Source organism: Epinephelus fuscoguttatus, linkage group LG15 (genome assembly GCF_011397635.1).
Source record: "Epinephelus fuscoguttatus linkage group LG15, E.fuscoguttatus.final_Chr_v1".
In the NCBI taxonomy this organism is placed as follows: Eukaryota; Metazoa; Chordata; class Actinopteri; order Perciformes; family Serranidae; genus Epinephelus; species Epinephelus fuscoguttatus.
In genome coordinates, this window is record NC_064766.1 from 12,093,449 (window position 1) to 12,237,627 (window position 144,179).

At 40.6% G+C, this 144,179-nt stretch overlaps 7 protein-coding genes, 1 non-coding gene and 1 pseudogene across 10 annotated transcripts in view; 2 read left to right on the forward strand and 7 right to left on the reverse strand.

Annotated features, from left to right (window-relative positions):
* Positions 1-8,187: 8,187 nt before the first annotated feature.
* On the reverse strand, positions 8,188-8,269 carry trnas-uga (transfer RNA serine (anticodon UGA)). The gene has a single exon. It is a non-coding gene; the product is annotated as a tRNA-Ser (tRNA).
* A 46,586-nt stretch (positions 8,270-54,855) lies between these two features.
* LOC125902655 (frizzled-8-like) lies at positions 54,856-57,639 on the forward strand. The gene has a single exon (XM_049599185.1). The coding sequence runs from the start codon at positions 55,086-55,088 to the stop codon at positions 56,829-56,831; it is 1,746 nt and encodes a 581-aa protein (XP_049455142.1). The 5' UTR covers positions 54,856-55,085; the 3' UTR covers positions 56,832-57,639.
* Positions 57,640-67,845: 10,206 nt separating this feature from the next.
* LOC125902095 (gap junction delta-4 protein-like) lies at positions 67,846-70,608 on the reverse strand. Its single transcript, XM_049598223.1, has 2 exons — positions 70,554-70,608; positions 67,846-69,421 (listed from the first exon to the last, which is right to left on the reverse strand). Exons 1-2 carry the CDS (start codon positions 70,606-70,608, stop codon positions 68,280-68,282), a joined length of 1,197 nt encoding a protein of 398 aa, XP_049454180.1. The 3' UTR covers positions 67,846-68,279.
* Positions 70,609-71,200: 592 nt separating this feature from the next.
* On the reverse strand, positions 71,201-102,932 carry LOC125902418 (cyclin-Y-like). Of its 2 annotated transcripts, XM_049598739.1 has the most exons (11): positions 102,343-102,932; positions 82,813-82,887; positions 79,927-79,944; positions 79,583-79,617; positions 79,138-79,232; positions 78,992-79,027; positions 78,000-78,057; positions 77,665-77,784; positions 76,922-77,088; positions 76,354-76,516; positions 71,201-73,860 (listed from the first exon to the last, which is right to left on the reverse strand). In XM_049598739.1, the coding sequence occupies exons 1-11, from the start codon at positions 102,494-102,496 to the stop codon at positions 73,744-73,746; spliced, it is 1,038 nt and encodes a 345-aa protein (XP_049454696.1). In that variant the 5' UTR covers positions 102,497-102,932; the 3' UTR covers positions 71,201-73,743. The 2 variants fall into 2 exon arrangements, with proteins under 2 accessions (XP_049454696.1, XP_049454697.1); XM_049598740.1 differs by lacking the exon at positions 79,927-79,944 and having other exon boundaries at positions 102,343-102,930.
* A 7,266-nt stretch (positions 102,933-110,198) lies between these two features.
* Positions 110,199-127,585, reverse strand: crema (cAMP responsive element modulator a). Of its 2 annotated transcripts, XM_049598269.1 has the most exons (8): positions 126,974-127,585; positions 125,326-125,443; positions 124,988-125,110; positions 120,339-120,427; positions 120,090-120,232; positions 119,091-119,279; positions 112,637-112,796; positions 110,199-112,021 (listed from the first exon to the last, which is right to left on the reverse strand). In XM_049598269.1, the coding sequence occupies exons 2-8, from the start codon at positions 125,431-125,433 to the stop codon at positions 111,877-111,879; spliced, it is 957 nt and encodes a 318-aa protein (XP_049454226.1). In that variant the 5' UTR covers positions 125,434-125,443; positions 126,974-127,585; the 3' UTR covers positions 110,199-111,876. The 2 variants fall into 2 exon arrangements, with proteins under 2 accessions (XP_049454226.1, XP_049454228.1); XM_049598271.1 differs by lacking the exons at positions 119,091-119,279; positions 120,090-120,232; positions 120,339-120,427; ... (1 more) ...; positions 125,326-125,443; positions 126,974-127,585 and adding an exon at positions 114,967-115,239.
* A 138-nt stretch (positions 127,586-127,723) lies between these two features.
* LOC125902123 (tripartite motif-containing protein 16-like) lies at positions 127,724-129,959 on the reverse strand. Its single transcript, XM_049598267.1, has one exon. It carries the CDS (start codon positions 129,793-129,795, stop codon positions 128,125-128,127), a length of 1,671 nt encoding a protein of 556 aa, XP_049454224.1. The 5' UTR covers positions 129,796-129,959; the 3' UTR covers positions 127,724-128,124.
* Positions 127,724-144,179, reverse strand: part of LOC125902126 (tripartite motif-containing protein 16-like) — a 44,407-nt pseudogene continuing 27,951 nt past the window's right edge.
* On the forward strand, positions 133,137-135,294 carry LOC125901962 (tripartite motif-containing protein 16-like protein). Its single transcript, XM_049598011.1, has 3 exons — positions 133,137-133,478; positions 133,582-133,839; positions 134,131-135,294. Exons 1-3 carry the CDS (start codon positions 133,137-133,139, stop codon positions 135,292-135,294), a joined length of 1,764 nt encoding a protein of 587 aa, XP_049453968.1.
* Positions 143,678-144,179, reverse strand: part of LOC125902128 (E3 ubiquitin/ISG15 ligase TRIM25-like) — a 36,948-nt gene continuing 36,446 nt past the window's right edge. Inside the window, exon 2 of the mRNA XM_049598272.1 lies at positions 143,678-144,018. Within this exon, the coding sequence (XP_049454229.1) occupies positions 143,815-144,018 (204 nt within the window). The 3' untranslated portion in view covers positions 143,678-143,814. The remainder of the gene's footprint in view (positions 144,019-144,179) is intronic.

The following is a 144,179-nucleotide window of genomic DNA, read 5'->3' on the forward strand; positions in this document are numbered from 1 at the left end:
TGGCTGACAGTGGCACTCTGAGATGCTAACCTGCCCAGACACTTCCCTTCACCTCAGGCTTAACACAACCACTGAGCCCCCGCCACAGAAGGAGACACACTCATAAACATCCTTAAATGAACACCTTAACATTGAAAACAAGCTAAAATATAAGATTAGGATTAAAATTAGAAGAAAGACACATGTATTGATCTAAGTGTCAGTTTGCATATACATTTTACACATAGTAGTTTAAGATGATGCTTTAGTCGTAGTTGTCTTTTACATTAAGTTTTACTCTTCTTTATTTCTTCTAGGATTTTGTTCTTTTACAATCTTTCTGTGGCCACACAAGGCCCTAAATCTGTAATTGGCTTTTACCTGTTTGTTTTTATTTATCTGTCTGTGGTAATCTACAAATTGAATCTGACTTTTTACTCACTGAACGTCACTCAGGATAAGTGTCAGCTAACTGCCACAGATGTAATGTAAAACATCTCCACCACTGACAGGTTTCTATTGAGAGAGATTGTAAGGCTTCAACTCCAGACTTGCAAACACTCATTTATCCCACAAATTAATAGCAACCTGTGACAGACAGACAGACAGATGCTGTCAGGCAGGCAGCCAGACAGACAAGCAGGAACACAGACATGCAGACAGACAGAGAGACAAACAGACAGACAGGCACGTTCTCTCCTGGCAGCTCTGTTGGCTACATAACATAGCCTGGGGCAGGGCTTTGTATGTGTGCGTGTGTGTGTGTGTGTGTGTGTGTGTGTGTGTTGCATCCGTGACAGCAAGTTCTCGGTTTTTTGTTTTGTCCCTGACAACATATCCCTATACCTGAACAACAGAATAGGTCATTTGCTGATGACTTCCATAATGACCGACAGGCCCAAAACAACATATATGACCACTGAAGAGTACCAGCATCAGTTGCACGTAATGAGCTACGCAGTTTTAAATTTGTGGTTGACGTTGTAAAACAGTTGCAGTTACAAACCAAAACTATGTGGTTAGTTTTCTAACAAAAAGAACATGGTTTGGGTTAAAAGAAGTATATTTGTTGTGTTACATATGTAACGTGATCAAAGTAGTTAACGTAATGTAGGTAATGTGACGTAAGTAGATAACATAATGTATAGTCAGTAACATGACAGGTAAAGTGATGTAATTAGATAACCTAACAAAGTTACCATGATGTAAATAAGTAAAGTGACATAAATTGTTAATGTAATGTAGGTAACGTGACGTAAGTAGATAAGGTAATTTATGCCATGTGATGTAAGCAGGTAATACGACGTAATGTGACTTAAATTGATAACGTAATGTAGGTAAGGTGACATAAGTAGATAATGTAATGTAGGCCATGTGACGAAAGTAGGTAACACAACGTAATGTAGATAATGCGGCATGAGTAAGTAATGTAATGTTCAGTAATGTGATGTAACTAGATAACATAATGTAGATGACGTGATGTAAGTAGATAACATAATGTAGGTGACATGATGTAAGTAGATAATGTAATAAATTTAACGTGACATAAGTAGATAATGTGACATAATATAGGTAAGGTGTCGGAAGTAGATAACATAATGTATGTAATGCAATTTAAGTAGGTAATGTGACGTAGGTAGTGTGATATAAGAAGGTAACAGGACATAAGTAGGTAATCTAATGTGGGTAATGTAATGTAGGTAATGTGACGTAATAGATAATGTAATGTAGATAATGTTACATAATTTGGTGACATAATATAGGTAATGTTATGTGAGTAGATAACATGACGTAGTTTATGTAATGTGACCTAAGTAGATAATGTGACGTAATATAGGTAATGTGATATAAAAGTAGATAACATAATGTAGGTCACATGATGTAAGTTGGTCATGTAAGGTAGGTAATGTAATGTAGGTAATGTGAAGTAAGTAGTTAACGTAACATAGATAATGCAATGTAAGTAGGTAACCTGACGTAATGTAGGTAATGTGACACAAGTAGATAAGTATACCGTCACGTAGATACGTAATGAGTCATAGTGAAGGTTATGATATTGTAACCCTTGCTCTATTAGCACAAGTGAAGCCCTCTACTGGACTCTAAGAGAAATACTCCTGTAATGACACATTCGCCCACTGAAATTTGCATGAACGTAGCCAGCCTACCCACATACCTGCAGAGCCAACAAAATATTTAGAAGGTGTATAATGGCATCTGCTGTCCTACACCCTCTTCAGCGAGTAGCGTAGGAGCAACAGGGCCTCTAGACAGAGGGCTCTGCTTATACTAATAGAAATAGGGTTACATTATTATAACCTTTGTTGTATCTCACACAAGCTCTGCAATTTGTTTAAGAGTTAATAGGATAGCAGATGCCATCATACTGTTGGCCCAGCATGTATTCAGATAGGCACGTTCTGATTGTTCAGTTACGTTTTTGCAAATTCCGTGGGTGAATGTGTAATCTTGATTGGAGGAGAGTTTCACCCATAGAGTCGAGTAGAGGGCGGAGCCTATGTGAAATAGAACTTAACTTATTTACATTGGTTAAAATAACTTAACCTTGATTTCAGCAGTCTCCAAGGTCAAGGTAGGCTACTGTGTTTGACTTAATTGCTTTAAATACCCCTAGAATTCCTCCTTTGCCCCAGTCATAATAAAGTAAACATAATTATGGGTCATAATAAGCTGTTTGCACAGATGACCTCTGTGGCTGTTATTTGTTTGAGGGCAGGTTTGTTCTTGGCTTTTGGTGTGTAAACAAACTGTGATCATTTACACTGTACATATTAAATCTTGATATCTTTAGGCATTTATTCTTAATCCCGCTGGCAACATTGTCTAATTATCAGTAGTTGTCCTCCACCACCAGGTGTTTCAGCAAGTGCCCCAAAACAATATGTGTTTACCATAGACTGTATTACGTGATAGTGACAAAGCCCTCTAGATGTAGTAATTATGACAGGTGGAGGTCAGGATGGATGGATGGATGGATGGGTCAACCAAATATAAAGACAGAAGAATGTTGTCCATTTCCTGACTCCAAATGACAGTCAACTTCATTTTTCTTAAAGCTTAAAGCCTTAACCTTAACTCAGAGCTTATTTTAAACCAAACCATAATCTTTTACATAATTTTGTGTTAATTATCCAAACCATGACTTCAGCCTTGTCACGACATAAAACAAGTTTATTTGTGACTTGTAACAGTTTTGGAAAGCACCGACAAACAGCAGCGTACAACCAAGTCAGATCACAAAATGCTTCAATGTGTTGTTCCAGAAGGCATGGACAAACAATGTATTTAGAGGACTTAAAGAGGACTTGAGAGAACTTAAATTATAGAAAATGTAGCATCATATATTAGAAAATAAGAAAACAGTGGAGAAAAGCAGTATAGTAATTTGTACATCAATGATACAATCTACCAATTTATGTAATTGGTTTGTATATGTAAGTACTTGGGTGTGTGTGTTCGTACTTGCCCATCCACTGGGACGGAGGTACAAGTGCTTATCTATCTCTGGATCTACTGCCAGAAGTAAACCATGTTGATACATGTGATGATTGTCAGCTTGAAGGTTTGTGCAGCTGGACAGACACATGATCACATCAACATACCACAGAGAATCCAGTCTGGGGCCACAGCATTCAGAAACATATCACATTCAGCTGTACCAAGGCGTCACAATTTTCCCTTTCACACACATTGACAATGAGATGAAAAGCAAACAGACTGAAATCATTAAGGAGGACTCAGGAAATATTTAATAGCAAAACACAGAAAAACAGAATTCAGATACTAACTGTGTTAGGCCACTATTCACTGCACAAATACATTTGATTAGAGACTCTAAATATTGCATGTGCTTATGCTGAAATCAATTTATTGTGGATTCAATATTTTACAGTTGAATAGCTGATATTTAAGACTGCAGTCATTCTGTTCATAGCGCATGCCATCAGTCGGTGTTAGAGATCAGCCCTTTGTTAAAAAGAAAAGAAAAAAAATGCAAAGGGCTGCATTGGTGGTGCCGTGGTTTAGGTACCAGTGAGCCAATAAATATGATTCAGAGGCCAGGTTGAGTAATAGATCTATGAGTTTGAAGGCTCATTAGATGTCAAAGCACTGCACAGTGTTTTACCATGAGACAGAAGTTACCACGGAGACAGTGATTTTATCTGTTGTTGCGATGACTGCCAGCCAAACAGTAGAGATACCAAGTCTACATTGCAAGTAACTAATTGAACAGAAATATGTGTTGGCTTGCAAGTATCTGGTTGTCCAAAGCAGCGTAGAGACATTGCAATATCTGTGCAGCAAAAGTTAACCCTTAAGTTTATGTTGTTGTTGTTCTTTGTTTTTTTCAACCATAACCATATCAAAGAACATCCTATCCATCTTAGTCTCAATCACATATTGGGCACAACATTTTCCTTCAAGCTTTGACTGAAATGAGGAATCTTCTCAGATAATCCAGTCAATCATTGGCTTTCATCAGTTGTTGTGTCTTGTTGTCCTGCATGCAACAGTTGGCTCAGCCCAAGCTCTCCTGGGTGCCAAAACTGTGAGTTCTTTCAGGAGCTGAAATTCAACCTGTCAAGGCAAAAAGGACTTTGTCATTATATTATAAGATTATATAAAATGATGGTGAGTAATTATATGAAGTGACTGGCAGTAGCTGTAACCTCCATGTCAAATTTCAGCCTCCAAGGGAAAACACTGTGGCCAGAAGAGGGTAAGGAAGTTTTTGTGGATCGACCATCCCAACACATTCTCACCCCGACCTCGTCACATATTGACTTTTGATCATGGACTTTCCATGTTGAGATACGACATGCGCGGTACCCTGCGTTGATTGTTGACAGTCTGGGATGCTGTGTCAAGTTCAGCCTGTAACATGCATTGTCTGTTTTTTCACAGGAAATGTGCCATTTGCATACAGTCTCTTTCAAAATAAACGCACTACGTTGGCACAACACCGCAAATTGACCTTTTTTGTCCTTCATCAACAAATGCACGTGGTTACATTTAGTCAATATGGCCATGTGGTTGGGTTTACAAAAAAAAGAACAGGGTTTGGTTTCACAATCTTATGGGAAGCTAACACTGGCCTCCCAGTTTAAAGGCGGTGGTTGCTGGACTTATTCACTACCCCTTCTGCCTGCTCTACTCGGATTTCCACCACCTTAACTTTCGTTGTTGTCCTGCCACGTTTTCCCCCTGATGCCATTAAACAATAAAGGTGACCAGCCACGTATCATGCCAATATGAAAGGACAACTTAAATCATATGTGTCTGACGCCAGAAGTCACTGACCAAGCACCCAATTTTGACAATTTCAGAATGAGACTGGCTTGACCATCCAGCAAAGCGAGTTATTTGAGCTGCTGGTCACAACTAAAAAAGAAAGCAACCTACGCAGATTTTGCAGTTTAAACGTGAGATGTGTGTCACACCAAAGGAAAGATGTCTGGATTTGGATACTTTTTCAAATGTAGCTAGAAATGTGAGTGATTGCTGGAACCAAACAACCATCAGTTCATTCTATCTCAAGGACAATGTTTCAGCAACGAGCAGTCTGTCTTGTGTGAGCATCCTTCAGCAAGATACGAAATCTGAACCCGCTGTTCTCATTCAAAGCTACTTTTTAACAACAGCGTCAACTAAATGTCTACAGTGTCTACAACTTAGTGTGTGTCAGCAGTGCAAGGACCATTGTTTACTGTGTTTAACATTGGTTGCTATTTTGTTTGCAGTCTTTTCTCTTTAAAGTTTATGACCTCGTGGTTCAACTTCATCCAAGGATTGTTGGGTAAAGGCTTTGTGAAGAGGTCAAACCCAATAACAATAATCATGTAGCTTTCGAGCAAACACACCAGCAATGCTACAATCAAAGAGTTTTGAAAAGACTTTTGAAAGTCACATTTTAAACTTGCATGTACTAAACTGACAACATTGCAACACAAAATAGCAAAGTGAAGCACATGAAAAGTTACACTTACTTTCTGCTGGATGGATTAAAGAGATATTATTAGCAGTAAACCATCTGTTTATGGGTGTTATCACATGAGTTAGATCATACTCTGTGAGCAAATATGTGTATGGCTCCGCCTATGCACCATTATCAATGTCTTGCTCTACTTACTGAGCTGCCAATACCCATATGAGGTCTCTGTAACACTTACAACCACAAAATCCTCCTCCTTCGAGCCGGAGATGAACCAGTGGCCTAAGGATTTCAGCTTTGTATACCTGTAGTCCTCTGCTCTGCCAAGAAAATCACCAAATACTGAATGTTATTAATGTCTGCTAGTAGTCTTTATTTTTGTAACTTCTACTTGACTTGTCCAAGTCTTAGGTCTGAAGCTCTGGTGCAAACTGAAACACATGCACACCCACGGTAAAATGTCTTCCAGTTCACAATTGTGCCCAGAATGTGTAGAGAAGGCAGAAAAGACACATGTGGAAACTCCGGATCAAATGTCTCCTCCTTCCTTCCTCCTCCAGTCTCAGTATGAGGAGACTCCATTTGGCCTCCACTGACAGGTCAAGGTAGCCAGAACCAAAAATAACACACTTCCACTGAGTGTTTAGTTTACAGTGTTGAGTGATTGAGCTGGTTATTAAGTTTCTGTCAGTCTACTGGCTGACACTGTAGTTACACACTGAGAGAATGGGAAGGGTATAACTTTCCTCTCACACTGAGTTTGTTGGGGCAGGACATTGTGCTTTTCTTTTGTTTGAAGCTCTATGACAAAACACTCACTGGTCCATGCTGATGTTTCAATTCCTGATCATTTGGAGGACAGAAAATTTCGCTATTCTAATTTTTGAGGGACAACTACCAATTAAGGGGTCTACTTGATAAGTAAGGTGTTTTGATAAATTATTGCTCCCTGCAAGTATTAAATGATGATATTACAACAATCACACTATAGCCCTTTCCTGATTGAGCCAAGTGCTAACATAAAGATCCAAATTCTGAACTGGAATCATGACAAAAAACTATCAGCTATTAAAATAACAAGCGTCTACAACCATGCTAGCAATACTGTGAGGCCTTGCTTTGAGCTAAATGCTAATGTCAGCATGCTAACATGCACCCAGTGGCCATGGTGATATCATGATGTTAGCAGGTAAAATGTTTACACCATGTTTACTATTGTAGGTCAGTGATTTAGCCTGCTAACGGTCACTAAGTAGCAATAAAATCAAAGTGCAGCTGAGGTTGATGGGTGTGTAATTAGATTTGCAGGTTTTTGGTCAGTAGCGGAAGTGTTGGACAAACTGAAATTTTGACTTGATGGTGGCACTAAATGAAAAGCCAAAGTGTCACCAGAGTAATCAGAATTCACTCTAAGGCGGGCTCTCACAAGTGTATCAAATTTCATGGCAATCAATCCAACCATTTTTGAGACGTCATACTCAATACCACAAATGTTGACCTCATGGTGGCACTAAAGAAAAGGCAAGAGGAGTACTAAAGTCATTAGGAGTCATCATCTGGGAACCATGATCATCTGTTACAAACTTTTTGCCAATCCATTACGTAGATATTGAGAAATTTTCAATCCCTGAACCCATAAGCTATCATCAGATAATGACAGAGCCTCTGGGGGCAAGGGCCAGTATTTCAGGCTGATGTGGTGTAGCCAGCAAATGTCCAGGTCAAGACTTCCTCTTCCGTGCACCAGTCATTTTGGCTAACCTCTATAAACAGATACCTGCTTATGAATGCAGATAAACAAAAAGAGACTAAGTTTTGTCACACGTTAAGTGAAAACTGCCAGAGTCGCTAAGGGAAAAGTCAGGTGATCACCTAAGTCAGTAGGATTCACCCTTTGGAGAACATGAATATATGTATAAAATACATGGTAATCCATCTCATGGTTGTTGAAATATCAAAGTCTGAACTTAAGTGGTGGAACAAATGACCCCTAGAGCCAATGAGCTAGCATGGCAATTAAATAACAAAATGCACTGAGAGTCATTTTAGATTTGTCTTGGATGGCCATATGGTGTTTACTGAGAACATATATAAAGCTGAAGTGGAATTTTTTTGTATGTTAATATGTTGTGTTATAACGTGTTCTGGGGAAACAAAGGTGTTGTGTAGCGTTTCATGGAGGCTTGTTTCCACACAGACCAATAGACTTTTGGACCCGGTTACTTTGTCTCATATGGCAAAGACGCAAAGATCCTCGCTGTGAGCAGGATTTGAACCTGCGCGGGGAGTCCCCATTGGATTTCAAGTCCAACGCCTTAACCACTCGGCCATCACAGCTCTGTATCAATCCTTTTTTTCCCATCACATCTCAAGAGAGTTTGTGGCATTTGAGGCAGTGAAAAAGCAACTTGACAGTTAATGGCAACACTTTTATCTGATGTTCTCATCCAGAACAACTGCTGAGCAGAGACGAGGATTTGTGTGTGTGTGTGTGTGTGTGTGTGTGTGTGTGTGTGTGTGTGTGTGTCTGTGTGTCTGTGTGTGTCTGTGTATGTTAGTGAAGGACACTTTGTCAAGACAGATGGCTGATAAAAATGGATCTCAGAACTTCCAGTTCCAGAACAGACTCTAATGTTGCAGTTTGCAAAATACCACAAATGTGACAAAGAACAGCTCTTTGTGCAGGAATTGCAAGGCTAATTTCTGTGGAACACATTTTAAGCAAATATAAAAGAAAACAAATGAATACACAGTGCAGTGATCCCCTTCAGAGTATGAAATTCAGAAATATGAACAGTTTTGAGACTGGGTAAATGTACTGATGCTTAGCCTGATAGTTGTCACAATACATGATGCAAGTACTCGTACTAGGGCTAGAAGTTTCTCCCTGCTTTTGGTGTTTGTGCTAAGCTAGGCTAAGCACGTCATAGAGCAACAGGTTATAGTGGGCAAATAAAAAAAAAAAAAAACGTGAATAAATTAGTGCAGAAACATAACAAATGTAGATGCTTCCATACAGGTGCATGATAGAATTAAGCACTTAATTCCAAACATCCCATTGACAATGCTAAGCAGGTCCAGCTAAGCCCAAGTTTCGAGCAAGATGGAAGGAGGAAAACATTATATGACTCTGAAAATGTATCTGATAATGATATTCTCATCAAGTTTCAGTAATACAGCAAATGAGCCCATTTCCCAAAATGGTGGTATATTCCCTCAAAAAGAACATCAGATCTAAACTACGTCACTTTAGACAAGTTGATATGATACATATGAAATGAAAAAATGTAACATATCAGTTGTTTGCAGAAATGTACAATGCAAATATTTCATTCTGGTGGCTGGTTTATGTTCTTTCCCAAAATGGTGAGATTTTGTTTGTGTGTGAGTAAGTTTTGCATTATGGATTTGCTTGGCATCACAGATCTTTTACTTTGGTTTGGTCTTGTCCTTGTTTTGCAGCATTTCAGTGCTGATAAATCACACTGGCATTGAAGACGCATCTTGTTATTTATTCTCATAACAATATTTATTCAGGATCATTTCCCTGAACTCAGATTAAGGGTTGAATACAATGCTAGCATGATGCAGTAAATCCCCTTTAGTCCACACCATTGAACTCTTTGTAGAATTATTTATTCCAAATGCACACTTCTTATATTTCACATTATTTTTGTGCAGACATTTAGTGCAGACATTATGTCAGCAGATCAGTCATGTTTCTGTCCTACTTCTCAAATACTGGCATTCCACACTCGTGTAGTTTTTGTTGATCCATATCGCCTATCACTGTTGAACTCCCTCAGAAGTACAATTGGAAACCTGTTCATTACTACAAAAAAGGCTTTCCCCACATCTGTTTAACAGCTGAGCTCACCTCTCTGCAGTCACTGAGCTCCCTCTTTAATAGTTTGTCACTGGAAAATTCATAAATTAGTATCTTTGCAGGAGAGATCCAGTTTGTTCTGTTTAGCAGAAAGCAGTCCGGCTGGTTAGCTCAATCCCTCGGAGGTGAAACTTCTCTGGAAATGTATGCCATTTCAAACTTGAGCCTTGGAATTCTGGGAAATACATTTAGCACAACTCCCACAGTAACAGAGTGAGTTAGAGTATTAGAGTCCATCCCTGCATTCAACTCCCTTCTGCGCATGGGAGACCATCATTTCCCCAGTAATTACATTAAGCGCTGAATCTCCCAGAATATTAGCTCAAATGGAGAGGAATGTGCAGCACTCTCACCCGGCCACCACAGCATTGTCTATACTTCTGAACGCAGTGTTTGTTTTCGATTGTATTTTCTCTAAACCAAAAACACTAGAGCATCTCACAGCAGGCTGTGGGATCTCTGCTGCTGCACATACAGATGTTTATCCGATCAGCTAAACACAGATATAAGGTTTCATGGAAGGAAGAGGGAGGAAGGCAGACAGACAGAAATGACACGGCAGAGTTGTTCCTGAGCTTTGTGAAAAGTTTCTAAAATACGAAATTCAATATCATCCTACACAAAATTATTTCTTAAAAATGCAAAGGGATAGTATCAAAGTTATGAGCCATCGTAATAACATGCACTCATCATGGTTTTACATCACATGTGTTTTTTAAATTTTGACAGCTGAATTTCATTTATATAACACCCTGGAATCTAATCACATGCACCTGCGCTGATTTAGCGCTCAGCAAAAAAGAAGGTGAACTCAAGGAATGTAGCATTTACCAAGAGGCAAATGAGCCTCAGTTACAAGAACATGTGAAGCTACACTAAACAACTTTATAATCTATTGCAACTCATTGTAATGGATAGCATTGACTGACACTTAGACAAGTCCTCCATACCAAACAAAATACATCATTTGTCCACGTCCCCTAGAACAACACAGAAGATTTCACCTCCTTATCAACAAGGCAACATAATTTGTCTGTGCTCTCCCAAACTTAAACAAATCACTCAAGAAAACCAGAATTACGGCTTCACAGTTTTGTACCTCCATGAACCATTCAAGTTGCACTTAATGTTTACATCCACGCCTGTGAAAATGTGCTTCACACACATCTTCCCACAGGCAGCACAGAAGATTCACAGCTATGACATTGAATAATGGCCAGAAAAATTTGTGTGAAAATTTGTCATAATTACTATATGAATTCTTGGGTTATGACCAAAAATAGTGACCTTAACATTTGACCTCCAACCACCAAATTATAATCAGTTCATTCTTGAATCCAAGTGTAGGATCGTACCAAATCTGAAAAACTCCCTGGGGCCTTCTTCACCTTCATGAGAATGAGATGGATGCAAGGCCACACTGATTTTGACCCTTGACAACCAAATTCTAGTCAGTTCATTGCTGAGTTCAAGTGGGCGTTTGTGCCAAATTGGTAGAAATTCCCTCAAGGTGAGACGTACAGCCATATGGACAGACAGTTGGACAACCCGAAAACATAACGACTCTAGCCAAGGCCACCACTGGTGTGGAGGCATAAAAATCTTTTGGGATGACAAGCCCTTTTGAGATAGGAGTTGTGCAAATTTGCAGGAAAGCCCAATCAGTCTTCTTTCAGCATTGGCAGTATAAAAACAAAATCAGGGAGTGCGGCAAAATGCCACGTACCTACTTTTGTTCGGGGCAATGGGGGGCATGAGCAAGTAACAAAACGCGTAGCTCAGCGTGTGACGTAACCAGTGACGTGGGAGGGAAGCCGCGGCTACTCAGGCGGCGATAGTCAGGAAGCAATTTTCTCGTAAATCGGCCCGTTCTTCACCGTCCGCGTCATCTGACGGTTAATGGCCTCTTCATTTGCGAGGACAAGGAGGGCACGCAATTCCTTGTCTCCCCAGTTGCTCATCTTTACAGTGTCTTTCAGTTTTGCGTTTTCCTCTTGCTACTAGCTGCTCGCTAATTCCTGCTATCAGCTGTTTCCTGTTTATCCACCGCCAGTGGGTCAGACATGCGGCGTCATCAACAGCTCCTCCCACAAGTCATCAACAGCCCCTCCCGTTGCAGAAGGCCACCTCTGTCTGTTTAAACTAAAAGGGTTCCAGCAATATGATTGAAATATGAAAATTGGGCGCCTTGGATCAACTCTCCAATCCGGCTCTGTGTGTCTAAACGCTCGCAGTTGGCCGGCAAAACGGCCCAACATTCGCAGAAAATCTGGCGGTGTAAAAGGGGCTACAGTCTCATTAGTGACATGTGATGTGCTACATAATCAGGATAATAATATCCATTCATAGTGGTGACAGAGAAGTGTATGATAAGAAGCTGCAAAATGCCGATTATTGTTAGTTGAAGTTCGTGCTTACCCTGCAGACTGCTCACATCACATAAGTAAATTTTGAGTCTACGAAACCCACTCACCAGAGTACATGTTGGCAATGTACATTTCTGCAAATCACAGATGTGTTTCATTTATACATTTCTTATGTAGAATGCGTACATTTCGTGTATGGCAGATTTGTTAAAACTTTCCATTTCTTTATGTTTCAGTTTTCATTTTAATATGATGACAACATTGCAGTTTGGTTAAGGCACAATGACCATTTGGTTAGGGTTAGGAAAAGATCGTGTTTCGTCACAAACACAGCTAGACATGTCCTGATGTCTCGATAAAAATGCTGGGCAGACATCTTGCCTAGCTGTCACACCACCATGATGAAAAACTCAAGCTCATATACATGCAATCTGAAATACGTGACTTTAGACATGTTGATAGGATACATATGAAATGTACAGATGTAACATATCATTTGTTTGCAGAAACTTACAATGCTAATATTTCATTCTGGTGACTGGGCTGGTCTATGTCCTGCTATAACTTCTGATCTTGATCTATCTCTATGACAATCCTTAATTGGTTTTAATTGTTAGCACCTGATTCCACCTGATAAAAGAGGTTGAAATATGGTGATCATTGAACCTGTGCACCCTGTAGTATTATACATTTGTGCAAGTTTCTCTTCAAGATTATGAATCAGTGAAGTAAATGAAAACTCAAGATACATTTTAATTACACTTATTTTTGAGTTCAAACCAGTTTGCCTTTATTTGGAAATTGCTGCTTTTGCTGATGTTGACATACCAATTAAACAAGGTGGAGCATGGTGACTCCTTCTTAGATCACTGGTAGGACCTTACAACATTCCTGTGAGTGTGCAAGATCATCCCCAAGAGTATCTTTGTACAGAGAGACGTGCTGCAAAAACTAACAAAACCTGATTTATCTGATGGAAATATATTAAGTAGAGGAGAACGTGAGAGTGAGGACATGATTCGTAAAAATACTGAGAATCAACATCATCTCAACAGCTACAACATGACTAACCTCAAAAATAAAGCATAACAAATGACTTAGTCCCAAGTAGACAGAATTATAGCACTCATCCAAACTCTACCTTCTATCTTTTTACGCAACTTCAAGTGATGATTAAAGGAAAGTAAGATGTGGTGTGTTGGAAGTGCACGCTGCGTGGCACGCAGACACAAGCGCCTGTCTGGGACTTAATCCATATTTGCACAGAGAGTGTTTTTCACATGTCACTCCCATATAATTACACTGCTAAGTGTTGCAGAGGGAGACAGGGAGGAGATCTGGGTGGTCTCCTGACTTCCTCACTCCCTCCAGCACATCGACCGGAGACCTGTGATTCACCGTCATTAGCATTCCACTACACCAAACTACCAGGATGTGAGTGAGAAGCAGCCACAGCGTCTCCATGTCTGACCCCCAAATTCACTGGTGGATTATAAAAAAGGACATCAATTCAACTTTGTGCGACCATGCACTGTACCATTGCTTACATTTTAATTCATCTTTAATATTATCTCTTTCTGCTCAATTGAACTATTCCTTGAAAGGTGTTGTGTTAAAAGTGCATACACTTCATGAAAACCTTCAGATATGTATGTACGCAACTATCGTCAGCATATTGTTTTAATGTAGTTTTACTATACTGAAGACATATTTGCAAACAAAATTTCCAGTTAGATTTGTCTTGGTGGTTTGGTGGGGGTTTTTATGCACCTAGATTTAAAGGTGGGTAAATTTGGTTTGTGCTGCAGACTTTAATTACACATTGAATTATAGTTATTAAATGCTATTGAAACTTTTCAAACAAACTAAGCCCATCTAGATTTAAACCTGCAAATGCTCACTGGGAGGACAGTCTGGAACATTTGCTGCTCAGTTCAGGCACTCAATTTGATATTTTACAAGCTCACATCCTGTCAGGTTTGGGATATGTTTTTGATGGACTGAGAAGTGGAAGTTCCACTACCTATTCACCTACCAAGATGGGTCACAGTTTAGGTGATGAGAATACAATATTAGCCTCATTCCTGCTGCGCAGACAGACGTCTAACTCTGGCGTTTTGAAAGATGTTGCAGCACAATCTGCCAGCAGAGACACAGACATCCTCCTCACGACCTCCTCCTGCTGCTCGAAAACAGGCGCTCGCTGTTAAATAACAATATGACAAAACATTTTCAGCCTTGTCAATCAGAATAAATGCCAAATAAATACTTCTATGCATGGTAGTTCTGCACCAGGTCACTGTCGGGACAATTATTCCCTTGTTGAGTTCATCATGTGAGTGAAGCCAAGTCCAGTCACACAAAATTAATGTCAGCTTCATGCAAATCTTTCTACCTCAGCTCCTGTTTCCTGTTGTGGCACTTATCTGTCATCCATGATCATTTATGGCTTGGTGCTTGGACTGCGTACTTGGACTCTTTTGCTGCATGTCCAGTGAATGATCTGGGGATTTAAGTTCTGTGTCACTCATTATTAAGTTGCTCTGGAAAAGAGCATCAGCTTTATTCCTCACATGTAATGCAAAATGTAGGCCTGGCTACCTAGCTAGCTGTCTGCCCAGATGCTTTAGCCTGAAGCCATATTGACTCCTGCCTGACTACCGGTCAACACAGCCCCAGGCGCTATTCACGCCAGCTCATGCCTGCGCCTGCACAGAGACATCAGTCAACAAAGTCAGCCTCGCTTCTGATTGGACGAGACCAGGGCCAAAAACTCAGACGAGGCCCCAGGGGACGCACAAGGCCATGTTGTAGTACCTCGCTCATGCTCTCAATAACCCTATCAGCTGCTGTTTCTGAATACTGATTTCATATTGATTGATTCTAATCCACAGCTGCAGCCCTAGATGACTGTGACAGTTTGTTATAAAGCGTTGCACTCAGATTTGACAGAGAAGGGTTTTGCACATTCATAAACAAATTAGTAAATGGAAACAAAAGTATAGCATTCACAGTAAATTACCGAGTTAATTTAAATTCATTATTATAATGGTGTTGTGATGCTTGACTGACACTTGTGATGGGAATTTTGTGCAAGGTGGATGTTTGCCAACATGAGCATTTGATTACCCCACATGATGCATAGCCTCAAAAAACCACAACCACAAAAATCTCCTCTTTCAAGCTAGAGTTGAACCACCAACCTAAGGATTTCAGCACTGCTCTCCTACAGTCCTCAAATCTGCCAAATGAGATATCAAAAAAGCTCATCCAGCTGCTGTTTTGTGAATACTACAAAACAATACTAATCCTGTGCTAATAGAAAACTCCTTTGCCTTGCCTTGATGGTGTCTGGGTAAAGTTAGTAATAGTAAATATGCGATAATGCTCAAATTGGAACAGTAATAGTAAGGATGCTGTGGTGTTGTGTATTAACAGACAGTTTATTGCTCACTTAACTTAGATGCCTATTTGTAGCAATGACAAAATACATCACAGACACTCAGGAAATGCCCTGAAAGGTGAATGCTTTCCAACATGAGTGCATCAGCATGTTTTAGCATCACCCACAAAAGCCTCTTTCCTCAAGCCAGAGTCGAACCAGGAGCCTGCTGATTTCAGCACTGCTCTCCTACAGTCCTCAACACCACTAACTGAGCCATGGAGGACTTTAATATGTTGACTCAATAAAGAATTATCATTAATCAATAACTAGTCCAAACTCATTGAGTACAGCATACCATACCATGACTTAGCCATACCAAAAATTAGACAACAAACAATGGGCCACAGGGGGAGCCACAGCAATCAGTCACATTTTAGCCATTTTTAAGCATTTTTCTGTTGTTATAGCGCCACCCAGTTGACAATTAGAGTTAAATTTCTCCAGTCACCTTGAGGCGTCCTGTTCTACATATCTACCAAGTTTAGTAAAAATCGATATGGCGGTTAGGCCTAGATAAGAAATTAGCTCTCTAGCGCCCCGGTTTTGTTTGATGGGGTCAATAATGGAGGGGTCCCCTCAGATTATGTGTGGTCATATGCCTACAAAGTTGCGTGGTGATCGGTGAAACCCTTGAGATGTTATACACCTTTATGTGATGAGCCACACCCTCCGCAATATTCATTGCCTTATAGAAGCTCAGTTTTAGTAAGTTTTCCAACTTTTGCCAAGCGGGAACTTTAGATATTGGTCCCTAGATTATGTTCACCGAGTTTCATGCAGATCGGCAAACTTCATAGGAAGAGATCGATTTTAAGTGTTTTTCAAAAAAATTCAAAATAGTGGAAAATCTGTATAACCGGAAGTTATGGGTTCTTGAGGCAACCTCATGAGGAGAGGCATCTCTGTGCAAGGTTTCATGTCTCTACAACATACAGGGCATGAGATATGCCCATTCAAAGTTCGCAATTTCAATCAGTTGCTATAGCGCCCCCTTTGGCCAACTGATGTAATATTGCTTCATTCGCATCCTCCCATGACCCTCTACCACTGTGCCAAATTTCACATGGATTGACCAAGTCAGTGAGGAGAAAAACGTGGAACAGACACACACACACACACACACACACACACACATACACACACGCACACACACAGAGACGGGAGAGGTTTCGTCATTATACAGTAAGAATCAGTCCCTGAAGGAATTTGAAATGCTTCAGTCACAAAAATGAAAGCAAATTCAGCCATTCCCTGTGAATTCTGTACAACCTTGCAATTTCTTTTCAATGACCAAACTTTACCGCAAATTTGAGTCACAGACAGTGACAGGGCTAACTGTTAGCATCACACGGCTAATGCTACCCAATGGTTATTTGCAGGTTTAACGTCAGGCAAGCCGTTTTGCTTTCAGTGTGAGATTAACAACTTGGTGTTGGATGTTAACAGCTGCTACGGGGCTTCTGCCCAAGGAGGAAAATATGAACAGTAGTGATTATATGACGTTGTACTGTGTTGCTGCCACCCATCACCCACCATCCAAGCATCACAAATAAATAATAATTCTGTGGGAAACACTGAATACAATCCAAATCCGAGACCGCATCACAAAGCGCTTGCTTTAGATAGGCAGCTGTCGCACTGCTGTTACTGCAACCCTGGAACACTGGCTTTTCAGGACATATACAAGAAGACATGGTGAATTATACCACATCATAAAAGACATAAATAAAGGGCATACAAGGGAAAACTTAAATTAAAATTTTAAAATTGAAATCAATTGGAAAAACTTCATTCAACACACAGAGAGCTGGGGTCACAAAAAACAGAGCTATTTATCCTTTTTTGTCATTTAAATGTGGACTAGACTTTCATTAAAAAAACTGCTGGCTTGTTCTGTTGTTCTGTATTCATGTCTTCTGCCCTCTGTTGCTGCATGCTAGTGCAAAGCCACCACGTCTTGACTTGACTTGACTTACACTCTGAATGAATCGTGGCCCAGCTGTTGACTAATAGTCCACATTCACCGCTTAAAAAAACACCATGTCACCACTCCCTGTGTCCAAAGTGTGGGTGGTGGGAGCAGGGAGCAGGGAGGGGCAAGCTGAGTAAATAGGATGGGGGTTGGGGGCAAAGCAGGAGTTGTAGCATTGTATTGTTTGACTGACAGCGGGACAGCGAGGGGGAACGGGTGGTCCCGACCCAGAGACAATGCCTGAGAACACGCTGCCTCTCAGCTAAGCCCCCTTTGTGTGGCAGGGTGGGAAACCCCTTACAAATAGCCATCACCAGCATGATTCATGCTTTTATCATGACTTGGGAATCTCCTCGGTGGAAACATGCCATGGTCTGAAATGTCATATTGTTGTGCGCTGTCAGAAGTACTAACAGGGCGTTTTATGTGATTATCTCTGGAGGATATTGAAGCATCCTGCAGGGCTGCAGAGCGAACTGGGCTGCAGAGCGAAGTAATTCACAGTCTCTTTCCACAAAACAAGATGAACATCCTGTAATCTGCAGGCGTTTGCAAGTATCAAACGCAAATATCCCAATGGTGACAGCAAAATTTATAGGTAAGATTTTTTTAAAGTAGCATTAAATGATTCTGCTGCCACAAAACATTATCTGACACTAATGGGAAAACAGTGGTATAAGCAATGACACAGAGACATGTTGGCAGTGTGTGCTTGTTTGTCATTTTATGATCCTAAAACAAGATATTGTGACTTATGCATTACTGACCTCTTACTGTGTATGGGGTTTAGGTTGGATGCAGAATCAAGAGTTTACTGAAATCGCCAGACTTACAGGTAATCATTTAATGTGCATGCATACCCTACAAACTGTTCATATTACTACACCAGAGCACAGATGAGAGAATACATACAAAAATACAGAATTGGCATTAATGATACAGTCAAGTCAGTGTAGAGAATGAACCCTTTTTTCTACATATTGTTGTAGAAAGACAGTTGAGTATCCCATTTAACTGCATTATAAGAATATTCGCTGTATTGTTCAGCCTCCAATAAGCATACATTTATCCATATCTTGTTAACCTGACCAACTAGATGATGCAAAAAATCATTTAAATCAACATTACAGGGAGAAGAGGTTGAGAGTAGGGTCCAGAGTAAAGGGTATTTGATGAATAAAAAGAGCAAAACAAAGTTAAGTCGGGGAAATTAAAGTTAGGTAGCAGCATTTTTCTGCAAGATTTACAGAAGGTGCATTTAAATCCACCTATTTTTACATGCATTTTTTAATTTGCACTTTAAAAAACTGAGTGGAAATGCCAAAAATTTAAAAAAAAAAAAAAAAAAAATCTTGCCAGCTACTGCCTATAATGAACCAACTCCCAATATTCGCAAAACAATAGTGACTCTTGGAAAAGCACATAAAATTGCGTACATTTTGATGGAAACCCAACTAGATTAACATGAAATGTGCAACCGGGCCTTGCTGACTGATAGTATTATTACATAGGAGCACAGATAAAATAACCACCCAGAAATGACATTAACAAACACACAGATTTAAAGGTTTTCGGACAAGGCATTCCATATCCTGAGATGCTTTACAATATACCTTCACTCTCACTTACTTAACATCCTTTGATTTTTAAACTGAGTCTGTTTCTATTCAAATGGTCAGTTTGGGATCGTTAGCTTTGTTGTAAAGGTTCCAATAAACAAATTGTTCATCTATTTCTTGTTAGCTTCACCTAACTGGACTAACAATGTGAAACTCGATCTGGGCTTTGGGAGGAACACACCTCCTGAAGTTGAGGCTGTTTATTCAGAAGATTAGGATTGTATTCAGTGAGGAGCTGCGAGGGGGGACACGTTAGAGTATCTGCTTACATTCGGCCCAATTAACAATACAATGGTGCTGGGATTTGCAAAGAATCAAGTCAGCCTATTTGTCAGCATACATCTGTTAATTATTTGTGTAAATGAGGTCCCAAACAATAATTATCACCTACAATTAGGTCAGGGGGAAGAGGAGAAGGAACTGTCATTAATTGTGTTTAAAATGCTGACAACACCAATTAGCCACGAGATGCGTCCCTGCTGCCATCCAAAGACGATGAAACTCACCACGCTTCCCCCAATACACAGAGTGCCCAGTCATACTGGTTCAGCTAGTCAGCCATTCAGCTCCAGCACACAGAAACACACAGAGCTGTAATGGTATCTGGCATGAGGTCATGAAATTAGTGGGCAAATCGTTCTCAGCATGGAAAATGATACAGAAGGGACTGGCAGTGATAGTGAGCCTGTGAGAAAACAGAATATGCAGATGACCGCTGAGACTGCAAATAAAGTGCATTTGGAAGGTCAGTGTGTGTTCTTAAGTAGCCAAATGTCCTGCTGAAGTGTCCTTGACAGCAGACTTTTAGCTGCTCAGTCAGTAAATGTGCTCTGATAACACAGGAGGACAGAGCAAAACACACATACGTGGATCTCAGCAACAACAGGTGCAGATTAAAATCCGAACGCGGGGAGTGTAGAGCAGTCCACTCAAAGCATCACCTGTGTTTGGGTGGTAATAAACTTGCACACCTTGGCAGCAGATGAGAGTGTGCAGACTCTCCCTGATTCATCAGCCTCTGAATGGGAGTGCCAGTGTAACAGAATGTAAAGCAGGCTGAGCCCGAGAGGTTTCAGCCCAAGTTGACTTTAAAGTGAAACCACGTAACTTTTGAAAGACCAAACACATTCTTCCTTTGTACAAATTAAAAGTTGGGCCCATGAGCAACAAAGTTCATCTATGCTCATTTTTATATACGTGGGAAATGTGCCGCTACACCCTTAGATAGGGTTTTAGGAGCAGTCTTTGGATCTGTATACCGCACATTCAGATCATGGATCTCAGTTGGGGTTTTTTCTGCTGTTTGCGACAGATGGCCTCTTGCCTGTTTACATTCAGCTTTTTTCATTGTCCTGGATGCTTTGTTCACAAACCAACAGTTTGCAAGGTTGTGGGATAGAGATGCGCACCCAAATGAAACACATTTCTGGTCAGGAGAACACTTACTTTTTAACACTATGAAAGACTAGGAGATCAACAGGGATTTGGATATGCGCAAATATTGCAATGACGACCTTTTCAAGAAGGTAGTTAAAAGAATTAACGCAGGAGGCTGTGTTTGCATGGTCCAACAACTCCAATATCCTATCTTGATACAAAGAAGCAAAATGACACAAGCGGCTCCAGCTGTTCCACTTTGTATATTTTGACGTGGTAACGATATCTTAGGGCACGTCAATCAGAGTATGCACAGCTGCATGTAAATGGTTATACTGGTGGAATATATACTATATTAGCCATGTATACAGCTTAGTAGGAATATTGTCTTTTTTAGAATAAGGGCAAAAACAGGAATATTTTGTGCATGTAAATATAGTCACTGAGCAACATAAGCATTAATTTGCAGTTGTGTCGAGTACAAAGAGAGTGCACGTCATTTATTCACTCTCCTTTTATCTCTGTTTTGGTCTCCACCAACTCCTGAAGGAAAAAATTGTGTCATCATCATTACTATTCAATTCTTTTTATTGTTGTTTTTTTAAGAAACAAGAAATATGGAACATATACGCTCTGAACCCACAACATCCAAACCCACCCCGCCCCCCTCAACACACAAATGAGCACCACTAAATACACATTATACACATGAATATACAAAATAGAGTTCAGGAATGGTGGCCATACTTTATGGAATTCAATGACTGATCCTTGAGTGGTATATCTGAGGTTTTCGAACTTCAAGTGAGCCACCATGACATCATTGACCCAGAGGCCAAACAGAGGGGGCACGTTAGACTTCCGGTTGTGCAGAATGAGACATCTTGCTTGCAATGATGAAAAGGCCAAAGCACGGGTCAGGGCTCGGGGAGACCTCGATCTCTTTGGGCCACACTGAATATTGAAAATTTGTTTCATAAGCTACTATATGCCTCAGTATGGTCATTAGCAGAGCAGATAGTGTAGTAATGAGGTCAGGGGGGTAACTATCCATATGTTTGTCACTACTTGCAACAATTTTCACATTACACAAACTCATTTGATCTATTGTTAATATAACATTATTGATTAGAGCAGCTTTAAAGTTATGTCTTGCTGCCATTAGGTACAGTAAAGTTATGTAGCTTTAACCATTTTCTGTTTTGCTTGGCTGACATTGGAATGCCTTGCTGAAGGACACTGCAACAGTCATTTCTGAAGGAGGAGACAATGTTTCCTGTTGACTCCACACACCCAGATTCTTCCACCCAGTCTGCACGTTTGAACTTGTAACTTTAACCTGTAACCTTTATCTTTATGGATGTCACAATTGTTATTAATTGCTTTGCAGCCTCGGCACAACTGACTGGATGTCTGTAATCTCAGAAGACAATAGCCTGTACAGATACGGCATACTGTATATTTAGAGTATTTTATCTCACATTTCTTTTTACTTGTGGAAAAACTCATTGTTGGTTTTCTTAAATACACCGATGAGTTGAAGCAAAGGATCTCAGATGAATCACAACCTAGATGACTGTAATTTTCTTCATTGCATCATCATGTATGAGTCAGTGCTTATTGGTTTTTTTTAATGAAACACCTCTATGATGAAATCATGGCCATTTATTGTATTTCCTTTATCACTGGCAACTGTCAGTGCTGTTTTATAAAGAAAACTCGAAAGTTGCCAAAACGTCATTCCGACTGAATATTAATTTGATAATTGTCAGGTCAAATGACCTGCATGTTGAAATGCCATCATTTAAACGCTGCTGAAAACACTCAAATGAAATCTAAACATCCAAATAACATTCACATTTCAAACAAATTTAGCCACAACATCACAACATCTTTTGACCTGCATATCATTAAATCAAGGCTGACTCTGCTGGTGATAATTCCAGGTAGTCCATCTCGAGGATGAGCTGCAAAATTTAGTTTGCATATGCTGAATGTAAAACAGATTACTTGTTGTATGACCTTCATTTTTCCTGCAGTCGAGGAACCACCCAGTACGAGCTTCCTCTGCTGCTTAGCGCTGAGTGGATCCAGAGGAGCTCGGAGCCAAAATGTGGATGTTTGAAGGTTTTTTTTTTCAGCTCGACAGATAAGATTTTTCACTAAAAAAGCACCACCCAAACAAAAGACAGAGAGGCGCGAATTTGTGGCCATGCATACTTTGATCCCAGCAGTTGGTTGAACGTTAAAAACAATGAACTGGAGATGATTCCGCGTTTGGATCGATATCCAACAACCTCCAACAATGCAGCAGAGAATCCATTCTTCTGTCACAATAGAGTAAAAAGTGAGGGGGAAAGAATCCTCACAATTATACATGTATAATACCTACAGGCGTATCAGTTATTGAGCTGCACTAAAACACCCCAAAACTAATTAAAACAATGGCTAAATTGGATATCACTCTATTTTACAGATGCAGCTAATTCAACAAATTAACAAATGAGCCAAAACACGACACAATACTGTGAACCGAGTTAATTTTCATTAAATGATAACACATTCCAGCCAATTCAGTTTTTTTTTTTATTTGTGTATTCATAAATTCCGGGCACGGGCGCATGAACCTCAACCTTTGTTAATATGAATATATTGTGAGGCATTTGCATAATCCACTTCATAATCCACTGCAGCACTCGGCGGTAACAAAGATAAGGAGGGGTAGCCACTGTTTCTCCTGGGAACGCTACACAGATAAACGGAGAAAAAGAGACCCACTTTCTGCTCCTATTATGAGATAAAAAAAAAAGAGGAAGGCTTTGCAAAGTTTTCACTTTTCAATGCATTTCCCTTTTAGAGACAGATGGTGGTGGAATATCATTATTTGTATGTTGTTTTTTTTTTTATTTCACAGACGCTGAAATTTACTGAATTTCCTCAGAGACGAGGTGCATGGGTTATTTATGTATCCACCACAGACACAGCATGCTGATTTTGTTACCCCGCTGCTGCTTCACCGAGACGCTGAAATATGTTTCTTGCAGAAAATGTTTTTCACACAAAAATTGAAAAAACTCCGGTGTGCAGCGGGAAGGAATCACAGGGCGACAAATGAGCAAACAGAAAGCAAACTCCCGGCTTGTCCTGAACAACACTAATGAGAACCCTTTTAGCTTCAGTATGGATGGAAAAGTGTGTGTGTGCCTGCACCTGTGTGTGTGTGTCGTGACTGAGACAGTGAAAAGCTCTCTTAAGTCCCCCAATCTTCCCAAATTGGCCTCTGGGATGACGCCACCACACAACTACATCCATCCCCGCTGTGCTGCATGCATTCCTGGTGTGTGTGTGCGTGTGTGAGTGTGTGTGTTTGGACAATGGCAACACTTCCTTTTTGGCCTAATAGGCAGGGAGCCCCAGCCATTGTGGCCTGATTAGGGCGCCCATTCAAGCTCTCTGGGATTTCTAATTGCGAGGCCTTGTGCGGCGAACTCCCCCTCACTTCCCACCCCGCTACACTCCCCTCACGACTACTGTAAGACTTAATGAGACACAATTACTGCCCCCTAGGAGTCCTACAGCAAGCCAATCACAAAAAGAGACAAAGACCCCCAGTGAATGGCCACTCAGCGGAAAAAGAGACAGAAAGAGGGAGCAGGAGGGAGGGGAGAATCACAAGCCCTCATTGTCCAGAAAAAGCACAGAGAGAAGCCTTTTTTTTTTTTTTTTTTGGGGAGAAATATAAATGTTTTTATTTAATGCCGGCTCATAATTAGGCCCCTGAGAGGGAAAGGGAGAGCCAAAGGAGTGGAGAGGGCGGGGAGTTCAATGGGGAAAAAGGCCTGTAGGTACAAAAGACGAAGAATGACATGTTAGACGTGCAGAGGAGGAGGAGAGGGGAGGAGGGAGGGAAAAGGAGAAAAGAAGAGGGGACAAATAGATACTGAGGTGAAAAAACACAAGCAGAAAAAGAGAACAAAACCAAGTGGAAAAACTTGACAGGACTTTCTTCTTTTCTTCTCTTTTTTTTAGCTGTCTAAGCCTATTTGGCGTGGGAAATGGCCTGACATTGAATGATGTGTGCCAGGCAGAGTGAAAAGCCGAGGCTGTGTTTCGCAGGTTTGGCACTTCACGTTTGGCTCAAGAGGTGAAATATTCCTCGATTTGAAGAGCCTTTCTGCCAAAACTGTGTGGGAAGCCATATAACAGGGACTACAAGAGTTTGGATTTCGAAAGAACCGCAATAAAAGACGAGAAAGGCACGATTTGCAGACAGCTCTTGACTGTATGGGAACATTTACTGTATTATTCCTCTCGAATAGTGCAGATATTGTTTCAAGCAGTCATGTCTGGGGATTTTGAAGCATTCTCATGGAAAGGGGAGTTTATTGTGAAAGCTGAGCCTCTGTATGATGTTCGCAGACAAGGAATATCTGACACAACAGATATCACTGACCGAATAAAAGACTGCACGTCAATCAGTTCTCTTGAGACACGCTGCATTCTTGGATGAATTCAGTGTGCGGTACAATACTCACCCAGCAGGAGAGATGGCAGGTGTGACCCGCCACACAAAAAAAGGAATAAATACTGACGATAAAAGGCTTTTAAAGATTTCTGAATTGATTTTCTCAAGATGCACTTGTGGACAAAAAGCACTGCATAACATTCTCAAACTGTTTGGAGAAACCTAACTGGACAACCTTTGTCTTTGAGCAAGAATTTAATCTATGAGAATCTCACTCGCACTTCTTGCTCTTGGCTAAACAACCAGACAACAATGTTATTATGGTTGGCCTGCACAAACATTCACACACATCCACACTCTCAACATTATAATGGTGCAGAAGTTTAGTTAAAGAGGATCAGACATTACTTCATCGCTCATGTTTTTTTTTTTTTTTTTTTTTTTTGTTAGCGGATGTTTAATTTCTTTGTAAAAAAAAAAAAAAAAAAAACAGTAAATGCTACATTCTTTCCTGATTGTCTATCTTTAACACACACTGGCAGCGTATGATGTGCTTCAAAACACCTGCGCCTGTTATTATCTGTGTAAGCCCACACACTGTGGCACTGAGATGTACATCTTCATTTATGAAAGCAGCAATTTTATCACATTCTATCCCTGCAGTGAGCAAAACATCCCAGTTAACAAACTAAACCTCTTTCAAACATGCCTCCTTTACGCTAATCTGATGTCAGTTTAACACGTAACAGGCAGTGAAAGTCTTTAGGTCGGGCCAGTAACATTTCCACATCAGTGTCAAGGCACCACAAGTCTGAATGAAATGCTGATGTCTGATTATGGCTTAAATTCGATTACAAATAAACCACCGTGAAATAGACTATTTTATGTTGTTAAGGGGGTCGAGTTTCTCATATCACATCAGTCCATAAAAACAGTTTTCCCCTAACAGTGCAACTGGGGCCAAAGAGGTTAAAAAAAACCCTCTTATCATTACAATAAAAATCTGACCAGCAGTCTCTGTGTATTTTCAGTGTTACAGGGGTGTATGTTTATTTCAACACTGGTGGGGACACACAGGCAGGGAGTTTTGGGGTCTTCCACCAGGAAATTTTAAGCATCAAACTCTTCCTTTCCAGCATTCTGGTGAAGTTATACACATTACTTTACGGTGAAAATGTCTTTTTTCTGTTAAGAAAAACACAAAATTAAGGCGATAGGTGACAATAAAAAAATGTAAAAACATAATGAAATATAATGCAGTAAGGCTCTCGGGCACTTTGTTTTGCTTTCAAATACTATTCTCCTGTAGATCAGCTTGTCCCGTTTAATGTTGTCTCTGCTGAGTAAACACACATGTAGGGAGGATTTACTCTTCCCTCCGCTTTTGTGTCTTTTGTTTTAGGGAACAACCTCTGACCTCTCAACTAACCTCTCAATGATAAAATAATTAATTTTGATTAATTTATAAACCTTTGAACTTGAGTAGCTCACGTGTGCTTCAGCAAAGTTTATGCTCATGTTCAACACTCTCTGCACATTCAAAACACACCTCACATATCTGTTCTCTGAGAAGTCAAGACAAAAGTTGGAATATTACGGGGGAAAAAAAGCCTAATTTAATGATAATAAAGTAATAATATTTCAAGAAAAAACACTACCTGCTCTATAATCTGCTGTGCATTATGTTATTGCTCTGCTGATGTGGTATTATCCCATTCACACTGTCTGGCAGACACAGAGCTCTGTTTGGGACTCTCTCTGGATGAGGCAAAGGTTAAGTGGCTGTATGCTGCTCTTCATCAGAGGTGGAATACCAAAACTATCTGAAAACACTCATACTATGGGATTGTCCCCCTCTGATAGATAAAATGCACTGTCCCTTACTGAATCAGTGCCCTTGCAAAGTTCATTTGTACCAACCGTGTAGATGAATGCATTAATTGTCAGCATAACTCAGAATCCCAACATAATGTCTAATGAACCAATGCTTCCTTTTCTTCCAGATTTTCGTAATTTTTTTTTTTTCATATGTGTATGTTAAGTGTTGGTCCGAATGAAAAAGTAACATTAAATTGGACGTGTTGTCAAATGCAAAGACATCAGTTCAAAAGTAGCAGTCGTAGTTGTAACCACTCACACTTATGATTTGAGCCGTACATCACATCCATCATGATCTCACAGAAATATATGTGATGAAACCACGACCTCTTATCACCATATTTCATGGTGGGGGTGCATATCTTGCTGAAAATTATGTGTATAATGACGGATCAGTTGCAATTTTAAAGGTGTGGTTACACACGCTGCAGGACAACACATCTGAGGAATAGTTTTTATCCCTCAGTGATCAGATTGTTAAATTGTTAATGTGGCACACACGAACTCACCAAGTCTTTTGACCACACTCTTTTTCCCTGCACTTTATTGGACTTTTTAGTAGCTTCTATTTTAGATTTATTTATTTATTTATTCAGTAATTTTACTGCACTGAGAACTTTTAATTTTGCCAGTTTTAGATGTGAAATAGTATTTAGTTTTTATGTTTCACCATATAAATGACAATAAAAGGAATATGAATGTGAATTAACATTATTAACAGTTTCTTTAGGTTAAGGCACTTGGTTGGGTGTGAAAAAGTTCAAGGTTTCACTAAAAAATAAGTACGTCCGTTACATACAGGACATAAGCACTTCATAACATGATGAATGTACATCACATAAGTATTTCATATATAAGTACATAAAGCATGTCAGCACGTAAAGTTAAATAACTCTGACTGTTGGTTTCACATGGGACATGGACAGCGGTCTCCAAGGTCAAAGTCCTGTGTTTGTTTGTCTTGCTGTTTTAACTACCTATGGGGTCGTAGTATTAACCACTGCCCACTGCTTGACAGTGTTGAGGGGAATTTATGTCCACCATGACAAGGATCCTAACTGACTTGTCAGTAGCACTGTTTCTGTGGCGCCGGCTCATAAGTTTAACACATTAAGTGCCACCACAACCACATAATGTGGTGTTAAAAGAAATGGCCACTTAAGAATGAAAATACAAACAGTATGTACTGACCCTCATGCCCACAATAAGTCGGCATGAGGGTCCTGCCCTGCAGGAGGGCTGTGTTTACATGGCAACTCGAGAACTAGCACCACCACTAGCCATCAGCTAGTCTTGCACAAGTTGCCATGTAAACACAACACGCCTGCAGGCTAACTGACCACGGTGAGAAATGATGCTTTAAAAGTGGAGTAAATTATGTCTTTTCAAGTCAATTTCGCATGCCACAGCTTACGATGGATGAGCCATTCTGACGTTTTTGAAATGCATTAGCGGAGTTTTATTATTTTCAAAATGTGCACTTCAAGTGTAGCTGTTATTCCGGCTAGCTGTTATCTTCCGATACCCCGAACAAGCTTTGTGGATTAAAAAACTACACTGGACTTCTTGTCGGCATGAGGGTCAGTAAGTACTGTCTGTATTTTCATTCTAAAGTGGCCATTTCCTTTAAGAGGTCATGGTCATTTCACATATTTCTGTGAGAGCAGGCTGACCACATTGTCAGTCCAAGCCAGCGAATGACACTACAGTGCAACTAAACTCAGCAGTGCAGCCTTCATCAGAAACTTACATGGCCTCTGATGGTGCTTTAGAGCAAAGGACGGCTCGTTTCACTAAATAGGCTACATATTTTCCAGGTTCCTCCTTTTTTCACACATCACTTCCCCATGTCTTGGGATGGAGGAGCTAAGAGGTAAGTAAAGGAAGCAAGACATTTAAGATAAATGAGGCACACATTTCCTTCCTGGAAATGTTTGTTAAATTAAAACTGCAACCTGTAACACACTCGCTCTCTCTCACTCACACATACACACACACACACACACACACACACACACACACACACACACACACACACACAGCCTTGGCCCCATGTTCCTTTCAGTGTGTGCAGCCTCTCAGCTACTGACTGAACCCCCTTTGTTCAGCAGTGACCCTCTTAAGCGCAGGTTGAAGCCTGCAGCCATTCCACTTTGGATTTGGACCCTATCGCGTGTCACACAGCTAAGTCGACCACGACTGGGCCTCTTCACTCAGACACACGGCAACAAATATCCATTCACATTACAATGAATGCTGCAGTAGGGTTTAAGCTAAAATGACTAGATCACCAAAATTATGAGGCGTCAGGAGGTGAGGGCTGCATCACATCAGCCAAAGATGCAATAAAAATCATCTGCTTTATTGGTGTATATTTTCAGTTATACACAGTTATTTCTTGTATTGTTACAATGAATGTTAAAGTCCTTTTTGACTCAGTAATGCCAAAATAATAGTCTGACTGACTCAGTCTGACTGAGTACAACTAAGGTACTAGGTTAAAGGGCAAGCTGATGTTTACCACATTCCAATCTTTGCTCACATTAAGGTAATTATCATTTTAATATATTCAGTTTTGCAGTAACTTTACAGTGCAGCCACTCTGAGCGCTTCTAGTTGAAAACCTCTGATCTTTCCACCAAGGTGCTGGTGTCGTCACTGTCATTTATTTTCTGTCTGTCCTGAGCTCCCAGCATTTGTAGGAGCACACCGGCCAGGCGCTGAATGTTGCTGGTGAGTGAGCGTGTTGTAATCTTGTTGTTAGCTGTGTAGTTAACCCTCTGATAATGTAGCGTTATGTTAGCTACCCAGCACTTAGCGCTCTGTCAAAAGCATCTCCCACCATCCTGCCACCACTTTTCTGTGGACACATGCCTTCAGTGTTTCTTTCCCTCCCATATGATGAGAAAGAAGATGCAAAGCAATAATTGTATCCACTTTATTAGGAGCACTGGGTATGCTAAAACAAGCTTATAAAGTGATTATGTTTTATCTGTTTCATCCAATTTAGACAAAAGGAGTTGGACTGGCTGACATCCTTTACATTTTTAAATGTGTAGAAATAAATTTCCTAATGATACTTAAGGGGGTTTTTTTGTATTGATTTAGTAATGCTGCTTTTTAGATGCAGTCATCAGGCTCGAGAATGATGCTGTTACTACAAGGGCTGTATAGTGAATCTAATTTGTTCAGTCGAACCAACATAGCGTTCAAAATAGTCAAATAAATCACGTTAGTTCAAAAAAAAATAGTTTGCCCCACTACAAATCTGTCAGAAATATGCAGATCACTGCTCAGGTGTCAAGATGATGCCACATGATGCAACACCATTCTTGATTTTAGTTCATTTGCACTGGAAACAAGTGAACTCATCTCACCTCATTGGCAGATTTTTTAAAGAGTAGAGTATCAAAGACCTGTTGAGAAAGTTTATTTTTGGAGCTGCCTTTAACGTCTGCCTTCATATACCTGTCAGCCTTCTGCTGCTGGAACAACACCGTCTGACACATACAAAGTGGAATGTGTCTTTGTCAGTTTCAAGTGGCTCTCTGTTGGTTTCATCAGCTTAATCAGGTCCAACTGTGACTTAGATTGACAGGTCATATGTCAAACGTGGTTGTTTCACAAAGCAGCACATATTTCCTGGAGTCGCTTTTCAACCTTCTCTTATTTATCCAGGAAAAAGTTTGCTAATCCCTCATGCTTTTCTCATTGCCCTGATTTCACTCATTCAGCTCCTCATGTTCTGGGAACAGCTCAGTGCCACTACAAAGATGCTGAAAGCACGTCTGGAAGTAACAAACCATATTTACCGAAATCATTGAAATGGTAGTTTTACCTTACGTTAGGACTGGGTATAGGCGTAGATATCCAGAACATGTGAATTTGTCCCCCTCCAAAAAAACCCAGACTTCTCAAAGACTTTATTTTTGACAGAATTAAAGACATTTGCACCATAAATTATGCAGAGAAGGCACAAATTGGTGCATAGAATTCACCAAAAAGCAGGAATTAAGTGTTTGACTCTCAAAATTTTCTGGCAGAGGACCCCTAATCCCCCATTTCATATGTCCTTCCCAGTTTTTAAATTAAACCTACACCTTTGGATTTGAATGTCACATCTTAATCCCATCCATACATGTGTTTCAGATTCTTAATTATCTTACTATCTTACTATATAATGACGAAAACTCTGTGGGTGTGTCTGTGTGTGTGTGTGTGTCTGTTCCACGTTTATCTTCTCACTGACTTGGTCAATCCATGTGAAATTTGGTACAGTGGTAGAGGGTCATGGGAGGATGCGAATGATAAAGCAATATTACATCAATTGGCCAAAGGGGGCCGCTATAGCAACCCATTGAAATTGCGAGACGCCTCTCCTCATGAGAAACAAATTTGCCTCAAGAACCCATAACTTCCGGTTATATAGATTTTCCGCCATTTTGAATTTTTTGAAAAACACTTGTAATCGATCTCTTCCTAGGAAGTTTGACCGATCTGCATGAAACTCAGTGAACATAATCTAGGGACCAATATCTAAAGTTCCCTCTTGGCAAAAGTTGGAAAACTTACTAAAACTGAGCTTCTATAAGGCAATGAATATTGCAGAGGGCGTGGCTCATCACATAAAGGTGTATAACATCTCAAGGGTTTCACCGATCACCACGCAACTTTGTAGGCATATGACCGCCCATAATCTGAGGGGAACCCTCCAATATTGACCCCATCAAACAAAATGGGGGCGCTAGAGAGCTAATTTCTTATCTAGGCCTAACCGCCATATCAATTTTTACTAAACTTGGTAGATACGTAGAACAGGACGCCTCAAGGTGACTGGAGAAATTTAACTCTAATTGGCAACTGGGTGGCGCTATAACAACAGAAAAATGCTTAAAAATGGCTAAAATGCGACCGATCGCTGTGGCTCCCCCTGTGGCCAAATGCTGTTGTGGTTTTTTTTCTAATTTTTGGTATGACTAAGTCATGGTAGGGTATGCTGTACTCAATGGGTATGGACTAGTAATTGTAATAAAACATGGCCATTGTGTAGCTTTTGCTAAGAGGTTCATTGTGTTTTAGTCCATAATATTGTAAATTAAAGGAGCACTTCACTCTTTTTACGCATCAAAATACAACCACTGGTGTTCCCTTTTACTCCAAGTCACAAACATACTGCTGAATCCAAGCAGATGCAAACATAAAAAATGGTCAGAAAGATAATTATAATTGAAAACAAAGTGCAAATAGCGACAGTGGGTGAAAATAATGGACCTATAGAGCAGGTAGTGAGCTTTTAATACCAGCCTCCATCTTAGATAGTAGCCTAGTTTTCTATAAATGTAGTTGCACTTCTACCACTGATCGTGATCCAATTTTTACATACATGGAGGTATTTTCTGCTGTTCCCACACAGTATACATTATATCCATATAACTGCTATAACTAATATCTCCATCTTTGTTACTGAGCACTCACTTTCTGTACTGCTCTTCCCACAGATTACCTGTCAATCAAACAGTGTGGGCGCTCGCATGCCCTTTTTTTTCTCAGATTTTCTGTTATTGAAGTTTTTGTTTTGTTGGTGGTGTTTCTGTGCATTTTCTGTGCACTCATTCTAACCGCTTTTTTTCTTATAGTGAACAGCATAAGTGTAATAAATAACAAAATGGGGTAAGAAGTCGTGTCACTGAGCCATCGTGCAGCCAGAACGACACAGAATATGAATGTTATCTCCTTGTCTATGGTGTAGTAAACACCATAAGAAAACATTAACAAGGTGTGCATGATAATTAATCACAGGCCGGTAATCATTATCCAGAAGAACAGTACTATCAAGCAGGTTTGGCAGGGACGCTCTGAGGTGATTGCAGGCTGTTAGACAAATTATTATTGCTCTCAGGCATAAGTCTGGAGTGGATAATGCATTTAGTTGTGTGTGTGTGAGTTTGTGAGTGTGAGTAACTGTCTGTCCGCAGCTAACCCCGAATACCACTGGACCAAAGAGCCTGATATTTTCTGTGCTCATTTATGACTGTATGCCCCAGGGCTTGTTCTGGTTGTGGTGATTCACAATTGTTGAAAAATCTGTTTTACTGACTTTTATATGCCGTCACTGCCTGCTGACTCCTCACTCCTCTTAACTGGCCGATGGGAGCTTCAAGTTTTCCGGAAATCAGCTCAACTTAAAACAATAAACTTCTCCTGTCCTGTTGCAGGAAATAGTTTGGGCTTCATCACCGCTCAAAAACTGACATCCATAGAAAAGTTTGGTGTCATTTTGAACTGGAGCATCTGCAGGTTAATGTCATAGTTGATATGTAATGATTCACTTAAGTTAGGTATAATATGGGATAAATAAGTCAGTTGTTTTGTTACTTTCGCCACTATATTGACTGTAAGGGAAACAGGAAGGACAATTCCATGTCACATGCAGCTGGAGAAGCCAATCTGCTCTGCGCACTGCGCTGCAGCTCCTTCTCATATAGACAAGTTCCATATTTTTCATAGCTTCCGGGATGCTTCTGAAATGTGCCGCCGCACATCTGCTGGAACTGGCCTATGAACAATAACAAATCTTTTAAAAGGACAGTCAAATATTTTAAAGTGTGTCAAGTGTGATCAGCTTGGGCAGAGATCTGCCCTCTCCTCAGTGCACTATTCTAATTTTTTCTCACATGATGAGTTCTGAATGATATCGTAGTTGCAATTATGTTTTGTTTTCACTTACTGTAAACTGATTGATCGCGTGCAGGTGAACTGCAAAACCCCATGCAAACCCTGTGATGAATATTCTAAAAATCAGATGCTATCAATTTAAAAATAAGAGTGCATTTTTTGATTTCTGCTTGTTCAGCTTCATGAGGATACAAATGTTTTGATCTGACAAGAGCGAAAAAAGGCCCCGGAGAAGTCTGAGGATCAGTCTTCACTCTGACTGCGAGTGATGTCCTTTAAGCAGACAGATGAGGTAGGCCTATGCACGACAAAATGTTACTGTCACATGTCACTCACTGTCACTTTGGCTCCAGCTGCCTACTCACAACCGCGGCACAGTAAACACTTCCAAAACTTAATGTTCACTGGCTGAAAAGTGTGACTGACACTTTATCTCATAAAGAACAAAACATTCAGTAACAAGTCAAATCTTCTAAAAGGACAGTCGAGTGTTTTCCTAACAAACTGCGATTGGATTCTGTGCATGCTAGTAACCTTGATACTAACACCAAGAAACACTCTCCTAATTAAAGCCATAGTCAAGGTGTGAAAAAGTTCAGGACAGATTGCCTTTTGGTAATCATTATCCAGCATATTAAAAGTTTAAAGCCCATGTCTGCAGGTCAGCCATTTGCCTCCCTGAGAGTGTCGCCTGTGGAACAAGTGTAAAACATTTACCCGTCTGCCCAGTGTTTCCTGCAATCCAGACAATTTATTATATGATATTGTCACTTTTTTTCCCCCTTGCAGCTCAATCAGAGAGATAAGACAGATGATATTTGAATCCTGTGGAATTTTTATTAAGCTGTGTTCCCAGTTCGTTTATGATGTGTTTTTTTACTATCTTTATATCCTCAATGTAAAATCTTTCAGGGTTGAGCTCTCATAAGCCGTTGATATTAACATGTACTGCTCTGCATTTGTGTCTAAAAACAGATTTAAAAAAGACAAATGTTTTCATATTAATTACAACAGTGATTATAATTCTAACCTTAAGTTCTTAGCAGACAAGAAATGTTCACACTTTCCATGATTAACTATCAACGTGCAGGAAATAAGGAAGGAAACCCTCATAAAGGAGGGTTTATTGTAGCAGTTTACACCCCCAGACATGATATTGCCTCAGTGCAGGTTCACTCAGGTGTTTAACACTTCATCACTTAAAATTCAAACCACATTGCAAAAATGTGTTAATCTCAAGTTAATGAATGTTATAGTAACACCACCTTTGGCTAACAGACAAACTTGTGGTTTAGTTTTAGTGGCTACAGGTGGATTAGTAAAAAAGAAATACAGTAAGGTGCTCCATATTCTGCTCTAGCCAACATGTTGGATTTTCTCACCCATTTTATTTTAATAAGAATAAAAACATACAAACACACACACATTCAACAGGTTACTGAAATGATTTTTTGCAGTACATAACACTGAAACTGCTGTGAGCCAATAGACTCATACAGTGAAATCGTACGGTACAAAGGTCATAAGAATAAGGCATTGTTCAACTCTTTAGTAAAGGTTCAAAGGTCCTTGCATGCCATTCTTTGCCATGCAGTTTTGATTCTACACATAGGTGTAGATTTAAAGGGTGGATGCAGGGTACACATCCCCCTAAATATTCAGTACATGTGCGTTTGTCCCACCAATAAAAAAAATGACAGTAGCGGAGGGCTTTTATTCTGACAAAATTTAAGACATTTTCACCACAGATTGATGCAGAAAATGCACAAATTGATGCAAAAAAATTCACCAGAATGCAGGAAATTAATTGTGTCATGCTCAAAATCTTCTGGCCAAAAACCCCCAAATTCCATGTTTCATATGTGTCCCTCCAATGCTGAAATTGAACCTACACCCTTCATGCTTCAGTGGACATTGTTTCTCCTTGTGTACTCTTTGCTAGCCAGATTCGGCTGCTAGCTACACACACACAACAAGATAATTATGAAAGGTAATTATGAAAGGTTCTTTCAGTCATATAGTATTTAGGTATGAGGACTTGTTGCCTTAACACAGCGCAGAGTTATCTTTGTAATCCCTTAAAGTATTGTGCAGGATACAAAATGGTTCTAATTAATGAGGGAACAGAATTAATAATTCAGGGGTATGAATTAATCATGTGTGTGCACAAATTAAAGATTTTACCTCGGATAACTTGTGTGGCTCTGTAGAATTCCTCTCATTTACAATAATTTTCCTTTCTCTCCCACACACTCTCTATCATTCTCATCCCCTCTCCTGTATCTCATCCATCCCCTCACTTGCTCACCTTTCTCCCTCTTCCATCTTTCCCTGTCCCTCTGTATCTCCCCCTCTTTCTTTCCCCCTCCTTCATTTGGCTGAAGCTAAATGTCTTGTGTGAGATAACATCGCAGTAGGAAATTCCGCCTGTGTTGCCAGACTGCTCAGTTTTCTCCCCAGGGCTGGCAACAATGTGCGTCCTTCATAAGTGCCTCTGTAGTGCTCGGGATCTCCACTCATCCCCAGTGAGCCCAGTCAAAAGACCCGCCGGCGAAACCCAACGCTGCCCTCCAAGCTCCACGCCAGAGCCACAGCAGCTAGCCAGCGGGATTACTACAAAGCCACTGAGAAGTCCACCCTACAATCTTACACTTACTTACAAGACCCTCAATAATGTGGAGAGACCTATTAGCATAAGTTGTCATCATATGCTTATAGATATGTGTCTCAACTATTTGTTTTGTATGCCAGAAATATTTTCACAACTTGGTCTTTTAATCATGCTCTTTTAGTAATACTTCCGGAAGTCTTTGGTTGCTTGTGTCAACCACAAAAGGACATCAACACTTCAGGCAGTCACTGCCCCCGGCCAAGAAATACTCTGGCATATAACCCACTACAACTTGTGTTTTTGTGGGATCTTCTCTTCTAACTGTCAGAAAGAAAGCAAGTAGGCGCTTTTCCCTAATGGTTGAACTATTTCTTTAATGTTCCTCAGCAAAGAAACACAGTTGTCAACTGGGCAGTTCAGCAATTACAAAGGTTAAGCCCCTTTCGCACTGCCTGTTCAAGAAAGGAATATCGTCTCGCTGCCTCGCCGTTTTGTATGAAAGGTACGATAGCCAACTGGGAGGACAGAATTGTCTCCCCTTTAAGCCACCAAGGTAGCAACCAAAGTGACGCCTTTGTAAAAGGGACAAGCGGCAGGACAGGACCATCGACAGAATGGGTGTGATGTTTTAATGATGTTTTATACATGCGACCCACCACAGGAGGTTTAAAAAGCAGCTGGAAGCAGTTAGCAGCTAACTCAAATATGAAGAACAGCACCTGAAACTGTCTGCAACTTGAGAAAACAGCGAGGTCCAGGAGCTCCTTCCCTCCGAGCAGAGGACGAGATCAGCTGGCATATAACAGAGACAGTAAATGATTGTTATTAGCCATGTTATGCCATGCGTATGTTATATGTCACACTAGAGGCCAGTGCTGTTGTGTTAAACGTCACGTTGTTCATGCCTCTTTTGCTTTCGGGTTGGTTGGTTCTGTGTAAAATTGTGTAAAAGTGGCATAAGGGGCTTCATAGCTGCCCTACATGGCAATCTCTGTGTAAAAAGGGCTTTTATGTTATGGCTGCCACTTTTAATTAATTCAGCGTTGTTTGACTTTTTTTTCTGCTTGGCATAGCGAATGGTTCCAAATCTCTTCATAAGCCTCTGCTGGTGTTACGAGATGGACAAGAAGCCTGTAATTTTTTTTACATACACAAGCCTATACCCTTGAGTTTTTTTAATTAAAGAGCCAGATATGTTTTGATGCTGTTTCTAAGGGTTGTGCCCATCCAAGCCTTAGTAGTGCTCCAACAGCCAGTCAGCTAACACTAACATCTCCACTCTGCAACTGTTTGAACTCATTTTTCAATAGCTTAAGTGGATATTTTTAAGAAATACGCCTTTAAAGTCACACTTAAGGGTCTCTGTATGTCTGGTCTCTTGTACTTAACACCTGTAGCCTATTGGAGCAGCATGGCTGGCGGATTAGGAATGCTACTCTTGATAATGCATAACAAAAAAGGCCTTTCTTGTTGAGCTTCTGTCTTGAAGAAAGGTAAAGAAATAAAGACCCTGAGACAAAAAGTTGAAAAATGTTTTTTAAACACTTGCCTGCAGAAGTGAAATCCCTGGAGACAAATCTATGTGTTTATTTTGTGAGACACACTTGAAAATGAAAGCCCACAGCATTTCTGGCAAATGCACAAAAGCTGCAGATGCTCAAAGACATGCTGGTGCCTTCAATTGTGTTTTCAGAGACAGAGGCTAAAGCTGGCGCTCAGCGAGTAAGGGAGATTTATCTCTTGCTGCTATACTATATGGCTCACCATAAGAAAATACAGTGCAATGGTCAGTTTACCTTCCAGATGGCTTCTACAGTGTCTGTCATCCATGAAGGGCCAAGAAAGCTCTGAGCCTACATCATTTTAACGGCCCGTGTCAAATAGTATTTATCTATTTCCTGCAATGTAAACACTGATTTAAATCCCTATAGTCTTGATATAGCCCTAACAGTGGAGCACCATAACATACAACGTTACCACGGTTACTAAACAGTTACCTTCAGCTTTGCCGAGATTAGTGGGTTGTTGTCTGGGCAGGAGGAGATGTTTGCGCGCTGTATGGTATAAAAAGCTTTATGTATTTAGGGTTGTGTCTCTAAATTTGGAGCGTCTGTGCCATAAGTACTCAAGGCTCTTTGACAGAAAGGAAAGGAGTGTCTCGTTGTGTCAACGTCTGTGACCTTTGGAGCCGAGTTCAGGGGCTGAACTTTGTTCTTCCCACTGCAAAGAAAAATATCCGCCAAAAAGCAGCAGAAAGTGTTAAGACAGACGGTTGAATAAGCTTCACGCAACATTCAGAACATTAACATAGCAGCAAACCACTATTTATGTAAATATATGGTGGCCATGCATGCCTGTTAGTGCATGTGAGTCCCTGTGAGTATGTCTATTTGGCTGACTAATTGCACCGCTCTGCACTGTACTCATACGGCAGTTACCACTGTTATGGTGACGGCATCATCAGGAAAGCATAGCGCCCACCCTCTGGTTCCACTCCATGTTATAAATGTTAACTCAGTCTTGACAACCAATAGAAAAACACAATATTCTAGACAGGTTTAAATCCATTTCATCCTATAAATATGAATAAAAATGCAGCAGGAAGTGGATCAAATCTAATTTCCATCCAAATCATACCATTCAATAATTGTTTTTAATTTATGTTATTCTTGAAACAAGGCCAATCAAAAACCAGGGTCCTGACACAGGTTCTGAAATAGGCAGAGCTGGTCTGTAATCAGGTGAAACCGCTGCCCTCATTTGCAGACTGACATTTTTATATGCGTCTGAACATTCACAGACATCTCTCCTCCGCTTGGTTAGCCTTTGACAGCACTATCTTGCAAATGAGGGCTCTAGCAGCTGCAATCCTTGCCGACTGCCGCTCTAAACGCATCTGTTGTCAGACTTATTTGAGGTGAGATAGGGTTAATTACGCTCTGGTGCATGCTTTATCATCGCTGAGTGACATACCTGGAGTTTGTACAGGAGCTGCACTTCCAGGGCTCCAGGAATGCCATTCAGTAGATGTAGTGCTCTTTAAGAGAGTTGTCATGAAAACATGCTTCGACTTCACTTGTGATATAATTATTTACTGTGAGCCAGTAGCATCAGTTGAAATACAGATTGTAGATCTGCAGTGCTACATATTAACAATTCACAGAAGTACTATATCTTATTCTGTTACATGTCAAGTTAATGCCATGGAACAAAAATTTGGAAAATATAGAAAAGTACAGGCTAGTTGTAGCAGTGTTGGTACTCAAAGTATCAATAGTTCTAGATTCAGAGAAGAAGTAGGGGAAACTGGGGATGATTGTAGCACAGGATGGTCTTAACACTTTCAATTTCTCCAACCAGAAACAAGCTAAAACTAACCTCATTCACTGTGCACATCAGGGGCGATTGCTCTGAGACAACAAGGGAGGCTGAACTTAAACTAAAATGTCATAGAAGAAATGGTCAAATATGCACTATTGAATTTACATTAAAATAAGAATTTACATTGCATTAAACGTGCGCTAGGATGCGTTTCACATCATGACTATGATGTTCAAACGTCAGCTGTTTATCACCAGTTTTCATACATTCTCGTGTCAGCACAGTGGACACGGAGCCTCCAAGCATTCCTGCGAGACAGCGCTGAGCAGATTTTTTTTTACATAGGTCAGGTGCTTAAACCCATGTGAAAATCTTTGAGGTGTGTTTTGCCGTGGTTCTATGGCATGAGTGTGGCTGAAAAATGGCTTCAATTAAATTTTCGTTTTATAAGTTGCTGCCTCACTACAATATGACAAATTTTATGATGTAAACTTAAAGTGACCTCCCCCTGTTTGAAAGACCAGCAGCCGCCACTGCTGCACATGCTTAGTTTAGTCCACATTACTCATTAGCACCCTGTGGCAGACACTACCAAGTTTACCGGGAAAAACAAATTAAGGTAGTAAGGTAAGTAAATATGTAGTTAGCCAAGTAATTTTACTTAGTTTTAATGTAATAGCATTGCCTGCTTTGTAGTCAAGATATCTTTCACGCAAGCTGTTAGCGCTAATGTTTCAGTTGTTGGCAGTAAGATAAGCTAGTTCAGGCAAGAGTCTGGGTTAGTTGTACAGCATGTAAAAAAAATGTTAACAACGTACCCCAAGAAAAGTTTTAAAATACTTGTCATACATGTCAAAAATGTCACAACCATCCCCAGTCTCCCCTACTACAAGAGGTAGTTTTAGTTATATGGGAAGAACATAAGTGGGTAGTGGTTGTTTAGTGGTATAAATACAATCAGTAATAGCAACAGAAGGTGGAGTTACAATATTAGTAGCAGTAGCAGAGGTGGAATAAAGTCCTATAAAAAAAAGTTTCAAGTATATTTTACATGTCTGGCACTTTCTACTTCCCTTCCTCCTTCCTTCTTTCAGAGGGAAATGTTCTTTCTCTTTTACTATTTATCTGATGGTTGCAGTTACCATACTTTGCAGAGCCTTTCACAGTGCATTTTAGTTGTGCAAAGTCAATTTCGTCTGGTTGTAGAGGAGTATGTAATCCTTAAAGGTGGAAACTTTCAAATACAGGACTTTTATATAACATAATGTAACTATGTTGCAATACTATACTTTACTGACTTATTTCAGTATTTTCCAACTTCATTTGTGCAAGCTAAATGCATACACACATCTTAATTATCAACAATAAATATAGTAGTTACACTTAATATCCATAAAACACCATAAAGAGTAGTAGCCGTTGCATATAATTCGTTATTGTTCCAGGTTTTACTGATAACATCGTATACTAAATTATACTTAATGCTACAAAAGCTAAGTAATTGTTGTGTACGTCTGACTTACCTGTCCGTCACTTATTTAACCCATCTCACTCTGTTCCACTTCTTCTCCCTTTTTACACCCACCTTTTCCTCTTTACACCATCTGATCTCCTCCTCCTTCCTCACTCCCACACTGACCCACGTTCACCCCAGTAACTCACTCCTGTCTGTCTGGGGGAAACAGGGGCGCTCTCTGTTTACCACGGGCCTGTTTGTGTGTATGTGTGTATATGGGTTGAAAGATGGGGTAGACAATTGGCGTGGGTGGGTCAAGAGGGTGGGTGCTGCTGGCAGGCTTCGTCCAAGTCGAGGTTGACTCATCACCTTTGTGTGGAATGTGTCAATGCTCTAGGTGCAAATACATGTATGTACACTGCCTGCTGAGAGCAGCCAACACCCTTCGCTTGGTCCACATTTGGAAGGTTCAATAGGAGAAATTCTCAAAAATCTAATCTAAGCTTCATTTTAAGTAAATTAAATTATGAAATATATCGCATATTTCTATGCTGTGCATATCGTCACTCTTCGTACGGAAACACCTGCATCTAATCTATGAGACCATATACAACCATATACAAACATATATACAAACATATCATACATTTGCATGCAATGGTATATCTGCACACAGTCTGAGTAAATGTGGGAGAAGCTGTTACTTAAGGGGCTAACATGGGTAAATATTAGTAGGGTGAGAGACGAGAGAGACAGAAAGAGAGAGCATGACTGTTTACCCTCCGTGCAGATGTGTGTATTTGTGTGTGTGGGATGTCTTTCTAAGTGTGTGTGTGGCTGTGTGTTTATTAACCTGTCTGAACAAATGTGTATGTTAGTCAGATTTTTACCAAATGAGTAAAACGAGGCCACTTAAACCCTCCAGGAAATAAGTCGAGCCTTCAGACTCACACACTGCGTACATGTTATTTTAAGCCCAAATTACACATCATCTGATATCCGTCCTAAATGGCTTTTCCAGCTTCACTGCTCGGAGTATTCTGAGGTAGAAGGACAGCGGTAAAACGGGGCCAACAGGTTTACCAGCGGTATAAAGAAGAGGAGAAAAAAAAAGGAAAAGACAAGGCCAGCTCCACTAAGATGAGGGAAACCTGCCAAATCCCCAGTTCCCTGAGAAGGAGAGTGCAAGGCCCAGGCACTACAGAGATGCTAGGCTACGTATCACTTTTTCAAACATTTACACTCACAGCTTCAGTAATTCAGGGAAGCTGATCTTCCCAAATGTTCTAGACTCCATTTGATGAAGTAATGGATGGTGGATGTTTCCACGGCATCCAGCGTAAATTAGATGAAAAGGTGTTCAGATAACTCTAAGAAACGGAGTTGTGTAAAAATGATTCATTTTCAGTCACACAACAACATTTTTGCAAGGACGTGTTATTTAGCACTGATTTGTGATTTCAGCTCCTCTACAGTGGTGAATCATTTGCAGATATAACATATAGCATAACACATGAACAGAATTATTGCTTCTACAAGAATGTTATCAGTACTGGACTCTGTTGTGTCACTTTGAAAAAGATCTTTCTACTATATAAAGACAGCTCATTATTTTCTGTCCTTACGCTTCAAAAATTAAAAAAAATCTGCAAATGTATTGGTCTTAATTTAATAACGAGCTGCTGAAAGTTACGAAAAAAAGTCAAGAATATATAACCTCCAAGTGGAAAATGCAAAAATAGTACACAAGGTTAACATTTCTTTTTCTGTACATTTTATCAGCCCATTAAATGACTGTTGTCATCAATAGGACAGATTTGAGATAGTATGGTCCTACTCTACCACCTATTGTTAGGCAGCAGCTTCTAGTATTGGCTGTGGTAGCAAAGGAGGAAGTCAGTTGACAAAGTATTAAAGGGTGTCAAAATCCACACTGGGAGTAGGTTCAGGGTGGACGAGTCAAACAAATGTAGGACTTTCACCTAGGAGACCACTGTATGCGTCCCATATGAAACCAAACACTGATCAATTTTAACAGTATTTCTACACTACATACGTCACGTGAGGTTACGTCACATCACATCACATAAAAAAAAGTACTTATTTTTACCCAAACCATGATCTTTTTCTAAACTGAACCACACAGGTTTGGCACCGAAATTAAACATCACTGAAAGTGAAACCTAACAAAACAGCGACTATTTCACAAACTTGCATATGCACCCGCTGGTCTACTAATAAGTGCAGTTTGCCTCATCAGAAGCATAATGGTAGTGTAACAACTAACAACAGCCATTTAATGAACTGATAACATTCAGAAGCTACTGTAGCTAGCTACTGTAAATAGTGGAGGATTTAGTGGCTAATGAAGACAATTTTTCCTTCAGGAACTGGTGGAAACCAAAAACAGAGCGACAAATGTGAGTTCAAATTAATTATAATATTACTCTTTAACTGCTGAATGTGTAAATATGCAACTATTTCCTAAGTGGTTGGCCATATAAAAGGTGAGTAGATTTTTTAATGTCATATTCACAACTTGTTTTTGCTGTTCACAACTGAGCAAAAAAATGTGAGTGGAGGTTTTAAATAATCTGCAAGACACACAACAACAAGCCACGTTCAGACTGAAGATTCACCGTTGACCTTAGTTCCCAAATATTCAAGAAAAAGCTCGTACAAGCTCTGGAAACAGCAAGTTAGTAGAAGTTGAGCTAACAGCTAGATGTCAATGTGCTAAAATAAATATGTTGTCAAAGCAAAAAAACTTTAAAACTTTTCTAAAACAACTTCTGCTTTGTTTAATTGCACACTGTTCAATCAAGAGCAGAGTTAATTAGTTTAAAACTGACCTGTGACACACATGGCACAGCAGTCAGATGTAGAAAGGTGCAGTGTGTCACCTCTGTTTGCCTCAGCACACTCCAGAAGGCCAAACACTAATGGAACACTAATGGCTCTCAACATGGCTACATTTCCCACCTCGTCACTGTTTGTAAGCCTCAGAACAGCCTCGATGACAAGCTCCCTCTGAGGTGAGAGCCGCTCGTAAAACACAGCCAACGAGTCGGAGTAAACCGAGCTCCGAGGCTGTCGTCACAGCTCTTAATGAATCCTCAGGTCTGTGCAGGACCAGAGCCGGCCAAAAGAGCGTGTTTACCACGGGGAAGACGTCATTGCCCCTGAAGAAAGAGCGTAATTATAAACATGCCACTGCTGTTTCCAGGGGCAGCAATTTAAGAACAGGCCTCCTGTCGCTCCAGGGTCTTAATGACGCCAGCAGAACAAGTGGCAATTTAGAAGGACTCGCGGTAACACCCTCAGTGAAGGGCTGGCACCCTCCTAATTTAGACTACAGTATGGAGGGATTATGGAGAGTGTAGGAGACAAAGTGAGACAAATGGTCAGACTGTGGCAGCTGGTTTCACCCACTGAGAAAAAAAACACTTTAATATTATAACTTATTCACTTGCCATTATCTTTCCTTTTTCCATGAGGCCCTGTTCCCAAACATTATCAGCATTTTTTTTTTAGTTAAATCAATAATTCTCCCTGTGTTTTGTGACTTAATCACTTGATTTATCAGTTTGTACAAGTGGTTGTTTATAGAATGATAAATGAAAACTTGTGCCTTATTTTCAATGTTTTATACAAGTTTAATCATAAGATGTGATAACACATAGCTCAAAGTTAGTTGGGATAAGAAACACAAGCAGTTCTATGGTCCGATTGCATAAACTACATTATTTAAGGGGAAGATGAATGTGAAATGTCTAAATGTTGCTAATATTAGAGCACATGTGTGTATGTGTGTGCAAACAACTACGGTAAGCACTGTAGGTCAAAGTAAACAGAATTTATTATCCAAATTATTACACAAACTGTTTGTTTACAACAGTCTGTGTAATAATTGTGCTGTTCACCTCTCTTCTACATACCTTTTGCTAACCAGGTGTTTGTTTAAAATTTGTTTACTTTTCTGACTGCTCACGTTTCTTGCCCTGATGGACCTTTTTTTATTAATGTTCATGTGTTCCCAGATCTCAGCAATGAACCTGATGAGTATGATGTCATTATTATTGATAGAAATGGTGGCCTCATCTACAACAGTATGACCCGAATTGTATGAAAGTGGAATTTTCTTTTAAGTTGAGTAGTTTTTATTTGTGTTCCACAGGGTTATGATCTGTTAAACGGATTGTGATTTTGATGCAAACCATCTGCTCATGCAGTGATATTTAAAACAGATGTGCATGATTAGGTCCAAGCAGTGAGTGACTGGGCACTGTCAAGTTATGGAAAGAAGGGTGAAACTGTTCAGCCGCAGATTACATTGTATTAAATGTGGTGCACCAGTATGCTCCTGTGTGCCCGTAGCTAAATTCAGGCATCAGCATTGTAAGTGTTGAATCCCTTTTTGGTTCGTCACTGTATATTATTTGAATGTTTGCACCTGTATAGCTGGGCAGATGATAGGTTCCAGTTGAGGGCTGAGAAGATAAAAAAGACAGTTATTGATCTGTAGAAGAACAGTAAGCGGCAGTTTGCTGCAAAGCTTTGGGCTTTATTCACTTTAAAGGTTCTGTATTTGACATTCAGAGCATTAATGTAAAGATATAGTGGAGTAATGGTGTCCTAAGCAGGGGCAGTTCCCCCTTGGTTAGCATCGTTAACTCTGTTAGCACTGTTGCTGTTGATTAGCGCTGTTAATGTAGTTAGCAACATAAGCTGCTAGCCGCCGGCTCAACCACCTCCATGTTGAGAGCCATATGCAGACAGCTCATATGCTTTGAATTTTGCACAGAGCCCCTTTAATTCCTTTTGGTTGAAATTTGCATGATTTGTTTTTTCACTTTTCTCTACCTACAGTGCTGCTCATCATCCCTTTGAAAGCGTCCCACTGACAAACAACATCTACCACCCTTTCCATTCATTTGGGTTCATTTGAAATGCCTAGCAATATCCAGTCATGCAGATCATTTTGATTAGATTTTTTTAAAAGATCTTTACTACTGAAATTCTGCCATCACGTCAATACAATAAGGATGACAGGAATTTGTTTTCCAGTTGTCAAACAATTTTAATAAATTGGAACACTCAACAGTTCATTTTTCCAGAAACATCTTGATGACATTTTAATAGTTCCAGTTTTCATTGCCTGTACCTCTGTTATTGCACGTGAACAGAAAAATTTGAAAGAAGAAATAAAGTGAAATTCTATAATAAAGGCTATCAAATGAAGGCTGGTACACGGTCGCTCAGCCTGACAGAATTTTTTGGGATATACTCAAATGAGTGGCGGCCAGTATACAATATAATGTTTTCATATAGAAGGCGTTCGTCTAAGATATTTTATTAAAGACTTTTTCAGTAACTGCAGAACTGTAATTCTCACTCATATCTTTATTTTTGGTATAAAATATGTACAATAGGTTGTATTCTCCTGTAGCAACATTTTCAGGTGAGTACCCAGATCTAAAGGCAGAAATTGATCTCAGACTTCTTACTTTCATCTGCACACATTAGAAGAGCAGACAAAAAAAGATTTTGTATTACAGAGACATATATTTTTTGTACTCCTTTAATTATCAAGAAGCCTTGAAAATGTATCTTGGGGCACCGTGACCCTCAAGTTAAATATTTCATTTTATAACTAAAGTGTAAGGCTCCATAATGTTACCTTCATCTTGTCTTATCTTCTGCCTCTTTCACTGGACTTGAGCCAATAAAATGTTCTAAGTGTGGGCATGTGTTAAAATGAACCAGAGATACTAAGTTCCAATTCAACAAATGTTTGTGTAACTAGATGTTAGTGTTAGTTCTGGGGACCTTCAAGCCTTTTTTATATTTTAGACCTCTTAGCTGTCATGTAGTGACTTAGAATGTGTGTCTTCGTGTGTGTGTGTTTGGTTTAAAGAGGTTGGTTAACAGACCTTACTGTCATGATCCTGCCCAGCAGTAGACTGATTGGATGGGAGGGTTTTGTGTCACTGTTTGCTCTGGTTAATGAGCGGAAGGAAGGTGAGCCAATACAATACACACACTCAGTCAACAGAGGGACACTGTCAGAGGTGTGTGTGTTTGTGTGTGTCTGTGTGTCTGTGTGCGTGCATGCTGTCAGGGGTGACTGCTTTAAGCCTCACATCCCACCTCAGGCTGATTAGTAGTCGGCCTTTAAGTAAACACACAGCCAACTGCAGAGGAATCTAACCTGGGGAAGGAAGGAAGGGAGGAATCCTCCATCCATCACTGACCAGGAATGGCAAAATGGACACACATGACTGGACACAAATTTCCCCTGGTCGTGGCCAGAAAATTAAAGACTTCCACTCCATAATAACACACTCACAAGTTAAAAAACACATTAAACAAACAGCTGACAAAGTAAACTTGTGTATCTCCCTCTGTGTCTCCTTGTCAGAAAATTAAGTTTCACAAAAATATCAGCAGATTGGAAAACATGTCAAATTTCTGACCAGAGAAACTAAGAACTCCACATAACTCAGAGTTGTAGTTACAAGCTGTGAGTCAAATGAATGACATGACATATTTTTCCAAAAATGGATGCATAGATTTTTCTGAAACTCTTCATTTAGTTATTTATACTCTGATTATTTATCCGGCCAGTGAGAACTCTGTGACAGCAACGTTCCCTTGGAGATCAAGGGTGGCGTCTAAAAGGCTGCGTCCAAACTTAAAGAAAGTAAACATCTTCAGAAGTCACGGGGGCCTCTACGTCTTATCTTGAAATCATACATCAGATCTTATTACGCTCAGGCCCCTTCTCCAATACACACATGAAGTTTTAAATCAAGTATATTACCCTGGGGACCGAGGCGACACTTTATTTAAATATGTATTTAATTGCCAGCTTCAGACAGATATTCAGGAGGGGTTGTGGGGTTCAATGAAACTGGGTCAGGTTGGTTATTAGCGACTGCAGAATGAGGAACTCAGAAAAATCAGGACTTGTTTTGTGACGCTAAGAGAAGGTGAACGTACCTAAAGCAATGTCATTCTATGATTTGGTTATTTAATCTGTGCAGTGTTGGCAAGTTTGAAATAAAGCTGTTAAAAATCTCTCGAGGGCTTAATTTCTGTCTCTGGCCTGTATCTTTTTTTCTTTTTCTTTTTTTTCACAAAACTAAGCAACAAGCTGAAAGAAGCAGGATCTACACTACTTCCTTCCATTAACTTCTAGATGGTCGACTGTCATTATAAAAAGATGCAACACTTAAGCACAGCACACACCTGCAGAATCTCATCATTTAATGCCAGATGCATACACTGGACACGTCAAAGGAAGTAGTTAAGGCACAGTAGCAGGTCCCCGAAGGTAATGCAATTTAAATGGCTGCTGTTTGGGTTGACATGCCAACTCTGGGAAACAGGAGTGTGTCACATCCTGATGAGTTGACTCGCATCAACCCATAACAATGCGCATCAAGAAACAACAAGTGGGCTTACATTTAAGATCAGTGCAGCAGTGTGGAGGTTTGCTAACCAGTGCCCGATTTGAAATAAAGGAAAACCATGCATTTGCTGTCTGTGCTCCTCAAAAAATGTTGAGCCCTCAGCAGTTCTTTGACACTGGGCCTAGACCCTAGGTCAGTTTAGTGTTTCCACCACAAACAGTACCCTTAAGCCTAGTTCACGTTACACGATTTTCACCACAATTTTGACGTAGCAGAGGATCTTGAGAGCCATCTTGGGTTGGAGGTGAGGTGAGTCTGCCATGACGAGTCCTCATGGGTGAACAAGCCATTTAAACTCAAGTTATTTAAACTCATGATAGTCACTTCTTTTGGGCTTGTTTCTAAAGCCCTGGTTGCTTGTTTCTCTCCCAAGATCTGGCAACACTGACAAGCCAGTAAGCAACAACAACAATGGTGGCGTCCACAGGATCATGGGGAGTGCGATGTGTTTGGACCCAAGCCCTGGAGGCAGATCTGATTCAACACTGAGAGGAATATCCATGCCTTTACGATGTGTCGTCTCCAAGTTAAAAAACGTAGTTTGGTGACATCACCGCGTTATCTGGGGCTCTGTCCGCAAGGGCTCGGTGGAGAAATCTTGTGGTGTGCACACACAGGTCGTAACGCAGTTGGTGAGGCTCCCCATGACAGAAACACACATTGCCAGGTATGAACACTCAAAAGACGATAGTCTCCGCGATGCAAAATCAGGGTGAAAATTGTGTAATGTGAACTAGCCTTTAACTGTGGGCGGGGTTGTTGTCACTCACTGCGTTACGAACTGAACTTTATCATATCATTCTGCTTGGTGTAAATGGGGCTATAAATAACTCTTCAAGCTCATGTACAACTCTTTGGAGGTTTTCTACTGGTTCTTTCCCAGTAAACTAAACTAAGCTGAAGAAGTCATACCTTTAAAGCCCCTGTATTGTACGTTAGAGGTTCTCTACTGGTTCTTCAGCTTGATTTAGTTCAGTTTATTGGAGAAAGAATAAAAACACCACATTAAAATAGCCTACAAACAGTGTATTTCCAACAACACCCTGCCTTTATGTGCACTGAAAATATTCCAGAGGACATGAAGCTGTCCAACAATTTGTATGAAATTATTAACAATCACTCATATCTTAAGTAAAAGTATCTTGAAGAAGCATATCTATTTGTCCATGTTTTATCTGGTATCATTCAAGAGCCCCTTGGCACAAAAAATCTAAACAATAATATAGTGCTATATGGCACCTGTAAGAGTAGCCTATTATATAGCACTGCATGGCAAAAGTGCTGTACCTTTTCAAGATAGATGCTATATAACACCAAAACAGGCTTCCCTATGACAACAAGCCAAAGAACCACTTTTGGGTACTGTTAAGCGCCATTTTAGTTTAGAGTGTAATAAACCTAAACTTGCTTTCTTACTCACTGCTCTGATTGGCTTTCAGCTCCAGCGGCTGGATATATTTCCCACAATCAACACAACGTTAATCAACTCAAATTTAGCACATTACGTTACAGGATGAATGGTAAAGTTTGAGAGTATCACACGGCCAAACTTCCCATGAGGAGGTTACAAAGACAAACATTTCAGAGTTTCACAGCACGCCTCAGTAAGTCTGTGAGAACCCCCCCCCCCCTCGCCTTTTTCTTTGGCGTCATGAACTTTGAGAGCCCTGGGAGAATCGGGGGGAAAGAGAGAGGCAAGAAGGGAGGTTAGATAAAGGAGTGGTGGGGTGAGCAGCCCGGAGAATGCAGAAATTGACTTCTAAACAGATGCAGTAATTCCATTTCCACCCCTTTAAATTTGGTATGCAGGGGGCCAGCGCGTAACCCTAAACCCACTATCGCCATTGCACACAGAAGGCGGGAGGCGTAGTCGACAGTTGGTGGCTGGGGCCGCCGAGTCTATCAGCCTTGTTAATCAATACGGGTTCCACTCTGACAGACAGCGATTGGTGTAACTGATGCTCGGTCTGCTATTCTGTTTGCCCCGGTGGGAGGAGGAGGCACCTGTTTCCTGCGACTCTCACCTGCGGTTCACAGCTCGGCTGGAGATGGCTGGCCCAGCATGAGGCATCTGGATCATGCCCAGAAAGTCCATGCACGAGCATGGGAATGTCTGAGGAGTCTCATTCCAACATGAGAAAAATGGTCCACCTGTTTGACAAGATGATGGCCAGTAATGAAAGTAAAGCAAAATGCTGAAAATTGGTGATGGTGTGAACTTTAAAGCTGTACGAGGCAAGATTTTATATTAAGTTCAAAAATCACAAATGAGTTTCTGTACTTTACTGATAACATGCTGTAAAATCTGCTATAAAGACTCCATAACCAATACATATTCTGGTTACATTTATACATCATTCCATGTGCTCAGGAAGTTATAACTTAAAGGAATACTTATTTCCCAAAATGACCATTTGCGTATCAGTTACTCACTCTGCGTGACACTGAATTCATGAAGAAAACTGTTTTTCCGCATGCCTCCAGTGAACGAAGAATCAAAAAACAGAGAAAATTCTTGATACATTTAAGTAAAAGAGAATTGTAATTAACAACAACTATATCAAAACAATTGTTTATAAACTCATACACAACTAGTGCAGTATAATCCAAGCCTCATTTATCCAGTTGTATGCTCAGTGCTTCCTTGACTGAGAGCCCTTACTGATGGGGAACTGAACAAAATGGAAACTTATCCATGCTCTCTTCGAAGCCAGACTCCATTTAGAAACACAGTAATTTTACCTTGCTGAACACAGGAAGCTGCGGGTCTATCACTGCCTTGCTGAGTAGTTTATTGGTGTTATTGTGTGAATTTCATGAATCATAACTAACCCTCTAAAACACCAGAGACACACAATCACACAAATTTACTAACTGATGGTAGATCAGCAGCTCCCGTGATCAGAGAGATAAAATCACAAATTTTCCAATGGAGTCTGGCTGTAAAGAGGGCTGTCTGATGGCACGGTATTGCGATGTGTTCAGGAAGTACTGAGCATATGACTAGATAAATGAGACTTGGACTATACTGCTCAAGTTGTGTGAGAGTTTGCAAACTGTTGTTTTAATATGTTTTTGCTGTTTTTAAACCCGGCCCCCTACAACATCAATTCATCAAGAATTTTCTTAGTTTTTGTATTCTTCATTCACCGGAAGCATGCCAGACAAACAAAGATTTCTTCACAGATTTCATGTAGCATCGGGTGAGCAACTGATACACAAATGTTCATTTGGGGAGTGAAGTATTCCTTTAAATTTTACAACACCTCCATACCTGCCATTTTGGAGGTCGCATGGACAGATGTTGGTATAGGTGAAATTTTAGAGCAGAAATGCTACACTGGTGATGTGAGTAAAAGTCAGTTTGTACACTGGAGCCATAAGGAAGTTCCAGAACACCCGAGCGGAGAAGTATACACACTGGCTTCAGCTTGAGGTCTTGGTTGATGGTTTGTTGGGGTGGTTACTATGTGGACTAGCTGTACAAAAGTTTGGCAGGGCGATAACAAAGTCTGCCCAGAAGCTGATGGGATGCCGGTTGAATCTCTGACTGCCAAAGCACCCATTGGCATTGGACAGCACACTTTCCAGTCTAAGCACTTACAAAAGTTAACTGTAATGCTAAAAGAAGCTAAAGTGCACAAAAAGGAGGAGAGGAAAGAGAGTAGAGGAATGAGTAATGCGTACCGACATGAGGGTTTTATGTTGCACAGACCATACAGCCCTCTGAGATGAACTTGAAACTAACTTGACATTAGTTGACAAGGGGAACCTACCTATACATGTTTGTGTGTTTGTGCCAAAATAAGTTACAGGTGACGATTGCTGTGATTATGCCATGGCACTTTCTCGCAGCATCGGTATATCTACTAGTGAGGAGATCAGTATAACTGTATTTTCTGTATCTAAATAATCTGATATCAGTTAAAGCCTGGATGTCTTCATTCACACATTGGTGGATGGTAAAATATTTCTGATTGTTTTATCTAATCCTCTGGCCGCATCAATATTTTTGCCAAATAAAGGAATACACTTAGCACTAGAAGCTCCAAGAAAGCATCTAAAACTCTATTTAGTAACATTTTCGTAATTACCAGCTCACCCAGCACCCTCAAAATGATCTTCTCACAAGACACCCCACCCAGCTGGGACCCCAAACTGAGCTGAATAAGCATCCTTTAGCAAATATTGGAGTTTGGGCTAATTAGTTTTGATAAAACCTGTGCATTAGAAGCTCGCTGCCTGTCTGCCAAACCGCCTCAGCTCCATTTGAAGCCAATGAATCCAATAAGAAGTGTGAATGACTTTAATTAGTGCTATCACAATGCTGTATCTGCCCATGTTAGCTTATTTTCTTTAGGCTGAGCTCTGACAGTGTTTACACACATACACACACACACACACACACACACTGTCCTGTTTGTTGGGCCCAGTGGTGTGTCGCAGTAATCGCCGGCCCAGCATGCTCTGAGTGAAACATTGGCACCAGCGTTAAGACAAACAGCCCCTCCTCCCTTCAGACCAAGACGACCCCCTGCTGTGGGCTAACAAGACCACATTAACCTTCTTTACCACACACACACGCACACACACACACACACACACACACACACTCTATTTCCCATGCATGCAAACAGCTATGCAGACATATTTACGTACTATCACACATAAGCATGTAACACATTTTCTCTCATTCTTTCACACATGCATCCAGCTCCGAGGCCACATGCACATTTTCACGCATTGTCACATTCAGAGGACACTGGAAGTCATTCAGTGCACCGGAGGACAAATGACGGACAGTATCAGACTAGTGCTCCCTTGTGGCTTTCAGAACCATTTGCCGATGAATAATTGATACAGTGGCTTTTCATAAACTTTGCAGTGAATTGAACTATCAGGGTTACAGCAAAAAGACTTAAAGGACCGAGCGGCTGAACAAAAGTTTGGCTCTGAATTAAATGATGAAATAAATTATAAGAATATGGAATTTAAACACTAAGGTTACAGTGATTGTGAAAGTATTTTACTGCATTTTTGTGAGGTAAAATGTTGGATAATTTGAACTCTGACTTGGATGTAAAAATAATTTTAAGAAAATAAAATGGGAAACAGAAAACAGGACAAACTTACTAACTAAATATCTGTTAAACAGAGAAAATTAGTAATTTTTATGGTATGCTTTATTCAAGTGAAAGACACAAGCTGCTTTATTTTGCATCAAAAATAAAGAAACTTAAAAGCTTATACCCAGATTGCAGTGACTGTGACTTGCAGTGAGCATATGTGCATATTTCAGGGTGGACAGAGAGGACACATCCCACTCAAAATTAAGAACATGTGCACTGGTGCATAAATATTTACAGAATGCAGGAAATTAAGTGTTTGTTTTTTTTGCTGATGACCACCAAACCCCCTGCTTCATATGTGTCTCCCCCTGTTGAAACAAAACCTATGTCATTGGCAGTAAGAAGAGACTCCGTATTTTTTCATATTACGGCTGCATGATTTAAACCCATGACAGAACGGTTCTTTTCATATTCTTGAGCTAACAATTTCAGATTTTAAGAACACAGCCTGACGCAGACCAGTGTATGTCTTTTCAATATAAGTCTATCTGGCTTTATAAAGGAATGGTATCTTGGCAATGCATGTTTGATTTTGATGGATATTCTTGAAAAAGTCAAACCTGAATGAGCTGTTGTAGATTCAGTTACCTATAAATACTCAAATGGCACGTGATACATCCTAACTTTAAAAATGTCCCTCTCACTATCCAGTCCATGCTGTATTTTTAAGCAAATATTTATATTCTATAATCAATATGGACAAAGGAGTAGTTAATCTCAGAAGTGATGTGGTGGTAACTAAATAGCTGGGTAAGGTAGTTTAGTTTATTTACTTTATTAATCCCCTGAGGGGAAATTCAGTGACCTACAGTTGTTAGTCAGCCATCAAGCATGATGCTATGATGCATTCAGGCACATCCTGTATCCCACCAGTATAATAAGTGGTGACTTTATGTGAGCTTACGCCTCACTGTCTTCATTCCTAATTACATTTCTTCCTAATGTTGCTATTGTATTATAACTCCCCCTCCTCGTGTTTGTAAAGGAGCAGTATGTGTGTGTGTGTGTGTGTGTGTGTGTGTGTGTGTGTGTGTGTGTGTGTGTGTGTGTGTGTGTGTGTGTGTCTGGAGGGGGTAAACAGAGACAAAGTGATTATAACCCTTCCTCCAGGGTGAACATTTTAAACAAACACCTATAGAAGGAACCCTTGATTGACTTATTCTCCCTCCCCGCCCATGCTGGGGGAGTGTCCTCGCTCCTCCCGTATAAAACCCAACGCACCCACCAACACAGGAGCATGCAAAGAGAGACTCGGTGCTACACCGACACAAAGGGAGAGAGGAGACTGGCAGTATCCCAGACTGTGTGAAAGTAACGCGCTTGTTTTGGATATCACACGCACCGCAGAACCATCACAAACTATCTGCGCTCTAGCATGAGTTCAACAGCATCCCTGGATTAATCGCGCTTGCAGCCTACTTGCAAAGCGCAAGTTCGCTGGCACTTTGTCGAGGACGAATCGCGCACAGAAAACAACGATGGAGAGGAGCATCCCGGGATGGTGCGTGCTGCTAGCCCTCGTCCTGCACGGAACGGGTTGCATGGCGGCCAAAGAGCTCCAGTGCCAAGAGATATCCGTGCCTCTGTGCAAAGGAATCGGCTACAATTACACCTACATGCCCAACCAGTTCAACCACGATACGCAGGACGAAGCCGGCCTGGAGGTGCACCAGTTTTGGCCGCTGGTTGAGATAAAGTGCTCCCCGGACTTGCGCTTCTTCCTCTGCAGCATGTACACACCGATCTGTCTGGAAGACTACAAGAAGCCCCTGCCGCCGTGTAGGAGCGTGTGTGAGCGGGCCAAAGCTGGCTGCGCTCCGCTCATGAGGCAGTACGGATTCCCGTGGCCAGACCGGATGAGGTGCGACCTGCTGCCCGAGCAAGGCAATCAGGACACGCTTTGCATGGACTACAACCGCAGCCAGACCACCACAGCTTCTCCCGTGGTGGCGAAGCCGACCAACCGGCCACTGAAGCCGTACAACCCCAGGAAGAAGAGCGGCTACGGTCGCGGCATCCCCGGGAAACATAAACCAGCAGCGTCCCCGTGTGAGCCTGGATGCTTCTGCCGTGCGCCCATGGTGCCAGTGACCAGTGACGGCCACCCGTTGCACAACCGCGTCAAGACGGGACAGATCCTGAACTGCGCCATGCCGTGCCACAACCCTTACTTCACCCAGGAAGAGAGGACTTTTACCGCCTTCTGGATTGGCCTGTGGTCCGTCCTGTGCTTCATCTCCACTTTCGCAACTGTGGCGACTTTTTTAATCGACATGGAGAGGTTTAAGTACCCAGAGCGCCCCATCATATTCCTCTCCGCCTGTTACATGTTTGTGTCCATTGGATACATTGTCAGACTGATCGCCGGTCACGAGGAAGTGGCGTGCAACAGGGAAAACGGCGCTGAACACATCCACTATGAAACCACAGGTCCTGCGCTCTGCACCATCGTTTTCCTGCTCATTTACTTCTTCGGCATGGCCAGCTCGATCTGGTGGGTGATACTGTCACTCACTTGGTTTCTCGCCGCTGGCATGAAGTGGGGGAACGAGGCCATCGCCAGTTACGCACAGTACTTTCATTTGGCCGCCTGGCTCATCCCCAGCATGAAATCCATCGCAGTTTTGGCTCTGAGTTCAGTGGACGGAGACTCTGTGGCTGGGATTTGCTACGTAGGCAACCAGAATTTGGATAACCTGCGGGGTTTTGTGTTGGCACCGCTGGTTATCTACCTGTTCATCGGCACCATGTTTCTACTGGCTGGGTTCGTCTCGCTGTTCAGGATCAGGAGTGTAATCAAGCAAGGGGGCACCAAGACTGACAAACTGGAGAGGCTGATGATCCGGATAGGAGTTTTCACAGTTTTATACACAGTCCCAGCCACTGTCATAGTGGCGTGTTACTTTTACGAGCAGCATAACAGACAGACATGGGAAATTACGCACAACTGTACGTGCATGACAGACCCGAACAGGCAGAGACCGGACTATGCAGTGTTCATGTTGAAATACTTTATGTGCCTCCTGGTAGGCATCACTTCGGGGGCCTGGATCTGGTCCGGGAAAACCTTGGACTCCTGGAGGACTTTCTGCACGCGGTGCTGCTGGGGGAGTAAAGCCTCAGCGGGCTCTATGTACAGTGACGTGAGCACGGGACTGACATGGAGGTCTGGGACAGCCAGCTCTGTCTCCTGCCCCAAACAGATGCCACTGTCCCGGGTTTGAACACGGGGGTCATTCGCTCAAATGCATCTTATGTCATTTGACGCTAAAGACTCAAAACCAGCGTTTATCAGTAAAGACTTCTTTTGAATGTTTTATTTGGGTAATTTGGTAAATTATTCAAAGTGAGTCACCAAACTGCCAGTTTATATCTAACTTTGATGACGAGCACTCCCTAATGTAACAGTTTGTGGTCATTTATGTGTTCCATTCTACTTAAAAAAAAAAAAGTTATAGGATCAGTTTGGTATACTTAAAGAAAGTGCTCTCTTCTTGCCTTATCCAAATGACGTCCATGGGTTTGAATAGAGGGTGTTGGGTAGGAGAGGGAGGGGAGGGGTGAGTAATTGTGTTGGGATTGTCCATCAGCGTGTTGTAATTAGCACATTAATGAGCGCCTAATGGCTTCTCTTTAAATAATGAGACTGTCAGCAGCAGAACAATGTACCTGGCACGAAGAATGCAGAGTCTTATCTGGGCTTAATTGAATGCGCACAGCTGACAAGATCCCCCTTGTCGATAGGTTACATGGTATAGCTGAGACTCTTCTTCGTCTTACTGTAAGGAACCGCTGTGTCTTAAACATAAGATTCACAAGACTGCTCTGCTTGAAATGAGGTCAACCCCGGGTTGTTTCTTTTTTTTTTTTTTTTTTTTTTTGTCTACAAGATGGATTTACACTTACATTAATCAATGCCTTAATACTGTCTCATACGGGTTGCATTAGCGCGTAAAGTGTATTTATATAATTATTGGTGTACATATATTGTACATTTGTATATGAAAATTTACGAGATTGTAAATATGTATAATTCACACTTTGATAGAAAATTTTATTTTGAGAATAAAACAACTTTTATTGAATTTTCTCTCGTGCGCCCTGGTCATTCTCGCCCTAACTTTGTTGTGATGTGATGCAGTGAATAATTTTAAAGTCTGTCATGCATGCTTAAAAAGGTATGGACTTGTGTTTTGCGTGGTTTTGTGGAGCGCACAAGCTGAATCTTAATATCTTTGTGCGTAATGGCGGAGTTATGACAGTAAGAGATTCTTTTATATGTAACTAAAAGTCCTAACTTTCCTTAGGGGGCACATGCGATCTGTAAGCTTTATTAAACCTCCCCGGTGTTGCAGGTTCACATGCTGTGAGACGCAGAGAACAACATTGGCATGGCAGTATAGGGGCACTACAGGTGGTCCTCTCAGTTTAATGCCCCCTGCGCTTTATTAACTCTTGACTTCTGTCCTCTGTAAAACTCCCGATCCAGGCTAAATGTGTCACGCTTAACTTAATCCTGTCTTTACGCTTAGGAGTCAATTAACTACTTACCTACTTTTTAAGTCCTTTTTTGTCTTTTCAGAACAGGTGGATTAATGTTAATGGAGGGAGATCCTTATTTTTTTTCCCAGTGCTTGTTAAAATATTTTTTAAGAAACGTGTGTTTGTGAAACAAAGCAGAAAAGGCAACCAGAAGCCTCAAGAAAATTACTGGGGACACATTTACCCGACCACAGTGGTGGATTTTCCCGCAAAAATTTCAAAAAAATATCTGCCTCGTGGTAATAGATGCTTATTATGAACGTTTAAATGGACTGTTTAGGTTGTTTTTAATATAGTGGATGCTTTACAACGTAGAGATGCCTCGGGCTCATAATTAAGGCGTCAGTAAAGAGGGACAGACGTTTTAACACCCTCTTACTGCCGTGCGTAAAGGTAATTACGGCAGTGTGTGGTCCATTTATCATGGGACTCCTTAACTGTCAGTATCTTCACTAAATTGCGGTTCAGGAAATGTTCAAAGTTTGTGCGTAATGCCTGCAAAGGGCACGTAAGTGGGGTTTATTTTGCCTCTAATTTGAGAGAGTATTGTGCTCAAATGAGTTAGGAGTAGTAGTAGGAACAGTATTTCATCACCTCAAATGACATGATGGATGAGAATGGCAAAACTCCAGCAGCTCCAAACTCTGGAGAAGACTCTGAACTCCACTTGCGTGAGGAGAGACGGATAAAGTATTATCATGCTGCCACCTTGTGGTCGGACGATTGAACTGACAGCTACCCGTAAAGCACATAACTGAATCCAACAACTGAATCCAAATTAATATCGGTTTTAACCAACCAGAGTGAGAAAATTTCACTTGTCTTTGATACAAGTTTATGTTTATAACCCCAAAAATTCTTGATTTTAAATTAAACTTCCACTTAAGCTTCTTTAAGTTTATTTTTGAAGTATTTTTCAGCACAATTCCAACACTTTTAGTTGGAGGTTCCTATTAAATATTTAAATCCAAGACTCCATGTTGTTTAATGGCCGCACTGACACAACAAATCAGAAATATTGCAGACATCTTGTGCATAAAAATGACTCCCAAATTAAGCCTGAACTATCAGAATGAGAGAAGAATTTATTGCCATGTAGGTTTACACCCACAAGAAAACTGTGTTGATTTTTGCTGCACGCATAAAAACATACAATAAACATATTAAGATAAGATAAGTAAAATTAGGGCAAAGCACTGCAACACTCAAGAACATAAATACAGGATAGAGAAAAGTACAATATAAACTTGGAGGAGACTGTTTTTGTGGTGTGAGGTTTTGGTCCTGATGGGCCGCAGCCTCCTGCCAGAGGGGAGTACAACAAAAAGTTTGTGTGGGAAGGGCCAGCTGCAGTCTTTCCTGCCCTGGCGGCGTGCAGGTCCAGCAGATTGCAGCCGATTACCTTCCCAGCAGAATGAAAGATACGCTGCAATCTGCCCTCGCCTTTTGAGGTTGTAGCAGTGTGCCAGATGGTGATGGAGGAGGTGAGGATGGACTCAATGGCAGGTTGAACTTCTTCAGCTGCAGCAGTAAGTGTATCCTCTGACTTTTTGACTTGAGGTCCCGAATAAAAATATTTCGGGTAGTCACCACTAAGGGTCAAGATAATGCTGTAATACATGTATTTCCAGGATGGAGCCATCTTGTGGACTCAATGCCAATTCATGCACTGAAACAAGTGGACATTTCTGATCTTGACACTAAATAATCTGTTACGTTGACTTTTTTTTGTGGAACACCATACACTGAAATAAACAAATCAGTTACTTCCTACAGAGGTCTAATTGTCTAAAACTGTCTCCCTCAGTAATTACATTACACAAATTAAGAGACACCAGGTCTTGTTTGCTCTCTCCAATGAGAACAAATTGCTCTGCCACTGCTTGTTAACCATGAGACAAGTTAGCTTCCTCTTCCATTTAGTGTGTGTGTGTATCTCTGTGTTGTTGCAGGGGGTCGGGCATGTTCCCTCGAGCCCAAAAGCAAAAAAAAAAAATCAACAGAGGAAATGGGTTGAGAGGTCATGCCTGATCCATCTCCTCCAAACATAAACAAGACGCTGGCTTCAGGGAGAGCTCATCATGGAGAGATGCTATTGGTTACATTTGGACAACCCAACTCCTCTTCATTGGTGAGGATGTTTATGAATGCCATCTTTGTCTAATGATCTGATTAGCTGTCTGACTCTGATTGGATTGTAATAAATCATGTTAAGATGTCTGGATGGCTTACATGGGCTGTTAAAGGTCACATACTGTAGCAGTGGGAGTCTGTCATTTCAGAATGTATACAAAGCTGGGTGGAAAGCATTTTGCTTTCTATAGCAGCTATTGTCATGTCATAGCTGATTTACAGTGCAGTCTAAAACAAATATTTCTTCTAGGCCTCACTGACGTGCCTTTTGATTGACAGATGAGTTCGCTGCTTTCTGCTCCAAAGCATGCTGGGATCAACTAATCCATGACTGTAAAAACAAGCTGAAAAGTGAAATCGTCATAGTAAGAGACTATAATAAGAGATATGCTGTTTTACAAGGCAGCACAATAACTCTGACATATTAACACCCAGTGAGCTGACATTTCTAACCAGTTGGCAAACAGTTGTCTATTTACACATCAAACAGACACAGGGTGCATTAACATTCATTTGTCACCTGGCTATAAATCCAATACTGATTCTCTTTTAGCTCTGTTTTTGGTCTCCACCAACACCTGAGGGAAATATCTGTCTCTTTAGCTTCTAAATGCTTCATTATGCTCCAGGGGCAGAGCAGAGGGGTGGCCTCTGGGGTTCTTCTGTTCAGTTCAGAGTATTGAAGACTACATTACTTAACATTATAAGGTGACCTCTAGCACACCTTGTAGTCCTTTTCCAGAGGTTGGGTTTGAGTCCAACCTGTGGCCCTTTGCTGCATGTCATCCCACCTTTTCTATCACTCTCCAGCTGCACAATCATTAAAGGCAAAACTGCCCAAAAAATAATCTTGAGAAAAAAAACATTGTTTAGGAGAGCAGCCCAGATGAATATGGCATGGATTCAAATGTAGCACATTTGTCAGCCAAACATTCATTCTCTGAACTCTACTCCAGCCCAGTATAAGAAAAATAGGTTTAAAGATGAGTAATGCTGCTTAGGCCAAATCCCTACCCTACCTGTGTTATCTATCTTAAATATAGTAACATCAGACTATTTGTTGCCTTTTTTTAGGTGTCAGGAGTAGCAATCAGTCATCTTCAACATCTGCTTGTGTTGTACTTTCAGAATGATGAGGACAGTTAGACAACAATACGATTCAAAATAGGACGTAGGCTCAACAGGATGACTTTCTTCCTTTGGTAACTATCATGTTTTTCCCAAATGATGCATGGATTTTAGGCATTCTATCGTGTCAAATGGTTTGAAAAATAGTGAATATAGCTGATAGGCTATATGCCGTAGCCTAAGCACGTTGCCTACGGCGATGTGAGCATTTATACTTGTGCAGTGGTTTGTCTGTGTCACTCTGCAGTTACACCTCCAAAACATTAGTCTGCAGCGGAGGTGCTGTAAAGTTTAGTTGATTCAAAACACACATTAAACATGGCTTAATAGATCCAATTTCAAACACAACTACGCAAATTGGCTTTGCAGCATTCACGTTTCTTTATCTGGACACATTTTTCCCACAAATACAACACGCTAATGTTATTAGCACAAACCTATGGCATTTTATATTGTACAAATTAGCCTAGCCGCTAGCGATTTTTTTCCTATTCTCATATAAAACCAGGAACAACAGCAACATTTAACAAAAGTGACGGCACACAATTTGGCTCTATTACAACTCACAAAGTTCACCGACAAATCAACTGTCATACTAAACATGTTCTCCAAGCAAATACAACATGCTAACGTAGCGCTGGCCTATGGCGTTTTACATTGTATAAATTAGCCTAGCGACGAGCAGAGATTTCCTCTGTTCACATTATGCCAGGATAAATGCTGAAGTATAAATCCTTGAAGGATAAATCACACACAGACTTAAATATTATTTTAGTGGGGGCTTTACTGTCTTCACAATTTATTGTTTCTTATCTGTGAAATACAAGTAAATAAAAGCTTCATTTCCACTGAGGGAAATAGTTTCTGCTTACAGAAACAGACAGGAGGTCTGCCAAAAAAGCAGCCAAGGAAATATCTTGTCAATCTTAAACTCTGTTACATAACAGTAAACGTGCTCTAGTATAGTTCTTAGTGGTAACTTAATTGAATAGGACATTTGTGACCAGGGTGGATATATTCTCCAGTGAATGTTTCCAGACTTTAATAGGCACACTGCTAAATTCACACATGAAGATCAGGTTACTTGTCCCAAAGAGTGTTATTCAGAGTGTGAAAATGGTTGTGTCATGTATGGTGTTGCTCCAAAATCTGAGAAAATGAACCAGAGTCAGCTAGATTATCTCAGATTTGGCAGAAAATCTGTTTTATGACCTGGGTGCATGGAGCTTGAAAAACTTTTCCAGCCAGGTGAGGTTTAAGAAAAAAATGCAATTGAGTTGCATTATGGGAAGTGTAGGATCTAGTGGGGTTTTAGATTCACTTAATCTAGAGACAAAAGAGAGGATATCCCCACCTCTTCTGCTTCAGTTTTGACCATTTTATTTGAATGTGTCTCTCCTAAATCCTCCAGGAAATGAATAAGCCGATAAAGTAGGCTACCCCTTTGATCGAATAGCAGGAGCAGAGCTTATGAGTTTTAAATCTGCTCTGTGCGGGCTGATAATTGTACCAAGGTTGGAAAATTAATTCAATTGGTTGTTTAAAAATGGCACACATAAGACCTTGATCTTCCTTTCAAGGTACAGGCAAAGAAAGGCAGATTTCAACCCGAGCAGCCTTTCAGCTTCAAATCATTTTCACGGTGGCTGGTGTTTGCTCAAGAGCAGCATATCTTTGTCAGCCTCCTTAATGAACTAATCTGTGGACAAGAAGTCAAAGCAAAGACAAGACTTAGATGCCATTCAGCTTTCCTTAACACAAAACCAACACTCTGGGATCACTCTTTCTCCTTCACCACTCAGCAACTCCTCATCATCTACATCAAAGGGAGACAGAATAGATTTTGTTATGTGAGCCACAGCCATCAGGGACAAACTCCACCCATCCCCCTCACATTCATCTAAACTACAACCTTTAGAGGTGAAGAGGATGCTGGGTAATCAATATTTTTGATGCCTCTGACATCTTCTCTGATGTGCTGTTGTGGTCAATGTTGAGTTTTCCCTCCTACTTCTCAATCTCCTCCATCTGTCACCCATGAGATCGGAGTGTGTTATTGCACCTGAAGCGGATGCAGGTTGACGTGTTGGACTTCAGTTGAGGAAGAGATCGATGAGGAGCGAAGGCACCAACTCCTAATATTCTGCTGTGTGTTGATGACTGAGCACAGCTGTGCATCACAAGGTGCATATATGAGGCTTCTTGTCTCTGAATGAGATATCTACCGGTTAAAGACCTTTATTGCAGAAAAGTCAAACACATGACAGATCTTTTTAAAATAATAGTAAGATATTTGTCACAGGCTGGATCCTTTTAGATTTAAAACAATGAATGGTGAATTTCAGGTAATGCTCTTTTCATATGTAAAGTAAAATGTTACATATTATTTTTTAGGTTGAAAAAGCAGCACTGAACCTTTTATTAGATATCTTTCCAAAAAAAGAGGCTCAAGTCTCCTGAAACATTTTTATTTTGTTTTTCATTATTATTGGTTCGTTCTTATTTTCCACTTATTTTTATAACTATTACATGAGTAACCCATTTCACCAAAGTATTTGAAATGGTATGGCAAAAAATGTTTACATTCTCATGCTGTTTCTCTCCACTGCCATAGTTACCTCTGACCACTAGATGGCAGTGAAAACAACACTATCCTCAAGTTGTATGACGGTCGAAAGATAACCAGGGAGGGTCCTTCATGTGCCAATATCTGAAGGATTTCTACACAAAATACCAAAATAAGTTATATTCTTTGTTTCACTGTTTGTGTAATTTTGGTGTAGGGCAATTTTCATTATTTCAATTTGGGTCTAATCAAGAGAAATCTTACAACTACTACTGCAAGTCTAGTGCACACATTCCCAAATCTGATTACTAAAACAGCAAATTAACAGCAAATTAATGGCAATGATTTTGAGATAAGATGTGAAACTGTCACACATGCAGGTGAAATGCTTAGGTGTCCACATACTTTTGGCTATGCAATTATGGGCAGATTATGAGACAGTGGTTCCCCTGGGCACAAACACGCAAAAGGCCCCACAACCTCTCCTACATAGGAGCAAGACACACAGACTTTGTGTTGGCTTTGCTGATTGCCTCTCTTTAAAGTTGTCAGATTTTTAATTTATTTATTTACTTATTGTGGTTTTGTGTCTCTTTGGGGTAGCTTTCTGTGTTCTTGTGGCTGTTTTATGTTTCTTTGTAATCATTTTGTGTCTCTTAGGGGTATGTGTGTGTCTTTTTTGGTCGTTTTGTTTCTTTTTGTAGTTGTTTTGCATTTTCTTTTGGTGATTTTGTGTCTCTTTAAAGTCATTTTGTGTCTTTTTGTAGTTCCTTTGCACATCGTTACTGTTGTCTCTTTGAGGTATATTTGTGTCTATTTTGGTCAGTTTTTGCCTTTTTGTGGTTGTTATGTGTCTCTGTGGTTCATTTGCATTTCTTTGTTGTCATTTTGAGTCTCTTTAAAGTCATTTTTGTGTCTTTTAGGTATAGTTGTGTCTTTTGTTGGTCGTTTTGTGTCTCTTTGTAGTAGTTTTGTGTCTTTTTGTAGTTCCTTTGCTTGTCTTTGTTGTCATTTTGTGTCTCTTTAAAAGTCAATATGTGTGTCTTTGAGTTATATTTGTGTCTTTTTGGTCAGTTTGTATCTTTTTGTTGTCATTTTGTGTCTCTGTAGTTTCTTTGCATCTTTTTGTGGTTATTTTGAGTCTCTAAAGTCATTTTGGGTCTCTTAAAAGGTCAGTTTGTGTCTCTTTAAAGGTCAGCTTGTGTGTCTTTGAGTTATAGTTTTGTCTTTTTGGTCAATTTGTGTGTTTTTGTAGCTATTCTGTGTCTCTTTGCAGTTCCTTTGCATTTCTTTGTGGTCATTTTGAGTCTCTTACCAGTTGATAGTTTGACTGACATTTTGCAGGTGACACTTTGGGCCCCTGCTCCTGAGCACTGTAGCCCCGTTCTTTAATTCATCCATGCATGTGATCTCTCTTTATTCGGGCTTTTTTTTTTTTTTCAAACCTGTGAAACATGCCAATAAAAAAGTCCTACATAATATATATACTGTGTAAACCTGTGTTTTCAAGGGTAGGTGCAAGCAACATGTCCCATACGATCTTATTATAGGCCGCACAACAAAGCAGTGCCTTAAACATGACTGACATCATTATTGCACCATGTGTTAAGACAGACATGGTGGCTGAGGTTTTGCCAAGGACACATAGCTAGCAAAATTGTTTGTGTGTGTGAGTGTTGTGTTGACAAGTTGCAGGAAGGTCAGCAACAACAGATACATATCGTCACCTAGGGACCTTGTTTTGTTTCGATCGGGATTGACGCATGTGCGGGGTCACTAGGTTTGCTTGTTCAACCCTTTGACCTCCACTAGTGACAATAGAATCCTCTCTGCGCACCTGACCAATTGCTGGCCACCCTGCTGGTGTTTCTTTACGTCTTAGCTGCCCCTTAATACCACAGCAGAAGAAGAATGAGAAGGGTATGTGGCATGTGTAGGGTCATGGCTACACTGGTCTCAGGGGTTGTGTTGTTGCATTTATGATTGTTTAGACCGGACAGGAGTGTCAGTTACTGGCTAAAGTTGTAATTTGTATTCCAGTAATTACAACAATTATTTAAGATGAGAGTTTTTTGGTCCCAGGATGATGTTTTGGACACTTTTGTAAATAGAAAAAAACAATAAAAGCACACAGCTAACTGTGATCGCAAAGAACTCCCAACAGTGGAGAACTAAAAAAAAAAACAGTTTTCTTCCATGGGATAAACAACATAAGGATGATGAAAAGAACACAGACAGGAAAACATTTTAGTCATGAGGCCATTACAATTTTTTGTTATGTTCTCATGACCCAAATGGTTCTGATAATACAGATTTTAAGTTTTCTGTTATACTAGCCTAAGGCTCCTTTTCCTCTTCCTGTTTCCTGTTTTTGAACCTTTGCACCCCAGACAATTTTTAATAACAAAATATCCTGAACACAGCATTTTATCAGCCGTCAGGTCATTGTGACTGTGATCATAAATCACTTTCTGTGTCACATAGGTAATGGTAGGGACTTTGCTAGCATGCTGAGCTAATGTTGAATGATGGTGGCGGGCGGGCTGAAGGTCTTATGTCATCAGAGGCTTTAGTCGGGTCATGGCTGAGTCACTGAGCGAGGTCAGGGGGTCGGGTCAGTGTGTCTGTTGTGGCTGCTAGCACTCAGTCATCCAGACAACAGCTGAGCACTGTAACTGCCTTGTCAAGGTCAGCCTGTATTTTTGTGAGTGACACATTTTCTTGTGCAGAAACAGCTCAGGGTGTTAAGCAAACAGGCCTCAGACGTTAGGCTACAAAGTAAAACAGTGTGAATCAGCTACATTTTACTGAATAAGACAAAGCCTTTTTGACCAAGTAACTCATTTTATTATTACCATTTTTTACAAAAAAAAAAATTAGCATTTAGGAAACATGTATGGAGAAACACGTGAAACCAAGCCTCTCAAAACAAATTCAAAGACTGAGACAAGATGGCTGATTTCAGTCTGTTGTTGAACATATGTAAAGCAGCTAGAACTGTCTTTTTGTACAAAGATGAACATTTTGCATATGTCAAGTTACTTTTATATCCTTTGAACCTTTGAGTTTCTGTGATAACTAAACTGAAATATGTTCTGGGTTTTTTCAAGGCTGCACTAACTGACTTTGAATGAAGCGGAAAACACTAAATCTGACTTAAATCATCTTGGTTGCTATGGCTAAAAGCAAACCGTAACAGGGTGCAACATTATCATTCATTAGTTTTCTACCCACCAGATGAAGGTAAGTCCAATATCCACACTCCTCTCAGGTCTATTTCAGTCTCCATCAAATCCTGAGAAAAATATCTGTCTCCTTAGCTTGCCATTGCCAGATGTTTAGCTTGCTAGCTAATTATCTTGCTTAGCTTGCTAAAAGCATTTAGCTTTCTAGCTTACTTGTGACATGTTGCTAATTTCCTGCCATTTGGCACTGGGCTGGTAGGCTGCAGGTTCAAGAGAGCTTACATTTCTGAAAATAGCTGGATTGATGAGAACAGAATTTTGTAAAACCAAAACAAGTAGCTCAAAGTTGCTAAAATGCAATTAGTATGTGGGGTTGTCACTATTAGCAGCATTTTTTTCACATCATACATATCTGTCTCTTTAGCTCTCTTTAGCCAGATATTTAGTTTGCTGTTTAATTATGTTGATTAGCTTGCTAAAAGCATTTAGCTTTCTAGCTAACTAGTGAGATGTTGCTAATTTTCTGCCATTTGGCACTGGGGTGGTAGGCTACAGGTTCAACAGAGCTTACATTTCTGTAAAGAACTGTGTTTATGAGAGGAGAATTGCCAAAACAATGAGCTAAAATGCTTTTTCTCTGTGGGTCACTATTAGCAGTATTTTTTTTTTTACATCATACATATCTGTCTCTTTAGCTAATGCCAGATATTTAGCTTGCTAGCTAATTATGTTGCTTAGCTTGCTAAAAGTGTTTCTAGCTTACTAATGACATGTTGCAAATTTTCTGCCATTTTGGCACAGGGCTGGTAGGCTACAGTGGGTTTCTAAAAACAGCTGGATGTATGAGAATAGAATTTTGTAAAACCAAAACAATGAGCAAAAAGTTGCTAAAATGCTTCTCTGTGGTGCTGTCACCATTAGCAACACTTTTCACATCATACATAGTTATTTGTGTCAGAAAAAATATCTATTGGTGGAGGGTTTTTTTGCAAATCAGCCATCTCTTTCAGTGAATTCATGCTAAAAAAATAATAGTTAAATCAAAGTATCTGTGCCCTTTAGAGGTAGATGTTCAGCAGTTCTTGTCCAATTACAGCAATAAACGGACACCCAGACTATTACACCCATGCCCTCTTGTCTGGAGATTCACTGCTATCAGAGTGTTGGCCTGAGTTTGCCCCATTTGGAGTGTACTGGTCCAGCTTTTTGACACCCACAGGTGTTGGGGTCCTGGGGTTTGGCGGTGGTCCTCGAGGAGATAGTGGAGGTCTCAGGTGGCTGTTGAGGACAAAGTGAGTTGGTACTGGAGTGCTAATGGGAGTGGGCGACTGAGACATCTCCACCTTAGCATCTTTGCTTTCTGGCCTCTTGTCATTAGTGGATTCACCAGTTTTAATCGGGATTCCACCATTCACCTTTGCACGAAGAGGGTCAACATCTGGAACAACAGCAGGAGCATGTTTCTCATCTTTGAGACCATTCTTTGAACTTTCACTCGGACTGAATCTTCTGGTTAAAAGAACATTGCTGTCTTCAGTCGTAGTTGTTGATGTAAACATACTGCTTTGCTCTCCTTTACTCAGCTCTTCCATCAGCATCTCCCTTTTCCTCCTCCATCTCACCATTGCCTTTATAGAGCTCACCAGGTCAACCAGACTTAGCAGAATGGACAAGGAGGAAACACCCAGCATGAAGTTGAGCATTAAGGTCTTCTCAGTTGGTCTGGAGATGTAGCACTCAACACCATTTACGCAGGGAGCCTCGTAACAGAGGAAGCTCTTAGGAATGGACAAACCAAAGAGAAAGAACTGGCCTGCACCGAAAACCCCCTCTAGAAGGATCCGTAGAATTACAACCAGGAAGTAGGCGCAGTAGAAACGTGGCGCTCCCCATTCACGTGGGAGGTCTTGAAGTGGAGCTTTATGCAAGGACAGTTCTCTTGAGGACCTTGAATTCTCAAGGTTGAAAGGTGAACCTTCTTGAGTCCTGTCGCAGTAAGAACCTCCAAAATAGGGATATGACAAAACTTTATGCATGACGTAGGTTGCAAACAGCACATGGGGAAGACAGAGAAGAATGAGGTGGAAGAGCCAGAGACGGAAGACGGATACGGGAGCAAATACATCAAAACACACATTAGAGCAGCCTGGCTGGATGGTGTTGCAGATAAATCTTTCCTGCTCGTCACTGAAGAGGGTGAAGCCGGCCAGCAGGAGGACTAGCAGGCGTAGAACCAGCATCAGCATCCACCAGGTTTTGCCTGTAATCAAAAAGAGATGATGAAGTGAAGTCTTAAGTCTTTACACTCAAGTCTCAATTTAAGACTGAGGAGTTTCAAGTCATAATGCGCTCTTCACCACATGTAATGCCACTTAAACAACCATTTAATAATGTATTAAATTTACAAAAAAATCATGAATGTTTTTAAAACTTTTTATTTATTTGTTGAAACAAGTTTGTCAAAAGTTGTTGCTCTTTATCTATAATTTTTGACCCACATGTTTTCCATACTGCAGTTTGTTTCTGTTGACCGCCACATAGGTTTTGTATGCAAACATTATCTTTGTTATTATTTTTACCAACTGCTGTTCAATAATGTATTGTTAGTTCTTCTTGGTTTTGCTCCTGCAACTTCACTGGATGCTGTCGGATTTGTTCAAAGTGGATCTAGGGGGAATTACGTGTCGACTTGTTAAATATTAATAGCAATGATCTTAGCTGATTTAGGAAATTAATTTATTTTTTGGCAAACTTTAAATAACATACTTTTTAATCATTGGTCTTGGGGAAGGTATCAAGAATGTATAAGTCAAAAGGTTCAAAGTAAAGTCACAAGTCGTGGCATTAAATTCCAAGTCGTGTTGCAAGTGTTTTTTGATTTTGTCAAGTCTGAAGTCATCAAATTCATGACTTGAGTCCAAGTCACATGACTCGAGTCTAAACCTCAGGTGTTAGATAAACTAAAGATGAAGCTTGAGTGACCCCAGTGGGGTAAATGGGGTTGTCGCAACAACCCTATTACGTTGAAGAGAAAGTTACGTTGAAGAGAAATAATCAGATGTGTCAAACATGACAAGCTAATTTGTGAAGAAACTCCAGAAAAAAAAAAAAACAAGTACTCTTATTTGACTAAAACAAGCATGAAAATAAAACCAAGAACATGACAAAATTACAAAAAAGAAAAACACAAATTCAGACACTGATCAGCCTCGGATTAAGAAAATATTAATATATAGATATCTATATATATATATATATATATATATATATATATATATATATATATATATATATATTTTCATATTTGATTAAATTGACAGCACTTAACATTTACTCTTTGTTTGGGTAACGCTGCTTTATTCTAACAATGTGAACTACTAAAGAAAACTTACCCATAAAGGAGACACTGTGGCTGATAGTGATGAAGAGTAGATCTCTTGCTCCCATCATCCTTATTGTTCAGCGCTAACCCAGATCCCATAAGAAAACAAGACGATATACTGTCAAGAAATGCTCCTTTACACTAATCCAAACCAGGGAGACGGCTGGGACTTGCTGTCCCCTTCAACACTGCTCCAGAATAACACTGCCGACCCTCACAGCTTGACACTAAATACAGACACCTCAAACATTTTCTTACTGCTGCTCACTGTTGTCTGCGGAGGCCAGGACCTGTGGAGAGAGCTATTCTTACCAGGCTGCCATCAAAGCATTGTTGGGATGTCGAGGCACTGGTCAACCTTACTGGAAACTGACAATCACACGTAGGCAGGCTTGTAATAGACAATTGTAACCTTAAGTCAGACAGCAAAATGGCCTTGGATCAATCTCTGATTAAGGTAACAATCATGCCACAAGACAAGTAATGATTATTATTTTAGGAGACACTTAAAAGCTAAGGGCAGCTTCATTTTAATATCAGCACTGTGAAACAAAATACTCTCCTTGTCACAAATTTAGAAAACCTGCAAATCACACCAGACAAGAGCTTTCATCAAAAACACAAATTAACACATAAATAATTCACAACTGGCTTGTCTCAGTTTTTTTGAACTCTTTATACATTATACAAAGTTAATTTGCAAAATAATTATATTGAAGTGCATTATTTTTCAGACAAATGAGAGAAAGACAAACATGGAAACCTGATCGGTTATTTGCCAGTAGCAATTATGGAAATTAAATATACAATGGAAATACAAAAGAATGAATTTGTTAGCAGTTTCAACACATTTAAAAACTTGGCTCAGCAGTCAGGGTTTATCCTAATAAAATGAGTGTCATTGAAAAGTGTACAATAAGCCTCTGATTAAACCAGTGTTGGTGTGTACAGTATATTAGGGTTTGGGGGTTTAAATGGAAATGAAAGTATACCGCAGTGATGACTTCTTAATACTGGGGCATAATGTAGGATACTTTCTGTTAAGGACAGATCAACAGGACACACTGATGTTGTTGGTCACACATTAGAGAAAGCAAATCACTGGAAGATCAGCTTGAGACAGCTAAAGGTTGTTATTACATGACTGTCTTTCCAACAATAAACCAACTGCTGGAAACAAAAGAAGACTCTTGTAAGACTTGTGATCCTATGAGACACCTACATTTGTTTAGTTTTCTTTGGTCCAGACTATTGTTGAAAAGTTCTGATCCCTTTTGCTCAGCAAGGTGTAAATCTCTAAACTGTGAACTTCTCAGGAACTAACAGTGCAGTTCCACTATACGCAGCCAGAAATTCACTCCCATTCATTGTGTATTGGAAGTGACGAATTATGCCATGGTACCTGCAATGTGGACCAAGCTGGCGGTGCAATGAGAGGACATGACCATTTGAAAAATTCAAACGTGCTCAAATCAAGATGACAAATCAAGATGCGGCCAGAAGCAACCAGCACCGCTGGGTGGACATAAGTTTATGCACATTGGTCACATATAGTGGGGCTGCACCATGTTCGTAGATCTACACTCATGCATTTTTAGTCATTAGGTTTTAAAAAATAGGGAAAGCTGTAAAAATCCCTTAACCCAGAGAGAACTATCAGCATCAATCAAACTGATTGACTATGAAGGGGTCAGCTATCAAATAAAGACACTGGGGTAAAAGTCACTGAGTGTGAGACTTATGAGACTGGAGATTTTTTATTTATTTATTTATTTTCCAATGCAATGTAGATATACTGTTATCTTGCTCTGTAATACTAAATCAATAACAACAAAGCAGTGCTTTGTGGCCTCTTCACACCCTCTACTGACCAGCATCTACTGCAGAGTGTGCTTGTCAGACCAGTATACCCTGTTGGCTGTGATTATTGTGTCGGTTTGAGGTTGAAATTTCAGTTTTACAGTAACAGTGTATTTTGGTGCTGAATAAATTTGTAAGGTGCAAAATAACCTGGCATCTTTCTGCCATTAGTAGAAGCCTCAATTCCAGAACATACCACTACAAAATTGGAATTGGGGTAAACTGACCCTTTAAATCAACACAAGGTGAAATGATAGTTTTGTCCAATACTAAAAAATATCCACTAGATGTCATCAGCGAGGTGTGCTTACTCTACTCAAACTCTCTTTGGGGCTTCTTAAATTTGGATTGGCTCGTGGAAAAATCAGCCTGACAAAGTCATGTTCAGATAAAACCAAAGTCTGATGAATACTGAATCAGAACCTCTGGAAAACATGCTCATGTTATGTAGTCTGAAAGAAATGTGATAGCAATTGTTTTTATGTCCCCAAAATATAAATGTATCTGTTCCTGCTCCTTCCATCTTCAATTTGTTTGTCACTTGAAGTTTCAACCCTCAGTCTATTCAAATGAGGAGCATCACAATAAATCAAAAGGTAAAACAGACTACCTGAGTATCGAGAGGTGCGCTAGAAATATTGTAAACCTTGAATACAAATATTTCCAAATAGGAGAAAACTTCCTAACACTTTTATTATTCTACGACTTGTCAAAGGAAATAAATAACAAGTAGAAATTCCAGTGCTACACTACTGTTGTTGAAATTCTGCAGGTGCTATGGGTTCAGGCAGCTGCAACTGTTCACGTGAGTTCACATAATCATAGTAAAATAAATAATATGCTTCACCGTGGAGTTGCAGGGCCATCTCAAAGGCAGGTTATGTCAAATCGTTCATATTAGGCCAGACACAAAACCAGAATACTGAGTCCAGAATACATTAAGACAGGTTCAGGGTGCCATGTCCTTGGAAGTTTTTGAGGGCTCCTTGTCCAGGACTTTCTTGGTTGGCCCAAAGCTAGATTTTCCCTCGCAGATATAACCAGGAACTTCTCTCCTTCATGAACAGAAGAGATGAGGCACTGTGAAGGCATCGACCTCCCTGGCGTTCACCTCAACTCCCAAAACTACAGCTGTGGCTTCACTTTGTTGTCTCCAGTTTAAAGATGTGAAATCCAGAGGCTGATTTCAGGTTTGGATCACTGTTCCACCGACTTCTACTTCGACTTCTTGGTACCCAAAGTGAAGTTGGTCTGTTCCCACTCATGTGTTTAGAGTTTTCTCATCCAGCCAGTGTCTGTAGCCTGATGCCAGTGTTCAGTATATGGCAGATTAATAGTGGTTAGGAGAGGATTGCAGGAACCCATCTGATCCCACATAGATTGTCTGTGCTGGCTGAGCGCTTTCTCGCAGCTCTCCGAACATCTTTGTACTTGTCATCACAAAGCCTGGAAATAGCCTGAAGAGAGGACATAGAAAGGGTTTTAATGGCAGAACCAAACTTACCCAAAAATGAAAAGAGCAACACGGAGGCACCATGTTTTTCTTTGCAGTTTATTGTTACAAACTATAAACTCTATGGCACATGTCTAATGTAGCAATAGATGTAGCAAAGGGATACCAAAACACTACAAGCACAGAATGCCTGTTTCCAAAGTAGCGACAATCTGCCCAGTGTTCTATGGATTTATTTCTGCTAACCACAGTGCATAAATCAAAAAATAAAGTTAAGAGTTCTATAGAAGGAAAGAGGCACATGAATTGCTTTCTACTACAGTGTCTTTCTTGATACTACCACTGGGGGTGCTAAAGCAAGAGTTCTTCAAACAGAGTGCATCAGGGATGACGTCTTTTTGTAGGCCGACGCAGTAGTTAGCGTCACCCTGGCTCCCTCGTCAAAAAGTTTAAATGCAATCGGCAAAATTGAAAGACCTAACTTTAGGTGATAAACCACCTACACTATGAATAGTCACGACTTCATGTCTCCACCATAATGAGGCTGTAAATCCTTGTTCGGTGTGATAACGTTCTGTAGTCTCATTTAGCTACTTGTTAGCAACCGCCTTTTTAAAGACACCTAAAGGCCCTAAAAGTTTACGAATGGGGTATTTACTGACATATTTTATGTCGTAAATGAAAACATAAAAGTCTCTTCAGCTTGTGTTAACCACAGACCTTATTTCGATAATCCAACCAACCAGAAGCCAGAAGAGGCGAGGGAACCAGGTGTGCAAACATGCTAACTCCTTTCCAGGGGCTTGTATCATGAAGGGAGATCAACCTTTCCTGGGTTACCCAGACCTATCCTGGGTTGACTAACCGTAACAATGGCAATCAGGATAATCAGTATCACGATGCTGGATATCAACTTGGTAACTCAACCCAAGGTTGCTTTATCAAGAGCTGTGAACGCGCATGCAGCAGACCAATCACAATCATGAGAGAAGCACAGTGTCACTGAGCGTCCTCACAGAGCGCCGTATGTGAGGGGAAAAAAAGTATTTCTCGTGAGGATCAGAGATTAATTCTACTAAAATATGAGGAGGAGAAAAGCAACATTAGAGAAAAGGCCAACACCGTGGCAGCTGCAGGAGGAGGAAACATGCGTGACAACGCATAACGGGATGAATAATGTTTAGTTTTAGTTTAGATTAGTTTATTTGCACATAATGTTAAAAACAGACAGTATAAAATTTACAAGATTAAAAAAAGAAAAGTGCCGGAGAGGTTAGAAGCCACTAAAAGCTTAAAGAAATTCCCCTGTCAAAACATCAATGAAATCACATAATAGAGAAGAGAGAAAAAAAACGGGTGAGGAAAGAAGAAATAGAGAAGGAGAGAGGGAAAAATCAAGACAAAACAAGGTAGCAAATAAAATTATGTGTAGGCCTAGGTTAAATTACTCATCACTGGTTCAGTAGCTACAGGAACCTGTACCTGTACATCTGACACTGATCACACCCTTGAATCCCATGAAATCAATGCTGCGCAGATGAATTGCGTGTATTACAATTATCGTCTAACATCATTGCGTCTGATAAATTGGTCTTCTTTGTTATAACGTTATATGCTACAATAAAGCTTAAAGTTGATGCCACAATTAAATCATATCAACACCAAATTGATAGTCTGAATAAAATCATCCTGATATTGAGCTGTGTTAGAAATTAACAGCTGCGCAAAAATATACCTAGTCTCCCTCTTTAAAAAACAAAAAGGAAAATCCCTCAAACACCATGAAGTGTAGACATGATAGGCTACTTTCCACATTTCCAGCAGCAAAGCTGTCAATTAGGCCTAGGCCCATTATCTTTAACAGGGATCATTTCCTCCAACAAAAAAAATGTTGGCACTAATTAATGGTGCTATTAAGTGTCTGCAAATGATCAGTTTCTTTCTTATGAAGGGGTGGGATGAAATTTCGACTTCTTTCCACTCCTTCTGAACAATCTTTTCATTGTCTGTTGTTGTTGCTTTCTTTTCTTTTTTAATGTTCAAAATAAACTTTCAAATCAAAATCAATCAAATTAATTAAACTTCCCGTCATGACTGGGCTGCATTTCTGTCAGCAGAGTAATTTTTTTTCCGAACAGCTGATTGGCCAGTGGGTGGTGCTTTTTATAGGATCAGATTCAACCCTGAACTTACCCTGCTCCGGAGCAGAATAGCCGTTCAGAGTAAGTTACCATGGTGATCTACCCCAATAAGAACTGAACCGGCTTCATGAGACCGAAAACCCGGGGTTAACCCTGAAGTTACCTCGCTAAGACATTAATCCTGCTTCATGATACAGGCCCCAGGTTTCAGGACTCATTCTTGCACCACTCTATTCTACACATAGCAGCTTTACATATATAGGAAGAAAAATAAAAAGGAAAGAAATGAAAAGCAACATAAAGACATGCAGAGACAAGAGACTGAGTGAATGGACGGCTGAATGGAGATGCCTCACCTCTAGTTTTTGAGCCTTGTCTCTGCTGAGTGGCTCCAGGGGGAAGCTGAGGTTGTTGGACTCTGAGAGCGATCGCAGGTCAAAGTAATACTTGGCGTAAACACTGGACGGCACGTTGATGTTGAACTGTAGCAGCTCCAGAAACTGGCGCTCCAACTCATTCCTGTTAGAAAGGAATGAGCCGGAGGTTCATTCATGAAATCAATACGTAAAATATACACAGAATACTGATACAAGTCCATGCCTTTTAAGCAGACATTGAATCTGGATCTTGAATCACATTCATGCGGCTGCAGCAGTCTGCTGTTGACCACTCAACAACAGCTGGGCAGAGTGATTTTCATTTCCTTTACACACAGATTTAACATGTCCAAGAATTAATAGCAGTGAATCCAATCTTTTTAGTATCCTGTCCCTTCTGTGATGAAATCTTGCATGTAAGGCCAAATCTACCAAGAAACAATTCTGAGGGATTCATCTTCATCATCTGAGCTCACCCCAAACCTAATCCTAATCTGAATCTTCATTTTGAACTAAAGTCCTAAGTCCATTCTTGAATGAAACTCACATGTCCTCCACTGTGATATCCTTAAGGATCTGGCAGTAGTCAACGTTCCAGACAGCCTGGTCGTCCCAGACCTTGGAGGCCAACAGGATAGCACCCAGAACGATCCTCTTCCAGTTACCTGGACAGATGTCAATCTCTGCATAGGTCAGGAGCCTCTCCAGGTAGACCTGCACGACAACACAGAAAAAGGAGACAACACCAACTGGGCATGAGGGTAAGGAAGTATGCAATGATTTATATAGTCGAAAAAATACCAATCACATTGTCAAAAGCAATGGACAACACAACAGTTACACATTCAGAGAGTTCCTAAAATGGTGGATGATCTAATCTGTCTAACTCATTTATGGTCACGCTCAGCTCAGGGGTGTCAGGAGGTGCACGTCCACTCTTTCCTGTATGACATCTTGCATTCATCACTGTTTGAGACCCACAGACGACGCAGTATTTTGTGTGCACAGTCTTTTCACCAATTTACACACATCCCTGGCTTGTCTCAACACATCAGGGTGCGCTTTCCCCTGGGGCCTAAACAGAAGCTGTGTGTGATTATGTGTGCGTGAGGGCAGAGTTTAACACAGGTCGCACCTTCATGGGAAAACTTTGTGAAGAAACTTGGGAATGCTTTTTCTTGTTTGTTTGTTTCCGTGAGATAAGCCACCCAGGATGCACACTTAGGTTGAGTGTTTTATATTATTGTTCGCAAATTTAAAAGGAGAATGGTGGAGGTTGACGAATCTTACCAGTGTGACGATGGCACACTCAGCAGTGAGCTGAGCGGCACTGAACAACGTCCTGACAAACCGGTAGATCTGCTTCTGCTCTGGGTCGTGTTGGTCGTAGTCCAGCGGCACCTCTGATTTCTGGAGGAAGATATGGAAGAAAAGATGTAAAGAAAGGAGGAGAAGATAAGGGAGGGTTAAGGAAGAGACATACATGAGGATATTTAAAAGCACAATAATTACACTATCACCTTACAAAGAAAAAAAATACTAATACTAACAAGTTAAATGGAGGCAAATTAAATGTTTAAAAAAAAGAAGATATTTTTGTGTTATGAGAGCTGATGACGTCGTACTGAAAGAGGATGAAGCTTCTCATCGAATATATCTAGCAGCATCCCTCCTTCTGTGTCCCTGGAGGGAGAAATAAAATACAAAGGCGAATTACATCAAATAATTCAAATGTTAAAACAATGAAATAAAACTTAATTTATGGCTTTTATGTGATAAATTGAGTCACTGTAGTAGCATGAAGTAATTATTAGAAATAACATTCTTATCAGCTGAAAGTCTTGCATTAATAATTACATATGATTATAGCTGATAAATGTTTTTAATTGCAGTTGATTTATAGATTACATTAATTTAATTTATATTAATTTAATAATAATAAGATTTTTTTTGTTTCATAATGATTTTAACATTTATTTATTATTTATTTTATTTTTAATAATGTATTTTGTTTTTTGGTAGTGCAAGCAAGACTACATATCCCATCCTGAGCCATGATGAACACATTTTTATTTTTTTCTTTCTTTTTTTTTTTGTCCACATCTATAATTTTGTGCAAACAATCCAAATTTGTCATTACAGGTACTAAAGTTTAAAGTTTAAAAACTATACAGAATATTCTTTAGCACGTCAGTAGAGCTGCAACTATTAGTTGATTTATCGATTAGTTGATCGAAAGTAAATTAATCGGCAACTGTTCTGATAATCGATTTATCATTTCAGTCATTTTTCAAGTAAAAATGTCAAATATTTGCTGGTTCGAGCATCTTAAATGTGAAAACTTGCTGCTTTTCACTGTGATTTATGATAGTAAATGAATAGTCTTTGGGTTTTGGACTGCTGGTTGAGCAAAAGAAGCAAGTTGAAGGTGTCACTTTGGGTTCTGGGAAATTGTGAAGAGCATTTTTCACAGTCTTGTGACATACAGACTAAACAATAAATCAAGAATATAATTAGTCAATAGAGAAAATGATAGTTGTAGCCCTTTACATAAGTGTCTGCATTTATGTTTTGGGATTTACAGAGAATACTGTTGAAAGTGGCTGAGAGTCCCCACCTGTTTTTTATATGGTAGTAAATCGCCAGTGCTACACTGTAAAGAGGAAAAAAACACAAATTAATATGTTTAAATATGACAGATCTGTAGATAGTTAATAATGAATCTTTTGTATATGTGTAGATCATGTTTAATCATGTTTTTACCATTTGATGGTGTATTTGAGGTTGGGCTGGCTGACTGTGTTGTCGTCTAGGAAGATGGTAGAGCAGGAGCTGTATTTCCGCCTTGATGTTCCATGCTACATACATAAACCCACACATACACCCACACACACACACACACGCACACACACACGCAGTCAGTGAGTGTTATTAGAGTGTACATGTTTTTGTCTGACCCACATAACGCCTGCCAGGGTGTCGTACAAAGGGGTAACAAGAATCGGCAACACGCCACCTATGAATATTCCAGTTTGCATTTTCAGCTTCCCATGTGTATAGCATTTAGTTTTTTACAAAATAACCCAGATGGCAGCTGATTTCAACTGGGAAAAAAATCCCTGGTAAATTTAGGTCTAACATACATGTTTTAGATTTGTTGGGAGAAACAGAAACAAATAAATGCCATAGAATAAAAGTAGAAACTTACATTATTGATGAAGAGGCTTTTTCGTTTATCTCGCACTACAGAAAGAAAGATAAGTTCATCAACCAATGTCATTTATTCGGCACTGACAGCAGCAAAAACACAGACAATACAAAACCCAGCAGTTATCAACCAGCAATGTACGCTGTTATCACACGAAGCAAACCACAGAAAAGAGGTAACACACTTCACTATGCTGATTATAACACAGAACAAAAGCTATAAGTGCTGAGAGGTCACAGTTAAATGTTGAGTTAGAAAGCAGAAAGATTAGAGCTTCAACAGACAGACGAAAAAGTGCTGTCACACCACTAGAGGGAGACAAAGTCACACTCGGGACTACTCACCATTCCTGCAGGGCACCTCTGAAAAAAGAGGAACCGAAAACCTTATTCTGTTTACATCAGCAGAGTCACTGAGTCTGTGACAGCAGCAGAGTGCTTTTCAAATATGCTGTACTTCAGCAACACTTATAGATCTTTGCTAATGTCATACATGTTATACAACAACATTTGAGGGTGAGGTAAAAAAGTTAGATGCCCGAAATTCCAATTGAAAGAACACAGATAAGTATTTGCAATGTCAGGGAGGGAGAAAGAAAACAAAAACATCATCAACATTTTTCAAAGAGCTTTGTGTCTTTGGGGTCTAACAACTAACCTAAACTGAAATATTCTGAGTAGGGAACATCAGTTTTTGGTTGAAGGCAGCCACAGCCTGAGATGAGGAGTCAAAAGTATAGACTGTATATGAAGATTGACAACGTATCTCCACTTCCTCCCACTCTACAAAAATGAAGCCAAAACATCAAAAAATACTGGCACTGCCATCTTGCGCTGATAATGTCATGCCGAGCCAGATGTGCAGTACCAATCGGGAAGTGAAACCATGGTGCTCCAGGGATGGAGAATGCAGAAGTTAGCATCGCACTTGTTCCATGGTCGAGAAACCAGTCTGACTTTTCCATTGAATTTTGGACTGTTGCAGAAAATAAGCTCTGTGACAAATAAACGTTTATGATATTTACATTGTTTTGTCACTATTTTGTTGAGCAAGATAATCTTCACAAATGAACACCGCTTTTATAATTTTTAAAACCTAAATTCAATCACCAGAACTAAAAAGCTAACATTTAGGCAATGAACAAACAACACTACGGTCGTATAACTTTACATTCCTACAACAAGGAGGCTGTAAAGCAGTGTTCAGTGTGATGGCATTCTGCAGTCTCATTTAGCCACTTGTTAGCATCTACTGTACCTTTTGTTTCTTTAAGGTCATTTTTTTGGCCGTTTTTTGCCTTTAATGGAGGGGACAGAGTGAAGAGTGTGAGGTGGAGAGATAAAGAGAGAGAGAGAGAGAGAGAGTGGGGGGACGACATGCAGCAAAGGGTTGCAAGCCAGAGTCGAGCTCGCAACCGCTACAGTGAGGCATCAACTCTACACATGGGGCACCGGTACTATCCACTAAGCTACCAACGCCCCAGCATCTACCTTTTGTAAGACACCAAAAGGCATTAACATTTTTGAATGGGGCTTTTACTGATCTATTTATATCGTAGAACAAAACATTTAACTCTTAAGCTTGTGTTAACCACAGACCTTATTTCAGGCATCTTACTCAAAACCCATTCAAAAGAAAACGCTGACCTCAAGACGAGGGAATCGGGAATGGTAAAATGCTTACTCCTTTCCAAGTTTTAGTTCTCATTCCTGGGGCACTCTATTGAGATCCTGTTGATTCATCTGCCCCAACTCAGTGCCACTGGCCCAGACTCAATCGCAAGCACATCGAATGACACACAGCTGTCAATCATGTTGCCACACCCCTTTTTCATAGCATCGAACAACTTATTAAAAAATAAACTTATCAGAAAAACGAACACTTGAACATACATCAATGTGATAAGAACTACCTAAAAGGACACAAACCATCTACCATGGGAAAAATTTATTAGACGTGTGCCTTGACTTTTTCAGTTTGGCCCATGTCCTACACGCCAACATGGAGGGGCGAGGTTTATGACCTGTACTGCAGCCAGCCACCAGGGGGCAATGAGAATATTTTGGCTTCACTTTTGCAAGTGGTTGCTGGGCTAAAGAGGGTCCCAAGTCGAACAAGTTGGACAGTGACTTACAGGATAAGGCTATTATTATATGATATATTTCATTATTACTAACAAATGAAAATACAAAAACCAAACCTATATAAACCAACATGAAAACTTTATTTACTCATATTTACCACCACCCCTTTTTCAATAAATTCAGCTCAGAGCGCTTTACATTATGAGAAAGCATGTGTGCTAAGTATTTTTTAATCACTGTGGAGCTCAATGGCACAGAGACAGATCAGGCTGTTACTACACAGACAATATTTGCTCTTAGGATTAATTTTCTGCTGGTTTTGGTCTCTTTGGGGGATTTGTTGATAAAAATAAAAAGGCTTGAATAACGTCAGCTTTATCCTTTAAAGCCACGAGGAAGAGGGAGGGTGTATCACCGACAAGAGGTCTAAATATTGCAAAAACAAAAACACTAATCACGTCTTTTCATCTGACAGAAAATGGAATGCTCATTCATTTATCCCTCACATGTCAGACATCATTCATGCTTTGGTTTTGTTTTTTGCAGCTACCTAAATATTATCACGTGACACAAACTCTCTGAATGAAGAAGTCCATAAGCCCATGCGGAAAAAAAGATTTAATAGCAAATATGAAACACCACATCTAATATCTGTATGACAGTAAGAATTACATTGATCAGGAAAAAGCATTTATTACATGCAGTCTTCATCTTCTTCACATCACAAAGCTTGTATTGTCTTGCTGTTTGTTCCCTAGGCCTCGAAGAAAAACAATAATCTCATGCTGTGGTGTTTATGGCTCTAAAAAACACGTTAATATTTCCTCTGTCACAGTATGACCGAACCCCCCACAGGATGCTGAAGCTTTCAGTCAGATGTCCCCAGGCAACGGCATATATTAGCGAGACATTGGCGAGCCACAAAGAAACTGCTCTGGGATCAGAGCTCCTACATTTACATTATTTCTCCATTAGTCTCATTATGTTGATTATATGTCATGATCATATTAAGTGTGTTCCCTGTGATACATGTGAAACTAAGTCAACTGTGTTTAGACAGACTCACTTGATGACACTTCGAATGTAGTTTGGATTAAAAGGACACATTTATGAATCAGTCAGATCTGATGAAACAGAGCTACTCACCATCGTTCTGGGATTTGCTGAGGAAAATGGTGCTGGCCCGCGGATGGTCTGATGGATTGTACTCCATATTCAACTCTGTCAAAACACAAAGCATGTTTCATTGCGCGAAAAGACAACAAAGATCACAGACACACAACTACAGTCATATACAATGTTCCTTCAATGCATGTAGGCTTATAGCAACATAACTTATGTTCTGTATTATATGACAGTAATAGGGCTGCCCCCTAAAAATCGACCAAACGTTTATCAATCGGAAAGGTTATTAATCTGCAAGATTTCATTGGTTGCTTAGTCACAGAAAAACAAACAGACATGAAACTTTATTAGGAGCTGCGCCTTGTCACAATAAATCAAAACCTGTATGACTGGACCATGTGAGATTTTAATTTAAAAGGACAGACACAGGAAGTGGCCACGCTCAGCAGTCAGACAGGAGTCAAATTAATTTACAGGGCTGGTACCTGTGGTTATTACACAGGCTAGTTAATAACATGTCGGGCAGGAAATCCAAAGTGTTGGATCATTTTGAGAAGGTGAAGGACGAACCCAAGATGATATGTAAACTCTGCAGGCAAACATTTGCCTATCATTTGAGGACTACAAACATGACGTATCATCTGAAACATGTAGGTAGCTACATGCCCATTAGCCACAGTCATTACTGCTTTGCCGACAGCATCATTAACAGGCGGCCCGCTCAGTGTGTGACGTGCACTTGTAGATAAAATATAGGCCTATATTAATGAAGGTTCATTAGTACAATGTTGTAATTCTCTGAAATGTAGCACAGTGTTAACAGTGTTACTGATACTATTCTTTCTCAGACCTTGAACTCAAACCATTGTGTTGTCCCGTCCAAAATATATCCTTTAATAATTCAATTAATATCGTAAACGCGCAGGCGCCTAGTCTACAAATGGTCCTGAATGACGATGGCCTTTTTTAGATAGAACTTGTGCAAATTTGCAAGAAAGCCCAATCAGTCTTTTTTCAGCATTGGCAGTATAAAAACAAAATCGGGGAGTGTGGCAAAATGCTGCCTACCTACTTTTGTTTATATAGAATGCACCTTTTTCGGGGCAATGGGGGGCGTGAGCAAGTAACAAAACGTGTAGCTCAGCGAGTGACATAAACAGTGACGTGGAGGGAAGCCGCAGCTGGTGAGTCCTCCGGCGATTCTCTTGTAAGTCGGCCCGTTATTCGCCGTCCCCGTCATCTGACGGTTAATGGCCTCTTTGTTTGCGAGGGCAAGGAGGGCACGCAATTCCTTGTCTCCTCAGTTGCTCATCTTTACAGTGTCTGTCAGGTTTGTGTTTCCCTCTTGCTACTAGCTGCTCGCTAATTCCTGCTATCAGCTGTTTATCCACCGCCAGTGGCTCGCACGTGCGGCGTCATCAACAGCTCCTCCCACAAGTCTTCAACAGCCCCTCCCATTGCAGAAGGCTGCCTCTGTCTGTTTAAACTAAAAAGGTTCTGCCAATATGATTACCCTACGAGGCGGAAAATTGGGCACCTTGGATCAACTCGCCAATCCGGCTCTGTGTGTCTAAACGCTTGCAGCTTGCTGGCAAAACAGCCAAAATTTTGCAGAAAATCTGGCAGTGTAAAAGGGGCTGATTATTGGTCAACTAGGAAAATTCTTAAGTCAGGGGCAGCCTTAGACAGAAGTGTACAATTTTTACTGCCTCATTATCACAACAGCTGACCATGTTAAGTCTGGAGAGGGTTGATAAGATTGTTGATAAATACATGGACACAATTTTGTCACCTTCAAGATTTCAAAACATATTGGCTTTAAAATTTGGTACAAATAACCATGGTCCCCATAACATGAATAACATAGGCCTACTTTCATATCAAGACATATTTACTGTCATATGCACAGCAATTACAGAGAAGCAATTGCTGGCAATGAAAATCTTGAATCTAAGGATTCTCTAACAATGCTCGAACAATACATGTAAAAACAAAAGACAAGGGTGAGAATCTAAAACCAAAAAGTCCTAATAAAGCCTAGGAATAAAATATTACATATATAAAATTCCCATTAGCCTCAGCTTTGTGTCTAGTGCTAATTAGCAAATGTTAGCATGCTATCATGCAAAACTAAGACAGCGAAATTAAATTCAGCATGTTAGCATGCTGACCTTAGCATTTAGCTCAAAGCAAGGCTGCGCCTCTCACAGAGTTGCTAAGTTGCCTGTAGACTATAGCACACAAAGGGCAAACAGGTTGCATTTAGTCCCTTAATCAATCATAGGTGTGTTCTGGTTGTAACAAGAATTCAACCAATCACAGTGTTATTTCACCCACCCGCAATCCATCTGCGTGTCCCTGTTTGTGCAACAAACAGAGTGTATACACATTGATAACCTGCCTACAGAGGCACATCTTACCATCTGAATAATGTGCCATTTAAATAGCAAAAAAAATACTTCACCACTGACTTTAGACCAGGTTTTTGTTGGTCAATGGATTTCAGCTGCCTCAAATAGCAGTGCAGCTACAATATGCCTGACCGCATCTCATTTTAAGACCTACACACAGTCATGGGCGCACAGATGGGCACAAATACATTTGCTGCTTTCACAACGTGGGCGCTGGCCATGAAAATGACAACTGCGTCAGTTTGAAACTGGGAATGGCAGCTGGGCCACAGTGTTTGCTGCTTTGTGCTGGGTGTCAGATAGGGGGCCCTTAGCTTTGCTTATAAATGACAAAAAAGGAAAGTTGTCTTTGTGGTCATAAGGGTTGTCTGTAAGGACTGTTGTTCCATTTGTGTCCTTTTTGTAGGGTTCTATGCTCATTTTTTGTTCCGCTGCGCTCACAAACACATTCAGGCATGATTCATGTTCCCATCCAAAGCTAATCTGCACTGCATCATGGCCTGAGGGCACAAGCCACGGACGCGTCTGTCTGTGCACATCTCATACAGCACGAGTGGAGACTCAAAACATGAGCCCTCATCATGCATGCCAAAATGCACCTTGTTTCCTTGCAGATAGTTGCTACTTTGATAAGGGAGACAACGGCTGGTATGAACTGAAAAGGCTTTATCACAGCTAGAACTCATATGAAACAAAAAAATGTTTAAGAAATCAATTTACTCCACTGAGATCTAGCCTTAGTATTCTGCACCCATAGCCTGAGCTTTGCATTTTGAGGACTGAAATCCAGTATGGCTCTCCATCAACATCTTTTGGTGAAATCATCATTAAAAAATGCCCGGCATGCAATCTGCACTGCCAAATGCTCTGACTCCTACGATATGACTTTAACAGGCCCGGATTAAGATCGAGGCTATTTGATTACAATGCAGGCGTTGGGAGAGCGGCGCTGCCGATCATCTGTCTCAATGACAGCAGCTGCTGTGGGACAACTGACTGTGAGACTTTGGGAATTAAAATAATATCACTGCTGTTAGCTGACAGAAGGGGTGCTAACCAACAGGCCTCTCTTTGTGACCAGCAGATCACCCTGCAGGCTGTATTCTGCTGAACCTCATCATGGCTCTGTGTAGTGACAACATGTTTTATGACCTTTAGGGCTCAAAACACTCAATTAAGTCATGATAATATTTCCAAAACTGCTTGGTTTCTAACTCATTAACTACAAAAGATTATAATTTTCTGATTAGAATTATACTTAAAAAAAATACTTCAATCAGCTACATTAAAACAGTTAGAGTAATCTGCTAGATCTACCTTGTTGTTGTTTATACTTTCATCACCATTCATGTGGTGTCTTGACTGAGAAAATTCATGTGAAGTCAGAACAATTACTCAGAAAGGCTTTGAAAATGCTAGACCAAAGTAAATGTTCAGTTGATGGTAATAAACTTGAAATATTGCGTGTCAGTTTTTTTGCTCACATGTAAGTTGTATTGAATTAGGGTGTAACCGTTAGCTGCTGTCCGTAGAGAGACAGCAGCTAACGGTTACAAAGTTATAAAGTTGCGTATTAGCATTAGTCAGCAAAGTTAGTTAGCATTAGGTAAAGCAAAATTGTTATAGTTTTAGGCGTGCAGCACAAAGTCTGGCACAAAATCATCTTTGTAATATAAAGCTACAAACTGTTATCAACATGTTGTATAAATGCTGTGAGCAAGACAAAATACAACAACACTTCTTTGTAGCGTCCATGCTGTTCCACATTATGACTTAAAGCTAATGAATGCAACATAGTCCATAGTCCTGGACCATCCCAGAAGGTCATGAATGAAGTCTTAATTGGTTAGGTCAGTGACATGTGTGTCAGAAACCATGGTTATTCAAGAAGGCTGGGATATGCTCTTTGACCCCATGGGAGCCACTGGGTATGACGTTGGATGTGATGTTGGAGGGTTGAAGCCAGGCCTCGAGGAATACCGCTCAGCTTTGCAGCCAGATTTACCCAGTGGCCACTCATGGTATTGCAGCGAAAAAATACCCTATGGCCCATAAAGCATTTTCCCCACCATTATAGAAGAGACGTCTGTAAAACTGTTGACAGGACACCTAAAACTGCAAACAAGGTCAATTACGACTCTTTCTATTGTGAATGTTTCATCTATGGAGCCGGGCCGGAACATGCAGGCAGAGCCTACAGGACAAAGACTCCTGCACATATTCAGTGGGCCACATATTGTGGAAGTAAACAAGAAACTTTTTTTTGGCATTCACACCAGGCAAGCCACTCCATTGGAATGAATAGGCACCATTCTGGGGACCAGTATATAGGGTACTATTGTTATAGCAGATGGCACAAGAAATAAAAACATGGTGTCCACTCAGGTGGTCTTTGGGTGCGTTCTTTTTAGCCTCCTTGTGCTCAGCCTGACAGAACTTTCTGGGTACACTCAAATAAATGTATAATTAAAATACACATAGGAAGCATTTGTTTTTAGTCTTTAGCAACTTTTTCAATATTTACAGAATTATAATCAGCACCTATATCTTTATTTATCATACAAAAATATTCCAACCTGAGGCTAACTGCAGATGCCTCAGTGATGCAACTCAATCATCGTCCATGTCCTATGATAGTATGTCCTATGATCTTACCTAATGGTAAGATGTGATGTGACGCCATGAATTCTCTTTTTAACCTCCTCATAAGGAACACGGACGTGTTGTTTTGAGGGTGATGAAGTGTTAAGAAGAGTAAAATGCTGCTTAAGAAAGTTATCCATCAACTCTCAACTGATTGTTCTTAATAAGAGTGATCCAACCACCGCACATCAAACCCTCCTGTTACACTCATGGATGAGTTGTAGACAAATATAAATGCTGTATATAGAATGTAAATGTGTGTGTACTCTTGTTTAGTATTATAAGAATGTTGTCCTGTAAGACTTCCAGTGAGGCAACTCTGAGGACACCTGAACTAACTGACTGATGCTCATTGTTGGTGAAGGGTTACATCTGTGAATTTTACTCCACTGAAAAATATAATTAAATGACCAATCAGATCGATTTTGATGTGCACTCTCCTTGTGTATACTTGCAAAACTCATTTGAACAAAAGGCCACTTAGCCCCCTGCCAGCAAACCCCCTGCTGGATGGTTGGCCGGCACCTGAACACAGTCAACTCTGTTAACACCACCAGGCTGAATGGACTGAGCTTGGATTAGACTTGTGACAGTTTAGCACCTTATGCAACAGTAATCAGGGGTATCGCTGCGTCCGGCCGATTTCAACACGTTCACATATTAGAGCTTAAACAGAAGCTGAGCTGGTGTTGAGTGTGAGAATATAAACATAGGATTTCAGATTTAACGACACACTGTGAGGAATTCTTACGTGCTGATCAACAGTTTTCTTCTAATGGATGCACAAACACACACTTCCCGTCACTGTGGAATCATTTCTGACAGGTGATACTGATGTGTCAAATATATGACGCAGATGTCAAACAAGAGTCAAGGGCTGCCAGTCACACAGAGCTGACCTAGCGTTCCACTTCAGTCTACAGTGGAAAATGTCTGTGAAGATTGTGTTTTAAGTCTATCTGGAAAATAAGAACCAGGCAGTATTGATCAGTGAACCTGTATAACAATGGCAAGGCTGGACTTTCACGTGTTTACTTTCAGTTGTTTTCAATCAGAGTCAATTACCTAGAACATTTTCAGCCATGACACAAAAATATCAAATGTTTTAACAATTAAAAAATAGTATAATGCTCAATTCTCTCAACAGACTTGTCAATATCCTGTCAATATGCAAATCTAGGCCTACATAGTGGAATTCCCAGAGTGCCCAGCAACTGGTGTCGAGTGTTGAAATGTGATATTCAGCAACTCAAGTAAACTTTAACGAAGACTCGTGGTCGGCATCTGCACAGTGAAACAGGAGACGCTCGGCTAACCTATCAGCTGGCAAGCCTACCTGTCTGCCTTACTGCTCTTACATAATGAATTAACAACAGGCGCACCCTGCTCTTAACAGCCCAAACCATAATTGCACTATAGTGTTTCTTATATTGTATTTACTAATTTATCTTTGAAAATGTCCTTGAACCTTTTTAATCAGGCAGCACAGGAGGCTGCCGATGGACAAGTGTTGGATTTTGCAGTATGTGGTTTGTATTCTGTGTCTGCTTCTCTCAAGCATCTCGCTGCGTCAGTGTCTCTATCCTTAAATGTGGCAGTCTCAGCAACATGGTGCTGCTATCAGTTACCACGATGTGTTTTGTTTTGACGATACATCAGTCTCATCCATTTTCCCCAATTCTTTGCTTAAGGTCTGGGGCAGCTCACAGGATGCAGACTGTGGGTGTAAGCCTGTCATTGGCCACCTACCTCAGATGGAAACACGCTTCCTACATGTTACCACTGTCAAAATCCCCATCGCTACGTGAAACAAGTCTTGCATAGCCAGACCTATTGCCACTCTTTGTTTTAGTGCTGTGCTTGAAACAAAAACAAGAACCTCAGAGACAAAACGCTAAAACCAGGGTTCACCTCACCACCAAAACAGTTTCCCTCTCAACACTTTTTTGAAAGGGCACTTCACTGTATCCTTGGTTTAGCCCCACCCAAGACGATAATGATTACAAACAAGCCAGGGCATTTTTTTTTTTTTTTACCTCAGTATGGAATTAAGATCAGCATGACCTTTCTCCAGCGCTGGCAAGGCACAAGATTAGACTGCCTATGCCAGACTACTTAAGGTCTGACCATTGAACATCTTTCAGGGTTTTGATTTTCAGATCATGAAGTTGAAACTGAAAAGAACAAGTCCAATATAATATATTCTTCAAGGGCTCAAAGGGCTTTCAAAGGAATTTCTAAAGATCCCTACAAGTGTGAATCTGTCATCTCAAACTTTAAACAATGCTTTTGCTTTTCCTAACTGAATCTGCCTCTTTTAGCTCATTGTTTCGGCCCCAGCTGCACATCCAATCTATGTAAAACACAAACTATATGGCTCATCTGACAATTCTCAAATAGAAAAATCATTTTCTAAAACCAAGCTCAGACAAGCTGAGGCAAACTGTGCACACCAACCTGGCAGAGAGGCTAAATAAACAGTTAGCTAGTAAAGAAAATGGACCCTCTCACATTTAAAAGCCACATGTTTTACTCAGAAAAGCAAAATAGGGCTCAAAGGAGATCAAATGTTGGACTTATATTCATCAGGGTGGACTGAAACACAACCCCACAGGCAACTGTTAGCGAACATATTGGCCATAACTTCTTTTATAAGCACTGTTTCTGCCACTCTTACTATTGGTTTTCTCTACTATAACTTGTGATGAGCCTCTATGTTAGCTAGTTAGCCCAGGTAGTCTAGCTTTAAGTAAGATGACTATAACAGTCACAACTCAAAAACCAAGTGGCAACATCCTTGGCTGAAAAATGAAGCCAAAAACTGCAGTTCCCGAAATGACCACTTGAGGCTGGCTCTAGAAGCAAGTCAATCCCCATAGACTCCCATGGTGAAATGCCAAACTTAACAGCAGAAATAAACATGTTTACAGCCTGGTACAAAACGCAGTTTAGATCTCTCTAGCTGATAACCTCATTCCTGACAACTGTTTGTGGAGTGAATTTTTATACATCTTATTCATTTACATTTTATTAAGGCTTAAAATTATGCAAAATTAGGGTGGGCCACTTTGAGTGACAGGCTGTCTGAGAGGCGTCAAAGCAATCTATGAGCCAGATCCATCCCTTTCTCATCCACAGCTCCACCCTCTCATCCACATATGGTCACTTCTGGCTCCAAAAATCCAAGATGGTTATGGCCGAAGAAAGTCCATAAACCAATGGGCGACGTCATTATAGCTACACCCATTATTTTATACACTCTTTATCCAAACCTTGTTGCAACAGTGCTGTTTTAATTAAAAGTTCAGTCTTTTTTGTAATGAAATTATTAGATTCCACCTACTGGGATTATTTCCAGCTCAGGAGCAGTTCTGCCTCTGAGAACAGTTTGAGTTACTTCTACAATGTGCTGTGACACGAACGTGATCCAAGTGTTTTTGTTGGAGTCCGTGGTAGCATGAGCCCTGGGTTGCTCCCATGCAGTCAATGAACATGTTCACTGTTCAGTCATGCTTATTAATCTTTGCTGGGTTCATTTTACAGAGACGTGTGGATTATTTTCAAATGTGCTACACATGAATGTGTGTAATGCTCAATGTATGTTGAGGGCACTGACTTCTGATATTTCCCTTAGTTACAGAATGACCAGTTTGAATTTCTAGAGGTCTGGTTAGATGGCAGTGGTTGTAGGTGTGCAGGATTCAGGCAATTTATGATCTGAATGTTGGAATGTCAATACATGTAGGTCAAAAGGAGGTGGACTGTTAACCCCTACTGCTAGTGTTGCACATTATCATGTCACCCATCAAACAACAGGAGGATGTTATCCTAACCCCCTTTATAGGCTACTGTTACAACAACACCACACATGTACTGGCCGTAGGCCTTGAATAGTAAAAGGTCCAGCTTAAACAAACAGAACTGACCTGCACACGCATGCACATGGCCCCATATTCCTGCGAGAGAAAGGGAGAGCTCCCTGGGAAAACACAGACACATACATGTCTCCTACTACCATTACTATTTTTGCTATCACCTTTGCTAGAGCTTACAGTAATAATACTGCAATACAAAATGGGTAAAAATCTGCTTATAAAGATTAATCTTTATTTTTAACGTTATCTAAAGATTCTATTATTTGCATGTAAAATATTTAAGGAACCAAAAAGCAGGGATAGAGACGTTTAAAAACTGTTTTACACCAACATTAAATGAAAATTGGGATTTTTGCATGGTCACGGTTTTTCATTCCTACTTTGTAAAACATGGTGGGCCAGGTCAGAGGACTCATGTTCAGCTGTGTCAGCCTGAAAGTGTTTCTGCTTTTGATGGGTTTTATAAACATAACTGACACTCCTGTAACACGTAGTGCTTACTGATGTAAATCACACTGTCTTTTAAGTGTCTTCTGCCTCGACAGCTCAAAGCCAACGCGCCTTTCTGAAGTGATAATTATTGAGATGAGGTGGTCTGGGTTTTGACTAGGGAGTGAATTAAACTCTCATTTATAGTCAATAAATCAAACAAGGACCCTCTCCTGTGAATATTCTGACCCTGAAAGGAATAATCCATCACCAACAGAGGGGAGAGGAGGGAGTAAGTCTCTCTATTCTGGTTTCTGCTCATCATTTTTTCGCTATATTTCCAGCTTTAACCTTAAATAGAGCTGTTTCCTCTTTGCCAACGTGGCAAGCCGAGCCAGTCATCTGCCCGTGGTGAAACACATGGCTGCTGCTGTTAAATCAGTAATGGGACTTGATGTGGCTTCTACAGTGGAAAGAATTGGATGTATTGCGCTACTTCAGCAAAGCTGTTATATTACTTTATTCCCCCTAGGCCAAACTTTGTAATTGCTATCACAGCCTTGAAACCACACTGTTAAAAAACAGCAATGTGATTAGTTTTTTAAAGGTAATTTGAGAAAGCAGGAAACTCATGCAGTAACATACAGTTGTGTACTCAGAGTCCTCTTGCTGTGATCTTGATGAAAAGGAAAACCGCGCAGGACCTGACATGTTATTTGTTGTGCCGGCTCTAAGCAGATGCAGAGCAGCTGATTTTAAAGGATGGAGGTGGGGGTGGTGTACTGTGCAGTATGAATTAGATACTGAATGAAAATGTCCTGCACGTGTGTGTTTGCATACATTTTAAGAATGAGAATATGGTCATCTGTCATGACAACATCTGCTTTGTCCTCCTCTCTTCTCTCCTTTGACAGTTTTTCCAAGTTCGAGTGCTTTGTGATATTCATCTTTAATCAACTGTAATTCCCCTGCACTCTAACTGCAATGCAGGACTAACATCTCCTGCCAATTAAGAGGCCGTTTACACGTACACGGTGATTTTGATAAACGGAGACATCTTCCTTCGTTTGTGCCCTTCGTTTACACGCAAACGGAGATTTCTCTTCTGAAAATGAGTCTTTCTAAAAACTCCGGCCAGAGTGGTTGCGCGTTTGCATGTAAACTGAGATAAACGGAGATAAACGGCAGTCGACGTCACAGTATGGGCCGGAACTTGCGCCTGTGTCAAAAGTGCGACCTATGTTGCTATGGTGACAATGGATACATGGAAGGCTTGAGCTTCTCGTTACACTGCCACCTACAGGTTTGGCATGCTATTGTGTATATATACACGGGTAAGTGGAAACGAAGATCTTTTTGAAAACGGAGACGGTGAAATGTCCGTTTATGAAAATAGCCGGCAACGTGTAAACGGCCTCTAAAACCATACGATTCCTCACCTGCTCATCAGGTGAACCGGACCCATCGTCTGATCAGTCACCTGTCTACACACCTGCTCCCTATTAGACACCAGTGCAAGTATATATACTTCCCCAGCCAAAATTCACTCTTTTGCCAGTTTGCTTATAATGCTGCAGCTTTCCAGTCTTTTGCCTGTCCAGTTTTTAAACATCTGCCTGCATTTGTACCTTTAAGGTTGTTTTCAAATTCTGTCTTCTGTCTTACCTGCTGAAACTGCTTGTTAGTAGGGCTGCAGTCAACCAAAGAAAATCTCGGTCGACTAAAGTCATACATAATCTTCAACTAATGGATTAGTCGTGGGAAAAAAAACCTGCACGTTACTTTTACTCCCTTTGAAAGCCTAAACATTCTGCATTATATTACATAATAAATTAAATGATAAACTCCATTCAGCAGCATCAGCTTCAGCACACACAGGTATTGGTTCTAAAATAAAGTTAGACATTTACCAACTCTTAATCCAGTCCAAATTACTAAGTAACTATCACAACACAAGGTTCACCAAACCAAACAGGCTCTGCCCTAAAACACTGTTGAGGCCAGTATCCTTCCACTCCTTCCACTGTACCTAAATATAAGAGCATCAGCTGATGCATGATGCCTCACAGAGACAACAGTCATCTTCAGAGACACAGCAGGCTTTGTCAAAGACAGGCAGATCATATGACTGCTTTGTCTCTCTTTCTCTCCATCTATCTTCCACCTTCTGGGTGCATAGTCAGTTGTGTTGGTGTCTCTCAATATATAAAGTTTCTTTACAACTACAGTGCACTGTATGTGTTAACTTGTCGACTTTTAAATTTACATTTCAGAGCTTCCAGCAGTTTTTTTTCTAGTTTTACCCTCTATGTTCACTCATAGGATTACAGTGGAAATGTGTAATTATCCTGGACCACTTTGTTTTATTACAGTAATCATGTATATAATGTAGTCAGTGGCGCCCCCAGATTTTTTTCCTAGGAGTGGCCAGATGAGGCCACTGAAAATGTTCGTCAATGCCAAAAGCTATAACTGAATTTCTTGGGTTCTATTAGGGCCCATACACATGGCATATCATTAACCACCTGATCAAGGCGAGGTCGGGCACTGGGCGTCACTCTTGTGCCTACTTTGTGCCAACTTTCAAGAGCAGAGGCAGGTTGCGAATGAAGTTTCTAAGCGACCATAACCAGCGCCATATCATAGCCTATGTACCAGAAGTCCTGAGTGCAGAGCTGATCTTCTTCCAGGTGTTGTTTTGTAGTATGTGTTAGGCCTAACATGTTGTCTGTGGGGCAGATGTAAAGCTCAGGGTAGCCCTGCACTAAAATGATCTACTACTTCTCTATATTTACCACATGCTGGTATTTATGGAGAAGGGAAAGATATCTGCCGACTGTGTTTTGGTTCCTTGTCACATGACATGTGGTGCACGGTGCTACGTTCCAAAAGCTGAACTCCTCTTATCTCAGAGCTTGGCTGTCGCTCACTGAAAAATAGGCGCTGGGGAATGCTTTTGAGAAAACAATAGATTTCAGAGAACAAAAAACGCAGCATGTGTACGGCCCATTATGCTGTATGTATATAGGCTATTTGAGAACTATGTCAATATTAGAGTTAAGATATTGCATCCTGGTATACTTTGGTTTCTTATTTTACAGTTAATGTTCTATTATCTGATGTGCATTGACTGGTGCAGTTAGCATTTTCAGTTCCACAACAAACCTATTTTAGTGCGCTGTGTATCAGTACATGTTAGGCTATTCAGCTTGGGTGTCCTTTTTTCATAAGCTTTAATCTGAAGGACTTTGTTAAATATAAGTTACAAAACATTTACAGGAAACAGCCTCCTTTTAGGGGAGACTCGTGGGTACCCATAGAATCCATTTTCAATCAGATATCTTAAAGTAAGACTTCAACAGACCTTTTCAAAAATGGCAATGCCAGTTGTTTTCGCCAACATTTAGCCTGACTTTGGAACAGTATTTAGCCCCCTTCCCAACAAGCTATACCAACACGGTTGCTAACAGTGGATGTCTTTGGGTTGTTTAGTTTAACAAGATACCACTACCTTTATACTAGCTTTTAAAAAGCAGGCCACAACCTCTTAAAGACAGTAATATTGGTCTCCAATTATATTTGCCTGTCTGGGCCACTGGAGGGGGCAGCAATTGTATCAGGAGGTCATGGCCTCCAATGCCCTCTTTGGTGTTTCTTAAGAAGACTTGGAGAGAAAAGGGAGAGGGAAACTGGCATTTTCTGACTTTCTGAACTCCTATGAATCTATTCAAATGCATTTTGTCTACATCTGTATCACCACACTGCCCACATATGTGTTGCAGCAGAATTAGTCTAAGGCCATGTTTACACAAAAATGATCCACTGAAAACAGAATCATTTCTCATTTTCGCTTGAAAAAAGTTCCCCGTTTAGACAACAACGTTTTGATAACAATCGCCATGCACACGGATCCGCAAAAATGACCAAAAACGCTGCAGTATACATGCCAGGCCAGTAGTTGGCGGTGTGACACTTACGCTTCCTTCTACAGAGCGGTGATGTATTAACAAACAAAATGGCAACCGCACAAACGTTTGTCTGGACGGACGACGAGGTGGAGTTGCTATAGTAAATCTACACTGACTTTCTTGCGCATGCCTAGTGACTGGAAGCGTAATGCGCATGTGCAAAAAGTCTCCGTTTTCAGAGGAACTGCATACTGCAAGTTTACATGACAACGGAGACGGTGCCGTTTCCAAAAAATTGCACTCTGGAACCCGTTTTCAAAACGCTGCGTTTTCAGGCACCCAAAACACTGCTGTCGTGTAAACAGTCGGCCAAAACGCAACTAAAGTTAACCGTTTTTTGTTGAAATTGTTGCCGTATAAATGAGACCTAATATTTGGTAAAAGAGCTTGTGACCAAAGACACAATCAAGCAAAACAGTGCACATCTCTAAGATCTTCACAAAAGCACTCGGCTTCAGATAGCTACAAAGGATGATGCTGACAAAATCTCCCTCCAAAATAACTGCACCTCTCCATGAAAATATGAGAGCCATGCAAAACAGCAAAAACCTTAATTCTCCCAAACTAAGCTCTTTTCTGAAACTCTATCCAGCGGTTTACCTCTGGATATGCTCCAAGGCCCCAGGCCAGTGAAATGATGGTGTTATGTAGTGAAGTGATTATCTGTTCTTAAAAACAGAGAGTGCTGGGAGGTCATTTTAGGACTCCAATAGCTCCAGCAGTGACATAATAGCCCACACTGAGAGAGACACAACTGTCTGCTATGAAGGCATGATGAGAAAACATCTGTCAAGGTTCAGTAAGGTGATGTTTTACTTTTTTTTTACTTTAACCGACTGTTGAGAGTGAGGGTGATATTGCAGTTATCATTTCCCTTCAATAAATAACAAATTCCAATGCCAACACAACACTTAATTTACTCACCAAAGTCATTAAAGGTTTATCTCTCTCTCTTATATCTTACGTAATGCACCTTTTTGATGACATTTCCAGGCAAGGAAATGTCATATTCTACAATCTTTCCAGGTTTCCCATGACTCCTTGAACTATATAATCCTTTTTATGTGTGACAGCTTGTCCAAACAAGAAATGATAATTCCCTACTAAGCAGCTTGTAAGACTCTGATCAAACCCGAGGCAGCACTTACACTACACATCCTCACCCGACCTTTTTGCGTCAGCACACGGTTTTCAAATTCCAGTTATTTTGTCCTGGTTGTTCTCATCCCTGTGGGCAAACTGTGACTTATTTTTGTTCATTAATGTGCATTTTAAGAGCATGAGATCAAGTTATCATAATAAACAAACATGACACACATGTAACAAATTCAGAGTTATAAAGTATAATAGTGAGCCAACCAGAGCTTTTAAGAATGGGGATACCACTGTACTGTGTAAGAGCCAAAAAAAAAAAAGATGAGACCTACACAGTTGTACAGGTTGTTTGATACAGAGGCAAAAAAATAAGACACTTTATCTCTTAATAATGGGTTTCTATCTTATAATTATGACGAGATTAAGATCTTGTCATTATGAGAAAAGTTAAGGTCAATTGTTGTTAACCTATGGCTACATGATAAGCCAGTGGGCAATGATGGTGCTAATCTGCTTTTATATCCTTCTTGATATGAGATACTGGGAAATTTTAAATTTACTTAATGTGGATGACATTAAAATGAGTATTTCAACAATGCACAGGCATTCTCAAATTGCTGGGATTGTTCATGCGTAAAGCCCAGTCTGACCTGCTGGAAGTCACTCTCTTTCTGTAGGAGCAGTTAAACCAATACAGAATGCTCTATGGATTTAATTTATTTATTGATAATGACATCCCGATCTTGCAATTATAAGATCTCTTCTCATAATTACAAAATCCTGATGTCATAATTATGGAATCTTTTACTTAACTTAATCTTTTCTTGTAATTACAAGATAAGGTGTCTTTTCTTTTCTCTCTTTTCATCTCAATAAAATAACTTTTTAGCCTCTTTTACACTACCTCTTCAAGGTGGGAATTTAATGCTGTTAGGCCGCCTTGCTGTTCTGTATAAAGGGTATAATCGTGGCATGGGGGGACAGAGATGTCTTGCCTTTAAGCCAGAGTTGAAGGTAGTAACAGTGTGGAAATTATGTCCGTATAAATGGGACAGCCAGCAGGAAGGAATCATGGGCGACATGGGTGTGATGTTTTAATGACGTGGTATGTGTGCAACCCACCGCAAAAGTAGCTGTTAGCAGTTAGCAGCTGACTCAAAGAAGAACAGCGGCCAAAAATGTCTACAAACATACAGGCACAGTAATGATTGCTATTGCCATGGTATGCCATTGTTAATGTTTAGGCTGACACTGTTGTGTTACATGTCATGCCCATCACGCCTCTTCTGATCCCACAATGACAGCGTGCTGTCTAAAATCACACACTATAGCAGAACAATGCTGCCGCTGTTTGGTTCTGTATAAAAATGCAAAGGCAGCATGAAGAAGTGACTTTGTAGCGGCCCTATAGAGCGATCACTGCGTAAAAAGGACTTGTGACTCTTAATAATGAAGTGAAAACAACCTACTGCACTGACTACACTCAGGAGATACTTGCAGAAAAGTACTACTCTGTCAAAGTTACTGTGTCAAATTCAGCTCTGTTGTCATTTTTTAATGGTTGTGGTTGTTGGTATTTTTGAAAGGGAATGCATTTTTAATTAATAATATTTTATTAACTTTGTAATTGATAAATTAACTGTGTTTATGTAGGACCTACTCCTGCCATGCTTTGGCCATAAATAGGTTAAATGTAGAGGACACATTCCAGGTATGTGTTCAATATCCAATTGTACTTCATCACAGCACACTTCAACTTCAGTGTTACAAACTTTTTAATACACAAAAGCCAGCCCATTCAATTAAAAGCAGATGATGTCATTGAAAGCGATGCGTCGCGCTCTAAATTGAGGCGTTAATTCTTGGCAATCACATGTCCCTGGTGGCTTCTCCTATCTGCTCTGACACAGGCTCACAGCTGCCTCTCTGGGCTTTCCTTTGGGGGGTGAAGACTTTTTTTTCTGATGGCGCAGATCATAATGAAGCCCACTAATCTCCATCATACTGTCTGTGAACTCATAATAGAGCCAACGCATTAGACACGCTCCGGTTTCAATCACCGCACCACTGAGACAGACGGCCTCTCAGCACGAGTCGGTTTTATCCCCATCAAGAAGTGCTGGTCGACTGCCAATCATCTGTCTTTGAATCTTCTTCATGTCACTATTTCTACTCTGGTAGGAGAGCATCTGGCTCCACACTCAGACGGTATATGCATCCCATCAAAGTAATGATCCAAAACATTTATTAGATGAAAAGAAATTCCATTTTGTTATGCTATGTTGCCAATGATACAACACCGGCCCTGCCAGAGATACTGGAGCCATAATAACAATATAAACACCCACCATAATGCAAAGCACTCCAGTTAATAGCAATCACAAATGGCATTCAGTGTGTAAGTGGCATACACTCTTCAAATTTACAAGAGGAAATGACATCACTAATCAATAAAAAGCAGGTATTCCACCATGCTGACAGAGCAATTAGAGGGATCCATTCAGTTTGGCAATAGATAGTTAAGACTGGAAGGCTTCCTACAGCAAAGAGCATCAACTACTACGAATTACTATGAGCTCTAAGAATCTTTATTCCTGCGTACTCTGGACTGAAGGACAGCTAGATGGTGGCCAATGTTCACCTCTTCTTTTTCTTATTAAAAAGACTAAAAGCACATCTTTAGAGTTTTGCTCCAAAATGCCATCCAGACCCATGAAAATCTTGTAGTGATTCGACATCTGTTTGGAGGTTTGAAAGTAGGTGTGAACCTTTCTCTCAAGCTTTATTTTTGTCATTTTTTGTCCCTTTTCTTGTGTATATCGAGAGCAACACCATGAATGCCTTCAAGGAGAGGCTGTTCAAAAGTGTTCCTGTACAAAGTTCTTAAAAAGAGATCGGGTAGACAGTGAGATGCAGCCAGCAGGCTTTTCACACAACATTCACCTGCACTGCTACTGGGATGAACTGGACAGAAACACTTTTGCTTTTAGATGTGGTCAGAGAACATGTTGTACGGCTTTGTTCATTTCAAGCAGAAAATGCTAAATACCTGCACCAAATATGCTCAGTTTGAATGTGGAAAGGTGCAGCTGACAATGGATTCCAAAAGAGAATTTAATTTTTATTATTAAATCTATTTCAGGAAAAGCAATATCTGCACACTACTTCATGCCACAGAAAGTGTGTGCAAGCATTGTTTTTTACTCGCTTACGCTGCTTTGCCCTCATGCTGTCACATAAGACAGGCACTAATATTGGGATTTCATTCTAGGAACAACAGCTGAATAAATAGATCAGAAGATTCACGTTTCTCTTTACCTAAGAAAGGTATTTACAAGTCTGTCCACACTTCAGCTTCATTAATACATCAGCCCCTCTTAAGACTGGGATGTGGCAATCAACTGATTAACAGACCTTTAACAACGGATACTTAGACTACATCCCTGGTGTGATAACATCTGACACCTTAGAGCCATATATATTTGAGGTTACCTTGTGTTAATAGCAGCCTACACCCTCAAGCTGTCAGACCTATGACCCAATGAGTGGATATGTTGATACAGTTGCTGAATACAGTATGTGTCCAGTAACTGTTGGCCTAATATAGGCAGACTTTCTGATGGCGTATGATGCACAACGATATTTCAAATCATGCTGGCCTGTGAAAGACTCTGCACAATTTCTGCGGGAAAAAGGGGGTCTTATACAGTTTCTGAGAAAATCCATTCATATGTAATGGTTGGCTGCAGGCTGAAAATAAGCAACCCATTTAGTAGACACTTTCCAGTGTGAATGGGTCAATTGTAATGCATATTAGCATGTGTCAGTGGAGGGGGCTGTGCTCCATAGTTGCAGTTTCTTTCATGCACAGGCTGAAAACAAAGAACAGCACAAAGGAGTCTGCCCTCATGAACAGGATGTTGTCTGCTGCGCCATATCGCTCTGGAAGGACACGCGGGAGTGTAAAATGCACGTATGACTCCTCCATGTGCCTGGCTCTACTGGTGACTTATATATTTCTGCCAGTCGTGCAATATTACTGAGAGATGAGGGTGAACAGGGGCAGCAGCTATTTCTCCAGGATATGAGAACGGTGCGGATGTAATAGAGATCTCAGAGGAGGTCAAGAGTCATCATCCAAGATTTAAAAAATGATCTTATTTTGAAGGCTACTGTGGCCCCATTTGGAACCATACTCTCTGTCCCATAGTATATAGTGTCACCAGGATATGCTTTCTTTAATATTCCCATAGTGTTTAACAGGATATTCAGTGTGGAGTTTAATTTCACTTTTTTTCTGTTGTCATTATTTTATGGTGCAATTTGACAATTTCCAAGATTGTGTTATATTTCATTATTTTATATGGCCACAGCATCAGTCTATATAATGTTTATGTGGTGTTTAGTAGCCTCTCTGTGTGGCTCAATTATGTTACAGTGGCTGTATTTTATGATACTGTTGCAAGGCAGTTTATGTGATATATATACATTTTTAAAAATGGCTATGTTATGACAGGCAACTACGCACCCATGTCTGCAATAATCATTAGCAAATGTAATCATAATCATAAACAAACTCAACAAAATACTGTTATCATTACTACTAGTAGGTGTGCTGCACTTCTGCGTGTGTAGTGATGTTGCTGCACCCCATCAGGAGACGTTGCCATCTTCAGTCGGTGGCAACCATAAATGTTCAACACTTTTCTGTATTAAAAAGTGGGGAACTTGAATGCAACATGAGTGTTAAAGTGTTAATTATTTATGTTGCTCTGCATGAGTAATTTATGTAGAGGGTAGTGGCGTTCATGTCTGGCATATTTCATATACTGTATGGCTGTACTTGGTTAGGATAAATAATATAATATGACATTTTGCTGGGGCATCTGGAGGTGGACCCCAAAGCCCGCAGCAAAACTGCCCCCAAATGTTGACTCCATGGCTACGGCCCTGTTTTGTTGGTTGGTTTTCATTTCCTGTGGTAAAATTATAATAATCTCCATAATAGTATTCCTTCTGTATGCACTGGAGGGTATTCAAAAAACAATCACCATATAACTTATTACTGTGTTTGCTTTCTCATAATCGTCACATGTCATGCTGACCTCCTAAACACTGATAATGTTTTACCGTCAACGTTCTCCCTGTCGCTGATGTGCTGCAGGTTGCATCCCGTCTCCTCCCTGCTCAGCTCCGACTCCTGGTGGTACGACTCCAGCCTGGAGTGAGCATTTCTGCGGAGCTTGGGGCTGGCAGACACGCAGCAAGAGGTCGTGCTCCCCATCTTTTCCCCCTTTTACCGACCCCAGAGGTAGGGAGGCTGCGTTAACGATCCTTCCCCCGCTGATATTAGGACCGTGAAACGATGGGTCACCAACTCCACCGAGGCGAGCCGGATAGATCACCAGAGCGCGTTGGGTGCATCCGTGTAGCAGCAGCGCCCATGGATCCTGTCAATCGTCGGCGTCCACGGGGAGGCTGTCACAGAGGAGCAATGTGTCACTCACACCGGTAGAAGCCGATGTATGTAACGGGCCGACCTGCCGCTGCTATCCCAGGCATCGTAACGCAGGGCGCATCCTGCTCCAGGCACAGTGGTGTGTGTGTGAGTGTGTGTGTGGATCGGTGTTGTGGCTGGCTGTCAGGGCGATAGACCGACAGGGAGGGCTGCAAACCCCGAGAAAAGGTTCCGGTTCAAGTGGGTGGTTACAAATGACAGAGCAGAGAGATAAGAGGAGGGGGACAGGGCTGATTCATGATGCATTCATGATAAGGCTGGTATACACTGATCTGGTTTTGTCTTTGAATCCCGATATTATTATTATCATCATTATTATTATTATTATTATTATTATTATTATTTTAGGCAACATTATTTTTTTGCTATGACAGTTAAATGAATGATTTACACTTATAGTGCATTTCAATTAAAATGTAATAGGGGTCAGGGATATATTGATAAGGTACTGTGGAAGATTGTTCTTTTGTTTTTTAAGTGCCTTAAGAGATGCTGTAGTGGTGAAATAAATCTCACTGTTCAACTTTCAGTGGGTGGGCTCAAAGAAGGCATCCAGTTGGCAAAGGTAAAAAAAAAAAATAAATGTTACAACACCCTTGTTTGGTTTTGCTTTATAATGTACAAAGCAAGAAATAATCTGCTTCCAGGCAATATTCAAAGCATGTTATGTGACAGGGAGGGGGGATAGAATCTAAAAAATGTTCATACATCCTTGAAAAGTATGTGTATTTCAGTGTATGGGGTGGGTTTGTGGAATGGGTTAGATGAGGCGTTAAAGGGAAGCACAACTATAGAACACTTTAAAAAGATGTACGGACACAGTATATTTAGGAGGTATGCAGACAAAGAGGGGCGATGCTGATGGGTTGGTTTATTTATCTATCTGGGCTCGGTTGAGATGGGGTTTGTATAGCCCATTTAATATCTAAGACTGTTGTTTATTTATCTATATTAATGGTTGTAAATAAGTTTGGGACAGTTGTTGACAATTTCTTTTTCAAATTAGACATGAATACTGAGAAAGGGGTAGGATTAAATAGGTGTACACTTCTTCCTACTCCTTCTTGGGCATGTGTCGTTGTTTTTTTTATTTTGTTCAAAATACAAATACATACAAGTTGTGGATTTCACAATATTGAATGTATGATATCCGATTTTGAAGTATTAAGCTTCCCAAGTAGCTCACTTAGGTAGTTGAGTTATGGCGGCCTAAAGATGCCAAATGCAAAAGAGAAAAAAAATGAAGGAAATGATAACCCTTTGCGGTCAGATGTAAAAACGAAGCGCCCACAGGAAGAATCCCAACGTGAGCTGTAGGCCTATTTTAATTAAACCCCCAACAAAATATAGGTTTGCATGGACTTAAATGTGCATGGCTTAATTTTTCTGAAGCAGTGGGCCACACTAATCCATCTGAGCTGCGACAAACATTGTGAGAAATGCTTTTTAACTTTTTTTAAGTCATACCAGTGTTTTATATTTTATTTTATTGTATGTTACATAATTTATGCGTCTACTCATGAGCCAAAGTAACAAAATCTTGTTTAATATGTGCACCGATGGTGTATTTGTTGAATGACAATAAAGCGAGTCTAAGTCTTTTAAAGCATTTAATACAATTAAAATAGTGACATCTGCTGGTAAATATGTGGTAATGCATTTGTATGGCGACCATGTGATGGCAGAGAGTCAAAATACAGTATAACTGAACTCATGTCTCTCACTAAGTCTTGGTATTTTCTACAGTTAAGGATATATTATAACAACTAAAACCTTTTAAAGGGGGACTAATGTTTTTTTCAACCTGGGCCCTATTTTCCGATCTACTTTTCTCTAAATGAGTGATAGGATGTTCAATATTTGACATTTCTCCAGTACGAAGCTAGGGCTGACCTGCCTGCAGCCTGTGAGCACGCGCTATATTAAATAATAGGGCACTGGGACAGCGTCAAACAACATCAAAATACGTTCACTAAAAGTTCATTTTTTTCACACAGATAGACTCGGATTGTTAGTATAATTATCCGACAACATAACGGAAAGGAGAAATGAACGTCTGTGTTTACCTTTAGCTGGATTCGGACACGTTCCTCTGCCTGTTGCTGCTATTAAATATTGAACATCCTATAAATATTGGCTGCAGACAGGTCAGCCCAAGCTTCGTACTGGAGAAATGTCAAATATTGAACATCCTATCACTCATTTAGACAAAAGTAGATCGGAAAATAGGGCCCAGGTTGAAAAAAAATTAATTCCCCTTTAAACTGACTCTATGGCTCTCCTTTTAAATGTTGGGTCATATTGACAAGCAAGTCTCATATTCAGAATGAGTATGAGATCTCCCCATTACATGTGAGACGTTATAGTCATGATAGAATGTATATTTACCAGCACATACATGTAGATATTAATCTGCAACACATTTTGTGCACCTGGAACATTAAAAGGTATTTCCACCAGGGGGCAGATTAGGGCCAAATCATCCACAGTTAAGGAACCTCCACTTTTGCAAATGTTTATAACTATATAACTAAACCTGGTGACCCCTGTGGCTGTTACTATAATGTTAGTATAAAGATGGTGCGATAAATCCTGTTACTTTGTCTTTAAAACTTTCCTCCGTTGTTGTTTGTTCGGAGTCTGCAGCTAACCTTACGTAAGTGCTTGGCTTCATCTTGTAGACACATATTAACATACTGGTCAACTTTCAGTGGGTGGGCTCGAGAGAAAGCACTGAGTTTGCAAAGCACTATAGCTCCACTAAAAAAAAGGTAGAACTTGTTTGTTTTGTTTCAGGGTTTGTTGTTTGTTTGTTTTTTCATTCATTTATAACAAATACATAAGTTTGAGTATTTCAAAAAAATTTCCAAACACAAAAAAATATTTATTTTAGGAAGTAGTAAGAGGTCAAATTTCTAGGGTCAGATGTATAAACAGTTAATTTCTGAGGATGCACACAACCAATACTTCAAAGGAACGAAGGACACATCACCTTTGTGAACAAATATATCAGCACTCTAAAGTGGTAAAAGTGTGTATACTTAATCCTGTAATCCGAATGACCACACTTGAAGGTAGGATGCAAAGCCTGTTGCCATAGCCTCCTCCTGGTTGCCTTCCTGTATTCCTTAACTTGTCCATGTCCATGTAGTCTAACACCAATGAATCGTCTATATAGGGGTCATGGCACACACTTCTGAGCTGCCAAGTGACAGAAGTAGCTGTGTAAGGAATGACAAATTGAGTTTGAGAAAAAAGGTCAGACCACGCCTTGGATGCAGGTTTCAGATACACTTCATTTGAAGCATAATGAGACCTTATTCATGGTGGTCACGTGATTTCAGGCAGGTTGAAGTGAGACTAAATACATCATCAAACCAGAAGGTTGGTCAGGGTGAGAGTGGAGTGGTTATATTGTGGATGAAGCACAACTAAAACTACTGCTACTGAGTTAACATTTTAAGCTGTGAAGTCAATCTGATGTTGTCAGTATGGCTCAAACAGTTAATTTAACACAATGTCTTAAAATGATCATAGTTTCATGCAGTCAGTATTTTATTCGTACAGACCATTCAGTATGAGTTCTTTTGGTTTGTATTTTTAAGGCAGCAAGGAAACCTGAAAGATTTAGGTTGGGGGTTTGGTCTGACTACCAACCCAAGGTGGTCTGTATGTGGCGACCTGAAAATGAGACTCAGCAGTCAACTATCTTTCTCCGGAACTGCATACTGAGCCTTTAAGTCGTAACAACTTGACATTTTACAGTCATTATTTTGTTTATTTAGGGAAAGAATGTGAGCTTTAATGTTGCAGTAGTGTGTGCTGAACAGCAGAGGTCCTCCTTCACTGCCTCTATGAAGCACTGCTCATGCTGTCAAGGTAGTCGGCTTCATCTCACTGCTTGTAGGCGGTTAGGCTTTAGGTGGAAATTTCCACTCCAGCCACTGGACCAAAGGCCATGAAGATGTTTGAGAGGCAACAAAATGAAACATTACAGAGCCTCCCACACTGCAGCTTTGGGCTGCGAAGGGGAAAGATTATAAATGCAGCGACTTAAGAGGCTGGTTAAATATTTATGAAAATAAAATTGTGCCTTTTTTAACAGTAGTTGATCCTAAAAACGGAGTGAAATCCTTATGATGTATTTGGAATTTTCAAGTTAGCTTGAATGAAATGAATGACTCATACAAGGTGAATAGTTTACACAATATGCAATCAAGACATTAAATGTCAGCTGCAACTAATTTATGTCACATATTTGGGAGAAAAAGCAGAATGTTGAAGACATAAGACAGAGGCTTCAGCGTTGGGAAGCGGCAAGGTTTCCCTTCATAAACAGCAGTTTCAAGGTTTTCCTCCTTTCAGCAACCTATTCACCACTTTCTATGTGTGTGTGTGTGTGTGTGTGTGTGTGTGTGTGTGTGTTAATTGGAGTGACAAAGTTACTGTTTATGCAGTGTGTGTCTGTAGGAGATAAAGCAAGATGCCAAATTCCTGTTTGTTGGGTGAGTTGTCATTGTGAGAGAAAACTCATATTGCAGTATATATCTCCTTATGCAGAGAGGTTTTGTGCGCATGTTGAAGAGAGAAACACATAAATACGAGGCAAAAAACACTTCCACTTTAATAAACAGAACAAAAAAACAGATAGAATTAGCTCCACTTTTATCACCATCAACCCCTTCGAGGTCAATGCTATATCGCCAGGAGTTGCCATGGAAACTATCCATTTTTAGTGCGCATCCCCTTTTAAAAAGTAATTTCATTTTACTGGCTCCTGAAATCTTTGGGGGTTTTTTTATCACGTTCAGTGAGATCTGTAGGAAATGAAGACATTTATTACTTAGCAAAGGGGAGCTAACCTTTGGTGCAGACTACCAAAATAAAAAAAATGTAGTTTAGTCTCTTTTTACATGGACATTGCATAATCTGTGACCTGCAGGGACCAAAGGAAACAACACCCCTGATAAAACAAGTTATGGACAAACCACTCCTCCCATTATCTTGAGCTACAGTGGATTATAAATTAACTTTAACAAAAAACAAAGTAGCTATGCCTTCACATAAGGGAGGACTAAATTAACTGCTAGCAATTTCTTGCTCATAGTGCTGTCCTTCATCACTGATATTTTGTCTAACAATTAGTAACCCTTTCAAATCACCACAAGGATAGTTTTGGGTGGGGGGGGTAAAGTTGAGACTGTATCCAGAGAAAAGCTAGAGGCTGTCACGCACACTCAACATAAAACAGCGCGTAGGCTTTATTCTCCTACTATGTGGCAATATTTCACACCTAGAATACAAAGAATACAGGGGCTAATGGAAGTATCATGTGTGCAGTTAAATTACAATGCTTCCACATAATTCATAGCTACATAGAAACAGCTGAAGGTATGCAGTAACAATGTTGTACTTTACCCTTGACATTAGTTGTGTGTATCCTGTGTATATTGCGGCTGTGGCCTGATTTCTATGAAGGGTATTCAACGTTTTGTTTCACAAGAGGTGCTGAGTGAGTGACAGAATGAATAAAGTGTCAACAAAGTGAAATGGGGGTCATATATCTACATGTTGTGTACGATGTTTCTGCACAGACTGTTACACTAATGTTATGGCTATGTGTTGGCTGATTTATTCATTTCATTCAAAAGCACATATTATTCCTCTTACCTGTGGTGCTGTTTATCAGTCTAGATTGTTGTGGTGTGAGTTGACCAGTGTTGGGGGTATCAACCATAAAGATGTCTGCCAATGTAATGGAACTAGATGGCACTCGGTTTGTGGTGCTCAAAGCGCCAAAAAATACATTTAAAAAACTCAGCAGCAATGTCTCTTTACGGAAATCATGACCTGGTTACTCAAGATAATCCACAGACAATGTTTAGAGCAGTTTCATGTAGGAAATTTATTTTCTACCAAACCACACCCACCATGCAGAAGGAAGCGTGCATCCACTGCTAGCTCGCCTAGCACCACTGAGCTAACTAACGTTACAGCTCAGCCAAAGACTATAGCCCCTTTTACGCTACCAGATTTTCTGCGACTGTTGAGCCGTTTTGCCAGCAAGCTGCGAGCGTTTAGACACACAGAGCCAGATTGGTGAGTTGATCTGAGGTGCCCAATTTTCCGCCTCGTAGCGTAGTCATATTGGTGGAACCCTTGTAGTTTAAACAGACCAAGGCGGCCTTCCGCAACGGGAGGGGCTGTCTTGTGGGAGGAGCTGTTGATGATGCCACACGTGCGACCCACTGGCGGTGGATAAACAGGAAACAGCTGATAGCAGGAATTAGCGAGCAGCTAGTAGCAAGAGGGAAACTCAAACCTGACAGACACTGTAAAGATGAGCAACTGGGGAGACAAGGAATTGCGCACCCTCCTTGCCCTCGCAAACGAGGAGGCCAAATGACGGGAACGGTGAAGGACGGGCCGACTTACGAGAGAATTGCCGAAGGACTCACCAGCCGCGACTTCCCTCCCATGTCACTGTTTACGTTACACGCTGAGCTACACGCTTTGTTACTTGCTCACGCCCCCCATTGTCCCGAAAAAGGTGCATTCTGTATAAACAAAAGTAGGTAGGCGGCATTTTGCTGCACTCCCCGATTTTGTTTTTATACTGCCAATGCTGAAAAAAGACTGATTGGGCTTTCCTGCAAATTTGCACAACTCCTATCTAAAAAGGGCTTATGCCATTGATGTTTACATCTTGCACTGTCAAGTGTACAAGCCTCACATCCATGAGTAGATGCACACTTCCTTCTAAGCAGTGATACGGTTAGCGAGTTTTAATAGAAAGAAAATAGTTCCTACATTAAACTGCTCACAGCAAGGCGTGTGGATTATCTTGAGTAACCAGGTCATGATTTCTAGAAAGAGACATTGCTGTTGAGTTTTTAAATTGTATTTTTTTTTGCCATTTTGAGTGCCAAGCCGAGTGCCATCTAGTTCCATTATATTGGAGAGAAGACAGACACCTCTGTGGTCGATATCTCTGACACTTGGCAGCTCACACTAAAACAATCTAGACTGATAAATAGCACTACAGGTAAGAGGAGAAAATGTGTATTTTCAATTTTGGGGTGTTTCTCTGGGAAGGTATAGTATGAGACAAATGTCCAGTACAGTGGAAAATATAGCTGTATTGTAATACTAACATTAGAAGTATTAGATAAGTTTTTATCACTCTAAATCTCTGCCTGAAGTTTTAACACAAGACACCATGCCATCTTATTTAAATAAAATGGTTGATTTGTGAAAAATAAATAAATAAATAAAACCTTTTCACACACATTTTTTCCCTCTTTTGTCATTTTTAAAAAAAAAAAATTATACAAAATATTGAAGTACTTCTTACTACCAGATGGAGGCATCAGATTTGATTTGTGCACCTTTCCCTGCACCTACTTAGAAAGCTGGACTGGAATCCTAAAGAGGGGGAAGTAGGATGAGCAATACGTCACAATCCATGTCACGTTTGAATATTTTATTAGATAAACAAAAATAGTTTGGGTTTTACAATTCAAACAAGGAAGTACACTGAGAAGAGAACACCTTGTAACCACCATTTGATACGGCAAAAAAAAAAAAAAAAAAGATACATGCAGTAAAATTGAACTCAGTTGATATCAAATAAAATGTTTATTACCACCTTTTGGTAGAACTTCACAGAACGGTCATTCCTCTGTGAATACAAACCATGATGGGTCATTTGGTTGGTACACAACAAGACAACCACAGGATGAATCATGCTGTTGTCACTGAGCTACTCAGTAGTTAAATACCTAACTGTGACTTAAAGAGCTTTGGCAGCCGTGAGAGATGGTCTGTTACCTTTCGGTAAAATATATTCAGTGGAACAAACTCAACAACTACATGAACAGAAAGAGGAAAAGCAAGCCGTTTCAAAATCACCAGAAACATTATCACAAGATATATTATCATTAAAATAAAATGTCTTTACATTAAAAAAAAGAAAAAAGAAAAGAGAAAATAAATTGGCATCACCCTTTAAACAGAGCATTTTAATAACTAGCCATAATCAAATACAGTTTTATACCACAATGGATATCCATCATTCAGAAAACAAAACTGACGCCTGCATGACAGTAAAGCACAACAGTTATTTTTTCATTTTAAGATGCTGGTTTACAAAATTTTGGTTCTTCCATATAGAATATATAAATTAATTTATAGCATGTTGACGACTAGATAATAGAATACATTTGCTTTGCTGAGATATAAATCTGTGGAGTGAAATTCTTTCAATAAAGGTAATAGAATATAAATCCTGCTAATATCCACATGGACATTTTGATGCTTTCTGTGCTTTGACTTCACCACTTGTAGTGGTGAAAAATAACTTGCCAACCAAGTTCTGATTTAGATAATGCTGCTCTACACTGGCTTTAAATAAATTTAGAAAATCTGCACATAATCTTAAAATGGAAGAGGATTTTCATCTTGAATTCTTCTTTCTTGAAAGACCTTTCTGACCTAATTGAGAACTCCCATTCAAATCTGAAAACAAGTCGATGAACTCCAGAAAATCACCTTAATGACAAAAGGCTTGAAGATACTGTGTTTTCACATGAAGGAATGCATGAAACAGCCAAAAACAGAAGCGTAAATGACGCACATGACATCAGGCATACATGGCTGAGTTGCCTTGTTGCAGCTGGTGGTGGATCTGCGAAGCTTGGCGTGCACCTCGACTGACCTCAGAGAGACTTGCTGGTAACAGGACCTGGCTGAACCCGTCAAGGCTTTTTCGTAATCTCTGTACTTGAGCGGCACATTTTCAGGAAGCACCTGTATTTCCCCTTCCTGTTCCTCTTCTTCAGCTGGCTCTGATTGGCTGGCTTCGCCCGCGCACAAAAGCAAACAGCAAAGCAAAGTGTGTATGACACTTGAGTCTTCACATGCAAAGAGCACAAGATTAGAACAAGAGAAAAAACTGGCAAGCTCAAGCTGTTCGAATTCCTCGGGACACTTCTGAATTCAGCGTAAACCAGGCCTGAGTGAGCAGAGACACAAAGACGGTCAAAGCAGTTTTTGTTCCAGAGTCTTTTCTTTCTTTCTTTTTTTTGTTTTGCTGTAGCAGTTTGTAAACGGCACTGTCTTCAGCTCCTGACCACAAACGCCCGCCGCTACTCAGCTTTGTGGCAGTAAATGTCCTTCAGTGCTTTCAGCTCTTCAATCAGGGTCTTGTTTTGGTTTTCCAACACAGCCACGCGGTTTTCCAGACATTTGACATACTCTTTCTTTTTCCTGCGGCACTCTCGAGCTGCCTCCCTGGAGAGGAAAAGAGGGGGGAAAATATGTTTGAGTCGCATGATGAAAATGTAATTTAGGCTGCAGACAAAATGCAAGCTATGCACAATCCGGGGGAGCACGTGTTTTTATGGCTGTCAAGTTCCTCTTCTACTGTTAAGCTGCTTCCACATTAATGCCCATATTTTCCTCAATAACTATTCATTTACCTGCTGCAATATTTCCCTATTAATCATGAACAATCAAGGGGCACGGAATGATTTGCACACTCATAAAGACAGCATGCTGCAGCTTTGACCTTTGCACTGCTTGTGACTTGTCACTTTGGCAACAAAAATGTGTGAATATCAACCTCCAGACTGTTGGAGCCCTGGTTGACACTTTTAATTTCAGTGCATGAATCATTTAAGTTACAGTTGTAGATGGTAACTTGCTGTTTTATAGAATCTTTTAACTGTATTTAGCAGTAGAACAGCTGGTTTTGAGTCAGGACTATGTGACTGCAGGGTAGAAAATAAAACTCAGACAATTAAGGTGATTAGCAATCTAAATACTCTTGCTTGATAGCATCTTTGTGACTGCATTTTTAAATTCTGTCCAGTTATTTCCTCTCCGTTACCAACTCTTGGCACCCACCTGTTTTTCATCAGTCGGACCTCCCTCTTACGGGTGATCTCTTCGGCGTGCTGCGGCTGGGGATTCTGCATGGTGCCCGGGGATGCAGCCATCACGATGCTCTGAGCCAGGCCCGAGTTGGGTGACCGCAGCTGGTAGGCAGGTATATCTCCTGTGGCAGCTATAGGGGAAGATGAACAAAAGTGTTAGGACTCCAAAGCCTGTAACTTTATGTTATTTATTATTCTCCTTTATAATAAAAATGTGATCCATGACATGCCTTTTTTTCCAGATTTTTCCAATTCTATTAACTGTCTACTCAATCACAAAGTGTGTTTCTTCACATTTTCACCTTAAAAGGACAGTAAACACGAATGTATTTCACCAGAGGATGTTAGACAGGCACTTCAGCCAAGAGAGCTTATCCGCTTTCCTTCCTGCCTGAAAAGATGAATTTCCTGTGATCTCAACTGTCCTTGTGAGCAGGTATTTGCTCTTAAATGACCTCATTTGCTGGGGGAAAACTGCTCCATTTGTGTCTCTGTCAGATGTTATTTTAATGCAGGTGCACCACACAGAGGTGCAGAGTAAGTTGACAAAAATAGTTGTACTGTATACAGCTTATACAGTTACAGGGCAGCAATTAAGATCTTTGGAAAATACAAGGCAGGGTCTGTGAAATACACTCATCAATAATTATAATAATGTCTCCTTTTACTTGATGCATTACCGAGCAAGAAGCAAAACTCTTGTCAAAATCTTACATGACTTACACCGCAGTTCCTCTAATGACCACTAGATGCTGGCTTAAAAACAAACTAAAACAAACCCAGCGACTTCTATTTTGATTAAAAAGTATTTTTTGTCATATTAAGATCTTAATGTAGCACAGTAGGTGTCAGGAGTACTTGTGTGCGCTAATTAATAATTTCTGCTCTTGAATTATTTCATTTGTGCACACAAATTAGTAATTAATGATCTAGGATTAGTCTCAAGTGGCTGAAACAGTAGAAACTGAAGTCACTGGTTTCTGTGGCTACTCTGATCAGTTAAAGAGGAGCTCCTGAGTGTCAGCAGCAGACTCCCAGCTACTGTTTTGGAAGTGATGTGTTTCCAAATACTGAATTGATTCCATCACATTAACAAATTTCCTCCTGAGATTTGCCATATAGGTTTTAATAGGTTCTTTCAGTCGTGCTGGTGAGGTGTCGCTGTGTTTACCCCAACGTGTGCTACTGATAACCGGTGTTTTATTGCCTTTGTCATGAAAACTGATAGTGCTTCTGGAGAAAAAAAACAGGCTTCTGGTTGTGGTTTATGTGCTGTATGAGTTGAGTCATCAATTAGATGAGTCAACTGTTAACTGCTCTGCCTGCTGTCTCTTGCCATTTCAGTTTCTCTTCTTCACTTTGTTCCTGAGAAGTTTCTATCTTCCCTCCCCCTTCTCTCATGTCCACACACACACACACACACACACACACACACACACACACACACACACACACACACACTCATTCAAAAAGAGACACAGCAGGTGTAAACACACACACACACACACACACACACACACAGTGTCTCTCTCTTTCTCTGTCATTATGATAACGGAGTGACTCGTGCTGTGCTGACGTCAGTGTGTGCGTCTCACTCGCCCGTTTTGCATTCTCTCTTCCCTGCCTGGCCTCTGTTCCAGGAAACTGGAGTGACGTCAAACAGACAACTATCTTGCCCCCCCGCTGCCACCCGCCCCTTTGCTTCTTGCCCCCACCCCCACCCCACCCCCCCGCCTCCTTGCCTTTCTGCCTGACAGCCACTGGAGTGGTTCAGAGAGCAGACTTTTTGTGTATGTGTGAGTGAGTGTATGCGCATGTGTATGTATGCAACAGAGGGATACAGACTGACAGGAACATACCGTAGTTGAGCAAACTAACCCAATGCTGTTTTCTACTTTTTTTCTTTTTTTCTTTTTTTTTCAACACAACCCTGACCTGTCATAGTGCTTTTCCTGTGGTGAAATAGGAAGGACAGCTGTCCAGTCTGTAGCATGTTTCCTTCTTCAATTTCACAATACACGCAGTAAAAGTGACTTAAAAGTAAGCAAAATTTCATAAATCTTTATCTGTGTAAAAAAAGTTTGGCTGTCATAGTTGGATAAATAAAAGATTTTCTCTTACAGTTAGAAAAATAATCTCCAAATACAGCATATTCTTCTCGCTCTGCTTATTTGCAGGTGTAACCTTGGCAATACTTCCAAATCCTCATTGCTGACAGCATATGCAATACACGCATAAATACCTCGAGTCAAAGAAAAGTGACTTTTGCACATATGAAAATATTCATGAAAGAAACTCTACCTGACTCGGTCTCATCCCCAGTTACAGCCATCTCTTGTTTCCAATAATCCAGCACCACGGCAGTAAAACACCTCAGCAGAGAAACACTGTTCTACCCTTTTTCCTCCTTGCTTTACAAGCACCACTCTTTCTCCCTTTTTCCTCTCAGCTCTCTCTGCATCAGAGTGGTCACTCGTCAACTTTGCAGCGCGATTACAATTACAGGCATTGACATCACAATGACATCACTCCTGCCCGCTGAAGTCAGTAAAACACCCTGGATTAGAGTTCCTCCCACCCTCCCCCCTCGCGGATCAGACGGTGAAGTAGAGAAACACAATGTGAGCCGGGCAGGCAGGCAGGCAGGGAGGGAGGGAGAGAGAGAGAGAGAGAGGGAGAAGGAGGGGGAGCTGAAGGGGGGTGGTGGTAGTGGAGGGGTTGTATTTTTAGCACTAGTGACGCAGCTAGAGAGACGCTCAACAAACAAGAGGATATTGTGTCCCAAGCGGCTGCCGTGCAAACTGTTGAGCACCCTGATTGGAGTTATTTTGTGTGTCCTAAAACACCAGAGGAAGGATGGCAGAGAGAATTAAGATAATTGTGGTTTTACATTATTTGTCTGAAGTGATCACAAAATGTTCACAACTCATATTACTGTATTTTATAGCATACTAGTTATTTAACAAAGCCTATGAAAGATTGTATTTGTTGTTTAAACACTTGGTTGCCTGGTGAGTCTTTGCTGGTGGAAATCCTCTGCCACACAGGAAGTCAAGCCTTTTGTGTTTCGGGTAATTGCGATAGCCTTTTTTTTAATGAGCAGGCAAATAACTGGGTAGTTAACAGGGTGGGTGTGAGCTGCCATGGCTGATAAAGAAAAAAGGAAAGCTACCTACAGACAGTTAAACATAAGAGCTAATGTGGTGAAAGCCATCGGTGCCTTTGATTACAATGCAAAACCACCACAGCTGCTCGAAAGACACTGTCAAAAAACATGGACGCCAGGCAGGTCAGTAGTTTTCATCCATTTTGTGACAATCCAAATAAAAGAAAGAAAATAACTTGCATAATATCAAAAACTGGCTTTGGTAATGAAATCATAAGCCCCTTGTACACTGCCAGATTTTCCGCAAATGTTTGGCCGTTTTGCCGGCAAGCTGCAAGCGTTTATACACACAGAGCTTGACTGGCGAGTTGATCCAAGGTGCCCAATTTTCCGCCTCGTAGGGTAGTCATATTGGCGGAACCCTTTTAGTTTAAACAGACTGAGGCAGCCTTCTGCAACGGGAGGGGCTGTTGAAGACTTGTGGGAAGAGCTGTTGATGACGCCACACGTGTGAGCCACTGGCGGTGGATAAACAGGAAACAGCTGATAGCAGGAATTAGCAAGCAGCTAGTAGCAAGAGGGAAACACAAACCTGACAGACACTGTAAAGATGAGCACCTGGGGAGACAAAGCGTGCCCTCCTTGTCCTCGCAAACGAAGAGGCCATTAACCGTCAAATGGCAGGAACGGTGAAGAACGGGCCGACTTACAATTGCCGAAAGACTGACCTCCCACGTCACTGTTTACGTCACACGCTGAGCTACACGTTTTATTACTTGCTCACGCCCCCCATTGCCCCGAAAAAGCCGCATTCTGTATAAACAAAAGTAGGTAGGCCGCATTTTGCCGCACTCCCTGATTTTGTTTTTATACTGCCAATGCTGAAAAAAGACTGATTGGGCTTTCCTGCAAATTTGCACAACTCCTATCTAAAAAGGGCTATAGTGTACATGATTCCATGTACATTTGCACTGACTGTGATTTGACATTTTAATATACTACTGGCCTCCGTTCACATGTTGTTTTGATGGAAACTCAGGCCCTGTTTACACCTGAGGACGCATTGGATGCATTCCCACCTCTACTTAAAGCTGTCCAATTGTGATCCAATCACCCAAGACACATGCTAACACCAGGAGTAAACAGGGCTTCAGACCCATAAGAGAAAAAAAACAGATAAAAAAATCATGTGGATTTGGCTGCTTTTCCTTTAGCTTGGAAAGTCAAAAGCATAACTCTGTAGTTTTATGTTTCTAGTTAGCTTCTGCATTAGCATAGTGCAGTATTTGTGATGTAAACTGATGGTGCACATACTGCTTCTTTAAAATTGCTTTTAGTGTAATAAAGCTTTACTGCCTAGCCTTCCTGGTTTCTCAGGTACACCAACTTCTTTTGTGCTCAGACGTGTCCTTGTTCCCACCCCTTTCTGAGTACTGCCAGTGAAACAATGGGTGTACACAACAAGGAATGAAAGTGCAAGAGCAGACAAGCCCATTCACAGCTGATCACTGAACACATATGAGAACAGCAGCAGGCTCTCTTCTGTTGAGTGAAGCAATCTGCCAAATGAAAGAGTAAGGAATACATTTGGACCTAGAAATACTTTGCTCTGTGATCTGTCTGGATCTACTGATGGATCCAGTGGCTATTCCTTGTGGACACAGCTACTGTATGAGCTGTATGAAAAGCCTTAGGGATGAAGACAATCAGAAACAATCCACAAGCACCCTTAATGTGAGCAGACCTTCACATCGAGGCCTGTACTGTTAAATAAAACATCAGGTTTGCAGGTTTAGTGGAGGAGCTGAAGAAGACTGCACTCCAAGCTTATCACTCCTATGGTGGACCTGAAGATGTGGCTTGAGATGTCTGCACTGGGAAAAAGCAGCAGGCACCCAAGTCCTGTCTGAGTTGTCAGGCTTCTCACTGTGAGCTGTGAGAAGCATCAAGAGAACATTTGCTGTCATCATAACAAGATGAAGAGTGTTTTCTGCTGTACTCATCAGAGTGTGTTTGTTAACTCTGCTCTGTGAATGAACATGAAGCCACGACACAGTCTCAGCTACAGCAGAAAGGGCTGACAGACAGAGACAGCTTGAGGTGAGTCGGCAAGATATCCAGCAGAGAATCCTGCACAAAAAGAAGGGCATGAGGGTCCTTACAGGAGGTGAAGGATCTCAATGACTCTGTTGATAAAGCAACAGATGACAGCAAAAGGATCTTCACTGAGCTTATTAGTATGACTGAGAACCAAAGTTATAAGGTGGGGAAGCAGATCAGAACTAAGCAGAAAACTGAAGTTAGCCCGGCAAAAGAGCTTCAGGAGAAACTGTAGCCAGAGATTACTGATCTGAGAAGAAAAGACGCAGAGCTGGAACAGCTCTCACACACAGAGGATGACACCTATTTTCTACAGAGGAAGCCTTCAGTCACCTGTTTCAATCATTCCATAAACTGGAATAGGCACTGGCTTAGACCATATTCCTTTCACAACACAGTCTGCAGCCAGATGGAAAACATGCAGTCTGGCTACTGGTGTGATTTGGTTTTCTTCCTTTTGGTCTCCATACTACCTATATTGTCCTTGAGATGTTGCCCTGTAATCATACAATCAATGGGATAAATTCTGTGGTCACGCATGAGTCCATAACTACCTCACAGTCTCTAAGAATGATGTCATCATCTGCACTTGGATGGTGACAACTCACATGTATGAGTCATTGGTTTGTAAGCTCTGCCTGCATTAACTGCCTGTGACGGTATTGCTCAAATGACATCAATTAAATCTCGCTGATTCAATACATATTTTGATAAAAATGGTGTACGGCATCAAAAGAGTTTGATTCAAGAGTTTATTTCCAAACAAAGATACCTTGGATTTAGAACACTTTGTAGTGTTCTTACAAAGTGATTCTTGCTAATATAAAAGTCTACTTTGTCATGTTAAAGTCCCTAATCTACTGACACTAATTCAAATCTACAAGTGAATTTCAAAGGTTTTCCAGCCCAGGTGGCAATGTACAGTACTGGCCCCAGAACAGACAGTTCACTATGGCTCTTAACACTCAGGGTTGTGTGTGCGTACCATGTACATTTTCGTTTACACAGTCCCACATGTTCTTCTAGGTCGTAATCCCATGATTTCAGTTGAGGATTATCATATAAAATACGATTTACACAGATTGACATTTTAGCCTTAATTTATGCTATGTCACTGTGGAGATGAATGTTATTCCCTTGAGTCTCTTCTATGTTCCTTACACGATTCCAGATTTTCTCAACATGTACACATGAAATTTCCAAATCAGCTGAACCCCACCTTGGACGAGCACCTGTCCTCCCTGAATGTAGAACTGCTGTGGGGAGTCTCCGGGTTGAGCTGCACACTGCAGGATTGTGGCTCCGGGCTGTGGGGTGGGAGAGCTGGCCACCGTCAGGGTCTGGGCTCCCTGAAGGGTTTCAACTCCGGGACTGGTCAACTGGATGGCTCTCCCCTGAGTGATCGCAACTGTGGGGGGTAAAAGTTCATCAATAACAAGGCTGCAGTCTAAACGAAGTGAAGTAGCTGTGATGCCAGGTATCTAGCAAAAGTTGCATTCAAGTTCCTCACAGAAAATGTGAGATGAGTGAAAGTCGGAACCCTTGTAAGTCTTCAATGGAGGTGACACCCTCGCGGTTGAATCTTTAGTTTTTAAAGTTATTTCAAAGAACTAGAAAACTGCACTTTAAAATGTAACTATCATCATTTCGTTTCAATTCATGCCTTCTATGTTCAGTTCAATGTTCAATTTGTTCAATAAAAGAATGTTGGAAATCATTTTCTTTGAGTGTTTTAATTCATCAGCCAATTTGTTGTATTGACGCAGTGTATTGAGAGCAGCAGAAATGCACTGTACTATCTACTTATCGAAAGTAATATCATTATTGCAATTGTCAACAACCTTATTGCATATCCCATATTTTACTCATATTGTGCAACCCTAAATGCAGCAGGACATATTTAGTCACAAGGCTTAAAATCATGTTCCTGCACAGCTAATTTACAGCAAATGCAGCAACTATGATGCAAAGCTTTTTGAATAAGCTTGGATTTCTGCTTTGAGTTGTTCTCCATGGCAACAGCAGCGAGGCACCTGGGTACCGTTGTATTTTAAGCCGTTAACATCATGTGATGTAGTCCAGTTTCATACACTCTGCAACTCTGTAGAGGACATAAAATATTCGCATGTACACAGTGACACAAGTAGACTGAGAGGGTGGATAAACTACAACCTGACTGGTTCAAATTCAGCGTGTGTGTGTGTGTGTGTGTACTGACTATATTGTCCTGAGCTGGTCTGATAGATGGAGGTCGGCGCTGATGCTGAGGCAGCACTGGAGACCGGCGCCTCCTCCTCCGTCTTCTCCTCATCGATTTTAGGAACTGCCGGCGAATCTGATGAAAGCTCATTGAGAATTTTTCTGCCATAGAAAAGAGCTCCATGAAGTGATGCCGCGCAGACAGTTTGATATTATCTGATTTTACACACTTTATGCTTGTTTGTTATTAATATTAAAGTCTTCTCACCGGTAAGACGGGCGCCTGGAGAGGAGCTCCCGTCTCTTCTGGGTGTCTGTGACTGAATCGTCATCCTCCAGCTCTGCTACAGTGGCAATCTGTAGAAAACAATTTGAAAGTGGTAAGTGATCCAAAAATATTGTTTGGGGTTTTTTAATTATGTCAATATCTTTGGTGTTGCCGTCTGTACACAGACTTTTGTGAGTAAACTTGAATGTGTTTGAGTCAACAAACTGTGAAAGAGAAGGATGACGTCAAAAAGGGATTTGAGCAGCATTTTATTATCTCTGCAACCCATCACACGTCTCAGCAGTCTTTAGTGCTCTATGCACTGCATAATTATCTGTGAATGTCTGAGTTAACACCCTCTTTTCTCCAGGCATGGTTTCATTGCAGCATGAATAAACAGGTTTACATTTTTGACATACCCCGTGTCGGAATAATAACAAACATGAATTTGACCTGGTTATATGTCATCAATCAGTAAGCTTTTATGACTCACACTGGTGTGTTACGGTTGTGTGTTATCAACACAAAGGCTGCTTCGGCCCTATTAGAGGACAATGTCTGCACCAGACAAAGGACAAGTCTGATTTATGCCAAGTTAAACAGGGGCGTTTCCATGTTCATTTATTGATAATTATGGAAGTGAAAGTTAGGCCTACACTTTTTAGGCTTACACTCGTGAAGCAGAAGTTCCTCAATGTATGAAATGACTTCTTTTGTCATATTTCTGCTGCAGTGCACCCAGCCTTCAGTCTTGAATCTGTCTCCAGATGTTCAGAGAAGCGGATTTAAGCTCTTAATAAACTCAATCCGAACTGTGCTTTAAGAATTACTGACACAGGTGTTCCATTTCTAGGACAATGTAATTATTACATTTAAAGTTAAGCCAGTACCACAATTAGGTCAAACTTGTTATTGATGAAAGTCACTGATATTAAGCACCAAGTACTTTGAAATGAGCTACCAAAACCACTTTGCGGCTGACATCTGCTGTTTCGCTGTGCAGCTCACAGCTTTGATCTCCTTCCTGAACAATTTCCTTGTAAAGATACTTTTCACGAAATAACCAAGTAACCTGCGCTTTGCAAATCAAGCTGCACGCTAGAAAATCTGCTGCAACATCTTATCTGATGAGACGCGAGGTGAGCGAGCATTATTTAATTTCCTGTCTACAAAATGTGTCATTTAAGTGCTGAATACCAAAACATCTGTGAGTCTCCACCACATTATTGGGTGAAACAGTCCCGTTGTGACTTTTGGCTGGTGTCACACAGCTGCAGCCTACAGGTCAGTGCAACTGACATGTCTGCAGTTTGCGGAGCTGTCATGCTGCCCAGACCAAACAAAAACATCTTGTGATTGTGAAGGTTAGAGTGATGAGCTTAAATCTCAGCTCCTACTGCTCACAATCCTATTAACAGATACACTGCATTAGACCTCAGGCACTCCAGAGTACCTCCTACACATGGCACCTAAATCTTCATTCACACAACAACACACTAGCTCTGACATCACAACTGCATTTTTGTTTACAACAGAGAGTTTGACATGTCACTTCCTTTGCTTGACACTTGCTCCTACAGAATTAAGACTTGACTTGGAGTTGTCTTGTATGGGGACGGTTATCACTAGGATTTTATTGATACTGATCCCGATACTGCCTGTCAATAACCACAGTGCTGTCATTTTAGTGTAAAGCATCAAACTGGATTTACAAAGGCACCTGATGTCTATGGGATTATTTAGGAACATAAATTAAAAGTGCTTAAAGACGATGCTCACTGTGTCCTGAGCTACTAACTACAGACGTATTAACAATACAGTCGAGGCAGACGCATTTTTACTTTGGCAAATCCCATCAGCGTGGAAGTCGGGAGGTTGACACAAGTGAGATGTACAGAATGCTGTAACTGGAAGTGTTCATGAGGTAGTTGGTGTTACCAGCTTTACACAGCTACGTTTATAAATATAATGCATTTGGCTGCATCTTCATTAAATTCAGTAAAGTGAGCCCACACTTTTAAACATTTTGCCCTGTCAGTCATGACTGGAGAGCTCAGAATGTAAACACACAGTTAAACAATGTCAACATAATGGCATGACGTCTGCAACTTCGTCATCGATAGGGGTCATTTTGGGGGTCAGTTTGAAAATGCTGGCTTTGTTGGAATGGATTAGCAATTACATAAATACTGGCAGCAGTTTCTTCGGGAGAAACGATGGTCTGTAGATAAGATTGGAGCGAAGGTTAAATTACTTCATGTAAGCCTTTATTTTGGTAGTCCCCTTTCCTTTTTTTATATTATAGGACCTTTATTTTGATGCCTTTTCCTGGTGGAAACAGGATATTGAGGCAGAAAAGTTTGAGTACAAAGGAGGGAAGACCATGCTACTTTGCTCTGTATAATCAAGCTCTTGTTCTTGTATGTTTAAGCCCCAGCTCGAATAGGAATAAGGTACTGTGTCCTGTAATATGTTTCATGATTATGTCCGCTGAAGTGTTTTAATTGACTCTAAAGTAAGCAAGAATGTTGCTGTCGCAGCAGTCATGCTAAAGTTAGCTTAGGGCTTAAAGCGACACTTACCTTTCTGGAAATTTTTTCTTTGTGATGGCACACTAAAATGTAAGTAAATTACACCAGAGATAAAAACTCGTAATTATACCATTCTCATATGGTTCCAAGAAAACTCCGACCAATCATTGCATTTGGACTGAATGCAATGATTGGCCAAGCGTCCTGTCTGTCTTCCCCACGTGGAGGCCTCCGACTGACGTAACTGCTCACGTAACATTCCCCCCAGCCTCTAATGTAACAAAGGCTATCACGTTATATGACAACACAGCATCCAGCTGCTAACGTTAGCCTACTGTAGCGTAGCCTCTGAAATATTAACGTTATCTTCCTTGTGCGTTTCCACTTACTAGTAAGGTTAACGCTACTATATAACGTTAGCACTGTAACTTCATTCTAAAACTCATCAGTCATCACTCACTCTGGTTGAGTTTTAAAACTCCGGGGTTGCGTTTGACTGTCTTTGCTGTAATGTTACACTCGCTCTCCTCTTCCATGTATCTAACGTTACCTTGCCAACGCCTACGTCTATCATAGACGTAATGAGGACGTAATGGAGGAGGGGGGAGTAGGCTTTTAGAGGGAGGTGGAGTTGCAGGAGGAGGGGGATGGGACTTCGGAGGGAGGCGGGAGTTGTGGATGTTCAAATTTTTTCTAAGTGCTGTGTAAGAGTAGCTTTAATTGAACACCAGTAATGCCACAGTAACACCTGCTTTTTTGCTTAAAGGTAAAATTATAATTTTATGCTCATATATATTTCGAGATTCAAGATTCTTGAGACCTGACCTGGACTTGTCTTCAGTGACTTGAGTCTTAACCTGGAATTGTCTTGAATGACTTGAAAGTTGTTCTGACAAAACTGAAACTTGACTTGGACTTGATTTGAAAGACATGAGATTCGACAGGGACAAGTTGAGCCACCCCTTATTGCTAGGAGACCGTAAATAAAATTGAGCATGTGACCAAATATTTAGGAGGAAGGCATCATTTCATGGAGTCTGTGAAGGTAAGAACCACATGGGTTAATTGGTTAGAGATTTATGTCCAAAAAAGCATTTTTCACTCATGAAAGTGAATTTAGTCTATCATAAGTTTCATGGGGATTGTATTTAGACCTAAATAGATATTTTTTTATTTGTTTTATACATCAATTGTGGTAACTACAAAATGAGGCAGTACAGCTACCATGAAAGTGCACCATTTTAGCTGTGGGGGCTAATGAAGTCAATATGGTAGCTATGGGGTAAGTTGAGCAATTTGAACAGGGGTAAGTTGAGCCACCGGCTCACAGAGTTGGTGGCACAGCAAGAATGTCCCGGCAGTTTGTATTCCCCTGCAACCTGGACAGGTGGAATATTGAGTAAAGGGGCAGGTGAGATATGGATGGAAGGAGCGAGGGGGGTGGATGGAACGAGAGTAAGATGGAAGGAGGAGTTTAGAGAGGATGAAGGAGGACATATAGAGGAAGGATGATGAGAGAATGAGAGCTTTCGTTGAGTATGCTCAAATGTGTTAATAAACAAGTTCAAATTATTATAATACCTTAATTTCCACAATTGGCCCTCCTGTTAGCAAGGACACCAAACTAGGATTCACGTCTACAGATTTAGTTCAGTGTTTTCTTTCCAGAAACACAGCTGTTAAGGTTCTCTTACTAAACGTAGTTTAAGGCATTCTCAGAGTTGGAGGGTTGGGCGGGGGGAGGGAAGGAGGGAGATGGCTCAACTTACCCCACTCCTATGCTCAACTTAAGTTGTGCCACGAGACCACTTTTTTTGGACATGCTATATTATCAAAACAGTTATGTTCACACTCATTCTGTTTGTTTGTGGGGATGCACAACATCCTGAAATATATGCACATATATTAGTTAGCAACAAAACTATAATATCCTTGATGTAGTGATCCTGAATATGAAAAGAGGCTCATCTTACCCCGGTCTCCCCTACTGATATTTCTATGCATGCGCCCTGTAGCTGATATTCAGTACTTTACAGACCGACCTGTCATCCGTTTCACAACAGAAGCCAAAGCTTAATATGAGTATGAATCACAGCAGAGACCATCTCATGCTCTTACCTGGACAGTCTGGACCTGTGGTGACTGTATGACAGAGGTCTGGGGGGCCTGGATGACCCCTTGGACCTGACCGTCACACAGCTGGACAACAGTCACACCAGGGGACTCCGTTGCCACTGACACCTGCAGACACAAATCAAGCCAATCATACCGAAATCCACAGAGGAACATTATGTGACGTGTAAAAGAAGACATTTTTAGGGATTTCAACGTCTAAACACTGGCTAATGTCTATGGATGCCCCTCTCTGTCAGTTTAACTTGCTGAACACTTTAAAACAAGGTGTGTGTGTGTGTGTGTGTGTGTGTGTGTGTGTGTGTGTGTGTGTGTGTGTGTACCTGAGGGGGGGCTGCAGGAGATGGACTGTCTTCACTGTGGTTCTCCTCTCCATCTGTCACTGTGTCGTTTAAAGTGCTGTCCAGCTGAGGCGAGACTGAGGAGTCCATAGTCAGTCACCTAGACAGATAGACAAGCAGATCATTAATAGTAGTGCTGAGGCTGACACAAGCCTTTCTTATATTTTCCAGAACTATTATAAAAGATCACAAACACATGATTGTCTGTTCGTGATACCAAACTTGCCTCTCCAGGGACTAATTACACACAGTATATCCCCTTTATTAAACAGGAGCTCACCTCTAATAAGATTTTTTTCTGACCATGGCTACATAATAAACATTTTTTTTACCTGCTATAAATTTAGATTTATTTTGTTTTCTGAGCTGTTTGTCACCTCGAAGTATAAACACACAAAATTAATGTCGGGGAATGAACACTCTCCACAAAACTATGTTTTCAGAGTAGCTAAATACAATGAACACACTTCGAATTCAGTACAGGAGACTCCATGGGTTGCTTGTGAGTCAAAATGATCTGTCTGAATATGTCTGTTGATTGTTTATCCAACATGCAGGCACAAAAACTCAACTATCATTTCACCATGTTAATTCTTTATAGTAAAGAAAAGGGGCCAAATAGCAACAGAGAGATGACTTAAAGAACTGAATAGGACTTTGAAATTTTTATATACACATAATATACATTACTTCAGATGCTGGCTTGAACGATGAACAACATAGATGTTAGTGTGAAGGTTGACGATCACAAAGACTTGACTGATGTCAACAGCCTCCAGTACAATGTAAAATTTAACACCAGGGAGCTTCGTGCACAACTACAGGGCCCCTGTTTGATAAAGGAACGTTTCAAGCACTATCTCAAGTTAATGTCGTCAAGTATCTGCAACTCAAAGAGTGACTCATCAGATTAGAAAGTTTTCTTATTGTGCAAATAGGAAATCAAAGACATTTAAATTAAAATAATGCATAATCCAAGAACTGTAGGCAGTGGAAATGCTCAGATCCGAAATTTAAGGAGAACTGTTGTAAATGGGTCAAAGCAGGTTTTCATTTTTTTGTAAATGTAACCCCCAACATGTAAAACAAGTTCAAAACAAGTGGTATAAAGCACACTGTGAATTATCAGGTTGAACAAACTCATTTCTGAAAATGGCAGTTCTTATAGGCGAATGTGACTTCCGCTTTTTGCAATACAAGGTCATTTTTAGCTGTAGTTTGCGGTAACTGCCCTTATGTGTTTCATTTAAAAACTTTATTTTGAAGGATATAACCTTTTATCAACGCAATTAAAATAAGTACAAGCAGACTTTGTAAAAAAAAATGAAGCATTGATTCAATCTTAATATAAAATATTTTATTTTGAAGAGACGTCTCTCGCTTAGTCTTCCGGCATCCATCTTACTCCGCCTAGCTTGACGCAGCTCTGTAAACTTACACAGAAAGGAACTGCTACAGCGGAGCCGACTGGGAGCATTTTTTTACTCCATGTTGGTCGGCTAATTCGCCATCCTGTTCGCACAGCAAAGTTTTAATGAAAAGTTTAGCACCGCAGACGTGTTTGCACATCGTCCCTCGACTCTGCCCGACCGGCGCTGAGCAAAAATGTGACAGCTTTGCAGTGACTTACCGAAGTTTTACGTAGTCTGACTCGTCACTAATTACAGTATGGGTGGACGGCCTGTGCCTTCGCTCACGTAGTCTCACGTCAGCGCTGATGATGCTGTGCCAAAAATGTCGACCGACGAGTCAGTTTAACGTCGAAGAGTGTCGAGGTGGAGCGAGATGATTGTCTGCTACCTACTTCCGCGTTCGCTTTGCACAGTGTAAACGATAAGTGGCCAAAATCACCTTCTGCGTATTTAAAACGGGATATAAGTAAGATTTTCCCCCCTGCACAGCACAAACGATTAGAATATATTGTAATTTATTGCTTTAAATACCATTTCTACTCTGTTTTGGACCAAACCTCGTTGTTAACATAGCCTAAATAAATCTGAAAATTAAAAGAGATTACATCATAAAAAAGTGTCACAAGGTGTCTGTAAAACTAAAGGTAGGACATCTCAAAGATATTACACAAACAAATAATCTCAATATACACAACAAAATGTGATTTGAAGTTTGCAGTGACATAAATTAGATGATAGATGAGCAATTTTCATATTCACTTTTGATACTTTTCAGTGTTTGACTGTGACGAGTCACACCGTTTTAGACCAAAGTAATGTCGCCATCTACTGGCTGAAGAAAGCAACAACACTTTTTACTGACTAAGAGCACAAATAAAATAGACAACAACAACTTGGTTTACTAACAAATTGAATGTAAATGTAGGTAATTAAAGAGCTTATTACAAATTTTACAAAACATAACTAAATATCGAAGCTCTGGTGATTTTTATCTGAAGACCCATGCAGTGGAGGAGAAACAGCAACATACAAATGCATCAAATATTCAACAAACATTTAGAACATAGAGACGTTTACAATTTCACACAGAGAAATATCAGTTGAGGTAAACAAACATCATCATGAGCAGTGACAGCCTCCATGGTTAAACAGACACAGGAAGGAGCGCCACCTGAAGAAATTCAAACATTTACAGCACAGCTAATGAGAAGATGTCAAAGTACCAGCCATAGTGTTTGACTGACAGCTGATCTCTGTGCAGTGAAGACATGAAAAGAAAAATCAGCTCTCAGCAACAATGATGGAGAAAAAAATATGTTTCAGATCAAAAACACAGAATTTAATCCACTGTTTCTTAAATGACTTCTGTTTATTTGAGTTGACAGAACTCAGCAGTGTCTCCAGAAAACCCAGGAAACTGAAGTCCAGCATAGAGAGGCTGAGTGAATGTGGTTTGGACTCTGTGGAGGAGAGTCATGGTTTCAGAGACGCTGTAGAAGGACAGAATACCTGCACTGTGATCCAGGTACACTCCTACTCTGGAGGACTGAGGACCTGAGACAGGAGTGCTGATGTTGTTGTGCCAGAACTTATAACAGGTTTTTCCACAATCCAGCACCCAAGATTTGTCATTTCGCCAAAATGCACTTTCACCCCCTGCTCTGCTGATATTCTTGTATGTGACTGCTACATCAACTCCTTCTCCTCTCCACTCCACCTCCCAGTAACAACGTCCAGTCAGACTCTCTCTACTCAAGATTTGACACCATTTAGTGAATCTGTCTGGGTGACTAGAATAAGATTGTTTTTTATCTATTACTGTTGCTTTCCTGTTCCCCTCAGATAATAACAGCTTTGTGTGTGCTGTGTTTGGATCCAGTGTGATTTCACGTGAATATTTTAAGAATCCAGCTCTGGTCTTGGGCTCTGGTTGCGACAGTAAAACATCCACATCAGTCACTGTCTGTGAGATGTTTGTCCATTTCTCTCTCAGAACGTCCTGTAGTTTATCTCTGAGCTCTGACACAGCCGCTGTCACATCCTCAAAGTACCTCAGAGGACGGATATTGATGCTGGATGATTCTGTAGATTCACTGAGTGGTGACAGTGAGGAGTAGTTGTGTAGAAACTGGGTGTGATCCTCTGTGTGTGAGAGCTTCATCAGCTCAGCGTCTTTCCTCTTCAGCTCAGTGATCTCCTGCTCCAGCTTCTCCTCAAGCTCTTTGACTCCGCTCACTTCACTTTTCTGCTGGGATCTGACCTGCTGCTTCACATCACAGCGTCTTTCCTCCATCAGACGGATCAGCTCAATGAAGATCTTCTCACTGTCCTCCACTGCTTTATCAGCAGAGCGATTGATAGCCTCCACCTCCTGTTGAAGCAGCTTCACATCTTTCTCTCTGTCCTGGATTCTCTGCTGGATGTTTTGTCGACTCACCTCCAGCTCTCTCTGCCTCTCAGTCCTCTCTGCTGCAGCTGAGACTGTGTCGTGGCCTTTATGTTCATCCACAGAGCACAGATAACAGATACACTGCTGATCAGTACGACAGAACATCTTCATCACCTCATCATGACGAGAGCAGATCTTCTCCTGGAGCTTGTTGGAGGGGTCCACCAGCTTGTGTTTCTTTAACTGAGCTACATCATAATGACGCTGAAGGTGCTGCTCACAGTAAGAGACGACGCACACCAGACAGGACTTGAGAGCTTTCAGTTTTCTCCCAGTGCAGACATCACAGGCCACATCTTCAGGTCCAGCATAGCAGTGATCAGCAGGAGCAGCTTGGAGTCCAGTCTTCTTCAGTTCCTCCACTAAAACTGCTAACATGGTGTTTTTCAGCAGGACAGGCCTCGGTGTGAAGGTCTGCCTGCACTGAGGGCAGCTGTGGACTTTCTTCACGTCCTCTTCATCCCAGTGGATTTTAATACAGTTCATGCAGTAGCTGTGTCCACAGGAAGTAGTCACCGGATCCTTCAGTAGATCCAGACAGATGGAACAAGAGAAGGTTTCTCTGTCCAGCTGAACTCCTTTCTGCGCCATTTCACCTCTCAGTGACAACGACTGTCTGAGTTTCACTTTCTCAGAACTGAAAGTAGTTTGAGCTCTGATCTAAACAGCATGTGTTTGTGCAGTGAATGGGGCCTGTCAGCTCTCTCACTTCACCACCATGTTGGTTCAAACTGTAGATCTGAAGGGGAGGGAACAAGGAAATACACAGACAGAGTGGAGCTGGCTGAGTTTGAGAGCAGGAAGAGGAGGGAGGAGTTATCAAGCTTTGCTTCATTCCAGGAGGAGGAGCACTTTATACTGTGTGTTTCACACTAGTTTGCTACAGAGCTCATTTCTCAATTAAAAACACTGGACACTTCAACTTTTAGGAGGTAAACTCTCCTTGGAATCAGATGGTTTGGAGATGACTCCTCAGTTTTCAGAATTAGCTCTTCTGATCTCCAAAAATACAGTTTGATTAAAGTATGTAATGATTACAATATCTGAAATACATTACAAGAAAGATGGAAAATTCATCCTCGTTGATCCTTTTGAAAGACAGCAGCACAGTCCTGACACCAGTGACGACTTTCTCCATCCTGGAAAGGGACGTTAACAGACTGTTGAAGAGACAGAACCTCAGCAGAGCAGTCAGACCAGACTCTGTCCCTCCCTCCACCCTGAAGCACTGAAAATATTATTCACAAATACACTGCTGAAGATTAAACCACTGGATGTTTCTTCTCCAAAGACAGATTCACCCTCCAAACATCTCAGACAGTTTCATTTAATAATAGTTTGAGTCTAAAATGATCCCATGGTTCACAGAATAACAGTAAAGATGGTGGAACATCAGTGTAGCAGAACGTTTTCCTCTTCTCTTCCTCTCTCATTCATTTTGTCACAGCTCATCACATTTATCTTGTGATCCCGTGATCAGTCACAGGCCTGTTTTTCAGCCCATCTGCTTTTAATGCTTAAAGTATATTTTCCTGAGAATACTTATGTACTTTAAGAAGAATTTTGACTTTTAAATCATTGGTACTTTTCTTCAGTGAAGGTCCTGAATACTTCATCCAGCACTGGTTATGTGGAGGCCATGCAATGGTGGTTTGTGGAGAAGTAAAGAATAACTTGTAGTGAACCTGAACTACATCCCTGGTCAGCAGGATGAAGGCGCCCTCTTGTGTTGTGAATCAGTATTGACATTTCAGTTGTTAACCTGCTGTGATGTTCACTGCAGGACGACATGGAAAAACTTCACTGAGCCTTTGGCAGCTTCAAACAACATAATTCCCATAATTCCAAGCGACAGCCTCAAATCAACCAATTCAAAGCCAATTTTGTCAAAACTACAGCTATTTCAATTCTGAAAACACTGTGTGGCAAGTCAGTAAAAGGGCCAGAGTGTGTCACACATGGAAATAGCCAGCGGAAAAAGGTCAACACCCTGAGTGAGATGTCCACGAGACTGGAGCCCTATAAATACAATTCAATCACTCTTTTTATTTTGTGCCCAAGAAAGGTTGCTCCTGCTATAATACTAAGACACATGTATATCTGTTGAAACATCACTAATACAGACTATGAAATCCACTCATAGAATAATAGAGTGTTTTTTTTCTATCTCTGCCACTCAGCTTGGGGACACACACCCAACAACTGGTCAACAAATAAATGAAAACACCATATCAAGCCATTTTACACAACAAGGGCCCTGCTGTCTTTTCAATGCAATTCCTGCACTTCACACACTATAGGCCCCTGACGGGGGGGAGCAGGCCAAGTGCACAGCCCATCAAAAATGCTCTTGCTGTGCTCATAAGGATGTGGCACTGTGGTCTGTATAACAATCTTGCAATATGATTTTGTGTGTGTGTGTGTGTGTGTGTGTGTGTGTGTAGGCTACATGGGCTCAAAATACACAATGTCAAATCCCTATGTCAAAATATAGCTAAATGTAAAACCATAAATTCCATATTTCTGCATCACATCCTCATGGCAACTTAGAAACATGAATTTGAAGATATTAGTCATGCGTCCCAGGGTTATGGGATAGAATTTGAAGTTTTTACTAAAATCCAGCTGAATCATGCATTTTCTCCTGCCTCCCCAGCAGAGCAAACACGCACCAAATAATAAGCAGTAAAATTAATTGCCTGTATTTTTGTCATAATTTTTTCCATTATTGAGGTTTGCAAGCCAATGTTGGTAAAAATAAATAAATAAATAAATAAATAAATAAATAAATAAATAAATAAATAATAATAATAAATGCCAAGTTTGTGTTGATTTGGATGTTGATAGCCTTTAATCAATCAATCAATTTTATTTATAAAGCCCCTTATCACAAATCACAATTTGCCTCACAGGGCTTTACAGCATACGACATCCCTCTGTCCTTAGGACCCTTACAGCGGATGAGGGGAAAACTCCCCCCAAAAAACCCTTTAACGGGAGAAAAAAAGGGTAGACACCACAGGAAGAGCAACTGAGGAGGGATCCCTCTTCCAGGACGGACAGACGTGCAATACATGTCCTACAGAACAGATCAGCATAATAAATGAACAGTGATCCGTATGACACAATGAGACAGAAAGAGAGACAGAGACAGAAAGAGAGACAGAGACAGAGACAGATGCAGGACAGACGGTAATGACAGTATAGCTTACAGCAACATTAATGAAAGTAATAATATTATAGTTATAATTCTGGCTATTGTGGTACAATATGTTGAAAGTATATATTAATATCTGATAGTACAGCCTACATGTGTGACAATAATCCTATGTGTATAATAACAGTAGAAGTGTGACTAATGATAAGAGCAGCAGCAGCAGCAGCAGCAGCAGCCCAACCACACGTCACACTACCCATGATATGATATGATATGATATGATATGATGCACCACCGTTCCTTGAGAACTGCAATATCAATTTTGCATAAGAATGTCACTTCATAAACTGATCAGTTATCAGTCACTTTATTTGGGTTGAAGCTGAGAACTAACTGATTTGATGTGATTTGTTTACCTTCTGTAACAACATCAGCACTTAGGTTATACAGCAGATAGGCTTCAATCTGCATTCTGTAAGACAAGAGGAGCGCAGCAGAGACAGAGGGAGAAATAAGTGGCATACACCAGAGGGCACTGAGAGACAGAAAAAAATGCCATATGCTGCATACACCTATATACAGTCTGCTGATAATAGGCCTACATGCGGCTTGAAGGCGGATTTTCACACTGTGCTATCAGCACTTTGACTTAGTGAGTGAAAGTGCAAATGCCCTCTTGTCTGTTTCAACACTCCACACTGTCACGGCCATTGCATCTTAGCTTAGCACATGTTTTTATTGGTATTTTGTTTCCTTGTAACCTGCCTTCGCAATCATGACAGGCCCCCATCAAGACCATGATCAGTTGGCTTGGTTGGGAACTGGGCCAATACCCATTTTTTCAGACTTTATGAGCCAATTATCCGCTGTGTCCGAGCGGTTAACGCCCATGTCCACAACACCAATCTGTACTGCGCACGCGCACCTGCTTGAGACTCTGCAAACGTCGGTTCGATCCCCGCTCGCCCGCCACCTCGCCATTGCGCTTTACATGAGAGGACGCCTTTCCATCCAAAGCTTTCACCGCACGTCCTCCTCCACAACCAGCAGCCACCTCACCCTAAGCACTGCCTGCTCCAGCTCCTCCAGGTCCCCTGCACCCTGCGCCACAGGCAATGTAGTGCTACAGCCCAGCTGGAGGAGAGGGACGGGAAACCACACAGCCCTCTGCAGCGCCCTGCTCCTTCTCTGCAAAGGACTTTTCATGACACTGCTGGTAGCATCTGTCATCTTCGGCGCAGAGAGGAGTTCAGCTGGACAGAGAAACCTTCTCTTGTCCCATCTGTCTGGATCTACTGAAGGATCCAGTGACTACTCCCTGTGGACACAGCTACTGCATGAACTGTATTAAAAGCTTCTGGGATGAAGAGGACGAGAAGAAAGTCCACAGCTGCCCTCAGTGCAGGCAGACCTTCACATCGAGGCCTGTCCTGCTGAAAAACACCATGTTAGCAGTTTTAGTGGAGGAACTGAAGAAGACTGGACTCCAAGCTGCTCCTGCTGATCACTGCTATGCTGGACCTGAAGATGTGGCCTGTGATGTCTGCACTGGGAGGAAACTGAAAGCTCTCAAGTCCTGTCTGGTGTGTGTCGTCTCTTACTGTGAGCAGCACCTTCAGCCTCATTATGATGTAGCTCAGTTTAAGAAACACAAGCTGGTGGACCCCTCCAACAAGCTCCAGGAGAAGATCTGCTCTCGTCATGATGAGGTGATGAAGATGTTCTGCTGTACTGATCAGCAGTGTATCTGTTATCTGTGCTCTGTGGATGAACATAAAGGCCACGACACAGTCTCAGCTGCAGCAGAGAGGACTGAGAGGCAGAGAGAGCTGGAGGTGAGTCGACAAAACATCCAGCAGAGAATCCAGGACAGAGAGAAAGATGTGAAGCTGCTTCAACAGGAGGTGGAGGCTATCAATCGCTCTGCTGATAAAGCAGTGGAGGACAGTGAGAAGATCTTCACTGAGCTGATGCGCCTCATGGAGAAAAGACGTCGGTATTTGAAGTACAAGGTCAGATCCCAGCAGGAAAGTGAAGTGAGTGGAGTCAAAGAGCTTGAGGAGAAGCTGGAGCAGGAGATCACTGAGCTGAAGAGGAAAGACGCTGAGCTGATGAAGCTCTCACACACAGAGGATCACACCCAGTTTCTACACAACTACTCCTCACTGTCACCACTCAGTGAATCTACAGACTCATCCAGCATCAATATCCGTCCTCTGAGGTACTTTGGGGATGTGACAGCGGCTGTGTTAGATATTGCAGAAAAACTAGAAGACGTTATGTGTGAGGAATGGACAAACATCTTACAGACAGTGACTGATGTGGGTGTTCTCCTGTCACAACCGGAGCCCAAGACCAGAGCTGGATTCTTAAAATATTCATGTGACGTCATAATGGATCCAAACACAGCACACACAAAGCTGTTATTATCTGAGGGGAACAGGAAAGCAACAGTAATGGGTAAAAAACAATCTTATTCAAGTCACCCAGACAGATTCACTGAAAATTGTCAGGTCCTGAGTAGAGAGAGTCTGACTGGACGTTGTTACTGGGAGGTGGAGTGGAGAGGAGGTGGAGTTGGTGTAGCAGTCACATACAAGAATATCAGCAGAGCAGGGGATGAAAGTGTATTTGGGCGCAATGACAAATCTTGGGTGCTGGATTGTGGAAAAACCTGTTATCACTTCTGGTACAACAACATCCGCACTCCTGTCTCAGGTCCTCAGTCCTCCAGAGTAGGAGTGTACCTGGATCACAGTGCAGGTATTCTGTCCTTCTACAGCGTCTCTGAAACCATGACTCTCCTCCACAGAGTCCAGACCACATTCACTCAGCCTCTCTATGCTGGACTTTGGCTTCAACCATATGATTCTGTAGGAGACACTGCTGAGTTCTGTACACCCAGCAGTTTCTCAGCGGACGTCACCAATTAATAAACATGGGAAATCTTCTCATTAGCTGTGCTGTAAATGTTTTGAGTTTCTTTAGGTGGCGCTCCTTCCTGAGTCTGTTTAACCATGGAGGCTGTCACTGCACATGATGATGTTTGTTTACATGAACTGATATTTCTCTGCACAGAACTGTGAACTTTTCTGTGCTCCACATGTTTGGTGAATATTCAGTATTTGCTGTATTCTGCTCAAACACTGATTCTGTGGATTGAAATGAATCTGTACGTGAAAATCACTCAACAACAGTCATTTCGCAGACTTTACAGATGGTGTGTGAGAAACAAACTGAAGGTTTACATGATGAATAAACAAACATAAACAAAGTATTTCTTCTTGTCTTCATTCCAGGGTATCAAACAAAGCTGATGGAGAAAATGTGACATTGATATGAGAGTATAAGTGAGACAGTTTTCCTCCTTAAACACTACAAAGTACAGTGTTCATGTTCAGAGCAGATGAGCATTTATTAGTCAGGAACAGCTGTCACCAGGCTGTAATGACGACATGTGGCAAAATACTTTGATATTACAGATTGTGCTTGTTGTTTTTGCATGTTATTGTTTTATTATATTATAATTATATAATAATAATTTAATGTGTATGAGTGTGATAAAAGTAAAATGTAACTTATTTGTCTAAGTTCATTCTTTTATATGTACATTTTTTTATCCTTATTTTTTATGATAATAATAACAACGATTTAGGATGATGGTGGAGGACATGACGCAGGCTGGTCCATGACATGTCTCCAGTGAGGTGCTCAAAATGTCTGTGAACACCAGAGACAGCAGAGTACCACGATGCTTCAGGGTGCAGAGCCTGTTAACGATGAGGAGGATTGTCCCATTGTCATCTCATTGCTGTCCCATTGTCTTTTGTAACAAAAGCCATTCAGGTGGCTGTCCAGGTGCAAGTTGTTGGTGGAGTGAGAAGCTTTAGTTGTGCAGTTAGTAATCTATCTGAGAGCCTTTCAGACAGGAGTAGAGGCTGTTGGAGTTTGTGAGCACAGTCGTTAGAGTTTGTATTTAAATATTTGAACACAAAAACAACCCCACTGTTGAATTTCTATCCAACTTCTTCTATCCAACTTCTGTCTATCCAACTTGAGGTACTTTTCATGAGTGTTTTCTTACTCTCATGAAAAAATGTCTACGATATTAACCTCTGACTTGATGTGCTGAAAGATACATAGAATACATGTTTTCCCTAGTATGTGTGAGAATTTCTCACTTTTAAGCATGTAATGTATGACTACACTACTGACACATTTCAATAGGGTGAATTCAGGTATATTGGGACATCAGGTCATTTGCCACAGCTTAAGTAAAAGGCAGCTTCCACGTGCCTTGAAAGGGCTATGGCAAAGCTGTTGCAAATTTACAACATCACTTTTAACAATTCTAAAAAAAAAAGCCTCCAAATGTTTTTTTTCTCAAGACCACATTTACATAGTTAATGGGTCCTATTGTTTGTCCTCACAATGCTATTGGATAGAAGAAGTGTTTATAGGTCTGGTCATCTGGCCATGAACTCACTCTACCTGCAAACTTCCCGTTGAGCTCATCTCCTTTTTTTGCATGACTGGATTTGTCAGGATTAAAGTAAGTAAAATTCCTTAAATATTTTTTTGTGTTTATTACAATGTCTAGAACATGTACATATTTAGTTATTTTGGAAAACATTCATCAAATTTGATTTATAGCTTGTTATGTCTATGTTGTAATTCTACAGCGTTGGGTCAGTGTGGTAGTCAAAATAGCCTGTGCTCCTCCTTACACATTACATAAGGTCACTGCACTTCTCACATGGTCACAAATTGAAAAAAAAAAAATGTAGTAGAAATTTCAAGTATTAGATGATTCATTGTAACGAAGCTCTAAATGTGCTTTTCTGTTAAATTTTTACTTAGTTTAGCTTAGACCATAATTAAACACATGAATAAACTGTATGGGGTATTTGAAACTCCAGCATCTATAGCAGTATTTGAAACTCCCTGTATCTTTGTAGTTTTTTGTTTGTTTTTTAACTTCTAAATGATCCTGAACTATTTTTCTCAGTGTTGCCCAAGCAGCTGTTTGTAGCATTAGGAGATAGAAAAACAGGTTCTGAATGTTCTGGATTTGTTGGGGGGATGCCTGTGTTCCTTTAGTGATTCAGTAACATCTAAAGAACTGCTTTGCCCATCGCTACACCAAAGTGTAATCACATCTGCTGGTTCAAACTAACTGATGAACAGAGGCTAATACAAAAGTGGTAAGGTGAGCTCAGCAGTGTGACATCATGTGGTATATAATATATATTTAAACAAGAGTTTAAACTGGAGAAGGATCTGTGGCATGAAAAGAAAAAAGGCTGTTTGTAACTTTAGAGTAAATAACACCAGAAGTCCTGAAGTCAGTGAAGATGTGACGGGCTGGACAGAAACCAGAGGATCTGTAACCTCTGTGATGATGATGATGACGATGATGATGGTGTGGGACATGAGTTTCATATTCATGTCAGAATGAAGCTTAATGACTTCCAGAGAAAGGTATTAGCCAAAGTATTATTTGAACCGTCCATCTAAAGTCATCTGTTAACTGGGTGTTTTGTCTAAAGGACGTTCTTCCTCTGTTGAGTAACATTCGTTGTACTTTGGCCACGCCGTGTGCCATCCTTCTGTTATTGTATGTAATGTGATATGGTCTTGAAAATGAAAATAAGAGACTGAATGTATTTGCCATCATCCAAAGGTTTTTATCACCTTAATTGGGATCAGTGGACCAACAGTATCTCTTTAGCTCATGAATTTAACGATCCAATGCCTGTTGCGTTGTTCAGGGACAGGTGTGAATGGTCTTGAATGCGAACCTGTAAGTGCTCTGGGGGGATGCATGTGTTCCTTTTAGTATGATAAGTAGAGAGCATAATAGGCCAGCCAGACAGTGTTGTTTGAATGTAGTAAACCACATTGAAAGTGACGGAGGAAAAAGTTTTGTAAATATATTTTTTCCAATATTTTTATTTATAAATGCTTATTCATAAAACTCAGAGGGTGCTAATACATTGCTTTGGAAGCCGATATCTAAAGTCACATGACATATCTTGCGTGACATCACACAGGGGGGAGTGGTCAGCATCAAACAGGAAGCTGACCCCAAAAATCAGGAGGTAAGAAAAATGATGTGCTTTAGTTGGATTTTGATATAAGGCTATAAGATTTGTATGATTAATTTACTCTGGGCATGTTAGTTATACTAAGGTGTATGATGTAATGGTGTACTAAAAGTAAACAAACTGTTTTCTAATGATGTTTACATTTTCTTCATTTGGACATTTTCTTACATGTTGCAGCGGGTAATTTGGGACAACGTTTCTGGGTTTATATTGAAATGTGTCAGTAGTGTAGTCATACATTACATGCTTAAAAGTGAGAAATTCTCACACATACTAGGAAAACATGTATTCTATGCACCTTTCAGCACATCAAGTCAGAGGTTAATGTTGCACACACTCAACTTGTGTAGTGGGGTTGATAAATTGGTCAGACTATGTAATCTCAATGATTTCAAATCAGTAACAAGGAAGGACATTTTAGTGCAGTAAAGCAGAAACATATTAAGGCCTAGTGATGTAGTGAAAGAAGTCTATGAAGTAGGAAACCCAATGTATGCTGGTGTAGCACTCTATGCACCATACCAAAATCACACAAATGTATGTGCCATTGATTGAGAATCAAGCTGTTGTTTCTTGGCCTGTTGAATTTATGAAAACATGATTTCATTTTTCATTTTACAAAATATTAATAAAATGTCTTTAAAAAAAAAAAACCCCTCTCTCTGCTGTTTGTTGAAATAATTAGTATATTTAATGTAACCATATCATGAGATCATACATGACCATAAACATAACATAGGCCTTATTTAAGAAATCCATGAATGTCTTTTTTATGTAATTGCAGCTCAATGCAATATCCTACATTCACAGGCCTGTGTCCCAAATGACCAAACCTACTGTCCCAACTTACCAAACAATTTGCAAAAATAGTTCTGTGTCAACACCTCTATAATAGAGTGCTGTGCTCTCACAGAATATTTTAGTACATTATTTTTCACATCAAGAATAAACACCTAGAGGCATCCAGAATTACCTCATTTGTTGGGTTATATATTTATCTTGAAGAGATAAATTAGCTCAGAAAATGGATTTACAGAAATTGTCCCACTGGTGAATAATACATTCAATGAAAAACATATACTGGAGTCTTGGTGAGGTGTTTGGCCAACATGAGCCACATCCAAGTTAAGAAGTTTGATTAACATAATTGTATTTCAAATTCAGAAGCAACCACAAAACTTAGCTTTGTCAGACTGGTTTTTATTTTTGTCCGGCTGGTGATGCTTCTATCTAACATATTTACTATCACGCTGCCAATACACACAAGTCAGTAAACACTCCAAGTGTGTTTAAAGAAATGCTAAGCAAATACATGCAGCTACCAACTCCATCCACTGTTAACCAAATGAGCAGCTGCTTTTTTTTGTGCCCATTTCGTCTTGTACAAAACAAGATGAATCCTTGATCTCAGTGGAAGCAATCAGGTCCCAGTTGCTCAGAAGTAATCTGATCAGAGTTGGGCTATTGTATTGGATCAAATCCTGAAAATGGGTTGATCAAAAAACAAAAAAAAAGATTCTGAAATCAGCAGACTGGCAGACTGCATACATTGTGATATATAGTCCCTAATAAGTGAAAGTGCACATAATAATGAATGCCCTCTTGTCTGTTTCAACACTGTCACGGCCATCGGATCTTACCTAATGACATTTTTTTTATTTTCAATTTTTTGTTTTTTCTTGCATTCCCCGACATGTGTCCTGCTCAAGTGGATTTACTCACACAGCGGGCACTTTTTCTACACTTAGACGCTTGACTGTCTTTATTGCCAGCAGCCTAAGGGGGTGATCACACAGAAATGAGACGCTAGAGACGTGGACACTTCAAAGACGCTTGAAACGCTGGAAGCGCTTATTCAATGCGCGCTAGCTACTGGCGTCTGATGCTCAAATAGTTGAAAATATTTTAACTTTTCAGCATTTACACACGTCTAACAAGAAGCATCGACATCGTCGCGTTTCTAGCGTTTCATCTCGGTGTGATTACCCCCTTAAAGTTCAAAGAGCGCCGCCAGTCCATTGACTCCATCATGTGGTTGAAAATGGTACTGCAGTTTATTTCTCTCTGCCACCTTGCACAGCGTGGATGACATTTGGATTCCATGACAGGAGTGGACACATTAAAAACATAACAAAGCAGTTGATTAGACCTTATTGGTTACATTACGTTATAATGCTTGAAGATAATTTGGAATGAAGGGTTTGAATTATCGCATGTGATTATCATCAAATTCTAGCCTTGCAAGAGTAATGCAACAACAACAAATAAATAGTAGATGACACAAACATGTGAGGTCATGTACTCTTCAAATAAGTGAATAAAGCGCTGCATAATGTAACAACATTATTTGATGTGGTTTAAGGCCTCAAGCCACTGAATAGTCAATCAAGTTTATTGAACAAACTCGGGGTCCATAAAAGCACATACAACATTTCAAAACATACAAAGACATAAAAGAAGAAAACAATTCAATGCACAAGGCACTGGCACCAGTATGTCCAAAACTGGGAACCATATCTGACAGTGCTAAACTTGGGGTTAGTCAACACCATTCAATGACCCGTTTAGACGGCATATAAATGTATACATCAGGTTCCTCAGAGCTTCAAAGGTGTGAATTCTGGCCCTGCAGAAGAATTAGCTCCTCTATATGTTTCAACCATCTCTTTAAGAGCATAAATACATAAATCTGTGCTGTGCTTGGGCTTAAAGCCGAATTGGTTGTCTGTAGTAAGAAGAAAAGAATCTAATCTAGCTAATAAAGTTAACACACTGGCTAAAGCAATAGGTCGGTAGTTATCTAACCTCCCCACTTTGCCAGCTTTGTCCTTAATTACAGGGACAAGAGTGACAGCGAGCATGGAGCCTGGCAGTGTGCCATGGGACATGAAGGCTGTGAAGCATATGGCTAGGAGAACTGCAACCTTCGGGCCTGCATGTTTAAGGAGCTCAGCAGAGATGTCATCTGAGCCACATGACTTGTTATCAGTTAACTGGGAGATAGCTAGTTAGACCTCATTGGCTGATATTCCATCAGGGCCATTAGAGTCAATATTACCCACTTTAAAAGGGTCATTTTTAATGCAGTTAAATAAATCAGAATAATGTTGCCTCCACAACTCAGCAATGTTACCCGCTCCAGAGACTCCACCTATGGTATTAGGTAGAGATGTGTTACTCCTATTAAGAGCTTTCACCTCCTTCCAGAAGCCTGTCACATCATTACCCAGGAGCTTTTCAGCCATAGAGTCTGCTCTCATTACTTGTTCATGTTTGCTGACATAATGAACTGCAATTTAATATTTAGAATTAGTTAACTTTTTATGGTGAAGGACAGGCCCCTCTTTAGGCCTCCCTGCGAGGACCCAGGCCTTATGGGCCTCCTTGGCTACATTGTGATGGGCTGCCACATGTTTATTCCACCCTGGTATAATCTTTTGTGTCATGTTATTATGGTGGGTGAGCCATGGTCTACCGGCCTCAATCAAAGCTCCCACTATACAGTTATACATAGTACATAGGTCCTCACAGTGTGCGCTTAGATTACAGTTCACATCAGTACACAGGATGGCGTCCTTGGGTAAGAACACATCACTCAGCAGTTTATCTACCCTCCCATAATGTCATAAAACATCCTCACTGGTGAGCTTGGACCAGTCTAACTTTCTAGGACATTTCAAAGCTAATACACAAACAAACAATTTCAATTTACACAACAAAATGTGATTTGAAGTTTGCAGTGACCTAAATTAGATGATAGATGAGCAATTTTCATATTCACTTTTGATACTTTTCAGTGTTTGACTGTGACGAGTCACACCGTTTTAGACCAAAGTAATGTCGCCATCTAGTGGCTGAAAAAAGCAACAACACTTTTTACTGACTAAGCACAAATGAAATGTTATCAGTAAGAAGCAACAAGTGATAGAAAACTCTGCTCATTTCTGTGTGACAAAGCTGTTTTAGTGAGGAAAGCTGAAAGGACAGAGACTGACTGACAAATGTTCTTCTGCTCTGAACATGAACTCTGTACTTTGTGCTGTTTCAGGAGGAAAACTGTCTCAGTTATACTCTCATATCAGTTTCACATTTCCTCCATCAGCTGAGTTTGATACAAATGAAGACAAGAAGAAAAAATAAAATGTTTATGTTTGTTTATTAATCATGTAAACCTTCAGTTTGTTCTCACATCCCATCAGTGCAGTCTGTTACATGACTGTTGTTCAATGATTTAATGTACAGATTCACTTCATCCACACGACCAGTCTTTATAATACATTTATTTATTATTACAAATTTACAAAACAACAAAATATCTATGATAAAGTATGTTATGGTGATTTTTATCTGAAGACCCATGCAGTGGACGAGAAACAGCAAGATGCATCAAACACATATTCAACAAACATTTAGAACATAGAGACATTTACAATTTCACACAGAGAAATATCAGTTGAGGTAAACAAACATCATCATGAGCAGTGACAGCCTCCATGGTTAAACAGACACAGGAAGGAGCCTGAACCTGAAGAAATTCAAACATTTACAGCACAGCTAATGAGAAGATGTCAAAGTACCAGCCATAGTGTTTGACTGACAGCTGATCTCTGTGCAGTGAAGACATGAAAAGAAAAATCAGCTCTCAGCAACAATGATGGAGAAAAAAATACATTTCAGATCAAAAACACAGAATTTAATCCACTGTTTCTTAAATGACTTCTGTTTATTTGAGTTTACAGAACTCAGCAGTGGTGCAATGAGGGAAATAAGGCCGAAGTCCAGCATAGAGAGGCTGAGTGAATGTGGTCTGGACTCTGTGGAGGAGAGTCATAGTTTCAGAGACGCTGTAGAAGGACAGAATACCTGCACTGTGATCCAGGTACACTCCTACTCTGGAGGACTGAGGATCTGAGACAGGAGTGCTGATGTTGTTGTACCAGAACTGATAACAGGTTTTTCCACAATCCAGCACCCAAGATTTGTCATTGCGCCCAAATACACTTTCATATCCTGCTCTGCTGATATTCTTGTATGTGACTCCTACACCAACTCCTCCTCTCCACTCCACCTCCCAGTAACAACGTCCAGTCAGACTCTCTCTACTCAGGACCTGACAATAAACAATGAATCTGTCTGGGTGACTTGAATAAGATTGTTTTTTATCCACTGATGTTGCTTTCCTGTTCCCCTCAGATAATAACAGGTATGTGTGTGCTGTGTTTGGATCCAGTGTGATTTCACGTGAATATTTTAAGAATCCAGCTCTGGTCTTGGGCTCAGGTTGTGAATTTGACAGTAAAACATCCACATCAGTCACTGTCTGTGAGATGTTTGTCCATTTCTCTCTCAGAACGTCCTGTAGTTTATCTCTGAGCTCTGACACAGCTGCTGTGTCTCCATCAGACGGATCAGCTCAGTGAAGATCTTCTCACTGTCCTCCACTGCTTTATCAGCAGAGCGATTGATAGCCTCCACCTCCTGTTGAAGCAGCTTCACATCTTTCTCTCTGTCCTGGATTCTCTGCTGGATGTTTTGTCGACTCACCTCCAGCTCTCTCTGCCTCTCAGTCCTCTCTGCTGCAGCTGAGACTGTGTCGTGGCCTTTATGTTCATCCACAGAGCACAGATAACAGATACACTGCTGATCAGTACGGCAGAACATCTTCATCACCTCATCATGACGAGAGCAGATCTTCTCCTGGAGCTTGTTGG

Excerpts from the sequence above, each read along its gene's own strand:
- LOC125902095 (XM_049598223.1), bottom strand. The coding sequence starts at position 70,608 with ATGGGAGCAAGAGATCTACTCTTCATCACTATCAGCCACAGTGTCTCC. Across the intron at positions 69,422-70,553 it reads CCACAGTGTCTCCTTTATGG|GCAAAACCTGGTGGATGCTG; the intron begins GTAAGTTTTCTT and ends TTTTGATTACAG.
- LOC125902123 (XM_049598267.1), bottom strand. The coding sequence starts at position 129,795 with ATGGCGCAGAAAGGAGTTCAGCTGGACAGAGAAACCTTCTCTTGTTCC.
- crema (XM_049598269.1), bottom strand. The coding sequence starts at position 125,433 with ATGGACTCCTCAGTCTCGCCTCAGCTGGACAGCACTTTAAACGACACA. Across the intron at positions 125,111-125,325 it reads CTCCTGCAGCCCCCCCTCAG|GTGTCAGTGGCAACGGAGTC; the intron begins GTACACACACAC and ends TTGTGTCTGCAG. Across the intron at positions 120,233-120,338 it reads TCCAGGCGCCCGTCTTACCG|AAAAATTCTCAATGAGCTTT; the intron begins GTGAGAAGACTT and ends TTTCTATGGCAG.
- LOC125902418 (XM_049598739.1), bottom strand. The coding sequence starts at position 102,496 with ATGGGGAGCACGACCTCTTGCTGCGTGTCTGCCAGCCCCAAGCTCCGC. Across the intron at positions 82,888-102,342 it reads CGACAGGGAGAACGTTGACG|AGTTGAATATGGAGTACAAT; the intron begins GTAAAACATTAT and ends GTGTTTTGACAG. Across the intron at positions 78,058-78,991 it reads TACTACCATATAAAAAACAG|GGACACAGAAGGAGGGATGC; the intron begins GTGGGGACTCTC and ends TTCTCCCTCCAG.
- LOC125901962 (XM_049598011.1), top strand. The coding sequence starts at position 133,137 with ATGACAGGCCCCCATCAAGACCATGATCAGTTGGCTTGGTTGGGAACT. Across the intron at positions 133,479-133,581 it reads CACCCTGCGCCACAGGCAAT|CATCTGTCATCTTCGGCGCA; the intron begins GTAGTGCTACAG and ends CACTGCTGGTAG. Across the intron at positions 133,840-134,130 it reads TAGTGGAGGAACTGAAGAAG|GAACATAAAGGCCACGACAC; the intron begins ACTGGACTCCAA and ends TGCTCTGTGGAT.
- LOC125902655 (XM_049599185.1), top strand. The coding sequence starts at position 55,086 with ATGGAGAGGAGCATCCCGGGATGGTGCGTGCTGCTAGCCCTCGTCCTG.